The 116,378-nt window shown below is 44.9% G+C and overlaps 2 protein-coding genes across 4 annotated transcripts in view; both read right to left on the minus strand.

Annotated features, from left to right (window-relative positions):
- The window catches only part of olfm1b (olfactomedin 1b), a 19,196-nt gene extending 10,121 nt beyond the window's left edge, over positions 1-9,075 (minus strand). The window contains exons 1-3 of one of the 2 annotated variants that reach the window (XM_035608758.2): positions 8,412-9,075; positions 1,525-1,674; positions 621-776 (exon numbers count right to left, since the gene is read on the minus strand). In XM_035608758.2, the coding sequence (XP_035464651.1) occupies positions 621-776; positions 1,525-1,674; positions 8,412-8,477 (372 nt within the window). In that variant the 5' untranslated portion in view covers positions 8,478-9,075. Of the gene's footprint in view, positions 1-620; positions 777-1,524; positions 1,675-3,080; positions 3,969-8,411 lie in introns of those variants that run through there. The other variant, XM_035608757.2, reaches the window with a different exon arrangement.
- Positions 9,076-44,065: 34,990 nt separating this feature from the next.
- On the minus strand, positions 44,066-114,173 carry col5a1 (procollagen, type V, alpha 1). Of its 2 annotated transcripts, none has more exons than XM_047329383.1 (66): positions 113,703-114,173; positions 98,214-98,381; positions 91,603-91,816; positions 91,068-91,230; positions 80,531-80,662; positions 79,682-79,786; positions 79,094-79,564; positions 78,222-78,812; positions 78,057-78,113; positions 76,424-76,465; positions 75,763-75,825; positions 75,582-75,656; positions 73,705-73,797; positions 73,348-73,404; positions 73,106-73,159; positions 72,866-72,919; positions 72,713-72,766; positions 72,538-72,591; positions 72,387-72,440; positions 71,845-71,889; positions 71,066-71,119; positions 70,619-70,663; positions 70,081-70,134; positions 69,942-69,986; positions 69,297-69,350; positions 68,271-68,315; positions 68,059-68,112; positions 67,271-67,315; positions 66,764-66,817; positions 64,755-64,862; positions 63,671-63,724; positions 63,163-63,216; positions 62,355-62,399; positions 62,107-62,160; positions 61,976-62,020; positions 61,806-61,859; positions 61,662-61,715; positions 61,502-61,555; positions 60,723-60,830; positions 60,429-60,518; positions 59,847-59,900; positions 59,568-59,675; positions 59,345-59,452; positions 58,187-58,240; positions 58,012-58,065; positions 57,772-57,879; positions 57,628-57,681; positions 57,384-57,491; positions 55,010-55,063; positions 54,750-54,857; positions 54,585-54,638; positions 54,440-54,493; positions 54,289-54,342; positions 54,121-54,174; positions 53,895-54,002; positions 53,705-53,758; positions 53,555-53,608; positions 53,236-53,343; positions 52,899-52,952; positions 52,758-52,793; positions 52,582-52,635; positions 52,154-52,421; positions 51,547-51,659; positions 49,647-49,715; positions 46,832-47,065; positions 44,066-46,732 (listed from the first exon to the last, which is right to left on the minus strand). In XM_047329383.1, exons 1-66 carry the CDS (start codon positions 113,800-113,802, stop codon positions 46,586-46,588), a joined length of 6,141 nt encoding a protein of 2,046 aa, XP_047185339.1. In that variant the 5' UTR covers positions 113,803-114,173; the 3' UTR covers positions 44,066-46,585. The 2 variants fall into 2 exon arrangements, with proteins under 2 accessions (XP_047185339.1, XP_035463580.2); XM_035607687.2 differs by lacking the exon at positions 49,647-49,715 and adding an exon at positions 49,780-49,848.
- Between the last annotated feature and the right edge of the window lie 2,205 nt (positions 114,174-116,378).

Raw genomic sequence — 116,378 nt, forward strand, 5'->3', positions numbered from 1 at the left:
ATAGGGGATTTGGTCACCCTGAGGTTTGAGAAGCTGCGATTGGTTCCTTTCACCCTTTCCTGGCATTCTAACTGCAGGTAATTGGGTGAGACAACAACCAGCATCTTTCTGGATAGTAAAAAAAATATTTATTTTTAATCCTACTAGAATAAAAAAATATTTTTTTAAGTGGGGGGAATTTTTTAATTGAACTCAACACCCAGTCCGACTTGCATTCGAAATGACTTGAATTGACAGTAAACCCTCTTAGAAAAACTCCTTGAAGGGTTTAGTGTCTGCTACACACTAACACACGTGTGTTTCCCATGGTGGACGACAATTAACCATTACGTGGTCACTGGGATAAGATATTAAATGTACGTTTTTAGAAATAGACCTGGTCTGAAATGATAATGTGAACGGCTGCAGCTCACACGTCCAATCATTTACCCTCTTCAATTATGCATTTGTTATGGATTTCTGTGTAGTGGTGGTGGTTTAGATAAATATGAATCATCTTCCACTGTGGGAATGCACATGCACAAAATGGATAAGGCTGCGCACGATGGAAACTTCAGAGCAGCTGTGAACATTCTGACAGAATGGCGGCTGAGTCAATGGCTGGAGAAGTGGCTCCGTACCTTGTATTGCCTGGCGATGTTCTGCTTGTGGTTCTCCTCCACCTGCCTGAACTTGGTCTCCAGACCTCGGAGCTGGACCTCCATCTTTTCCACGTACTGCAGGTCCCTCTGGGTCCGCTGGTCCAGCACCTGGATGGACTGGGTCATGTTCTGGACCTGCGGCGCCATATACGGACACATTGGTCAGTGTTATTGAATACTTGGGAGGTTCGAGAAATACACATGGGATGTAGTGGCAAAAACCCGACAGACTTTCAATATGTTGTTTTGGCTTGGCGTTCTTCTCCGAGTGATTCACAAAACTCTGACATCGGGCCAACTCGACAGGGGCCTCCGACACATGGTGCAAATGTAGGAGGCAACACTATGATAAGACATTTGGTTTCTCTGAAACTCCATAAACTTGACTCATCGTCCATTTATTCAACAGAAATCTATTTGTCGGCTCATGTGAATCAGCTCGTCTGCATTATTTGGGGACTATCTTGCCTTTCAGTGACAAGCATTTTGTGTCATCAATGTGCTTTAAAATGGTCGTTGTGTGTAAAATGAGGTAGTCTTAGCTTCCTGTCTCTGGGTGTTGAATTGGGTTGCATCATTAGATGTGTTGCCCTGGATGTGTGCAGCGCAACAGAAACTCACAGAGTCAGTGTACAACTGGCTCCCATGAGGCCTGTAAGGTTTCCAGGGAGCTCATTAGAGCATTATTTCTATTCTTGTCCGACAGGGCAGAGGTGATTGGGAGACCCGCAAACGTGGGCTTACCTGAATGTGAGCGTGCAGCGCACATGTCTTTGTCTTTGTGTGTGTGTAGAAAGATAAAAAAGTAAAGGCGGTTCCCCTGTGCACTGTATGACTTTGAAGACCGGGGTTGTGTGATGCCGAAAGGTTAAGCGGTGTTTACCTTCTCCAACAGCTGCCTCAGTTGTTTGGTGCGGGCGTCCCGTGAGCACATGGACTGCTGGGGCGCCACCACAGTGCAGACACACCTTCCCTCGCTATCCTGGGCTGAACTGTACACCTGCCATGACTCCTCCGGGTTTGCTGGCAACACCTGGGGACAAGGGAGCAGACAAACGGAGTGAACAGGGCGGTTGGGCGGAGAGGCTGGAGGTGCAGTGGAGCAGACCAGCGCTAAGTGCGAGTGTGAGAGAGGCACAGAGGAACAAAGTAAGAGAGGGGCAGAAAGGTTGGCACCTTCCTGTGTTTGTGTATGACACGTAAGTGCACTTTTGAGTGTGCGGCGCCAGCTTATAGCTCAAGCTGTATTGCAATTTATCACCATCTGGACCCCGCAAAGCACCGGGCTCCACCCGTTCTGCACCATCCTACTGTATATTTCAAAAGGGCACACAAAGGGAAGATGCAGCCAATCAAGACGGCTGAAGCTACTCCATTATTCAGTGGGCTGTGTGTGTGTGTGAAAGCTCCCAGCGTGGAAGTGTTTGACGTGAGTTTCCCCCCCTCCCCTCGAGACACGATTCCAGTTTCTAACCTGATGACTGGATCAGACTATATGTAGACGACTTTGGACGACGATGTTCATCACTGCATCAGCAACAAAACAGACGACTGTAAATAGACCCGGACCCTGCAGATTGATTCAATTAGTGAGAAGGACTTGACTTCACGAAATCCAAAAGGGCCAATCACAAGTCAGCTGCACTGCTTCCCACAACAGGATGTGCTGAGGGGACATCTCGGACTGGCACCTGTCTCCATATCTCAGTGTTTCTCACGGGATATGTGGTCATCACTATTACGCAAAAAATAACATCTCCATTCAGGATGGAGGAGAAAAAACATCAGTTCAATACACACTCTCCTATCATTTCCCTCAGCATCCATTGTTCCAGATGCCAGCGCTAAACCTCCACTTGACAGACGGGGCGCCCATGAGATCATCCTGGCACAGACGCAGCCCCACAATCTGCCCTGGGAAAATCCTGACCACACTACCCGTCGGCTCTGATCGGCTCTCCCTTTACGCAGCCGGCGAGAGAGGAGAGAACGACTCGAGGACTCCCCGCTGTTTCATCGAGGATGGAAGCCGCTCTGAAATCTGTCAACTCGCCCCAATTTCCCCGCAACTCCATCTCTTATTCATGTCAGCGCCATGAAAGAAATGAGCAACAGATACGTTCCCACGCGTAACGACGCGAGACCGCAGCCCGGTGGCAGCCGGAGCAACATCACACGCAGGGGTGAGATTTCTCTCCTGTTTTTTAACCAAGCATCTCCGAGTCCCTGTCGCTTTTCCACGCGCCCTGCGAGCGCACCACGCGGACACGGTTTCATCCTCTCAAGTATGAATCAAACGGCTCTCGTATGCTGCCTACATTTGAATCTGGACTAATAAGATTGCAACAGTCCACGTTCATTCGGGGGGTGGGGGGGAAGAAAAGAAAAGAAAAGAGAAGAGCCAATCCGCACGAAATGATGCGTAACTCGCGCACTTACTCCGGTGCTCCGGTCTAGATATCCGCCCTGTGCCGCCGTGAGCTTGGTAGTATTGAGCCCCACCAGAGAGGGGAGGGTCTGCGACATCCAGTTGGTGATCATCGCCATGGTGCTGAGCACAACGCCGATCTTCAGCAAAGGCACCGACATCTTTGCGCTCCTGCTCGGACCTCAGACCTTAAGCCGTCTTCATTCCACAGACTCCGGCGAGAAGCAGGGGAGGCGAGTCATGGCGTTGCCCAGAGCGGCTTGCTGTTTCACCCGGGACTCCGGCTCGGCTGGTCTCTTTTTGGACATCTCCAACGAAGCCCTGGCGGCGAACGAGTCGGACGCGGTGGGAAGAGACCGGACCTGGGATCTGGGGGACGGAGCTGTGGCGCTGGATACAGCGGAGGACACAGGAGCGGGAGGTTAAAAAAAAAACCCAACCAAGAGCGGTCCTGCGTGCGGATAGCTCCTCTGCCTGCGCTGTCCCACACGTATGCTGCCTCTCCGGCTCCTCCGTTACTATTTCGTTCACGCCCGACGGCCCGCCTCCTGCCTTGGTGCGCGCTGTGATTAAGTGCCACCGACTCCACACACACACACACACACACACACACACACACACACACGGGCTGCTCCGAATTGATGGGAGGAGGAAGGAGGAGGTGCTACGGATCTATCTATATCGCCAGACGCAGTGATGTCAGTCAGGTTGGGGGTCCAGTCGTGGAAATGGCAGGAATACTGCGCCCGAGTCGCGCAGAGGTTCCCGACGCGACAGTGGCTGTCTTCAGAGAGAATGGCAATGAGCAGTGCGGGTCGGGTCGGCCGACACTGATGCTGAGGGGATTATTTATAGCAGACGGTGACATTTCTGTCTCCGGCGCCCCCCCCCCCAAAAAAAGATAGAAAAGATGAGCAGGCTCCCTGCGCGTAATTCTCGGTGAATCTGGCCCCTCGCTTAAACCAAATCTGTCACTGCAGCGGTGGAAATGAATGTCAAAAGACACAAAAGACACTTGTCCAAAGATGTCGCGTCCACAGTGGCGCACGGCGACAGCGATTTCATGTTGGATGGATGGAGCGCACTGCTCCCGGACGCCTTCTGCGCCCACTGAGGGAGAGCTTGTGCGATTCGCGTGACTCTGGCGCCATCGTGTAGCCAAATTTGGTGTTGCTGAAATCAGGGGGGGGGGGGGGGGGGGGGGGGGGGGGGGGGGGGTTTAATGATGTGAGGAGGATGCAGATGACTATATATATAAATACTATGTTTTGGCACGGAATTTGCAGCTACTGGGACTCAAATCATTGCAGTTGCACTGGGTTTTAGTTCATTATGTGCAAATATGTTTTTGGAAGCTTATTTTAACAGTTTAAAAAAAAATAAACAGAAATGATAATTCATCTGTCCAGAGCCTAGGTCTACATCAACAGACCTGCAGGCGAGCTCTCCTGCCCACGGGCTGAATTGCAGCTCTGCATGAGACATGAGGCGATGCCAGAATAGCCAGAGTGGCTCTTCTGCGTCCACAGTTATTTCTGTCAGAGCCATAATGTATTTTCCTAGTAAACTCAAAAGACGGAAGTATGGGAGGACTATGATGTTGACTTGCTGACTTACAAGTCAGCGTGGCCTGTATTGCAACATGTTCTGAAAAAAATGTCTCTGCAATTATTTAGACTCCTGGCGAGACTTTGTGTCGACACTACCAAACCTCAAGATGTTGATGGTAACCAGATGTTATATCAAGTATCAAAACGGGCGTGTCATAAAAATGCTGAATGTAGTCGGATTTGGTCTGTGGCTTCTTTTGAGATGGAAGACCCGGCTGTAACTGCATCTCAGACCTCTTCTTTGTGACCTTTGAGAGGTGGGAGCTCGAGTGAAGTATGAGTGGGGTCAGATACACCGCTGTGCACTGCTGTCCAGTTCAGCACAGCGCAGCGCGGCGGTCTCTAATGACACGGCATCCCAGTGGACTCGTCTTCTGAGTCTCACAGCTGTGGACGCCCGTTCAGTTTCGATGCAGGTGAAAGACATCAGAGGACTCTAATATTAATATAAGTGCTGAGCGTTTAACACACCAGCATCGGGGGGGGGGACGCCACAGGCTGCACCGATGAAAGCCTGTCCTATCAATCATCCAGTCATCAGCCTGCCACCTATACTGTACTAATCAGGAGCGACTTGCACAGATATTTGAACAAGCTTTTTAATTAGAATTGTTGTGCAATGATCGGGAAAAGTAGGGATTTCGATTTCAAGATCTCAACTGATTATCGTGCAAATGTTGCTTTTATTGTTCATCTCCACATCTACGTTGAGTATAAATACAATTAAGAAACAAGAAATTTTGAATTTTCAAAAATGGGGCCAGCATGCAGCTGAATAGGTGTGGCTGGAATTTTTTTTTTTTTTTAACACTGCAACAAAACACAAATTACGATTTAACAAGCTGCAGAGCTTTGTGGACTGAAACAGGCACGGGTCACAATGTCATCCTATACGATTCAAAAAAGAGAAAAAGAAACCACAAATGACCGGGAAACATCCAACAAATGCAACATTAAAACCGTCATACTGTAGATGTGCTATGTTGTACTATTTTGCATCACAGTGACATCCACACTGACACACACTTTTCCAGCCTGCAAGTGCACAACAAAATGCACTGTCTCCACCTACTTCACTTCTGCTCTCGCTCTCTCGCTCTCTCCCTCTTGCTTCATCACTCAACCAGCCATACTGAATAATAAATAGCTTCAACCCCAGCTGCCACTCACACCATGCACATTGCAATTCAGCTCAACTCCATCGCAGTTTCTCACATAAAAAGCGGATTGATCTTTTTTTTTTTTTGTCTTGCACATTAAAAATCCCTTGTGTCAGAACGTTCCCTCGCTGAACCCCTTATAATTCATCCTTGCTTAACAAAGATGTGGACAAAGTAGAGTTGGTTGTTTCGTGTGAATTAGGAGGCCGGGAATATCTATTTCTTTTGGTAAAAGCCACATATTGACAAAAACCTCTTAATTGTGCATGCATACAAACGTCAAGCCTTAACCGGCGCATGTTGTGCCGTGTTTCGGTGCGAGATTGTTGTTCGTGGGATCTGTTACGATATGTAGGTTGCGTGGTGTCATAAGTGGGGGGCGGCTAGAGCACTTCCATCTGTTTGGTGAGGTTGTCGGAGGGATGCTCGAGGACGCGGGCCCGCCAGCCATGGGGGAGCCGCTACGTGTGGAACAGATGCCACTCTGGCTGCTTGCTATTCTTCCCTGTGTGAGCACCATGGCACTCGCCAGATCCTCCACGGCGGAGAGGGGCTGGAGGTGAATGAATGTGGGCAGAATTAAAGAGGAGCGGGCGCTACTAATCGGGCGTCTCCCTCCTCCCGCGGCCAGATGTTGAGAGCTGCAGCTGCCCCGGCGCTCTCTCGGAAGCAGAGCCCCTCGGCTGCAAGGTGGTTAATGTGGTCATTAAGAGGATGTTATTGTTCAGCATTGAGGGTTGAAGCTATTCTGCTAGGGTGGCTCTTTTTTTTTTCCGCTGATGAGTTATCTGGCAATAAATGGCTCCTCTATATTTTCTCCCTCTGGATAACACCTCTCACTTCTTCTTCATATATATATGTATGAATATCCTAGCAGTGGAGAGATGTGCAAAGGCCTGGCCTTCCCACAGTGAGATGCATTGTGGGTGTCTGTAGCAGGGGCAGTATAAATAGAGCCTGTCAGTGTGTCCGGCGTTTCGGTTCTCCTGGAAGGAAGCAGACAGCCAAGCTGTGGACTAATATCGACTTACCTTCACGCAGATGACACACACACTCTCGGGGCCGTCAGAGAAAGACTGCCACTGTAACACGGACACTGTGCAGGACCCGAACAGGCTTGTCATGAAACCCAACAGCGCAACACGCCCCCTGCTCCCCTCTGACTGATGGCTTCCATCAATCAGTGCAAATGGCCCCCATTGTGCGACCGTGTCAGCATTTTTCTGCACCCCCTGCTCTGCCGTGCCCGCACGTCCGGCTCACATTACAGGGCCTCGGCCGCGCCGGGAGATAAAACAACGCTGCATGTGAGGTTGCAGCTTTGATCGGTTTACAAATCAAATCCCCACATGAATGTCAAAGCCGAGCTGTTGCTCTCCGAAAATGAAAAATCCTCCGCGCGCCGCCACACTGACATCCCTCATAAATTTGCGACGGTAAAAATCAATGGCATGGCATATTTCTGTCAAGCCAATATTACGTCAATATTGTCCTAACGCGTTGGTTATCAGGGCCGGCATGGGTTTGCTGCAACCTACTTCCACCACACATTTTTATTGAGTTTGTCACTTGGAGCGGAGTATATCACGGCCCACACTGGGAGCAGTACCTCAGTTGATAGTACCTCAGTGGCACATTTCATTGTTTTATTTTATTTTTTTGTCTCCAATTACCGGCGGCAATTGGATTCACACAATACAGCAAAGCCTATGAAACACGACTCTGTTAAAGCGAAAGGTAATTAAAACATGGGATTCCTCAATCCGGTGCTGGCAGGGCCCTGCAGTAAACAAACCCTCGGCCCAGAACCTCCCTTGCTTGTGAGAATCTATAAAAAGGCAAAAAGTTCAAACGGCCTCGTAGGTCGCGGGAGGTGAGAACTACATAGATCCAATAAAGAAATGCATTTCATTGGCCAGGGATTCTGTTCACTGCTGAGCTGCGTGGCTCTGTACATTTTGCTGCACTAAATGTTCTCTTCCCCTCACTCAAGGCAACAGTAGGTCACTCACACTGTGGTCACGGAGCATGCGCAGAACAGCCCTCCTGTAAGACGCTGCAATTGACTGTGGAGCCCCAGAGGAGCAGCGCAGCACCCCGATCTGCAAAGACAGTGGCCTTTAGACAAAAAAAAAAAAAACCAACAACAACTAATGAATAAAAGACAATTAAAGAAAGCCCTACTAGGACAAACCCCGCAGTTCAGGAATCTGACCGTTTTGCTGATTCGAAATGAAGAGATTAATGCCACATCGCCACCCCCCACTGTATGTGGCCCGCGTGACAGCCCCGGCGGCGGCGGGGGGGGGGGGGGGGGGGCTGAATGGGGGCTCATCTGGACCTGCCCGTCAAGCACAGATGAGCTCACGTCGTGTAATCCCGCCCGGTAATCTGGGAAAGCGTGGCGAAGGGGCCAATGGACCGGGGCGCGAGGTAGACGGGTGGCATCCCTCACAGGGACCTGGAGGCAATGGAACCGCGGATTCTGTAGCCTTATTTCTTTTAACACGGGATGTGGAGAATGACGTTTTTTTTGGGGGGGGGGGGGGGAGGAAGAAAGAGGAAAACCTACTTGGGTGAGTTCTGTGCCCATGAAGATGAGGAGAATCAGCGTCAGGATCTTGCTCGCAGGCTGCATCTCTCGCCTCCGGTGTGTGTGGACCAGCGGTCTCACATGCAGATCCGAGTACCAGTCCCCCCCCCAACACACACACACACACACACACACACACACTCACTCACTCACTCACTCCACGCACAGCAGTGCTCCCCTTCGTCCCCTCGCGGCTCCTCTTTCCTTGTTTGCGCTGGAAGTCGCTCGATCTCCGTTTTGCGATTGTTGTGCGCGTATGCGCGTGTGTGTGTGTGTGTGTGTGTTCTCCCCTCAGCGGCCCCGCAGCAGCGAGCGACGGTTGTGATCCGCGGAATCGTCTCCGTGCATATTTCAGCTCACATCGGGAGCCGCTGTCCTTCCGGTGCCTCTCGCCTCTCGCCTCTCGCCCTCTCCTCGTCTCTCCTCCTCGTCTCTCCTCTTCTCTCCTCCTCTCCTCTCCTCTCCTCCTCTCCTCCGCGGCCGGTCGCTCGTTGCTATGTGCGTCGCTGCGATGAGCAGCCAGGAGTGCGGACGCGGACGCGGTCGTATGCGCGGATGTGAACCTGCGCTCGGGTATCGCCAAAAAGTTTCCCTCCCCGCCTCAAGCCGCCGTGTAGGCTCCCGATGGAGATAGGGGGGGGGGGGGGGGGGGGAAGGAGAAAAAAAAAAGAGTGACGGCGCTGTGCACGGTGATGAAAACGGAAGTTGCATCGCCGAGAGAGGGAGATTTAAACTGGCGAGCACGCAGGAGGGAGAGGCTGTCCTCCCCACAGCATCCGTCTGTCGTAGGGGAAAAACTGATCCAAAACATCCATTCCTTGATTCTTTTTTTTTCTTTATTTGATCCATTGAATCAGTTTTTAATAATGATCTATTTTAAATTGTTGTATTTTAAAGGGATTGCATCTGTTTTCTCCCCAATGCTATTAATGTCTAATAACAAACTTGCCTTGCCTTCAAAAAGTTCCAGGAGTTTCCAGGAAAATACCATGAGGGAGACCTATATCTTTGATAAAAAAAATTCATGCAAATCCTTGGCTGCATGAAATCACAGGATTAAGCAGCAATGATAGAAAGTGAAGCCAATGCAGAAAGGTTTAAAACCTGTATTCTCTCTAGTGACCAGCAGAGGGCGACTCATCCGGTTGCAAAAACCAAAGAAAAAAGTCAGTTTCCATAGAAGTCTATGAGAAAACGACTCAATTCTATGGATTCTCACATGATTTGTGACGCCAGTGAACATTCAAGTATTCAATACAGCACGATTCTCAGTTTGTAAATCATGATCCCATTTAGAGTCAAATAGAAAGATAGATAATTATGGAAACTTGGAATCACTTCTGTATTCATGCAGAATTTGTTTGTCCAAGTCAAACATGAGTCTAAAGATGTGAATTATTATTAATACCCAACACATGTACATATTTAGTTGTTGAATGTAGGGCTGTGGCTAAGTATTTTTTTTGATGAACCGATTAGTTGTAATTTTCTCTAAAATGTCAGAAAATAATGACAAATGTCGGTCATATTTCAAATCTTTATTTTCCCACAGCTCAAGGTCATTATCTCAAATGCAACAGTCCAAATCCCAAAGTACATTTCTTGTACTATCATTCAAATACAAGAAGAAAAGATGCTGATTATTTTTCTATTCTCTACTGATTGTTCCAGCTTTAAATGTCCAGTTTGTCTTTTTCTTTAAAATTTCACGAAAAAATGGGTTTAATGGAAGCTATGCCCCTGCCCAAGGTTAATGCATAAGAGTTATCCAGATTAAAAAGAAATTGACAGGTAATTTGTTTTGTATTGTTGTCGAATTCGGCCACCCTTTTCTGAGCTTGAATCTTTATCCTTCTTATTTGACCCCAATGACTTTGACTAAGTTGCGTCGTTGCTCAACTTCAACATGAGCAGAGATCTCGTCGAACAGATGGGAGTGATGACACCAGTGAGGGGTTGTGCAGGCCCCCCAGTTTTCAGTTGTGGACATATGTGGGAATGATTTCATATCGATAGTTGGTCCTATAGAACCGGTGCAGGTGTGTTGGTGTAGTGCATTATGCCTGGAGCTTTGCAGAATACTACTTTGGCACTTAAGCACTCGGTTTCTGTGCACAGAGCTTATCCCATTGTGAATGTCAACAACCGGCTCTTAATTGGGTGATGAGTTGGTTCTGAGGCTGCCCGGCCTCTTGCCTGCCTCACTATAATTGCCCGTTGGCCTGAAGATAGACTCTTGGCTGAAACGAATTCTCTTTTGGAGGCCAAAAGATGCATAAATGCATAAACCTCAGTAATGGAATCGGGTCAAGTTTGTATCTGTCCCCTCCGACGCGGACTCCCATTTGTCCGCTTGCGGATATCGGCTGCTTGTTCCTGCGCCCCGGAGACGCGTGCGCCATGTCGGACGGAGAAGAAGCTTAAATGAGACACCTCATCAGATTCACATCTTAGCAGCAGGATGAGGGCTGACAAGAAAAACGAGTTAAAGTGCCCAACGCACCTGCGTCGTAGTTGCGGGTTGAATGCGTGCAGGCCATAGACCACGACAGTGCAGACACGCGCACGCGCGCACGGTGTGCCATTTGCAGTGCTGGCGACAGAGTTTTAGCACCCTGGACGAGGATTTGAATGCGGCGCAGGGGAATGGGAGCTGTGGCTGATGAGAGTGGAGCGCTCCAGACATACGAGAGGAACATTTGTTTGTCGGCGGGAGCCCTCCCCTGCGTGGTGGTGCACAGCCCACGCACAGGACAGCAGTAGACGCGTCTCACTGGCACTTTCGGCCACTATTGAAGTCTGTCTTGAAAAGCGCGAAGCCACATTGGACGCCGCTAAGCGCAGCAGACCTCTTTAATCCCACCTGATGAAGAGTTTCTCATGAAAGAGGCAAAGGACAGAAAGGAGCATGTGTGACAAACAAACACTCTTGTCTCTGGATGTTTGGGGCTTGTGTGTGTGTGTGTGTGTGTGTGAGAGAGAGAAGACACCCAGCTCCAGTCAGATTAATTAGCGGCTGCTGGCATATTTTTTTCACTCAGAGTTTTTGCAAAAGCACAATCATGCGTCTCCTCGCATTCTGGTCGACTCATGCTGGAAGAAGGACGATCCCGATGAGGGCAGCGGTGAACAAGTGATGAATGTAAATACGATCACAGATTCTGTCAACACAGGAAACAGCAGATGACGGAGCACCTCTGTGCCTCGGACGAATTCGCCGAGAAAAGCCGTTCATACGGAGCGGAGCCGGGCGGGGATGCTGATTTGATGTGGCCGTGGATATTCCTCCTCGACGTTTACTTCCTGCCCGCACTGGGCTTAAAAATGCAAATTGTCGCATTGTCTTGATTGTATGCAGATGGTTGTGAAATGCCTTAATCGCAAGGCACGTTGAAGGGGGGGGGGCGTCCCTCTGAGTAAAATGGGCAGCATTTGCTGTGCTGCTTCCTGTCAAGTTGCACTGACTTTGAAATTATTGACACTGATTGAGCACCCCCGCCAAAAAAAAAAGGAAAGATTTGGCACGGAAAAAATCCTCATCCTTCCAAAATGTGTCCTCATTTGACAAAGGCCCAGTTCTTTCATCAACTCAGTTGTTATTCTCCTTCACATTTAGGGTGTGTCAATCGATTTGTGTGTGTGTGTGTGTGTGTGTGTGTGCGTGCGTGTGCTTGAGTGTGAATGAAAGAGTGTGAGACGGAGAGAAACCAAGTGAAAGAGCTCCAGTTTAAATTTAGGTCCTAATATAATTTGTGTCTTTCCTCCCAGGCGCGCTGCCATTACTCCCCCCTTTCATCACTCTCCTCTGCCCGCGCTCTCTGCAGACTTGATGCTAGGGATCGCTGTTAAAGACATGTCTCACACTGTTCTGTTATGGCTCAGTAATGCGCCGTTCATTTAGCGTGATGCGGAGTCTTTCCCTGAATGGGGGTCCAGGACCTTGATCGGTTCTGCGCTCGCGGGGAGGTCTTCTTAGAAATACAATGTAACATCCTCCTGTGTGTGCTAAATTCCCTGGAGTCAGCATTAATGCATCGGATAATCACTCGATCAGCATTCAGCCTTCAGACCTTGGGAGGATAAAGGAGAAAGTGCAAGAGCATTGTGCGGAGAATGAGAACGAACGGATGGGAGGAGGAAGGACAAGAGGAAATGGAGAAACGGGCAAGAGGGTGTAAGGGAACTGAAGTAAGGGGAACAAACAAAGTGGCATTTCTCTACACAAAAGACAAGTGGTGTTTGTCAGTTTTGAACAGAACGAATCTCTTTATGGAGAAAAATAAACAAATAAATTGCACTTGAGCATTGGGCACAAATTCTGAATTATTGCAGTCTGATGAATAATTTCACTCATTTGTCTCCATCTGGATGGATCTTCTTTTTTTTGAAAAGGCCTTCGATGCTCAGTACCAGCAACCAGATGTCAGCCATGGCTTTTCGGTCTGTAGCGACACAAACCGCCATCTACTGTGAAACATTGGAGCCGCTGATTGCTCGACATGATCATACCAGCTGAGCGACATTACACCGTGTTTACCGCATCAGGTGCACCCGGTGAGGCAAATGTGTTTCCCCTCACGGTGCTTTTCCACATTCTGCAGCATGGTAATGTCACTTGACACACTGCTGGAGCCGTACAACAGCACTTTCATCAGTGCCGGGGATGAAGTCAGACGCGTTGTACGGCCTCTCCAATCCCCACATCATTATGGCTTCATGGGAAGTTCAGAATCGGGATGAATTGGAGTTGTTAACATCTGACCGCCCAGCGCAGTCCGTCTTCGTGATAGAACTGGACGGGTGGACTGATATTATCTCACCGCACACAGCTGAGGACGTTAACAGAAAATATGAAATAGCTGTAGATCATTTTTCTGCAAATGACCCATTTACTGCATGTCTCCGCTAAGCACCGATTATCAAGTCTTGCGTTGGTGGCCGTCGCTATTCCCACAGAATCAAGTTCGAAACAATTTGAAGCAAAACCCAATTCATTTGACTATTTTTCGAATAAGTCCCCACACACGACTTTTTCTTTTCGTGAAAAAAAAAAGAAGCACTATGTCACTTAGTCCTCTACCTGGCAATCAATAAAAAGAATGTTTAGAAAATAAAATTGTACCCCACAAAGGTAGGCAGTCAGACGAGGTCGATCGAGCGCTTGCCGTCGCTCTGGTCGCCTGCGGTGCCGCCTCATCACTCGGGTGGAAAGCTAACATGTGAGTCCGCAGATTTGTTGTCGCTGAAGAGCAAGCCAGCATCGTCGAACAAAGTCGGCAAACAGTCTCGTCTTTGTTCGTCGCTGGCCAAAAACGCTTCCGCAGTCCGCTTCTCGGATGCTTTGGTGTTTCGACTGTTCACTCAGGACGACATCACTGACTCACTAGGTCAGGCCAACTGTGAGCGCCCTCTGCTGGATCATGAGGTAAACTACTACAGACAGTCTGTGGCGCTTCTGGACAATATATTTTGAATTCAAACAGGTCGTTGCAGTTCGAATGTGAACTTCTTCGCCCGATGTATGAATTTTAAATAAAAAGTAGACAGCCCTATAGTTTAGCAACCACAAGGAGATTGGCACAGTAGGTCTGTTTTGCTCTGGACACACAGCACATACCTGGGTCATCTATGTAGCCGTTAGGGGGATATTTAAAACCCTTTTTGTAAGACTCCTGTATCAAAACACTCTCAGTTTTTAACAACTTAACTTGAGTTTAGTAATAATTAACTAGGTAGCAACAATAAAGCATGCCAGTAGCAGTCCCTTCAAATGACTTGAATTAAGAAGAGGTCTGCCTTTATCTACCGCCGTGTTTAATCCAGGAAGAAGATCTGAGGGAGGAAAAGTCCGTCAGTCGTCATGGCAAACTGGACGTGTGCCCCGCAAGAAAAACGGTTAAGGGTATTTAAGATGCAGGTATTCATGAGGATGATCGACTCATTTATAGGAGCCGATTGTCCTGCAGGTGGTGTGGGCCGCCGCGAGCGGGGCTCAACTGTTTGCCAGGGTAGACACACCGAACTTCATGCCCCGGGCCGGAGAAGCCTGCGGGCCAGCCCTCAGGCCCTGGCTGCCTTTGATTCACTGACTAAGCACTGATTTAACTAATGCAGACACTTACAGCAACAGCGGGAAAAGAAGAAGAAAAAAAATTCATATCATCCTAAATTGACAAATATAATGCATACAACCTCTGCCATGAAAACAGCCGTTTCCAAAACGATCCGGACACATTCACCTCGCAAGCACATTTACTGTAGACGCTCTTATTTTGCACCTTCAGTCTGATGGTGTGCGCTGCTCACAACCGCACAGTCAAACATGTTCGCGACTGAAGGACTGTGTTTGTGTTTAGGAGGTTTCAATACAACTGTATTAGCCTGTTTGTTTTTCATTCAGTCAGTCGCTCCAAACCTCTATTAAACCCAAGGGCTGTGTATCTATCCAAGCCATCTCTTAATTATCCGTTCCATTTAATTCTTTCATCCTCTGTCTCTGCTGAGATACTATGCTCCTCAGTCAGACAGGCCAGTCTCTCCCCACGTTTCTCTGCCTCTAAATAGGCTGCAGCAGCGCAGTTACAGTGTGTGTTGTTGCTGGGGGGCTTATGTTAGCCAGTGACTGCTACAGTCCTGATTTATGCTCTTGTGCGTTTGTGTGTGCAGGCATGTGTGAGTGACAAGGCACTGTTCACATCCCCAGGTGGGGGGGGGACCTCACTGCTTCAGAGACCCATACATCATAATGCATCAGCTATATACAAAATTGATGACCAGAGGTTATGTAGGTCAGCCCACAATGATGCAGCAGACGCGCACAGGGGGACATCGACACACAATAGACGACAGGGAGAGGCTAAACAGACTGAGGCCATCGTGTATAAACAGAAGGCCGAAAAGAAAATAGTCCAAAGAGACGAGCGGGAGAGCGACTGATGGACGAGCACAACAAGACAGCGAGAGAGTTCAGGGGGAAGGACGGGGAGAGCTTCACAGTCACTCTTGGTGTTAGTATTTCTGTCGTATGGCCCCATCCTTTGTTTGCTCATCACACACAGCGTCTCCGTGTGGCTCTTGTACTCGTGTCAGAGCTAATTACAGGATGATGCCGCCAGTTGCCAGATCAGTAGTGAGTGGAACGGTGCTGCGTCTTAGCAATGCGCTTTCCGCCTTACCGGGTTGCCAGGATCGTGTGGATGTCTTAATTACGCCGTGCGAGCGGCGTCGCTCGGCTTCAGACGTCTTCCCCGTGTTTGCCTGGCAGATCAACACAGTGTGCTTGGGCATTCATTGGAATTCAGTTCTGCGGGATGCAGCTGTGTCTTGTCTCACTTCACTGTAATTGCTGTAAATGCCTCTGCAAGTTACGTGGTGATTAAAGCTGCCACAATAAACATTTGTAGATTTAACGTGGAACAAATGAGCAAATACTTGCATCACCTCTGCAGTTCCCTACGGAACCTTTTGGCACATTTTTACATCATTATTTTTGGTTTCACAATGAACTGAATACAGCACCTTGACTATTTTTATTGTATGGTTGCCTCACGCTCACCGCTCTCGTTAATGTGACTTAATCATATAAACTTTTAATAAGCCCACTGCAGGCCTCCTGACCAGGACCAAACAGCAGACAGGCAGAGTTGAATGCTAGATGGTGAACATAGTGGAATATTTGGTGTCCAGAAAGCAAAATGAATGTTGCTCTGTATCAGCTGGATATTTTTTAATAAACAGATAACACTTTCCACTGTCCATGAGTGGCCAAATGAGAAAAAAAAACTTTTAGTTAATACAGTTTTAAGCATAATAACTTGGTAAAAATGAATCACTATTAGAAATGTGTTTCTCCCTTGCTGGCATATCTATCAGCAGATGACACAAGATTTGGTTGATCTCTCCCAGCAAATTACAGCTATCTCACGAGTTATTATTGTCTGGAAATTGGATTTGCAAGCCCGACACTGTGTAACTGTTTCATACATAAGTTGTTCAATTACATATCACGAGTGAAATTGGATGAACAGAGCGCGCGCACGCGAGAAGATGAATGCGAAGATGAGTAGACAGGAAAAGTGACTTAGTATTCAAAGTTGGTACAGGGAAAGTTTGCCAAAGATACTTGCAGTGATTTATGGGGGGGTTGAATATGTGCGTTTTTTTCTTGAGAGCAAATACTGCCCCCTCAGTTTTATGGCGATTCGAATGCAACACGGGCCTGAACATCATACACTCTCACTGTCACATTCGGTTAAGCACTATTTCAAAGACCATCAAAGGAAGCACTTGGATTATAGTGATGTATTTGCTACTCTGAGACACACCACAGTATGAGTGTTACAACTTCAAAGTGGCAATGCAAAGTTGGGTTGAACACCGGGGAGGCTCAGAAAGCAGGATGAAAAAAAATCCTTCTTTGTGGTTTTAAAGACAAGGCCAGATAGCAATGACTATCCTCAGTGTTTTGCATGAGGATAACCTTTCTAAAATCCCCAAAAAAGGTCAGGCTTTTTACCTACGTACTCTCGCTCCAATGTTTTTGAAGAGGATGATGCCAGGGGGTTTTAATTCCATGGCCATCTTTGCCATTTTAATGGAGCCCTGCAGCTTACAATGTGCAGTTTTTGTTGAGATACTTTGTCAAAGAGATGCTGATGGCTCTTGTTAATCCTGTGGCCGTCTCTGCCGTGACAATAGACCGCAGTGTATTAAAACGTGCTCCTATTATGTTGTCGACCTCTCCTGACAGTGCATCTTTAATCAAGCTCAGACGCTGTGCAGAAACACAGTTTCCCCTCCTTGCTCTCGTTCTCCGTGTGTGACACCGTTTGCATCTCTTTGTGCTGTATCTGGATTGGGCCCAGGCAGGGGAATCCATCATCCTAATACACCGTGTTCAAAACCCCGCACTGCATTTTTTTTCGATATTCATTATGGCTGTAATATTTCTGCCTTGGGTGCCCAAGGCAACGTCTACAGCCGGTCAAAGACCATCAATGAAAAGCGTGAAATCAAGCAGTGTCTGGTGGAACTCACAGATATGAAAGAGGAGGCTGTTCAGGAATACGTTATATCGCTGGAGTAGACATCCAACACACACACGGCATGCCTTAGTGTGTGATTTATTGTGTGTGTGTGGGGGGGGGGGGGTACAATTTCACAAGCATTACAATTAAACGGTGAGTTTACGTGTGTAAACAAATAGTTAAGTCGAGGTAGCATCACTACTTTAGCCTCTCACACATGCATTAAAATGTTGATGAGTAAATGTGAACCAAAATTGCGCTATTATTCATTTTACATACATGTTCATTTTCAAATTCAAAAAGTTCAAATTCCAAAGCACATCATACAGACGAGTCAACTAGGGTCTCGGTCTCACACACACACACACACACACACACTCACATACAGCCAGCGGCTTGCACATCTAAATGTAATTCACTTTGATTTGTTTATCGCCTTTGTGCCACACACAAATAGAAACGCACCTACATACATTTAAAATGAAATGAGTTTGCCTGACTCCATGGATGATAATGACGCTGTTTGAATGTTCGCTTTGTTGGTGCCCCCGAGGAAATGCAATCCTCTGGGAGCGCCATTTAAAGGCAAGTAAATGTCATCCAGGGAAACAAACTTATAAATAACTGCTCGAATAAGAATTGTTGTTTATAATTGCATAAAAGTCTAATCATGAATCAGGTGCCAAGACATTAACATTTTAGTCATTGGGTGTGACTTAATTTTCATATATATTGTCTTTGGAGTGTATTATTTTGTAGCAACAGATATATAGGTATATAGTAGTGTATGCTATAACTACTGCACTTACATAGGGATTAGCGGCAGTGTAATTAATTTATTCTTAACATTGTATGAGGCCATATAGAGAAACTTTATTTTCTCGACACGTGATGTACAGAATGCGAGAGAGAGTACGTGTGAATTATGAATATGGTGTGACTGTCAAGTCATGCTTTGCTGAATGCCCTCTAAGCACACCATTATTTTTGAATGTGAGATGGCATGAGTGGAGTCTGCAGTAAAATGGTGGAAAGTGCCATTATGAATCATTCCACGATGAATTCTGAAATAAACTGTGTTTTGATGGTTCTTAAAATAAATCACTGCCAAAGCTGGCTTTCAGTGGGTCATCACAAACAAAAACATTTATCTCTTTTGAATTATAATTCATCCTTAGTGTCATGATTCGCCAGGATCATGAACTCAGAAAAGTCTTTCAGATTTTATGTATGTATTTTCTTTTTTGTTCTATCAATAACTTTTGGGAACTTTTTAGTGGGATATACTTTTGGTGTGTAATGTGTGTCACCTGTGTTCAACCATCCCTGCCTCCCTTGTGGGTGTAGTCTCTGTGTTCCCAGTCCTCTTGTCAGTTTGTCTGCTCTGCACTGTTTGTTCCTGATCAGTTCACCTGTCTTGCTCCTTTCTCTTCTCTTTGTTTGGAAACCACGTTTTTCCTATTTGCCTGCAGCTAATGACAACACAAATGTCTCCATCATCTGTGTCTGGGTCTTGCTCCATAAACCTTGACAAACCTGATACTGCAATTATATTTCTGAAGAAAACACACATCATGTCCCCAAGCCTTGTTCTGTCCCCATTCAGTCGGCTGCCGCATTGTCGCTTCAGCCCTGACCTCTCAATACATTGACCCACTAATCAAGCAAAATGTCAACAATACTATTTCATATGAACAGTGGAGCTTGTGGAACATCTCACTTCGGTTGCATCTGCGCCAAGTGGAGACCCTTTGAGAGAGAAATTGAGGAGCCTCCACAAGCCCCACCGTCATGTCTTGTGTCCAAAGACTCATGATCAGTTTGAGGTTAAAAACAATAGGAGCTTAGTCTCATGATATTGGAAAGGGGGAAAATAAAAAAAAATCAAGAGTCAGGTGCATGATCCAATTACACCTGTGTAGCAGTGAGCATCCATCTTGCTCACAGTAACACTGACTGACGGATGGAGACAACTCAGTGTCTTACAGTACAGTGGACACCATCATCAAGCCCTCCCCCATTCCTGTAGGCTACCACCGACACACTGAAGTCATGCAAGGAGGAGGATTACAACACTGATTGGTCATATAGAGAAATTAAAAAGCATGTTGTTTTTTTGCTTTATGTGAGCAAAGAGAATTTGGCGTTTTTGACTGATGTCATTTTTATAGTTTTTGTGAAGCTCCTTCTCGCATTGGCTATGCAGCAGACATACTATGACTTACCGAGTTGACCACATCTTAATAAATTCTCATCTTAAATTAAATACAGGGATCTTAATATCGTAAAGATATCACATGCCAGCAGATATATTCTCATTTGGCTTCAGGCATCAGAGTCACAATTACTCCATTAAGTCAGGAGTGACTGGAGTAAATCAATGTGGCCCTGCAGAACTGCCTTCTGACAATATATTATTTTTACAGGGGGAAGTTGTGGTTCATCTTCATACATCATAGATAAATGCTTGCCGGAGTGAGGTATGTGTTGACAGATCCCCATCAAGTAAGAGCTGATGTGCAGCTGTCGTGGAGCAGATCAATGTTTTCAATATGCATCACTTCAACTGGACAAAGAGTGAATAAATCCTACTTCATCATCTCTGTTGCATGTGATTGTATATTTGATGTGTGTGAGAACAAGGCATTGCAGAAATGATTCTGATTTGCGGGGTTCTGATGTGCACACAAACCAACCCCGACTGGATTGCCCAAAGCATGTAATATTAAACGCCCAACACTTCTCTGAATGAATCTGACACCATATGCTCAGCCTCTTCAGCATTTTCAAACTGGCAGGGGAGGTAAATTTGAACAAGCATCCGCAGGCTTCAAGAGAGTCGCTTTCCGTGTTTGATTTAGTGGAATAAGAAAAGATATTGTGTTCGCAAATGTAATTGAGCCCTAGTGTAGAAGTGATATTCCATTCAATCCCCCCATCCCCCCATCTGTTATAGGTGAAGCCAGGCAGCAGCTATGAATGAGCAATTAGCATTTACATTGAGCATCATTAGCAGCCTTTTTCTTTAGACAGTGAAAGTGTTGCCACATTTTTTAGCAGACAAAAATGTGTCTTTCCCCTCAAACTCTGAGGGCAAGAGAAAATACACCAACTTCCATAAACATTCAAGATGGCCTTCCCTTTCTTCTGAGGTCTAATTTCATTATGTGAATTATTCATTATAGGGAATACAGTAAATACCAATGATGAAGTGAAATCCATTGCATGTAATTGACCCTTTGCTCCGGCCCGCTCCCTTTTGCTCCTGGACCTGTTAAGGTTTCCATCCTCGCAGCAACTGATACCGAGAGAATTCCAAGTCAATTTATGTGAAATAATGGTTTCCGTGGTTTCAGACGGATATAGAAGAAAGCTGGCTCCTCATTACTGGTGGCCGTCCATTTTACCATCGGTCTCCAGCTTAGTCTTTGTCTGATTCATTCTAAAATAGAGAATCCAGGAAATGGGTCTTAATATCCTCTTGATTGCTACATGTATCATAATGTGTGCCTAAAGGCTGAGGCTGAAGCTACATGTTTCAGGCAAAATTTGAGCTGCCTCATGTAAAAAGGTTTGGAAATAGAGCCGCAGTGTGTTCTTCTACTGTTTGTCCTCCATCTTTTTAGAACTCCAGGAGACGTGACAATAGGCTACCCATGCGCAAGAGGTGAACCAATCAACAAACCCTTTCTCATGGTGTTCTCGTCCTCAGACATACCTCGAAAATCAACACAGGGTTACATGTATGCTTTATTGTTACAGTTTCCAGCAGTAAGTTTCATTTTGATGAAAGGAAATGTTTTGAGGCTGTGATTTAACTGATACGATTGGCAAAAATAATGCTAACACGGCTGAGTTTTGCAAGGGTTGCTGGAGGGTATGTTCTCCAAATTTAATTAAGAGCAGGGAAGAACCACCATATGTTCCACTTAGCTGTCACTGTAATAAACATTTTAAGGTAGATGACAACGCCTGCCATGGTGTGTTTGGACAGGAAGCACCAAATCACCAAAGCATTTGTTGATACGGTTTTCTTCTTTTTTTTCCCCCCGCCTCTGACTTGCTCTTCATGGCAACAGTGGCTGACACATTTAGCGTTTAGACCGTGTCCCCCATAGCAAAAACAATTAAAACTGATGGCAATAACATAAATCTGTCATTACCTTATCCAGGGGAGTGATGCGTTTCTATGTCCATGCGCCCAAACTGTGCTACCAGTAAAGTGAGTAAGCTCTGTTCAATTATTTTATTACACTTTGTCAGTGATGAATGTATTTACTGTACTTTGTATTTTACATGAGCTCCTACACACTACAGCAAATGTTTCGTATACATACAATTTTGGTTTTGAGCAATGTGTTGGGCACCCCACCATTGTGGATTTGTTAGCTTGATTGAATATCTGTGGTTTAACTTGTTAGCTCAGGTATTTCTTTTCTTGTTTTAGTATTTTTGGATTTGTTTGCATTAAGTTGTCTGTCATGGCATTACGGACCATCATTGTGTTGTTACCGGATACATTTACTACATTTTTGTTTTGTTTCCATTGGTTGTGGCAGACCGAACATCATTTGGTTGTAACCACGACAAAAGGTCCAGTTGGAGCAAAAAGAGCTGCCTTGTGCCCCATTCATCTTTCAACGCAAGGGAGAGTGCACAAACACGGTTTGAGTCATTCCTTACATGTTTTTGCTTTAAGAATGCTAAGAAAAAAATGTCACAGCCCACCAAACTCTGGATGTACTGACACCGCGGAGCAGTTCATCATGTCAATACATCCAAAGCTCGACAGGTCTGCTGCGCTAAGCAATGATTGGACAACTGCTGTTGGAGGGAGGGAGTTTTAGAAAAAGGTCAGTTGTGTGTATGTAATTATTCAGACAAAGGTTCCACGGCCAATATGCATCCTACAAACACAGACTTTAGACTCCAAACCAAACCCTTTTCTCCAACCTCTCCCGCCAACACCAGAATATCCCAGTTTGGGATCAATGAAGCACATCCATCCATGCATCCGCCACGGCCATATGTAGTCCTAAATCAGATTCAGTTCAGATTTTTCACTTAGTCTGAAGAGACATGTTGGAATTCATGCAACATTTACGTCACTCCAGATTCGTCACAGTTCAGCTGGGAGGGAGTCACTGCAGTCAAAAGAAGCCCTTGACATCCTGCAACACTGGATGAGAAAAGTTTCAGTAAAGTAGTTTATACATCTCCACATAGACAGACCGCTCCATACAGAAATAGCAGCCATTCCTCTACTCAAACCCATTGTTAAAAAGATAATAATAATAAAGATATTACTCTCCTACTCCTCATTCTCATTATCATCTGCTCACATATTTGCTGACTGCATACCACTGCATACCATCTTATGTGCGAAACCGTACACTAACTTCAGCGGCCTTCTGTGTTTTCTTTGCGACAGAATTGTGTTGCATGATGACAAATGTATCATTGTTCCAGTTGATCAGTTCCTACAGGAATCTGATAAGGGCCACATTCTGAAGAATGGATCTGAATTGAGCTCTAAGGGATGCAGTGTGGATATATAATATCCTAGTGTTTCTTGTCGAATATGAAATATGCCTCCCATTTATCCCCCAATCTTACATTACTTTCTCCCACACACACACACAAAAAAGACCCGCATGTACGGATAGAAAAGAGATGTACAAGACAAAACCACTTTTCATAACCCAGACAATGAGGTGCTTGGTGAGGGGAGAAGAAAGAAGATGGGGTTTTTGCCTGGAGTGGGAGAGGACAGGCTCCGCTCTGCCTCAGGGGACACTGAGATTTCCCACTTTGCTCTGCTGCAGATGATGCAATTTTCAATCAAGTAATCTGGGAAGCTACATTTCCCCGCAGGAGGATACGCTGCCTCCATTTGGCTCGATCGTCTGCTAATACAGCTCTCAACTTGCTAATATAGATTATACAGATATACATTATATTACACATGCAAAGAGCGCACAGAGAATTGTTACAGATGATACTGCTGGTGCAAAAACAGGAAGCCCCTGCCTTTCGGTCCACCACCTTTCCAGGGAATGCATTATTATACTGTAAACCAACCTCCCCCAATTTGTTGGGTTGTACTCTTGTGCACAGGTGGAGCCCTTGAAATCCGAGCCCTCTGGGCCAGTCTGGCTTCCTCACTGACTCCCAACAGCAAAACACTAAGAATAATAATTAAGGTATGTTGATATGCATTAGTCTTGGGGATGGTTGGGAGGACGGCCAGGATATGGGAAAAGAGATAAACAGTAATGATACAGAATTATTAGATGTAACTTTGAGAGCACCTCCCTGCCTGCGATGCTTTTCGCCTCGTGACATCTCAGATCTGTGTTCTTTATTACCGTTCGTGAGTTATAAAAGTAGCTGGGAGTGCTTTTGCTGCAAAGCCAATTAGAGATCACACTTTTCATAGCTGTCTAAAACTTTTCTAACGCTCGCCTCTGGATGTTGGCCAGGGTTTGAGGTGTATGTGTGCTGCAATTTGTCCCACTGAGAGGAAGGACACATTCCGAGATAGATGCTGCAGTGACATCTCAACAAGCCTTTTAGGCCATCTACCACCCCCAGTTTATTCTCTGGGCTCAGCAAAGTATCTTCACAACATCAGCAGTTAACTTGTGAAACTCACAGAGAAGCTGCTTTTGAAACGTACCTGCCGAGCTAGCCGTGCTTTTCCAGGTCACGTAAATCTAATTTCTTCTAGCTCAGCCGTTTTTTTTCGCCCCGTTTATCTAGAATCTCAATCTGTCCACTCAGATGTAAACTGTCCACTTATAAGGCAAACTGCAACCCAATTAGTCCCTGCAATTCCTCACTCGTTTCTTTTGCTCCTTGTAACCTTGTATGTGCAGACTTATTAATCCATCATTAACACCCCGGCCGCCAGAGAAATAAAAGCACCTTCCTCAGCTATTGGCCTGTAAAAACACAGAGAGGGGAAGAGACAACAGCGATGTCAAACCACATAAAAAGAGGATGAGAAGCAGCAGACAATCCCAGTGAGTGATTGAATATAAAAGGAGTGAGGGGAAATTGGTGGTCTGTGTAAAAAAAAAAAAAAAAAAATACCCCTTAGATAGGGAGAGTAAATAAAGTCAGAGGGAAGCGGAGAATATGCATTGCAAGGGGATAGAGGGAGGTTTTAAATTCAGCAGAGCAATAAAGAAGAAGCTAGAGAAAAGGGGTGGAAGGGGATGGAGAGACTGCGCAAAGACAATGGGGAGGAGAAGTGAGTGACGGGAGGTGTCGCTGGGAGCATCTCTCTACCGTTCCCCCTCTTTTTCAAAAAGTGACACACAAAAATCACTGGGTAAACATAATTTCATGACGCCATCTGTTTTCCATCTAACAAAAAAAAAATTGTGTTGTATCAATACTTGTAGCCTTGTGATTTTGTGAGCGACCGCTCCGGCCATTGCCCCATCGTCGCTCAAGCCCCCATAATAATCGCTTCCAAAACAGTAGGTTCCATCGGTGCAAGGGCCAGAACAGACCCGTCGGTGCTCAGCCCCAGCATTAATCTCTTCAAAAACAGTAGGTTCCTTGATCTTTGCTCGGGCCCTAATAAAAAAAATGGTGACAGAAGTTATTTGTCAGTCTTTGTCTCGTCTGTACAACTCATTGTGTCTCTTTCTTTGCCCCATTGTAGAACAAAAACCCTATTTGAGAATCACCACATTAACATTGCGGAGGGGTTTGTGTGTCCCATGTGATCCTGGGAGCTGTGGAACAGTAGCCCCATGACAGGGTCTGTCAAGACAAATTGGTACCCGGGGGGGCCAGAAGAACCCCTATGAGATGAGATGGCCACATACCTATTAGATCTATAAGAATCCATTTTGAATTTTTGTGTGAGGTTTTTCGTGAAATACTGAAATCTAAGGGGATAACAAATGGCTGCCTGGAAGGAATGAAATAAATCAAAAAAACTTCTGGTGTGCTTTGGCAAATGGTCGGCAGAAGTGTAAAGAGTGTGAAGTCGTAATTAATGGCTTTAAAACACACAAATGTGCCGGGTGCGGTCCTTTAATTGACTAGTTCGAACAAACAAATCCAATGGATGTCTGGCACTGGCGCTTTTCATTTTTCAATTTCATTTTGTTGTTCTTCCTTTGATCTAAGTCAGCATCCCTAATTACAAGGGGGATTAGATGGTGAGGATAATGTGTTATCAACAGCTTCTGTCTGCCCGTGCTTTTATTAGCTCCGCTCATCATGTTGGATCATGGATGGCTGGGGAGACGGTTCTGAGTATTGATGGATTAAAAAATGCCCCTGAGAAACTGGGGAGCTCAGGCAGGGTACAGCTGAAACCAAAGCAGAAGCATGGGCACGATATGAAAGCCACTACGATCCTCAGACTACAGTAGCCAACTCCGGGTCGTCAGTTGCGTGGACGCCATCAGCACAGCAGGTCCAACGGCTCAGAGGACTATGACGTTTGTTTGTAGGAGGAATGGGAACATGGTGGGCAAAGCGTGATGGACGCTGAATTTAAAATCTTTTCCACATCGACGGATCAGAACAGAACTAATGTCCTGTGGACAGGAACTGTGACTCATTGCCGGTACCGGGACTGGCCCCCCAACAGCTGTCTGATGATCCAATGTCTCATGCTCCAATGTCTTGTGTTCAGTCACAGAGACTTCAATCCTTATGAAACACTGAGTTTCTTGGATGCACGCCTAAGGGAACACTGAGACGCGCGTGTGTGTGTGTGTGTGTGTGTGTGTTCAGCTTCTCCCTCTTCCTCTCCGTCTTTGTGCATATTTGTGCCATCATGCTACAATTCTGCCATCTGTCCTAGCCGAGAATCAGGTGCTGAATGCTCTGTGACTTGGCACCAGCTAATTCCGTGCTCCCAAGCCTCATTCTCTCAGGCCAGTTTATGCCTAAATGAGCCCAATTGAAATCACGGGGAGACTGGCCCTGAGCTGTACAGGTCCAACCCGTCTCGCATCTCGCAGCTAAGGAGTGTGTCAGAATGACATTTTCTTTCTGAAGACGCAATTATTCGATTCTCCATCCAGAAAGGAGAAAACAAATTAGCTAAGTAATGAATTCAAAGTGGTTGCTCAGTGGTGACTCAAACGTTATTGAAAATAATTTACAAATTTCTGTTAATTAAGGGCCGTCCCTTTTGATTCATTTTGTATTACTATTAAGGCTGGATGCTGGAGCATCTTGGTGCCAAATGTGTTTTTCTCTTTGTGTCCTAGTCCACCCTGCACTGGACACTTTTATGGCAGCAAAGCACCATTAATAATGCCCTGAGTCATAGGACCAAGTAGGCCACAATGCAAACGCTGTTTCTTGGTCCAAGCAAATACACTGATTTCTCTCTTATTCACAGCACAAATGCCGACCCCTCAGCCTTCGCCAGCTGTGAGCGGTTGTCTGCCTACTGCTGCCGCTCTCCCAGGGAATCAATGAAATGAAAATGAAAGAGAAAAAGGTCACACGGACAAATGCTGAGACAACAGAGATACTGACAACAATATGAAGACTGTCTCGCCTTTTTTACGAGCTTACTGTCAGTGCAGATTCACAGCCGTGGCAGTGAATCACGCCCACACGGTGCGCTGCTCAGTTAGCGACTGCCACCTACATGTACGACCCAGTTAGAGCGTACGGCTCCTGCAGCCAGTTGTCATGTTGCACAGCGGCTCTGCTGTGTTCACTGCACTCTGTAATGAGTGATACTCCACCTCTCTGCGCGGATCCAACGCAATAAATGACATCACACGGCCTCCTCTCATTCCCCCTAGATCCAATTTCCTACCCGTGTAACCCCGGGGTATCCGAGGGCTGCGCAATTAATTCACCACAGACCTGCGCAAATTATTTCGCCCCCTTCGTCTTCCCATTGACTTTGGCATTAATGTGTGGATGCCGGCACGTTGCATCAGGCACTGTGGACATCGTTGGGGAGAAATAGCAAATTTAGAGACAGAGGAAGAGAGATAGCAGTGGACGTATAGGTGAAATGAATCAACAAAGAAAGACATGCCCATTTCCACAGCCATGTATGCATTGCAGAACAGCTTCTTCTTTTTTTTCATTGTGATCTAGTTTTCTCTGCGACAGATGAACCAAATACTATTTGACACAGACTTGCACTAATGCAAGTTTTTATACGTTTATGGCCACATACTGTTCCAAACATTGTCTATGTGGTCACTTTTGCGAAATTATTTGATTGCAGATGTGCGTTTTGTTGGCAGTATTGCTGATCGAGGGCATGAGAGGCAGCAGTTTCTCCAGATATATTAACTACATTGATTAAACGTAGTTCAAGTGGAATAAATTGACATTCTGAAAATGTGTCTCTTTGATTTCGTGCCAAGAGTTTGATAAGATTGATACCACTTACATGTCGGTCCATTTGATGACGCAATAGCCACGAGACAGCACAACTTAAAGGCCCCGTGAAATAAAATATACACTTTCAATTGTGTTAACTGTTCACTTGTCTTGCCGTTTGCCAAAAAAATAACCCTATCATATTATTTCTTGCATCAGAATCTCTGCCTTTTCTCCTCCTGTAAAATGATTTCCACTGTCTGATGACTAACCAGGCTGTTAGGGGCGTTTACCAATTTCGTCTCCAATGATAATGCTGCCTCACATTTTTAGCTCCCTTCCCGTGTCTAAAAACTACCAACAGCCACACAAGGACCTACGCCGTCCAAATGATTTGTTAAATCCGCAGGTGAGGGCGAAGCTGGTCACGAGAAGACCACGACAACACAGAGCAGGGTGTGGTCACAACTTTCCACGGCGAGCTGCTGGTTACTGTCAGCGGACCTCGTGATAGACCCCTGTAATGTCCGAGCCTCATTTACCCAGCCTTCACATGGTCACAGCTACTGCATTAAAAAATGGTGCCCAATAACATGTCCCCAATTCATCCTCCCAACTATATAATTCGCATTCACAGCAGGCGATTTGCTTTGTTTTTTGTGAGGCCATTTTTTTTACTATAAACTTCCAATTCACTCTGCATCCGCCACGAACGTCTCCTGCACCTGTGTAGCTCGGTACATTTCTTCTCCTTCACATTGCATTGCTGTTAAGCCTTTCGAGTCATGTTAGTGTTTTTTGAAGTGACGGGTGAGATTTCGCACTTTTTCTCAGCTCTCAGCTGTCAGAGCAGTTTCTGCATGATGCTCTAGTTGCCAGAGCACACCTGTGCGGGCGTTCGGCAGCATCTACATGTCAGACAGGCGTAGCTGCACCCTTCTCTGAAAAGTGCCTGAATTGAACAGTTTGTGACAACAACAAATGGTAGGGAGGGGGGGGGAGAGGCATCTGGAATTTGGTGACAGCCTGCCGCTATGTGACAAACAAGTGGCTGACTGGATTCCGAATTCAACGTTCAGTGCTTTAATTAGTCAAGGAAAAGCATATGTGCGGGAGACGTATCCCCTTTTTCAAGTTACTTTCAAAAAGAGAAGGAAGTGAAGATTTGTGTGTTTGGGTTGGCGTGTTTAAAACTAACAAAAAAAAGAAAAATAGTGGGAAAGGAAGGGGGAGGAATTCATCTGCTGGATTTATCATTTATGGCATAAATTTATGCGCCAAGACTGGAAATTGTGAATAAGGACGTGTGTACAAGCAAGAGATTTAGAGAGAGCACCAAGAAATGAACCAGGAAAGGTAATTTCTTTTAGTAAAATGCGATACCTTAATTAATAAAGCAGGATTAATTAGGTTGTAGATTCAGGGTGATTTATTTCTAAGAGCAGGAGCAGAAAACGGCGCAAAATCTGTTTCGTGTAAAGAAATGCACCCAAAGAAGATGTTATTTCCTTATAAACTCAGCAGTGTGGTTTTCATCTGGGATCTGACACCAAGAAAAAGTAGCCTAAAATGATTACAGTCACACTTCTATAGACCTATGCATTGCTTTCAAAAATATATAGATCTTGTCACAACATATACAACATACATATGTTTAATTGATGAATGTAATATATCATGCTGAACAACAGCTGTTGATTGTATATTGCACAAGTTGTTTTTAGACACTGGATTTGCCTTATTATTGTTGATAATGGACTGAATATATTCGATATGACATCACATAATGACACAGGTGTAGCACTGGGGGGGAAAGGGGGGCAGACGACCCAGGGCCCAAGGGTGGGGGGGGCCCTGGAAATCCTGGAATTAAAAGGGTTTTTTGGTTTCTTTCTGAAGGTGAACAGGCTTTCAGCAAGTTGAAACTGGTGAAATGGCAGAAGTCATTTTCATGTTTGATATTTGTCAGTTTTCAGGCTGTTATCTTCATAAACCTCGATCTGTCCCAATCGATATTGATCTCTATCAATATCACCAAAGATGACGATGCAGTGGACAGTGCAAGGCATTGAAGGTCTGCCCCATGTCACTATAGGCCTTGTCAGGGACCACTCATTTCAATCTTCATTAACTTTTTTGTTTTGAGACATTTGAATGTAAAACCACTGCCATTATACAGAATAACAGCCATTTAATATTTCACACTTGAAAATGCAAACCTTGAAATATGCATATTAATGCAAAATGCTCACTGATAAGGATGCTAAGGCCTTTTTCACAAACTGACAGCTGTGAAAGCTGTGACATGTTGTCCCAGACACATGAGAGGTGGTTTGACGTCAATAAATTCATAAATGAGTGAGCTATTGAAAATGCAAACCTTGAAATATGCATATTAAAGTAAAATCCTCACTGATAAGGATGCTATGGGACTTTTCGTAAACTAGAGAGGCACAGAGACCGCTTAGGTATGGGGTCCCAGAATTTTGGTGCTACGCCCCTGAGTATGCAGTACGTACAGTTCGTCTGTGTTAGCCGCAGATTCGCTGAACTGCATTTTGATTGAACACAAATTTTAAAACATAAGCATTAAAATAAAATGATGAAAGTGTGAGACCATCTTCAAAAAGAGGGCCTCTGTGGTCTTGATTTTTTTAGCAGAGTGTCAAGTGTGTGCTCAGTCAGTGTCGGACTCGGACACTTAGCCTGTGTGATCCCCTGTCCTGTTGCCAGGTCACCTTTAGTACCTTGTTGCAGGCGTTCCAGCATTTCCTAGTCTCGTCATTCTTGGTTTCTGATGGTGGCTCGTGAATATTTGACCCTGCCTTTTGCCTGTTCCCTTTTTGGATTTGTTGGCCTTTCTTCTAACTGCCCAGTGGTGTACCGACCTTTCTTTTCCAATTGAAAGACTCTTTTTGACAAACAGCATTTTGGGTTCTGCATTTGAGTCCAAGTCTTGTGAATTGGTTCCCACAATAACTGATAAACTGTAAACACAACATTTAAATGGTGCCTTGTGTGTGACCAGGTTTTGTTGGCAATCCTCATAATTCTGCAATATTTAAATCAACTAATTCCTGGTCAATTCAAAATGTTGTATCTAGGACTTTTAACATCACCGAGTCTTAACGCTACTAGCCACAAGAGTAAATGGCAGCTGTACCTTCAAACTAGAACATTGTGGGTACAGTTGATTTCTTCAAATCAAGCTAAGAAACTGAGGAAATTCAGTTAGTGATAGCTTCCATTTAAAGTTCCACGAGCTTGCTTTTTGTTGCTGACTCCCCAGTTTAACTTACTCTGTGGAAGGTGAATGCTGTCACAATTGGCCGTCAGTTAAAGTGCTCCCTTTTCCCTTTTAATTAAGACCGTGTGCCAGCGACGTTGTGAAATACAGAGCATTTACATGGCTATTCCTGCCATGCATTTCAGCCCAAGTATGAAATGGAGACTAAGAGAGTCACAGTGTGCCACAAGCCCTGGGAAGTTGTGTACCATGCCGTTAACGCCATGCCTTCCAACCTGAGTTAACTTTGAGAAAACTCCTATATTACTACGTAAAACTACTAACTCAAACTAATTTTGAGTTAGATAACTGTGTGACCCAGACTGCACAACAAGGTGTCTGCCAATATTATTCAATGGTTTACATGAATATTCCAAAACAATTATAATTTTCCACACTTTCCATTGATTCAAACAAAGCACCTAACACTTATTCATTAACAATAATGGCTTTTGATATTCATAGCTACACCCTATGTGCTTTACACATATACTTGCATATACAGACAGATTTATCCGTCAGTTTCAGTATATAAAAAAAAGATACATAGCATTACCATCGTTTTCTTTTGTTCACTAGCCAATATGGCAAATCGACTTCAGGCCACACATTGGCTAAAGACCACTAATGAATGTGGCTCATCCACGCACGCAAGACTTTTTTTTTTTTTACCAGGGGACCTGCCACACGTACGAGCATACCAACAGCAACTGATGTTATGTAAGCAGTTGTAGATACATAGAATAATTGAAACCTGCTCGGAAATAATCTTGCAACACTGCAACGTAGCAGCTCCAAGTACATATCACTCAGCACCATCAGTACAGCAACACAGCACAAAGCTGGTGGTGATACACACACATGATGCACGAAGCAGAATTAACGGATGCAAAAACTTTTATTACCATTATTTACCAACACAATCTCATGGCTTCATCCTTAGAGTAAAAGTTTCTTCTCTAGGATTTGTTGAAAGCCTTTCAGGAATTCAGGTTGGTGGTGGTGGTGGTGTTAAAGTTGAGTGTCAGAGATTGATGGTAACTAACAGTGTAACAATACCTGAGGTTGAATTTTTCCTTAAAAAGCTAATGCTTCCTGACGCCTGGCTGAGCACCATTAAAGATGCTACACCCCCGAGTTCATCTGATCCCGGTGGGTTTTGATGATGAAACATCTTTGTTGTTCTTCTAACGCTGTGCGCTTGGCATTTCCTAATCCAGCTGTCAGTTTGGGTAACAGTCGACGACACCCGGCGCAGACAAAATGTGAAGTCAGCTTTTAAACAGAGTCAGTTTAACTGGATCAGGGGTGACGTGTCATGCCGCTGAGGAGCTAGAGGTGGAAACGGTTTTTTAGGCTCAGTTTCAGACAAAAGAGTTTTTAGGGTTTTTTTCATTGAGGAACTTTTAGGACATATTCCGTCATTTCTAACATGTTAGAAATAACATGATGTGTTTATTAGTCACTGTTTTACGGACAAGCAGGTACTGTATAGGTCAGAGTGTGGGTAAAGGAGAGAAAGCAGTCGAGAGAAAGAAGATGGTACAGATCCTTTATTCTCAACTTTGTGAAAAATGTGTTTTTGTGTACAATGATATAGGACTGTAGGTTTGAGTGTGTGTGCGTGTGTGTGTGCGTGCGTGCGTGCGTATATACAAAAAGCAGTCTGTGCTGCCGGTACCAGGGGAGACGGGTGGTGACAGCAGTGAGCAGCATCAACTTAATACCATTAGATTGAATTATTCTCCCCATCAGTCAGCATGGCTCTGGACGGCAGGCAGCATAAGCTTGACGAGCAGCCGGCCCGGTCTCACCAATCATGTGGCCCGCTGATGTAGACGGCACGTCGAAGATGTAGTTCACTTGAGAATAATTTGTAGCGTAACATGAGAAGCTACTAATAACAAATGATTGTTCTGCTCATTCAAGTGATCCAGCGATGGTCCAGTCACACCAGCACTCCACTTATGTGGCGGTCCAAAATGTCCTCTTACACTTACTAGCTACTAACCCTCTTTAATTAAGCCCTCCTACCGTGGGACTGTTTGGATTACAGTTATGAGACATACGTTGATGGTGCTGATGCATTAAAATGTATTAATTGCAATTCTGCCTGATAATATGAATTTTGTTTTATTAACGATAAAAACAACTAAATGTTTATGTTTGGAGAATCTAGTGTAATCCGATATAATAGCACTTTTTTGCAAAGCATATAATGAACTTTTGTTACGTATCCATTGTTTGGCATAATTATCATAAAGTAAAAAAAGCAATTATTCACCAGGCTGCACTGTTCTATTTGTGTAATAATAAAAAAAACATTTAGAACAATATGTTTAAATACTGAGAGCTACATAAACTCCGACTCCTGCAGGCCAAACATGCTTCACTGGTTTGATTCTCTTGGCATCACAGTCTCCGCTTGTGGTTTAATCAGAGGAAGCTTTTTTGACCTGTCGGAAAGGTGTTGATGTTGAAATGACAGTGATGAATTACCACCATGTGCTGTGACCTCAGATTCACGCTTGCATAATTTAATCTTCCCCCTTTTTTTTATTTTTTGGCAGGATGCAGTGGTGGTGGACGGTTCCGGGTGACTAATCGTTATAAAATCAAATTGGTTCCAAAAGACTTTTTTCAAAACTTAAAAGCTAGAAATAGTGCATGTTTTTTTACACAACACTTTAGCAACTGAATATAGGAATTGGAGGAAAGGGAAAAAGCAAAACCTTGGGCGATTCCAAACAGTCAGGTTTCCTGTGCTAGATACACAATCGTGCTCCCTTACATTGACGAACTCTGTATTGTTCACAAATACAAAATCATACAAATACAAAATCATACAAACAAATCATACAAACAACCATGATACAGACTGAAATATTGGAGGCACTGAATGTGGTCAAGGATAGTGCAAGGAGCCAGCAATTTACTCTTTTAGTGGCTATTCGGGTCAGCGTCTGCAGAAAGCTGCACAGGCCTTGGGCTTCCGTTTGTATTTTGATGCATGGGATATATCAAAACACGTGGGGCACTGTCATACACAGCGAGTGTTAGAACTAGCATTCATATGCTGTGGTATGAATGTAGAAGTCTCGCATATGCTAATTCATGCACATGTTTTTAGTGGCTGCATTTGCATCTGCAAATGGCCGAGCCTGGAGTTCATTTTGTCATTTCGGAAATGATTTAATAGCAAATAAAAGCACAGGAGAGGAATGTGAGAGATTGTGGAGTCGAATTTTTCTGCCAGCGTCATGAAATATTCAGTTGAGTGCACGTACACTGAAATGATTTTATCACCTGATTCATTTGAATGTCTTGCACATCTGAGGACGGAGAGCCGAGACATGCAGTCCCCCCCCCCCCCACCTCCGACCCTGAGAAAATGGAAAAACTGATGACTGAATAAAACTGACATATTCCTAATAATATATCTTTCCTCACATTATTGAAAAAAAAGGCTAATAAATGGCATATAATGATTTTGACATTTATCTACGAACAGTATTTCTTCAAAGAAGTACGAGCCGAGGCAGAACACTTGCATGCAATTAACGTCTTGTAATAATTGCTTCGTAGTGAGACTCTCTCTTCTTAAACTGCTAAAACGTCCTTTTACATTCAGAATTTAAAATATAATATATTACACATTATTGTACAAAAACTGTGAGCAAAGAAAACGGACCCATAAAGGAAATAAAGACTCCGAAAAAACCTTTGTTCACCGTGTCCATAACCTTTGGCTGAATCCTTGCGCTACCAATGCCACCACAGACCTCCGTGCACTCTCAGCATCTCAAACAACTGCACAATGTTGACACTGTCCAGGTTTTCTTTTCACTGCTCCCCACTTCCGTCCAACCGGTGCTCAGCCGGCGTACGCATCCGGAGAGATGTAAACGGGGAGGGGGTGCAAGAAAAAAGCCCAGCAGTGCAAGAAATATGAGGAAGGGCCACGTATAAAAACAACCCCATTGAATCCAAGAGCAAACAGTATTGGTTTCCGTGCTCATTGACCTATTAAGCCCCGCCCTCTTCTGTATGAGTATCGTCTTAAGGCCACCACCTCCCTTGGCCACTCCACCACCAAACCTCTCTCTGCACACTGCAGAGTATTTCAGGAGAGAATAACCTGATCAATCTGCCAAAAAAATACCTGTTTGATTCCATGCGGGAGAGTTACATCAGCATGCTTGTCTCAACAGTTAACAAGGTTTTGCTGTGCAGGCTTCAGTTCCTTATTTTTTGCCTTGCAAGTGGCTTGCTGTGGTCAGCTTCCTTATGGTTTTACTGGATGAAAAAAAAAAGGCCCTTAAAAACTTTTTTACCAAACATTTGCTCACCACGAGTGATGGATCCTACATGACCTCATTATTTTCTGCTCAAGTTTCAACGGTTTTGGTTATTTTACGTTGAGACTGTTGTAAGTTGTGATTACATCTTGGCTCTTCTCGACGGTTTAAAGCAAAGGGCAACCCATAGTGACGTCACCCATTGTGAGCTGCTGTCTTGAAGCCTCGAGTTCGGCATTTTGGCCGGTGCCGTCTTGTTTAAAAAAAATAAAAACGGAAGTAACCATATTTCGAGGAGTGTGGGGTGGGCCTGATTGACAGCTTGTCGACTGCACGTCCACCTATGATGGACCTATCGGAAGATACTAGCCGTCAATCACGTTGTATTCACGTCCCACTGTAAATGGTGCATTATATAGTCTTCTACTGTAAGTGAGACCATAATTTATATAATTACAATTATGCTGCATTGAAGAAGGTTTGTAAGTAGCGATTGAAAGCATAAACCCCTCAGGGAAATGTTTACCGACAATATAAACCAGGTGAAAAGTAGAGTCATTTTCTCGTAAACTTCTATCGAAACAGACTTTTTGCAACCAGTGGAATAGCCCTCTGCTGGGCGTTTTAAAGAATACAGAACCCAGAGTCTGCATCCATTTTTACTGTATATACAGTCTGTAGTTTGAAGTGGGTGGGGCTCACTTTGCACAAGGTGATGTCACATAGTGTACGATGACATTTAAATCCAAAAATGAGGATTTGGGTGCTAGAGTTGCCGACACTGTCAAAGTAAGTTTAGGACATGAAATCATGTTTGAGGTGTTTTGAATTAACAACTTGCTGTCATCCTAGTTTATATACTACAAAACTGTTTTCCAATTAAATTCGTGGCGGCAAATTACATCCCTTACTTGGTTATGTCCAGAGGCAGCTCTTCGTTTTTCAAAGGATGAAGCGTAACATTTATTAATAGTAGCAGAGCCACGAGGAGACGGTTGTCAAACCACGGACTCGGGTTTGCATCCATTGTCCCATCTGTAGATCGTTTTAGGTTGAACATTTTACTAATATTTTCAGCAGCAATATGTGTGGCTTGTATCTAAATTGACATTGCATCAACCAAGACGCAATCGAGCCACCATCGTGTTTTTTCAAAAAGTATTTGCTCTTGCAATTTATACATGCATAGTGTCTCATGTCAGGGTGGACCTGATGATGGGCGACCACATGAGACCCAGAGGGCAGGGTTTGAGCATGCAGATGCAATGAAGTCAATTTTAATATTTAAATTATAGCAGGATATTGCAGCAGCTTGCTCCCACAAAAATGTCGCTTTAGGGGAACAATGTGCACAAGGCACAAACCAGTAGCATATAGCCGAGAAGTGTGCTCATTAACGGAGCACTTTACTGTGCCCTTGTTTGTCTCTTTTGACTGACATCAAGGGGGGAAAAGCAGCACTCACATGGCGTCTAGGAGTAGCAATTAATGCTGTTAATTTGGGCCCGTCCTTGGCCGCTGTTTGGGCCCGGTGCCACGCAGGGCTCTTTGACCCCGCCTCTCTACAGGGGACCACAAAGTGTGGAGGAGAGCCCCGCAGCTTCAAACCCGACACGCTGGCATCCTGAAAATAGAACAGAGCAACTGTATCCGAGTGAAGCTGGGGGGAAAAGTGCGGGACCATATGCTCTTCCCTCTGGCCGCGAAACAAGATGATCTAATTAAATCAAGTGCTAAGTTTTACACGAGTGGGACAAAGCTTCTCCTGCTGAGCGAAGGTTCAAAGTCATATCTTTAGCCATTCCTTGTTGCCGCCGAATTCCCCACATCAGTTCAATGCCAAGAGTTACTTATTTATTCACACATTCTAATTTCCTATCCACCTCCACCGACACAGTATAGGCAATATGCTATTTATGTTAATGCGGCTGAATTAATCTCTTTTAATTTCATGTTTAAAACATGTTTTGATTCTGAAGACATCTGAGGCTTTTCACCCATGAGAATCTCCCCACGTCTTCTGAGCAAGTGAAGTTAATAACATCCCAGATGTTTTGTTTTCCTCATGACAATAGCCGGGAGGAACAACGGAGATGCACAGGACAACGAAACCAATTCATTCTCCATATGCTAATAATATCAGCCGACACTTATTTGAATATTATCCTAAATATGATCCAAACTCCAAACTGTCGTTTACCTGCATTTCTGCAGGGAAAACATCACTGGCTGTGTGCATTTACACATCAAACGTCTCCCTCGCTTCTGCGTCACTGGATTCTTCTTTTTTTTTACTTCTGCTTTTCCTGCAATCCTCTCCCCATCTTATTTCAGGATTTACCTCCTCTCTAATCCTTTTACTCAGTTTTAATCTTTATTAAATATTGACCTTTGTGCCTAAAGACATCTTAGTATCTTTTATTCAAAATCATACCGCAGCATAAGATTAATAACATTTAGCGCATGTGCTCCAAGACCTACAATTGAAGCTGCAGAATTAAACAGAAGTGTCACAGCCTTGACATTGTTAGCACATTATACAATACTTTAGCCAACGTAATGAGGAAGTACCACCGAACATAAAATTCAGAATATTGTGGGACGTCTGCACACGCACACAGTCGTTGCCTGAGTGACATCGGAGCGACTCTCCGGGCAGTTTTGCGGCACCTTTGAGATTCCATTTTGATTATTAGCAGTAAAACGTAATTGTTTTCAGGTGCTTGAAGGTTTGTGACGGACACCAAGCATGGGTTCACCGAATGTCGAGCTGACCCCCGACATTTAATCAGACAGAACTCATCAAATCAGAGCCTCTTCTACAGCACCCTGGCATGGTAGAATGCAAATTGGATGGAACAATTTGACAATCTCGGCTTGTCGAAAGTATCAAAACTTTGGAAAAAACACAAGACGGTATAATTTGATTGGTCTAAAACTATATTCACCAACTAACAAACTCCCGGCCCCTGACAAAAGTGAGGGGTCATGGGAATTCAATGTAAAACAAGAAATTCCTCTCAATATTTTTTATGCTGATTCCAGTATTTTGAATGGCTCTAGGGATGGCGAAGTTGGCCTGCAGTATTCTCAACAAATGGGGCTGCAAGTTAGCTTAAGCCAGAGCCCTTGAGAGAGCGAGTAGCGACATCTCCGTTCACTCCAATGGACCAGTTGTTTTCCCAGCAATGGCGGATCATGGAGCGTCTCAAAAGGTCCGGGAAGTGAGCAGCAGCGCATTAGAGTAGCAGCAGAGTGGATCAATGGACCGTCTGTGTTGCACTTATGAAGGGTAAATAATCAGATCGTATAATATCAGCACATCTGAATCAAATCGAAATGCGCATTTAAGCATGTTAGTGGATTGTGATTTATGATTATTTATGATTGAATTATGATTTAAGAAAACATGTTGACTAACTACATAGAGTAACTACATAGGCATGTCGGTCTGCTATATTGTAAATCAATAGATTTATTGTCTACTAATTACCAAAAATCGGAGTTCTGTCGCTCTGAATAATGGATTCTAATTGCGCGGCAAGAACTTCCGGGGACGAATTTTGAAGTCTACATGAGTCACGTGACGTGCAAACATTTTGGACTTCCGTTGTCACGACTCTCATTAAACGGCGCTGGCTTAAGCTAGAAGCTATAGTGTTGCATTTGTGCGGTCCTGTAAAAATGAACACTTTGTCCAATGGTTTGACCTTTGACCAAATGCCTGTAATGAAATACAAAAATGATGACATTTTGAGTCAGTCGTGTTTACTGTAGTACCAATGTTACCGCATGTTAGCATGTCCATGTTAGCCTCACAGTGTTGGCAGCAGGGCTGAAGGCTTTTTGTTTTGTTTAGACAAACTCTTTTCACTAGATTTAACAAAGGTTAAATGCATTGGAAGATAAAGATTTGCAGAAAATACTAGAAAGGCAACGTCTAAGTGATTACACTGAAATATCATAAAACAGACTTTATTTTAGTGTTTTAGTGACGTTTGACAGATTTATGTAATTTACTGTCTCACGGTTTAAAAAAGGGGGTGCTCACAAATTGATGGTTTGCTTCACTGGATGAACTATAAAGTAAATGGTCTCTTGTGCATTCATGATGACTTGGTCTGATGTTGGAGTAGATTCAGTAGATTTTTTAGTATCTTATTGATCAGCTACTGACTGAGGGCCTTCAGCTGTGAGGTGGTTGGTGGAGTCACTCATGAACTGCAGATTGCTAAGATGTTATGGCACACTGATGATGGCTTTAGGCTGAAATGTTCTTACTCGTCTTAAAAGTTTGAAAAGGAGCTCTTTAGCCAGTTTCATAAGAGTAGTCTATGACAAGCAGGGTTGTCGGGCATGTACTTCTAAAGAAAGTATGGACAGATACATGCCAGCAAGTTTTACAAGAGTAAAGTTTCATTCAAACAGAGATCTTGATCAGGGAGTCAAATAGATGTCACAAGGAGAAAGGAGCGTTATATAGAGAACCCAGTTCCTCATGCACATGGTTGCAATCTGCCTGATTGAGGGTCAATCTCCTATCAGAATGGACCAATCAGAACAGAGCTGGAGAACACGGTTGGATACTCCCAGAGCCCTTGAGAGAGAGAGTAGCGACATCTCCGTTCACTCCAATGGACCAGTTTTTTTCCCAGCAATGGCGGAAAATGGAGCTTCTCAAAAGTTCCCGGAAGTGAGCAGCAGGACATTAGAGTAGCAGCAGAGTGGATCAATGGACCGTCTGTGTTGCACTTTACTTAATCAGATTGTATATTATCAGCACATCTGAATCAAATCTAAATGCGCATTAAAGCATGTTAGTGGATTATGATTTATGATTATTTTATGATTTATTTATGTGGTTTTTTTTTACGTATTACTAAAGACATAGAGTAACTACATAGGCATGTCGGCCTGCTATATTGTAAATCAATATATTCATTGACTACTAATTAGCAAAAATCGCATTTCTGTCGCTCTGATTAATGGATTCTAATTGCGCGTCGAGAACTTCCGGGAACTATCTGAAGTCTACATGAGTCACGTGACGTGCAAACATTTTGAACTTCAGTTGTCACGACTCTCATTCAACGGCACTGGATACTCCCATACGGGGGACAAAATCATGCCTCGAAAAAAGATGAAAACAGAACAAACAGGTAAAACCTACACAATTCAAAAACATGTTTAATCCCATACATCAAATATGTTTAATTCAAATGTGTCTACAATAGTGAAATCATCAAACTCACAAGGCCTATTGTTAAAAAACTCTTGAATATGAAAAGGAAGAAAGTCATGAGGAAAATCAATATTGGCATTGAAATCTTTACAGTAACTTGTAGGTCTACGTGATCAACTGTACTTGTGGGGAAAACAACACTGTCTTAAAACCTGCATTTCAGAACACAGAATTAACAAGTTAATACTCACGAATGAAAGACCCAGGCTGAGTTGGAAGGTAAGAGACCATAGTACAATGTGAGTTCCACATAGACTCATGATAGGAATTCTACTTTTTAACCCCAACTGCCCTATCGCATAGTGGCTTAACTTTTTGTGAAATTGGTTTTGATTTGGAACAAACACTAGCAGATCTTCTTCTGTTCTAAATTTTGATGTGATTATATTCTTATCTCCCACAAGTAATTACCTGATGCATTCGATATCTGATACAAATTATCTCCCAATGCTAGTCTGTACTTTAGTTGTTTAAACCCGTTTGCGCAAGCAACATATTTTCTACTCTTTTTGGTATTTAAAAAAAAGGAAGCATATTATCATTTGTTTCATAAAGAGCTTTGTGATAATTGTTTGTTGATATATAATTGATAATAGATTTTTTATTTCATTATATCTATTCTACAGAGGCATGCTTTGTCCCCAATATGGGCGTGTCCATTTTTTCCAGCTCCGCTCTTGATTGGTGGAGTGGATTGACTCTGAATCATGCAGATCACCTGAGTGCTGAATGTACAGTGGTTGTCTATATAATGTTTGTTTCTCTTAGTAACGTCTGTTTGACAGCGCCAGATGAACATGTCTGTTAGACTGAAAAGTTGCTCTGTTAAACTGAATTTGTTGTAAGTTATCAGTGCAGACTACGCCCTCAGATGGTTTTGGTGCACCCTACTGATCACTGACAGAAGGACATGGTCCAGCTCCTTTCAGTCATCATGTTTATAACGTTTTGGAAGCTACCTTCTCCGTCCTTTATCCAAATTAAGTGGAAGCCATAGATAACAGCATCCGATGCCATAGCGTCAAGTAATTGAGAATTTGATTTAATCTTCAGTGAGTAAGTATATTATGAGGCCCCGATAAGGTTTAATACAACAACATAGAAACACAGCATTGCTATCACGAGAGATGTGGCCATGTTGTAATGCTCAGGTGGCCGACTCTAATGGAACTGGAAAAAAACTATATCTTGAACTGTAGCCACACCTCAATCTCAAAGGTTATTAAGAGAGGAAAAGCCTCTTAATATCCCAATATGACGGCCCTTGTGCTGAGACACTATCTCGTTCTGGCTCAGCTATTTGATTCATATGCAAGTAGGTCAGTGGTGGCAGGGTCGGTCTATGAATGGGTAGCTGTTAGCCGCAGATCCACAGGCTCAAAGCAATTACACATGAAGGCTCTGTCCCAAATTTCCTTTTATAAAACGCCTGGCGCTTGACCCCTTCAGCAAGTCCCTTTACAGGCGCAGACCACACAGTAGCAGCACTCTTTAACATTTAATAATTACACTTCAGCGTATTGTATGGAAGGTGTGAAACCTCTTTGAATATCTGTATTGGTGGGATCAATCCTGACTTGAAAGGAATCAGTAGAGATGAAACCTCATCCTCAACACTAATCAGTGCTCGACCTATGCACTGTTTCCCCTCTGAATTTATCAGTTGGTATAATTTAAAAGGAAAATTGGAAAAATATGGTTATTTTTGTTAAATGAATTAACGGACACCACTCTCCTCTCTTTGGGTTAAATATGAAACTTCAGCCAGTAGCTGACTGATCTAGCACCAAGGCTAAAAATACTGGGGAAACTGCCAGCGTGGTCCAAAGGTCAAAATAATCCACCTCAAAGCTGAAGCTCACTACATCACTTCAATCACTGCGATCAATCATGAGTCAAATCGTACCTATCCCGCCAACAAGGCTTTATAGTAGTTCTTCCCAAAATGTGTGGCCCAGAGAGCTAAAATTATGCAATAATTCATAAAAAAAACTTTAAATTTAATCAGAAAAAATGTCGTGTCGCAGAACTTTTCCTCTTTCTTGTCCCATTTCAACATCTCACAACCCTCTCGGATTTAGTTGGGAACCACTGGACAAAGCTGCCAAACTGGACATACGGTAGCTGAAACTAGTGACACATCGACAGGCAACAGAAGAAGTGCTTTTCCTTTGGACACCTGAGTGCATTTTGCTTCTTTACTTTGCTTTTATTAGTTCATCCTTCAGCTGTTCAGTCGTACCTGGCAAACTTCAGTGTTGACGTGGTCTCGCTGCCATGACATCCATCATCTCCACCAAACCTGTCCTCCTCATACATCCTAAACCTCAGACCTGCCCTTTGCACATTTTGCGCATGTATTTTGCTTTTTTTTTCAAGCGCAGGCTACATATTGTGACTTTTAGAATGTTATGTTTATTTGCATCTGTGTTCCTGAGAAACGCAAAGTCATTCCACTGTACATGTGTGCGAATAAAGCACTTGAACCTTTTCTAAAATGTTTCACGAGCTTCCGACACACCTGCTGTTGTAGTATTTAGCCCCCCAATCCCCAGCCCTCTTTCATAACTCACTCATCGTCATTGTCATAAACTGTTCTATGCTTGGAACGAGGACATTTTCTTTTTGCTCTGGTTTCCGCTTTACTCGCCCTGGATGCTGCCCCGGTGCAATCCCATGCATTCTGATCACCTTGAATCCACCCTGTAAACATTGCATTAAATATTGATCATGGTGTGCGCAACAGCTATTTTTCCCCCCCCTCCACTTGCTGTGCTAGGCTCGATGTGCAATGTGCACGTTTTTTCCCACTAATGAGACACTTGAAGCGCTGCGAGTCATCTCCTCTGCCGCTGATTTGATCAAAGCTGCACGTTTGCACATTATTGAAATTGGCAGCGAAAGGGGGGGGGGGGGTTTACAACCAATTTCAACCTGTTTCTGTATTGTAACAATTGCTGAGGAAAAGCTCGCACGAAACACGGTGGATGATGCATATATAATGTGATGCAGGCAGTGTAGAAATATGGGCTTGGAGTGAGGGAAGTACATACATTGGCTGTCCTCTGTTGGAGCGATCAGCAGCGATGTCTGAACCCCGATAGACGCAGCCCCTGTGGCGTGTCTGTGGAACTGTTTGACATTATCAACACATTTGTAGCGTAAAGAATAGGAAGCCTTACCTGTTGTTCAGTTTGAACACATCCAAGTGTTCGGCCTTTAAATGGTCTAAATCCAATCCTCCAGCATTCTTTCACGCTCACACCCACATGCACACAACCCAGACACTGTCAACATGAAAACATCTTGTTCGATCGAAGCGACCAGATTCCATTCTGAAAGGCTCCCTTTAAGTGGGAGCCATTACCAGCTCACGCGTAGAAGAGCGTGTTAAATTAATAACTTTTGTTTTTCCTGTGTGCATGTAAAGAGGGGGCCTCTTACACTTACGCTATGGTGTCATTTAACATTTATTTTTTTATTTTAAATAGTACAATAAATATACTACAAACGAACATTGGCTTTGGTAAGAGTTACAAGTTCATCATTTTCTCTCCACTTCACAATTGTGGACATGACCGTTTCTTCCCTTCATCCGTGGCATTGACAAACCACTGACGTATCCCGGTGAATAAGACGTGGCCTGGAGATCATGTCACCCTACACAATTATAACAAGAGAAAAAAACCTTACAATTTCATGCATACAGATAGGTTTTAATGCTTCAAAAGACATACAAGAGTGGGATGGCCACAGTAAACTTGAATTTATTGACACGAAAACCAATATATCTTCTTTCCTCTTATCCTTACACAGGTTTGACAAGACTGTGAAAACAAACAAAGACAGACAACAACGGAAAATCTACAAAAATGAAACAGGAAACAAAACAATGGCAGCATTGCTGCTGGTTCTGGAAATTTACAAAAAAAAAAAAAAAAGTTTGTCTCCTACTCTGAGAGCAAAGTGTTTAAATTTGGGTGTACTGCATCACAATGAAGAATCAAGCCAAGGATCTACAAGCAATATTGAGTTGTCTGAACAGAAATGGTTCAAGTCACATGTGAGAAGATGTTTAAAAATTTTTAAAAGGAAACTAAACGGATCTATGTATGATGGGCTGTTAAATTCTGTGGTAGATATTAGTGGTCATAAGCATAGAGAGTGCATAGTTTGAACAAAGAGCATAATTACAATAAGGGCAAAAATAGTAAACGAAACAAGCCATTTTTGATGCTGCATGGACAAATCTGTCTAATTTGATTACCTGCCTCTACTGTGGATAAAAGTAAAAGAACGTTTCCCATACAAAAAAAAGGAGAAGAAAACAAAAAATCAAGCCTCTCAAAGCTAAATATTAACGTGATGACCTTTGGTGGAGAGGGTTTAAGGTTTCATACACCAAACGCGACATTGGACCATAACCCTTTGGCCCAATTTCAACATTTCCACTTCTCAGCTCCATCAGTTTGACGTGGCGCAGGTGATCCGACAGCACCAAGAGCCGACATGGCAGCGTCTCAGAGCAACGACAAGCAAGGCCAACAGCGCCATCCCAGTTCCCTCTTTCTCATCCCCAACATTTGGTAAAAAGTTGTCAGACACATCTCGCATGTGCGAGGCAGCTCGCGCCGCCATGCTGCACTGATATCTGCAAGTGGATACGTAGGGGAATGGAATGCAACACGCCACTGCTGGACATGTTAAAAAAAATAATAAACGAAACAAAACGAAACAAGAAGATGGATGCAGCAAAGATCCACCTGCGTCCGACATGGTGGTGAAGAGAGTCAAGGGGCTGCTGGTGATGGAATATTCTCACCACAGATTTCCTTTCATTCAAACAACAAATACATAGCACCACAGAAGAGGGAAAATAGCACCAGGGTTTTGATTGTTGTGTTTTCATTCAAATGTGACATCATCTCCCGTCGCATAGTCAGATAGAAGAAGCTGTTTATTAAGTTAATGATATTGCCACCAGGGTAGGTGTTCTGTTCAAAGGCCACAAAAGGAGGAATGTATTTCGTTTTTTCTTTTTTGTTTGTTTGTTATGCAAATCAACTGTCACATAATATCACAGAGCTTGTTTTCGTCTTTTATTTCCATTCCGTTCTTAAATTACAACAGGATGTGCTCCACAACTGCAACAAGACAGGACTGCCCAATTAGTCTTTTTGGGGTTTATTTTTAAATTTACAAGTCGAATTTCCTCACTATTCCTCAATACTTCTACAGTTTTAGATGTTATCCCTGTATCCATCATCTGCTACCTCACAATTAAAAAAGTCACATGCATGTTTTGAAGCCAGAAGCAATAAACATTACCAGGAAAAATATACAGAATGTACTTACAAACATAAAAATTATTTATATATATTTATATATATATTTATATATAAAGATCCATTCCGAGAGAATGGGGGGGAGGACAATTATGCACAAACAGAGCTCCTGTAGTGAATGAGCAAACAACCCAACAAAAGACGAGTGGAAGAAGCCAGGGAGACGAGGGGAAACATGAGATCAAAACCAAAGAGGAGGAAAGAGCCAAATCAGATGGAGTCCACGGCAAAAAACTGCGAACGTCTGGGATTGCTGCGGCTCTCAGGGTCGCCTTCGTTGTTTTGGGACGAGAAGGTCTAAATCAAGTGCGATGGCATGCGGCTAGGTGTGTTTGTTTTTAACGTCTGCGAGTGTGTCGCGCAGGAGGCAGGATCTGACATCCAGCTTCAAAACTTGCATGTGATGGAGAAGGCACACTGAGGTTATTTCGTTTTCCTCTATTCCTAAAGAATTTCACTGTATCCTCAACTTGATTTCATTTTGCTCATACTTGTTGCTTTATGGAATTTTTTACAAATAGAATTGTCCTATTCCTTTTTCAATTCTTTTTTTTTTTTTTTTTTTCTGAGAAAACAAAAAAATATGCTCTTTTTTTTTCTCTCTCTCCATTTGCTCAGTAAACAGTCTTAGCCGACGAAACAGACGGGGCCCACTTCGAATCCAAACTTCTGCGTGGAGCCGCCAAAGTCGTTGAACATGATGTCCACAAACGGCACCTGCTCCACCTTCGGTGTGTTGATCTCAAGTACCGTCTTTTCGTAGCCCTTTTTCAACTGAGGGGAAGCACACAGCACAGAGGGGAGTTAGTGAGCGGACACAAAACACCGCACCCTCCAAGAGACACCTGACACTGACGCATTTATCGGACTTACCGCACAGCCGTCGACCACGGCGCGGATGTAGGGGTTGTTATCGTATGACATCTCCTCATCGTTGGAGCCCAGGAAGCGGATGGCCTTGTCGTAGTTGTCCTGGTCCTGGTCGTGCCAGGCCACCGACTGGTAGCAGTTGTACGTTACGTTCTGCCTGGCTGCCGCGCTCAGCAACCGCATGAAAGTCATCTGGACCACGCCGATCGGGTTGCCCTCGGCGTCCACGTAGGAGAGCTGCAAAAGAACGACGACACAAACAAGGAACGCAGTTGTAGCCGGGCGTCACAAAACGGGAACACACCGGGAGGAGAAGAGTGAGTGAACAGTGGGGGGGGGGAGGACGTCCTGCAGATCCAGAACAGATTTACTGAACACACTGTCACGGCTACACTGTGCAGTGCCTCTGTCTCTTGGGAGTCATTCTGAATTAATTTACGACGACGTCATTTTGTCTTCCCGTTTTACTGCTGTGATGGGATTTCTTTCGGTTTCTCACTTACAGTGGTGTTGGAATAAGGAGGTGTCATCTGAGGATTACTCAATTTATATAAAAAAAACATGCTCTGTGGCAGCACAGACAAAACTAAAAGAACATAACAGTGCACGTGGGGTTGACTTAGATAATACAGCACAGCGCATTGACTTGATCATTAAAGGATAACACTGGTGGTATTCTACAGGTTCCTTTATTGTTGACGTAGTCAATGGGAAGTCCAAAACCGGCGATGCATGAGTTTGTCTCGGTGTGTTCTGATTTAACCGTCCTAGTTCTTGCACCTAACCCTTTCATTCCTACATGAAGATGTACTGTAAATATTTAAAACCAGGTCACAAATATATGGTCGTTATTTCAAAGAAAAACTGGTTCAATAATCTCTATAACACAAGCTGGAAACTGTAGAATGGTAAATGTTGGATTACAAACATGTTAGCCTAGTTTGGGTCACTGGTGTGTTTTTAATAGTTTTGGGGCAGTGGTTGAACTGGATTCACAGATATTACATATTTGTGCTGTTGTACTGTTTTCGTTCATTGTTGGCTTTGTATTTTCATGGAGGTTTGTTGACAATATTAAAATTACCAGATCAGACGAGCGAGGACCATGGTCCACATTTCTTAGACAATGGATCAGGTGATAATACTGTATATAGAGAGTGGGAGGATGGCTGTTGATTATTTCCAAGGCATAATGCTGTTAAGCTGCACTCATGTGCAAGGAATAATGTGGAAAAATCTGACCCAATGGTAAAAAAATATATTAATAAGCAGAGCTAAAGACCTAGTTTAAGCCTTGGTTATGTGATTATGTAAATGTGTGAGCAAATTATGGTCAAAATCATGAAAATGTAATTATCTTAATAGGGAACGCGTCGCAGCGATGAGATGTTAATTACATGGTAATTAAATTATAATTAACGAGAGGATTAAGCATTTTTCAGCTCACGTTACAAAAAAACAAAAACCTGAGCTTTATCACATCAGAGCGATTACGGAGCTTTGCAATCGTGACTGATAAGATGGCAGGTTTGGAACCGGTCACATTTGGGTTTAATGTCCTTTAAGTGACTATCATCATACCAACCGTCAGGAATCCACTCGATCCACGCGGTCGCTTTCGTCTTTCAGACAAATGGGACTTACTGGGAGTAGAGCGCATGCGGCATCCACGCCATGCAGCCAGAGCAGCAGGCCGTCCGAGTGTGGGTGTGTACTTATGTACTCGACTTGTTCTTGTACATCATGCATGCATACATTCATATTCACACACACACACACATACACACACCCACACACACGCCCACCTCACCGAGCATGCATATACAAACCCAGAGTACCGACACTCAAACTTGATATCAATAGAGAAAGCTCATCATCTTCTCCACTCAAATTGATGGTTGCTTTAATTAGCCTGTTTATGACTGTTTGTAAGTTTACAGTTAGGACTTTGCTCTGTGTTTTACGTTTGAGTGCTGGCACTGGGGCTGCCGAGTCCCATGCGTTTCTCATTTACCCCAGCGGTCTTAATCCCCTCCCTGCCGCCGCACAGCGTGTGGATGTGCAGTAGCCCGACATCACCGGAGAAACATTACCTCTTCATCATCACTGCCGCAAGTCAACAGTGACTGAGTACCCAGAAGCCCCTGGGTGGTGACTGAGTGCCTGACCTGTTTGACTCAGAGCTACTCTGCCAGAGTGTTTAAGGGAGACAGTGGGAGAGTGAGTGCAGCTGAATAGAGTGGGGAGGACACTAACAGTGTGCCTCCTTACCCACTTGTGGAGGAGAGATGACATGCCGAGGCAGGGACTTGTTGAGAGCTACATCTTTAAAAAAAAATGTTATGTGTAAACTGATGTATTCAATCGTAGCTGATTTTTACAGTGTGGACAAAAACTGCTATCTGTGGATATGAGGATACCTGAGTCATGGGAGAGTTGAGGCACACAGTCACTCTTGGGAGATGCTCTCTTAATGTAGCAGAGGTGTGGCGGCGTGGATAACACACTCAGGAGTTTCCGCAGTAAAGTAGCAGTAAATTGTTTTCTATATTCATCAAATTGCACAAGATGTCAAACATGGTCCACAAACCTCTCCTCCATTTCCTTGTAAGAGCATCTGCTGTGTTGCTGGACTGAGGGAGAGTGCGGCTCGCGCGCCGAATCATGCACCGCAGTAGCATAACGACCCACAAGCAAGGTGCCAGAGCAGATACTCTACATACTTTGTAGGACAGAAACCAAAACCATGCAGAGCCTCAGCCACGCAGAGTCCAGGCCTCAGCCAGGACTCTGGGACCGCAAGGCCAGGGCCACTTACCAGGGAACCTCTCTTGTAGTGACTATACCATGTGCCTGGCGAGTCTTTGGGCCATTTTGCCATTTTGCTCTGTAAAATATAAGAGGCGTTCAGGAAAGGGAAAGGGACTCAGAAAGTCGGGAGTGTGGCTTACCAGTTTACCACGTTTGAATTCACTGAACCAGGAGCCGGGATTCTCCTTTACCCAGGATGTGAGCCTAGCCTGGGGGGGTGGGGGGGGGGGGGCATGGATCAAAAGAGAGGCAGAGCATGGAGAGGAAAAAACAGCTGTGTTAAAAATAAGGAAACAGATCTGAGAGAAACACATCCCCACACTCTGGTCTCCCCTCTTTCTCCTCCTGTTTGACCGCTGAGGGGAGTCGTCGGGACCTGAAACGGTATTCGGTGAGAGCAACCAGACCAGACCGGGACAGAAGATTTTAGTAAGCCATTATGCCATTTTGCAAAGTATGAACAGTAGCTGGCAGGAAATTGCTGCTGAAAAATTCATGAATACACAGTGATTAATTAGGAAATGATCGCCTGCAACAAGCTCTCATGCCGCCGCCTCTATCCCCACTGTTTGGTGTTTTGTGCTGTGCAGCCATGGCGCACTAACTTTGTGATGCCATTAAAAGCTGTGAATTGGCCGAAGGGGCACAGCGCGAACGGTCTCGGGCATGACAATGATGGATTTCTCCATAATTGGATGGCGGGGTTTGATACGGAACTGTCATCAATAGCTTGATAGGTTAATGAATGAATGATGGGTGTGAGATCACTCGTCGTTGGGAGACGGGCCTACATTAGGCCCACGCTGGCTTGAAGGTGACCTTCAGTTGTGTTTGTGCACCGGGCGCAAGGGGAAATACTGTACATCCTTCCAGTGACATTTCGCTCTTTCTAGAATCCAAGCTGGCGTGTCTGACTGTGATTCTGTGACGCACGCGGACAGTAAAACCATGTGTGCTCTTATCATTACTGTGCCAATATAAACGTATGCGGGAGTATTTTCAGTCTCGGTGCAAAGACACTGTGGCTTTTCTGTGATGAGAGCAGCCCATCGCCAGTACGCTATTTAAAAAAAAAGAAAAGAGTCTGCTTCATTATTCTGAGCTTAAGCAAACTCCTGCTCCTCTGAGGCCTGGTGAGTGGGATCATTAAAATGGCTGTAGCACTGTGCTATTACACAACACCCCCTCCCCAAACCGACTTGTCAAAGACAGCGTTCCCAGTGTTTCACCACTCTGCTACTCTCCTCTCTCCTCCACACGCTCGTGCATAATGAACCGAAAATCTGCTCGAAGTCACCTGTCACCTGCCAAAGGCTTTTACAGCTGATGGCATTCTGTCTAAAAAGTGGCACTGACACAACAGAGAACGGATGGGTTGGGTTGAATATGTGTGTTTGAACGAGGGACTTGTCTCCCTGCTGTTACTCACTGTCGGAACTAAACTGAGATTTTAGTGATGTTTGTAAAATAACTGTCATGGGGAATAAAGGGAGTCCCGGTGAGTCATCTCCCACAATCTTCTTCATAGCAACACACCGGGTGATCTCATGGAGGCTAATTACAGGGATACACGAGTGGGTAAAATATAGTTCCAAATATCACTGTCCCGAGATGTACATGACATTTATTCCTGTGTGGAAGTTAGTCACAGATATGAGGGGGAAAAAAGGAAAGACATTCTGCAGCATTAAGCTGGTGGTTTTTCTCTCTACAATATTGTCAGGACTTGACCTCACTCTGTAAGGAGCCTTGAGATAATGAATGTTAATGAAAACGGCATAACATTATTTTTAATTTATTGTCACAAGCAAAAACAGGAGGCTCAAAATGGAAGAAACGTGTCCTCCACCTGACTGTGTGTGTGTGTGTGTGTGTGTGTGTGTGTGTGTGGGGAGGGCCAGACTTACCCCTTCAGACTTCTTATCTGGGAAGATGCAGCTCTCTCCACCCGCTGTGAAGTTGCAGTAAACCTTGAAGGAGTCCCGAGAACAGCCCTGGTTTGGATCAATCCAGTACTCACCTGACGAGACGGAGAGAGAGAGAGCATGCAATTATAGAGTGACACTGTATACTGTTCACCAGCAGGTCAATACCATGTCTGACATTGTATGACCATGTTCAAGTGTCACGCATGTATTTTCTTCTAAATATATTCATCTATTCATTGTCGGAGATGTTGTCTCAGAGCAAGCAGCAAGTATCTTGTCAAACACAAAATACCACACATATGTAAAGGTGTGGTAACAAAACTGAGTTTGTTGTTTTTTTAACTGAGTCCTGCTGCTGAGTTGGAACATGATACAGAAAAGAAAATACTTTTATCATCTAGTCCATATGCTACGTCGAGCAGCTGTGGTGGCTGCAGAAATGTCCAAACTACAGTATGACTCTAGGGCTGCATTTGATAATTATTTTCACAATAGATCAATCTGACAGTCAGAAGAGGTAATCGGAAGCCGGCTGGGGATCGGACGATGGACCTCAAGCCTCATTTGGATGGAACGTGATACGAACCATCTGGGAAATCAGGGTGACAGAGCTGCAGGTCCTTGCAGGTACGAGCAGGGTTGCTCTGTGTGCCCAGCGGGTGCTTCATCTGTTCGATCTCCAGTTTCAGGGAGTTGAGCGAGCCAAAGATTTCCTCCATGCCGTCGTCGTAGTCCTTGTAGTTGGCATCCATGGCGGCGTCGTCCATCATCTGGCTGGCGTCGATGTTCCTGCGCGTTCTGCCCTTCATGGAAGCCTGGATGGGGAGTGGGTGGATGACATCGCCAGGAGGACCCTGTTATGGAGAGAGGACAGGAAGAGACAATTGCCAGTCAGAGGTGCGGAGGGCCACGGTGCAAATGTCCATAACACCAAGACATAATGACTTACATTTAAGATAATATTTTAAAATGAAGAGGACATTGACCATTCAGAAGAGCAGTGCATTAACTTACAGGAGGGCCAGGGGGTCCAGGTGTACCACTCTCTCCCTTTGGTCCAGTTTGACCCTGAGGAGGAAACATTTAAAGGGAATGCTTCATCATTCAACATCAAATGATTTTTCTATAGGAGACACGAAACGTGTTTGTCATCGGTTCTGATTGAATTCAGCTTTCACCAAAACACTTACCGATGACCCTTTAGCTCCTTTGGGACCGGGAGGACCCTGAAGATGAAAAGTTCACACAGAATCGACATTAGCTCAAGACATCACATGCTATTGAGTAAGACACACTCCATGGTGCAACACATTGAATGATCATAGTCTTACAGGTAATCCGGGAGGACCCAGGGGACCGAGAGGACCTGAGGGACCGGCAATACCCTAAAGGAGGAAAGAGAGAGTGTAACTCAACAGAAGAAGAATTGTTTGTTATTGGTGCTACAGTTTCGGCTATATCATGAGGTATATTAACACTGGATGCTCCATTTTGCCTTTTTGCTTAAATTAAAGAACACAAACATGAAGACTATCAATTTTTCAGAAGGCAGATTGATGACACAAACAGTGCTACACTTCTGCGGCACTTGCATTTCGTTGTTTTTGTATACAGAATAAAAGAAAAACGATGTGTAGGACTCAAATATGTGTCGTTTTGTTTGCTTACATTGTCTCCTTTGAGACCGGACGATCCTGGAGGACCGGGCAGACCTCTATCACCCTTTTCTCCCTGTTCACCTGGGGGTCCGATGAGACCAATAAGACCCGGGTGTCCCTGAGGGAGACAAAAAAGTCAATGAGCCAAAAATCACAAACATTAGCCCTATAATATATCTATCTGGCACACCCTCTAATCGTTAGGGTAATGATTCGATGGCCAGAGGCCTAATCAATCTGTAAGTAAATTGCTTCATTAGTCTTTGTTGAAATATTTACTGTAGCTTGTGCTCCACATTAAAACATTCAGATCAATGGAGCCGGCTCACCTTTTCTCCTTTGATGCCAGAGTCTCCTTTCAAACCGGGCAAACCAGGAGGGCCCTGTGAGAGGGATAACAGTTGAATATCGTGTCACGCCGGCTGAATGAAGTTATATGAAATGCTTCAGTTCAAAGGCCAGGGGTCACTTGGACTCACCATAGGTCCGGGAGGCCCGTCTGGGCCTGGAGAACCAGGCAGGCCTTGCTCTCCCTGCACAGACATACCGATTATTATACAGTGTATTTTAGCCTCAGCTCACAAGAAAACACAGGCTATGTACACTTGTTTTTACATGCATTTACATGTAACAATATTACACAACTTCAGCATGTAGCACTTTACTTACAACCGGGCCAGGGATACCCCTGAGACCTTCAGAACCGGGCTTGCCAGGTGAACCTTGAGGACCAACAGGACCTGTCTTTCCTTGGGAACCTTCCATGCCAGACTCTCCCTTTTAACACAAAAAGATGGATAACGGTGAACCCTTTGATTCTTGCTCTTTTATTATTAGTATTTTTTATAAATTTTTTAACAGGTTGGAAGTGTGTATTATTTGTTAGAGGCATTACCTTGGCTCCCTTCTCTCCCTGTCTTCCCTCAGGTCCGTTTACTCCAGGGGGGCCCTATTAAAAAAACAAACATTGATGACAGAGCTTTATATTGTAAAATACAAAGACAGAACATTTAAAAAAAAAATTCTGCAACATTGAGGAGGAGAGTGGACAGGCCACACTTACTCTCTTTCCTGGTGGTCCAGAGGGACCAGACTCTCCGGTGGGTCCAGGTGAACCCTGGTTTAGAATTACAAAGGGTGAGAATTAAATCCAAATTGAAACAACTTTAAGTTTACAGTATTTTCCCACAGTGTTGTGTAAAAGTGGCACTCACAGGTTGACCCGGCTCTCCGTCATCTCCCTTGTCACCAGATGGACCATCTAACCCCTGCATGAGAATAGAAATGTAACCTTAGTCATGCTAAAATTATATAAAACTGTAAAGTTTGCACAAAATTCATGACTCATGCCATACGTACAGCGGGGCCAGGCTCGCCAGGAGGACCGGGGTCACCGGGGAAACCACTTGGACCCTGAAAATCAATGAAGGTTGCATTAGGTTTTTAGGAGATTTTAGGAGACATTTAGAGGGAGACCGATCGTATAAGTGTATTTTCTTAAGCTGAACATAGAACAGAACTTACTGGGCTGCCTTTAGGACCATCATCTCCGGGGGGTCCCTTAGGGCCGGGAGGTCCAGCTGTACCAGCAGGCCCACCCTCTCCCTTTTCTCCTCGCTCTCCTCTTGAACCCTGGAATAATGAGCAGTTAACGGGTGATTGTCGACACACTAATTTGCAGTGCAGTTATTGACCAACAATGATTCATTTTCTGGCGAAACAATCGTTGGTCTTTTCAGTCTCATCATGTGGAAGTGGAGAGAAAAGACAAGCTGATAACTCACTGGTGGGCCAACTTCTCCCTGAAGACCTGGCTCTCCTGTTTCTCCAGCATCTCCCTGGTGAAGAGAGAGGGAGGAGATATTAGTGGGTAAGACAGAGACGCGCATTATCACACAGGCGATTTGTTGTTCTAAAAATCCCATCATTCACGGCAGCTCTCATTGTCCCGGTGCCCTTGTCACCCAGATGGGGATAGAAAGAGACGACACAAGAGATTTCAATCCATCAAGTGCAGGTGGACTGGATGGTTGGAGCGAGGAGGGCGCTGACCTCACTCTTCTCCCTAGCACCCTGCCCATATATCTTGTCCTCTTCCTCCTGCCTTATTGGATACTTGCCCCGTTGACTCCCCTACACCCTGGGCACCATCGTTATTCACTGTCACAGGCGCCTATACCGTCCCTCCCTCCTGTGCTCCGCTGCGGATGCCACACCTGCTTCAGGTTTTAAAATATGTGCCCATGTCATGTTTGGGAAAAGGTCGATATCGCAACTCTGCAGATCCGAATGACGAGCTGTACAGTGATGTGTCATGATAAGCATGGCCAGATTCTATCTCGCATGTACAAGAGCTCTGTGTTTCGAACATCAACCCCATACTCTAAATGAGTGTCTGGCTGTCTCCCAGAATCTCTCTCGCTGCTGTCAAGACATCCACTCTCAGCAGCTGTCTGTATGTCAGCGTGACTGATCCTTCTGTATGAGGGGCGTACACTGGTCTTTATGCAAATGTTGCATCTAAGAAGCCTTTGTACCGGCCTTGACTCCATCCTTAGGACAAGCTGCTCATGTCCACCGCAGAGATGCTGGTAGAATCTGCTGAGAGCAGGGAGAACGGAGAGCATGAAATACAGCTGCTCATCACTGCTGTATGAGGGAGAAAAAGCCTGAGCTCCTTAGCCTGCCAATTTTATCGGGGCGGCATTTTATTAGCCAGGCGAGGGACGCCTGGCTAATAAAATGCCAGATCAGCTGGGGCACAATTATCCAAAAGAGCGCTGTGTTTGTTTGCACAGGAGAAGGACAGGTTATCCTCTGAGATATTATAAAGGAGCAAAAGGTGATTCTATTGACTGAACCGGGAAGAAAAAAAATAAATAAAAAATCACTTTGGACAGTGAGCTGAAAGTGCACAGCACTGCAGTCCAGCGGTGGCAAAAAGCTGCCAAAGCAGGCCTTTCATAATGAAAGAGCAGCAACAAATGAGAGTGGGAGTTGATTTTGTGAGAGCCGCCTTTTAATAATGCATTTATCATCTTTGAATTTCAAGTATGGTGCCGCTGAGTATCTACGTATTCATCCTCCCTACTCAGCAACAGTGCTGCTGGGGACGGCAGCCTGTCCGCTGGATTTTCTGTGCGTCTGTCATTTGGCAGCGGGGGGGGAAAGATCATGTCCCATTAAAAAGGGTATCATATAAATAGGCATGTGAAATATTAATGGGTGCAAAAGCCTGGTAAAGAGGTATCATTCCGTCTTCACCGCAGAGCACTCAAACAAACTGCTGGCATGCTGAATCGGCCTCTTCCAAAGTGTTACAAAATCCAGTCAGCAGGATGAAAATAGGCAGGTTACAATGTTGGCTGAGAAAGTGGCCTGGGATTCACGATATCAATCCCACTTGAGGACCTTTTGTTGTCAAATTTGCATTAATGAAAAAACGGAAAATTAAAAATCCAGAGGTCCCACTCGGGGGAAATAAGGCTGTAGCCGGATGAATACACTGTCATTTGAATGAACACATTACAGCAGGTGCCGTGGACATAATGGCCAGACAAAAGCTCCTCTCATCCCCATGAAAAACCACCAATGGTTTCAGAACATGCTGAGAAAACTATTCTTGGGCCCGAAAAAACACACATACAAGGCAGCACAAATATGATTATACAGCCGTCACAGTATAGCGTTCACGTGGCCGTTAACGTTCCAAGAGACGATAAAATCAAAAGTTGTGTGTGCAATCATGTGCACCAAATAGTTTTGGCAGACAAAGATGCCAATGTCGTTGGGCAACAGATGTGAAGTCAAATAAAAATGCATTTTCATTTTTAGCCGTCTGCGTAAATATCTGTTTACTAAAGTGATTCAAATGGTGCACTTAGTCAACTGCCTTCCAGACAGATACAGTTTCTATCAAATAAAAAGAGACAAAACAACACAACGGATGGGAATTTATGTGACTTTGAGAATTTCTGTGTTTACACTTATAACAACTAAAAGGATGGCAGGTGCATATTAAAAAGAGGTGGAATTTCATGCTTAAAAAGGACCCTCAAAAATGACTCTATGCCACCTGATGTGCTTACACAAAACCCCCCCAGCTGCACCACCTCACCCCACACACGTGATCGAACCAGACACAGGACAGAGATTTACCTTCTCTCCAACAGCGCCGGGGTTTCCGATACCACCAGGAGGTCCCTGTGGGCCATCGGCTCCTGGGGGTCCGGAGGGACCTCTGGGGCCAGGGGGGCCAGGTGGACCCTACGGGGCAGAGAAGAGACAGTTTAATTTAGAAATGCATTTCACCTACATGCCGCTTGTAATGTAATGTTTTGAAGAATAGCACAATCAGTCAGAATGTGTATAAGCTTCTTTTAATTCTCTATCAAGCTCTTACCATTTGACCAACGTCTCCAGTTTCACCTTTCTCGCCAGGTGGTCCGGGTAAGCCCTGAGGAGAATGCAGGGGATTTGATCATATTGTCTCCGTGTTTTATTCATGATAACATTTGATATTGCAATTTTCCATTGCATTCCACACCTGCAGCCCAACTGGACCTGGAGGTCCAGGGAAGCCTCTTGAGCCTTCATCTCCCTTCTGGCCAAACAGACCCTGCTGACCCCTGGGACCAGGCTCACCATCTGCACCCTGCGCAATGTGATGGATAAAGGGATCACAGTCAGTAGATGCATGCAAATGCCGGTGGCACCGTCGGCCCTAACGGATGTGGTTAATGAGGCGCTTAGTGATCTGAACACACAACCCAAGCTTGACACTTACAGCGGGACCAGGAGCTCCAACAGGTCCTTGAGGGCCAGTGGGACCAGGTGGACCCTGCAGAGGAGAAGAAACAATTCATCGACGTAACAGTCAACAGTTTAGTCATCATTTTTCAAAATCTGTTTCATCACAATTTAGAATCGGATAAACCTGAAAATAAACATAAAAAGCTTACGTGTTCTCCTTTGTCACCCTTGCTTCCTTTCTGGCCTGGCTCTCCAAGCTCTCCCTGAGGGACGAAACAATCAGTGTGAGGAGAACGCAAACATCTCAATTCAAAAAGGAGATGAAATAAGATCATGATAATGTTATCAAACACAAGATGATATGTCAAAGCACAATAACTACACATATATCCTGCCTTTTGAAAATACACTTTTTTGAGATCTGTCCAGATGGACATCTCAATTACGTCACTCCTTTTTCTGACAAACAAAAAAAAAAGATAAAGCTCCCATCCGAAGGAGGCCTATCGTGATGGTTGAGTCACTGGTGCTACTAGCAGCCAGAAACAGAATAGATAATCAGTCCCATCTCGACCTATTCCCGGAACGAAGAACCTTTCTGCGTCGTTCTTTCGACACCTCCACATGACGTGGGTGTTTGCAGAATTCATGCTAATGACTACCGAAGCCAAAGGCGTTTACTTCTGGGTTAAAGTCAGACAATGCTCTTTGTGAGGCAGCATTAGTGTTTAAATAAAGGGGCCTCAGAGTTGTTCATTCCCTGTGGACAGCGGCTTTTTAATGAGCAAGAGTCTGAATATGTGTAAATATTAGCTTGCGAGATCCTTTTTTGTCTGCATGGCAAATAACCCTCTGTATTCTCTGTAATCCACACCTCAGGGACCATTGTGAGGCCAGCTAAGAATTGAAGCATTCGTCAGAGGATCTGAGATTATCCTCTGAGTATTTGGCCTCCTGCAAATGTTTTTTTGAGTGGTTGAGGAGTTATTTTCTTGCATTTGAATATTAACGGTTACTTTCACGTGTACTGCCGCTGCCATCAAAGTCCCCCCACCCCCTCCTCCTGTGACTGTTTGTACAGAAGGGTACAAAGCGGCGGCAAGGCAGGTTTGCATTTTGAAGATCTGCTAATCGAGGCAAACTGTCCTGAGAGAATTAACGGCCACAGGGAAAGAGAAAAGAGGATTTCTAGTTTAGATCTCTGCTGTAAAGTTTAGTTCACAAGGCTTTGTGAGGTGTTAAGTGTGTGCATACTACATATTTGTCTGCGTGTGCTTAAAAAAAAGAAAGAATGAAAGCATTAATGCAGCTTTACTGAATTTTGTTAAATTTCTCTCCTGGACATAAAAAAAAACCACGTGACTCACCTTGTCTCCATCCTCTCCAGGTGGTCCAGGAGGTCCTCCAGGTCCTGGCAGACCCACGGGTCCCTGAATACCATCTCTTCCAGCTGGGCCTTGAGGTCCTTTCTCTCCCTATAGTGTTTTTTTGTAGGAGCAGAAAACCATTTGTCAGTCATGCAAATTTCTTTTATTTCCAGTTTTTTCTTTTTTGTATGTTATAAGAATCTCTATAATGGGACATTCTTACCGGTCCTCCTTTCTCTCCAGCAGGGCCTGGGGGCCCCTGGGGGCCAGGACGTCCGGGAAGACCTGTGGGTCCGGCTGGGCCAGAAGGACCACGTTCACCAGGAGAACCCTAGCGCCACGCAGCAATATTATCAGTTATCAGAAAGACACATCTAAAGTACCCTACCAAATAGGTCAGGCTTCTCTTTTGTAAGTAGCAAACTGCATATCATTTCAAAGAAGTGAGTGTGAGAGCATGAAAGTGACAGACTAAGGAAGCGAGGAAGTCAATTGTACTCACAGCAGGGCCAGGTGGGCCGTGAGGACCCTCATTGCCTTTCAGACCATGAGCCCCCTGCAGAACAACAACAAAAAAGAAAAATGAAAGCTTCGAAAACAAACACATCTGTCGGGGGAGCACACATCCTGTATCACCCCGTACACGCTATCTTCAAACAGGCTCAGCGTGAGATGGTAAAACCTCCTATCGTCCCCAATGTGGAGGCTGAGGGGAAAATACAGTTATTTACCAAAACCGCTGCAACAAACCGACGCATTGCAAAAGGAACAGGTGTATCGCATCATTTCCGCAACCCTGAAGTTGAATGAAAAGCTGTTCCTGCCAACAAATGAGTGTGGAATGCATAACAAGTAGGACGTGACTTTGTGGAGTTAGAATTAAAAGAATAACATTAAATAAAATCAACAGCCTAGAGCACACTGTTCCTACCGCTGAGGCCCACTCAGGGATCTGATTTATCATGTCGGCTTCTTGAGGTTCACCACAGTCTTACAGGGATTTATTAGCCCAGGACTATTATGCAATAACCAAGCTGTTGAATTTGTGAGGAGATATTGTGCTTAAGTAGAAGGCGATACTAACCACAGGGCCAGGCAGACCTCTCTCTCCGGGGAAACCTCTTGGCCCAGGTGGACCGTCCTTACCCGCTGGGCCAGCAGGGCCGGGGTCACCCTGTGTGTCAGAGCACAACATTAGTTCTATAAATGCATGTCCCTTAATATTAAGGACTTTGGTTCACTTAGATGAGTATTTTTGTATCATTTATTTCCCATCACTCTGGATGGGAAATAAATGTTTCAAGTGCAAATACAGGCCTGGATACTGATTGAGTGCAAAATAAAAAAACAAGATATTAAACAGAGCCTCAGGCTTCACCTTGGCTCCCTCTTTTCCTGCAGATCCAGGTAGACCCTGCTCACCAGGTGGGCCTGGGGGTCCAGGGTGACCACGATCTCCCATTGGTCCAGTCTCACCTGTTGGTCCCTAAAATTGAGAAAAAAATTAAGTCAACTCAACTCATGGATCATAAAACCATGTTGCAGAGGAGGTGTGAAGAAGAAGAAGCACTGAGTGAACACGGCAGGAAGAAGACTTTCAGCAATTCAGCAATTTAAAATACAAAAAGGATCTTACAATCTCTCCAGTTAGTTATTACAGAACGTGGCGCGGAGAATCTAAGCATTTGCCGAGTGGGAGGACTGCTAGTCATTAAGGCCACATACAGCTCCGTTATCATCAGCGGCATTAGCAGAGCGGCTGGGAGGGAAACTCAGTTAAAGGTTTATGCATAATGGATGAAGAGCCCGATGCAAAAATGTGCAAGATTATACACAACACTTAAGTCACGGCTGGTGAAACGCAAGGTATGAGGATAGATCTTGTTTTGCTCGGATAAACAAAACGCTGAGAATGTGTGCAATGTAAACTGTAACGGTGCACATCCAGAGGGCAGCCTACAAGTTCCTGCCTTTTTGTGTGGACACATTTTGGTGAGTAACTCTATAACACAGAGTATAGCTTTTAAATCACCTACAACAAATACAAAAAAAAATATTTATTCTGCTACTTTTTGGAGATTTGTATTGGCAGCGGAAGCCTTGATAATGATCCGATAATGTAAGCGATCAATAAGACGGTTAGCGACTGTGACTCACCTGAGGTCCAACCACACCTGGAGGACCAGGAGGGCCAGTCTTGCCTTGGAATCCCTGTTCATTACAGATGGAGAAAAAAAAGAAAGAGAGAGGATTGTCAACAAGCGTTGATTTGGTGGAACACCAAAGATGAAGAGCTCAATCCGACCAGTTCACTCACAGTCTCTCCTCTCTGTCCGGGATGTCCAGGCAGTCCGTCTTTGCCTGCAGGTCCCTAGAAAAAAAAAGTCCACAGATCCATGATTATTCAGCACAGAGGGTTAATACAGAGGGTCGTGTGTGTGGAGTACGAGTCTGGACTTACAGGAGGACCCTTTGGTCCCGCGAAACCTGTTGGTCCCTGAGGCCCTGGCAGACCCTGAAACAAACAGCAAAACGACTGCTTTCAGCGACAAGTTGATTATTTTCGAAACCGTCACATGTTATCGTGCTAAAAAGGACCCTCGATGACCCTTGATGAGCGACCGTACGTACCCTCTCGCCGGGAGGTCCTGGTGGGCCATCATTTCCTGAGTTACCCTGAACATACAAAGGGGGATTTAAAATGGTGGACATATAGGCTAATGGTGGAATAATAATAATAACTGGCAGTGATTTTTACAAACCTTTGGTCCAGCTTTTCCTGTTGGTCCTCTTGCTCCTCTCTCTCCCCGAGGCCCCTTGAGAAAAAACCCCCCACACCATTAATACCATCAAAGATAGATAGAAAGGGTCCTGAGATTCATTTGTGAGCTTATTTATTGTCCCTGTTTGGACTCCTTTATAAGCATCCCCCGGTCGAAACCTCCACCTTCACTTAGGTGCCAAGCTTGGCCATCTGCATATAAGCACGAGTCTGCTGAGTAAGACTAACCGTTGGTCCTCTCTGTCCGCGTGGGCCAGGCTTTCCTGCTGTTCCCTGTGGACACAAAGAACACGCACAGTGATCAAACGAGTGGCAGCATCCTCTAGGAGAATAAATCCAACGGTGAACAGACAGTAAATACAGAATCAGTGCATTTGAGATACATTTTTTTTATCATTAATAAGAAATGACCTGTTTCAAAATGTCAGTATTTATCATCATTTGAATAACATCCAATACTTGCTCCGAACAGGCCAGTCTAATAAACGTTAATGCGCCATATAAAGATGTTACAGCAAAATTACAGTTAAAGTGGCTGCAGACAAATGAGAAAAAACAATTACATCTTTACATCTCTTTATAAGTTTCCCACAGGTGCTGTGAAACTATCGTAACAGCACGATTTCCTCTCCTGTGTGCCTGCTCTGTTTCATAAACTTCACAAATGTTTTTTGTGAAGATTAAAAGCTCTGTGTGCCCCGCTGCATCCGCGGTGACAAAACCATTACTCTTGCAGGCGGGCTAATGGCCCTTCCCTTCACACAAAGAAAATGAAGCATTGCTCAACTACATCAAAGTGATAAACAATGCTTTTGGTGGTATGAAATGAGTTGTGTAAGTGGTAATGAAGAAGGAATGCAATTGTCTTTCAGCTCTTGGTTAAAAAAAAAAAAAAAAATCTTTATTTTAGAGCCATGCAACTTCCTCTGGGTTGATAAATCTGAAGCTGGGACAGGAGGGTGTCTCCACCGTTACGCCCGTATTGATCCAGCCTGTGTAGGAATGAGGAGAATAATAAGAAGTCTATGTCACATACCCGAGTTCCTTTCTCTCCATTGGCGCCAGGGAAACCTTGGAAACCCTGAGATCCCTGTGTGCGAAAAAAGACGGCAAATGAATCATCTGAGACACAAACCTTAAATATTATATCCCTTCTTTATTCACAGAGATATCCCCGGCTTATTAAATGCAACAAGGGGTCCTGGGTGCCCTGTAAATAAAAGCAGCGTTTTTTTGTTGTCGTATCTGGAGCTGAGTGCTGACACCAAAAGGCATTTTTAAATCCCCGGCTCTTTGATCAGGGAGCTTCAAGCGTGTCCAGCAGTCAGACTGTGGCTCAAAACTATGAAAAAGTTCAGCAAAGCAGCCCTCACGTACACAGCTCTCACAATCTCTTTCAAATGTACACAGAAACGTGTGTGTGTATGTGTGTGTGTGTGTGTTTGTGTGTGTGTGTGTGTGTGTGTGTGTGTGTGTGTGTTGTGACAAAATGTTTACTCAAAACTGAAATCAGTGAATTTGTGACAACGTTGGCAATAGGTTACCTTTGGTCCTTGTCTTCCTGGGTATCCTGGCAATCCAGGAACTCCGAGTTTACCCTGTCAATGAGAAATGTTTTCAGATTCAATTTGAAAGGCCGCACCAGTGGTGGATAGCGACACTTCAATAAAGTTGGTAGTAGCAGTACTCTGACGGGTAAACTGAACTGCACGTGTAAAATCAGGATAAATTGTGAACAATGTCGATCCTCCTCTGAGTATCTTGCCAACTTAATGGCAAGACAAGCAGACTGCATATGAAAAAAACATTAGAATATTGGTCTTATTCCAGGAGTGAACGCCACCATTTAAATATTCACAAGCTGCTGCAAACACAGTGGCATTTATCAGAACCACCTCCGTGTTTGAATGTTGGCTGTTGTGCAGCCTCTGATTATATATGAAAATGACTCTGCTTGTTACCGCGCGTGTGATCCATATACAGAGCAGAGTGTGCGTCTGTAATATTGTATAAATGCCATAACGCGCACATTATATTTGTACAGTTCAGCTTCAGATAGAAGCAGTTCACATGAGGAGAAATGTTCGAAGGATGACAAACACATGCACTGTGGTTACTGTGTTTGATGGCTGATGTGTGGCCACATCAGCTCTGCATTAGTTTGTTTGCACAGTCTCGATGATGGTCACCATCTGTTCCAGACACTTTTTAACTTTTTGCGAAAAAATCATTAAGTGGCTGCATTATCTGGAAGCATTTAACAGTTTCTTCTTCTTTTTTTCTTCAAACTACAATAATGGCTGAAGTGTTGTTAGCCGCAGCTTACCCACTGTTCAATGTTAACAACACGAATGATGAGAACTGAATCCATTTCATGCTCCCAGTCGGTTTCAGGAGCAGCAGCAGTGAAAAATCGGATGCTGCTCAGAGCGGACTGATCGGTAAAACAATTTTTCCCTGTTAAGCCCCGCTGAGCCATCATCCTAGATCAAACATCCCAGACAAAACAAAATAACAACTGGGGCTTTCACTCCGTGTTACCAGCCTGTGTGAAAATTCAGGCTGCGTGATTCGTGGGATATCGTGCCTTTAGTTACAGGAGCCAGACGGGCGAAAGAGAAAGCTCACCTTCTCACCACTCGTGCCAAGGGGACCGGCATCTCCTGGGAGACCCGAGCGACCCTTGGGCCCCTCTGGACCGTCCTCTCCTCTGGGTCCTGCGGGTCCGAGCTCTCCCTGGACAGCACAAAAAGCAGAAGCCACAAACCCAAAAAAATCACACGCCTGGTTCTTAAGCGTAATGCACTGGAGCCATTATTATCATTAGGGTCCGAAGACACATATAAGGACTCGTCTTTCTTCTTTTACCGTTGTCCTTCAAGCTGTTCAGTGGAGTTGCCTTCTTGAGATTTTACAAATGTGCATTTTCCTTCTCATTAACTCCATTTTCTATATCAAAACCTGAATCTTATTACTTCAACCTATTTACACTGGTGTCTGAGGTTTGCTCGGATTGGAATTGAACCCCTTTCGCTGCTTTTTGTTGGTGCTTCTTCGTGATGCGATGCGACTCGTGCTGCTCCCACTCATATTAGCACTGCGAACCAGCGGAATTACGTGAAACACAGCATTGCACCAGTGAGCGTTACTGCCCTCTCCGGTTGGCAAGAACGTCTGTCGAGTTTTGAATACGCTTATGCCAGGCTCGGCGCACTAACCGCTCTATGGCGCCTTCAGTGGTTAGAATCGGCAAAGTGATTAAAGGTCGGAAAAGGGCTGACTGCACGTTCTCCGTCAGTTTCTAACTATGGGTGATGGCGTCTTAGACAAGTGTAAAATTTCCAGCCACGGTTGCGACGGTTTTGTTTATTTCATGAGGGTTTTATATGGGGGTGTAGCCGTGTCCTCACTGGACATTAAAAAAGGAAATGATTTCTGTACTAAATAATTCCTTTACGACAACATAATCTTATTCATATTCATTTGAGGTCACACGGGGAGCTACAGTAAAGAACAGATTTTTCTTGTTTAGCAGGCAGGTCTGTCCGTTCCGGGTAAATCAGGTCACCCTTTAAAAAACGGTCGAGAGGGAAGTTGCTTATAAAGTCAAGTCAGGCTATTTCCCCTGCCGCCTGCCCCTCAAAGCAGTTAGCGATCCTATTATGGCTCCTCTCTGTAAGTGCGCTCCCCCTTCCAGCAGGACACACACACTAAATGAAAAAGTACAAACTCACTCTGACAACCAGTCGCTGCAGCGGAGGCCCGGTGGTGTATGAACGGTATCTAGTTAAAGGCTTGTGCAGAGTTGCGCAAGCGCGCGCACGCGCACACGTCCCGCACACTCGGTAACACATGAAACGGCGTCAAGCAAACAGTACTCGACTCGCAATGGCAAGCTCATCAAAGACAACACTTGGAGCGCGCACACGCTCTCTCTCTCTTCCCATAGAAATGCCTGCTATTCATTTAGATTCTGGTCCATGCGTGTCTCCTCCAGAGCAGAGGGCCTCCCCGAATCTCTGCTTTCATCTGGATCTGCTCCATCTCCAGAGGAGAACAGGCTGGAGCCCCATGTCCCTCTCTTGGGTTGGAAGGGGTTTTAAAGTGCCATTGATTTCTCCTTCCTTTCTGCAGCCGGCTGTAGACAGCCTGGTCGGGGATTGCGGGTTTGATGTTTGAAGTGTGGCCTGGTGCAAAGCCATGTTTCTCAGGGTGAAAAGGCGGCGTGCCTTGACAGCGCAAAAGCCCCAAGGCAGCTTAGAAAAAGGGAGCTGTTGATGGGCAAACCTGTCAAACTTTTGCGTGAAGTTGCCGAGGTGAGGTCTGACTGGAGAGCGGCACAGGGGATCGGGACAGAATTGAAACCCGCTCAGGTGAACACAAGCGCACGGGCACACACTAAAAGCTGGCAGTTGCAATTGCAAACGGCACCTTATGTCTGCTCATTACCCAAAAATTCCACAGTAGTCAGAGAGGCATAGGGCCCATGAGGGGCTAACAAGTAAAGGTCAAACCCCAACAAAGACTAGCCCCAAAAAACAAATCCGAGTGCAGAGGTTACAGTTATCTAATCAGTTTAGTTCATTTGATGATTTCGTCCTCAAGACGTGATTGACACACGAACAGAGACGCCTTACCCTGTCGCCCTTGATACCCATGTCTCCCTTGAAGCCTGGGAAGCCGTCTTCTCCCTGGTAAGACAACGGAGAGAGATGAGGATGTAACGAATTAGAAATAATTTGATCATACAGATGTTGAAGCCACTTGTGTTGCTTTCATACACCGACACGAGCTCAAAGCATGCGCACACGCACACACACACACGCACACACGCACACACGCACACACAAACACACACACACACACACACACACAGCTCTGGAGTCTTGGCGAGATCCCCCTGTTGCCATAGAAACTCTTGATTGCATTTTTTTTCCCTTCTGTGCCGGGAACCTTAGATTAGTTTTGGATTTCATTGACATTATCATTAGCGTGACACTTCCTCATGCGAGACCAGCACACACACTCATCATCGCCAACATTAATGTTCAGTAGAATTCATACCAATGACGCGATTAACCGAATTTATGTTCAACGCCTCTTTCCTCTCACAATTTCTAAGCCATCAGTTTGAGCTCTCTTACCTTTTCACCCTTGTGTCCTTTGAGACCACGCACACCATCAGCTCCCTGTGATGCAAGACCAGACAGACGTTACAGGCCGATAGAGCACATATCAGACAAAGGAGAGGGGTACTAAGTCCCATCGTCACAGAGGGATATTCACCACTCGCGATCGCTACAGTTTTGTCCATGATGCAACTGACTGTCACTGCGCAAGTGTGCTATGGAGGATACGCACTAGGATGGATGCATTTGGATGCGTCTTGTCTGCATTCTAGCACATAACTTCCTTTCCGGACCGGTCTCATCATGTTCCTAGAGAGAGCAGCCACTTCAGCCTTCAGACTTCAGGCCAGTCAAGTCAGGCCACTTGTGGGATCCCCTCTCTCAGCGGAGGCTTTAGTGATTGGATCAGTCACACCCCTTTTGCCAGGGATTACTGTCATTGATGGGATTTCTTTAGTCATGGCTTTATCAGCTTCAAAAAAGAGACGGGCCGTGCGCCTTGAGCCGTTATCAGCCCCCGTCTTATTGGAGCTAAGTGGTTTAAGAGGCCATTTACCAATTAATACAGTTCTTCTTTGAAGGCAATGTGCTTTAGCAGGAAAGTGTGGATTTAATTTGCTTAATAATATTTTTTTAACAAAAACACGGTTGGTTGGACCAACCTTGGAGATAATAATACTACTTTTATTCAGAGGAACTTTAATATCATAGTGGGAAACCATTAGCCTATAACAGTTGTTAATTGCACAAGGAGATCATAACATTTTGCACGTGAATTTCTTGGTAGATGACGATGAACTCACCTTCACACCTCGGGGCCCAGGATAACCGATGGGTCCTTGAGGGCCAGAGGGGCCCTGCAGCGAAAGACATTTGGTGAGAGCTTGTAACACACACAGTTACAGTACACACGTGCACGTTAATGTTGTCTACAGCACATTGATGCAAAAATGTGTGATGCAAATTTCTCTGAACTAGGCTCCAAAGTAAGAGGGACTGAGGAGGAACAACTCACCAGGTGTCCTTTCTCTCCAGGAGGCCCCTCCTTTCCAGGGTGACCCTGTGGATTATAAAGAGAAATATTATTGCCTCTCATCTCAGGATAATTACCACCATAAATACGACAACACCCTCCCTTTAATGGAAGGATTAAATTGTTGAAACTACTAGAGAACATATCAAACTGGAAAATTGGAATCGGATCCTTTTTATAGTTCAATCTCAGTTGAGGTTTTTATCCTTAATGCACAGTATTAAAGAGGCGCTCCTGGCTATTAGTGGGCTCTAAAAGCCAAGACTGCTGTTTTTGAGATTTGTACAGTACAATGCACAGAAACAAACACACATAAAGCAGAAGACACACAAAAAAGACACATCTACTTCACACATGGATATCTGGTAGAAAAAAAAAAAGAAAAAACACATTGTTGGAAGGAAATTGATTTCCTTCTCATGAGACAAAGGAGCTCCGCAAAACCTCTGATGGATTTAAAGTGATGTGAGAGAGCGTGAGGAAGGAGAAGGAGAGAGAGAGACACTAGAGAGGACCGACATGAGGGGCGTTGACAATGAGAAAGAGAATATTGCAGTTGATTGAAGATGGACCCTCAATCCCTCTTTTTCCCTCCTTTCACTATGTCCCTCGTTTTAAAAACCATCTCCTGGTGTCTTTTTTTCTGCCAGTGCAGTTATTTGTGCTTCACAGCCTCACTTGTCTCGGCCACTCAAGGTGCCACCTTGCGCCTCCCGGGACGCAGCTGCCATTAGCGCAGGTGTCTCCTGCGCTGAGACTGTGCGCGGGCGGGTTGTTCCGCTGTCTGCGGTCACGTGTTTGTACCACACGCGTGTTTCAGTCAAATAGACAACCCGCTGCGCTTTGAACACGAGGCCCAGACGTTTTTTGCAACATTAAACTTTGATGCACTGCGTTGGAAATGTTCTCTATTGTATATTGATTTTTTTCTGAAAGGACAGAGGGAGGAAAAAGAGCAGCTCTTTCACTTTTAAAACATTTATTTGGCTGGGAGGTGTATGAACTCACCGGTGGGCCGTCGGCTCCTGGCATTCCTGGCAAGCCGGGCTTTCCAGTGGGACCCTGGACGGGAGGCAAGAGGTTAAAATGTCAGGGTAAATACAGTAGGTCATCCCAAAGCAAGGGAATGGATGGTTACGCTGGACGTGAAAAAAAGGTCAATAGGTCATAAAAGTGTGCAAGAACACGGTCTCTGTAAAAACAAGAGTCTATCTACAACCATGCTTGCTGCTCCGTGAGGCGGTACCAAGGCACAGCAGCGAACGCCATTGGAAGCTTTAGTGATTTTTTATCTATTCTTTAGTTCACTCCATTTTACTTCATCAAATGTCATTGCCTCATATTTCATCATAAATCAGGAGAAATAATACCAACATTAATCGGTCAGATAAGATTAAATGTATCAGAAAGAGTGTGAAAGGATTTGGAACTGAAGGGTTGAGTTCTTTTCTCTCCATCGCCGCTGCTTGCTCTTTTTGGGTAACAGTTGGTTTTTCTCTCAGTACGAATAAAAGTGAATCGACATTGAACTGACCAAGACACCGAACTTGAATGAGAAACAATTCCTGCAATTTTTTTTATTTTTTTTCCACATCTATCAGTACTTTTGGTTCGTGTGGATTACGGCTGGTCAATGGCCGTGCGATATCTCACCTTCTCTCCCGGAGGGCCGATGGCTCCTTGGGGCCCTGCGAGTCCCTGTGGAGAGGATGGAGAAAAAAATTGCTCAGCACATTTTATTTAATGGATGAGACAAAAGCCAGACACGTCAGACAACCTTCTCATCACTGACCTGGGTGCCTGGGTTGCCTTGCTGTCCAGGAGGTCCTGGCTCTCCTTGAGGTCCCTGAAAAAAACATTAAGCTTATTTTAGAAATTAGATCATTAGAAGATTGACGACCGTATTTACACGAGTAAAGTGTCGCAAGTGAGGGTTTTGAGTTATCTGTTGCTCCATATGGTCCATAAAAAGTGAAATGTTGCTCCGAAACAGATAGAAATTAAAAACTGTTCAACGGTGAATCACTGGATTATTACTTTCTCATACCAAAATAGGACACAGCTTTTGGACAAATAGCCCAATGTCTTGTTGTCTCCAAACACAGACCATCTGCCCTTCACTATCTGTCACGTATCCTCTGATTGCAATTCTGTGGGTCTGTGCGTGTGTGTGTGTCCGTGTGTGTGAGTTCAAGAGAAGGGCGAGGGTGAAATAAACAGAAAGATCGGTAGATTCTGTGATTGTTGTGTTTTTTCTGTTGCATTTTAGAGAAACAGACTTTTCTGACACTGTGTGTATTAGCAGCATTATCAATTCCAGCTTCACTTACAATGTTTCCTTTGGGTCCAGAGTGACCATCCATTCCAGTGACACCCTGCGACAGATGAGACGAAGAAAACGTTCAGCACATACAGATCACACGTGTAGTACGGTACGGGGATATATGCTGCTATAGCACTTCTGCCTAAGCGATTTTATTGATGCACACTGCATGTTCAATGAAATCTGTTGAAACAATATAAAAAAAATAGGTTTAAGCTTGACTTCATTGTACATTTGTCTGAAACACGGAAGTAAAATTCAATACCATGCACTACTTTTTGTGTATCCTGTCTGATATATATTGAGCTTTGTATCTCCCTGTGGCTGCCGCTTGCAGTGTCTTTTCCCTCGTCTTGCCCGTGAGATCATAAAAAATTGATGCTGCTCTCCAAACAGTAAATCTGTGGCAGCGGCGTGGTAATAACAAGGTGAGAGGAGGGGTGCAGGGACTCACAGGGGGCCCGGGAGGTCCCTGAGGTCCCTTTGGTCCCAGCAAACCGCGGGGCCCCTGGAAGAAAAGAGAGGAAATGACAATGAGAATGATATCGCACCTGTGAAAGGAATGATGAATTATTAAACGTGTTCCGCTGAATCGAGTTAGGAAATTATACTTCAGGAAGAAAAAAACGTGACTTCCCAAATGTCCTTGAGCATATTCTGCAGAGTCATTTTTTTTGGAGGGGAAGCTAAAAGCCCCCTCCCTACTTTTTTTTTCCTCTTTACTACACATTCATTCCCCACAGCTATGCCTATCAAACAATGCTTTGAATTTCTGGGCTTTGCCTCAAAGCTACAGTTACCTAACAAGACGTATAGTCCTGGCAGAGCGAATTCAAACCAATGCAGCACACCCTGGTGGACAAAATAAATCATAACAGGAGACATGAAGGGCTTTCTGATGGTTTTCTCCTTCCCTGTCTTCCCACCCCCTCCGTGGGGAATAGCCTGCCAGAGAGAGTGGGAACCCATTATAACAACCTGGATGTGAGCTGCTTGCATTTCTCGCCTCCAATGACTCTTTCGAGGAGGAACAAGAGCCGATCCACGTGTTCTTCCCCAGCAATACGACGCTAAAAAATCTCCATTTATATGAATATGAAAAGCGTCTGCAGTCTACAAATGATACATGTTTTCATCAGGCCGCATGATTGTCCCCTAACAAGCCCACAATCCTCGGCTCTATCACGCAACCCCACAGTATGAGACTGAACGGTAATACATGTGATCACTCACTGGTTCACCAGGAAGTCCCCTGGGTCCGATCTCTCCATCATCTCCCTGGGAAAGAGAGGGAGAGAGAGAACGGGTCAGAATGCAGAACAGACAGTGAGGGATAATGGAGGAGGAAGTGAGGATGTGTGTGCGTGTGCGTGTGTGTGTGTGTGTGTGTGTGTGTGTGCGTGCCACATGGAGCAAGAGATAATGAGAAGGCACGACGGAGAAAAGGGGAATGGGGATCTGGTTGCATCAGTTGTTGATAATAAGGATGGGGAATGAGAGATTAGAAGCAGATAAAGGTGTGCTGAGATTTAAAAAAAGAAAAAAATTAAGGAGAATAATGAGTGAGAAATGGGGGAGACAGGAGGAGCTGGAGGAAGTCAAATTCGTATGCTGACACAAAGGTGAGTTTGGTGAGAGAAAGATGTTCAGCTCTGGAGCCATTTCAGTTTTTCTGCGGTGGCATCACAACAACAGTTAGCGGGTGATGCACATCTTAGGTTTATACAACCGACTGGAAATGAAAGACAAAAAAAACAAAGTGGGATTTCTGTTACCCTCTCTCCATCCTCTCCAGGACCCCCAGGAGGTCCGGAGGGGCCAGGTTCACCCTACGACAAACAAACAAATGTCCATTTAACACATTTAGCACATCAAAACAAACCCCTGCCACCACACTCTATTTTTTCTTCTTTTTTTTTTACTTACTCTGTGTCCCTTTTCACCAGGGAGTCCAGCCAGACCATCAAACCCTCTGTCTCCCTGAAGAGCAGGAAAGAAAAGAAGAGCTTGAGAACTTCCTGTCCAGGCTTTTCTTTAAATCAGGTGTCATGAAATATGGTGCACTCAAGTTAAGGTAGACAGTGGATGGTGGACTACGTACCTTGGGTCCAGACTGTCCTGGCATGCCTCTGGCACCATCAGCTCCGGACCGACCCTGTTTAAATGAATCAAAAAACAGTACAAAACATGTTGCATTTTAACAAGTACTTTCAGAAAGTTTACATTTAAGTTCTTTGCTGTTGACAACTCTTACCCTTCTGCCGGGCTTTCCACTGGGTCCAAGGGATCCCATAGGCCCACGTGGTCCCTGACAGGAAAACACAGAGGCATTGTCTTTATTGTTTCTGCATCTGTAATGTCTGAACCAATCTGGGAATAATATACATCCGTTTATGTCAACGCCCGTTTCAGAAGCGTCTTGCTCGGCTATAGTTGTTTGTTTTTCAGAAACAGAATGTAAAACCAAAACCAAAACAATTTCAGCATCTCGTACCTGGGGTCCTGACTCTCCAGACTCTCCCTTCAGTCCTGATACACCAGGTGGACCCTGAAAAAAAAAAAAAGAAAAAGAAAATAAGATATTAATTTCAAACTTCGCACAATAGTCCAAAGCTCCACATCGTTCTTCTGAGCTGTGGACGATAAAAAGTGCTGATAAAATCTTTGACAAAAAGTGAAAAAATATATTGATTGTTGAGTGTTGTGTTTGCCATGATATGGTTTTGTAATACATACCAGGAGGCCAGGTCTGCCAGTCAGACCCATTGGACCAGTAGGGCCACGCATAGCCAGCTAAAGAGACAGGAGGGAAAAGATTAACAATAAGATGATGAAAAAGAGATGGAGGCAAGAATATGCATAAGATTTTTAAAAAAGCTGTTATCCTTTTTAGATGATTTATTATTGAATGTATCATGTGTTTATCCATTTGTGTGTGTGACATGTGTTCATGTGTTCTATTATTGAAAGTCATTGAAGTAAGACGTGTTTCAACGAGATAAGCAAGTTTGGAGAAAAAGCGTAAGAGGAACCAGTTTGATACAGTATCGACGACTGCGTTGCGATGGCGTGTTTCGTTGTGTGAGCTGTTACCCGAGCCTGCTGCATGATGGCCTGCATCTGGGACTCCTGTGCTGACACAGCAGGTCCCTTCTGTCCAGAGTCACCTCCAGAGCTGAACCGGAACTACGGAGGGAATCAGAGATCGGTGAGACGTCTGTCCAGCACATTAGAGGCGATGGCAAAACACAAAAATACAAACCAGTGAAACATTTGGAAAGACTAAAAAATGCTCGCGAATCGTGCGGCATTTTAAACGCTGAAGTTTGAATATTCTCATCTATTTCCAACAGCACTGTCAGTAATTCCCATCCTGCAACAGATGTTGTCGAACCAAGCATCCGCCTCCAGATGCCAGAGTAGCGCCATCAAAGGCCGCCTCTGCAGCCTTGAACTTTTCGAATTCTACTGGCATCTGGTGGTGATGCGCAGGTATTGCAGCATAGGAGGAATATCCAGGGCTGTTTGGTGGAATTTGTTCAGGGCCCGGCATGGCATCTCAGTTCGGGGTACACAGAACAGTCCTCAGGAGGTCGACTGCCGGTTGGTTTACAGATGTACAGCAACGTGCCAGTGAAATACTGTGCAGAATTTTCACCCTCACTCAGATTTACCAGGGAGCCGAACCGTGGATTCAGAACATCAGGGCTGAGTCAGATCTGCTGCAGCTCACCCACCACAACCCAAATTCACCCAGAGCAACGACTTTTAAATCCCACAGTTTTCCTCTTCGATTTTCTTTTCGAGTCCGTTTAGCTATTGCCCCATCGCGTCAGCAAACCTGTGAGTCTTTTGCTCTCTATTCGTGTTTTACTGTCTTCATCTCTTCCACGCTTTATGTTGTTTCCTTCCAAAATGTCCATGTCTTCAATAAAGTTACTCTGCATCATCAAACCTTGAACAGAATGTTCTTCCACATCAAGCTGTTGACGGGGAAAAAAAACCTCAAGTGGGAATTATATAATTTATTCACATGGCGCCGACTCAAAATGGAGCAAACTGTCTACAGAAAATATTGTATCATTTTAATGGGCCATAAAAGAAACACAAAATTAAGGTTTGGCAATTAACTCCGTCATGTCGGTTCCACAATTTCAATACTCCGAGCCATGAAGTCCTCTGGTGAAACAACAATGCATGTTTCTCATTAGGGCTCGGAGCTCAAGCATCGGGTTTCAAGTCGAGCTCTCTGCCGGTGGACGCACCAGAACAACTTGGGTTCCTGTCCAGACAGAGTTTGCCACATGGCTCAGCCAGAGGGCTTTGTGCAGCCCTGAAATCACAACTTTACATCTGTAAAACGAATCAGGTCCAACGGCGTCTGTGTCAGACATCGTCCAGGAACGGGCAACAGGAAAGCACAAAAGGTAGACGGCATATGAAGGAGTCGGGGCGGCTGTGTCAGTACTGCAAGTCGAATCATTGCATGCAGCTGAAGCTACAGCAAGAACCGACTGCAAGTGCTTTGCTTCCTGTCTGAAGCTGGAAGACTTGCTGGAAGGCCACCTGATAGCTTAAACGTTGGCTTAGGAATGTGAAAAACTGTGTAGGTAAAGAAAGCAACATGTAGATTTGCATGTATGGAGTCAAAACAACACTGTCTCAATTATTAAACACGCCACAAGGGGCTGCTATAGCACATATTTACATTACAAAATATTTATAGTGAGGGAGGTCCATCAGAAATGATTTCAAAGGAAACCTCCCTTCATTCCAGAGGACTGTGCGGACCACAGTCGGAGTTATTGATAAAACAGAGGAACATACATCATGCTAGGCTTCAAACCAGGCCAAACAAAGATATAAAGACACATGGAAAATGTTTTAGTACTTTAAACATAAAAACCGACCGTGTTTCCTGTTTTTTCATTCATTTTAACCCTTTTTTCTGACAACTGTAATTTACTTACAGGCAGCATCAGGACAGTGCCAGGGGGTCCCGGCAGACCATCAGCACCGGGAAGACCAGGACGACCAGGAGGACCCTTAGGCAGAAAACAACAAACATAAGTTCACACACACACACACAGAGAAATGTGGTCATTTTATGTGGTTTTTATAACTCTGTGTCATTTGAGAATCCATCCTCACCCTCTCTCCAGAATCTCCAGCGCTGCCTGGTGGGCCAGAAGAACCCGGGGGTCCGGGCAGACCCTATTTTGAGCAAAAGATCTCATTTGACTCCCGTGCATACACATATCGCAGCAGTCATATTTGCGCCACTAAAATTCTCGCCTTTATCTCGCAAAGTGGTCACACATGGGGGAAAGGAATGCATGAGGCAATGTGGGACAGCTTGTTGAGCAGTAAATCCTTTGTGAGGCGCTCTTTATTTGTTTACAACCCGATGCCTTGAATGGCTGGCCACTGCGGGACTCCATCTGCAGGGTGTCAAGAGCAACTGTGTCTGAGAAAAATCGTGCTAGATAAATAATTAAGTTCCCCCCAACATCTGGGAAAGTCCATATCTCTTTAGGGGGAACTGCTTTGGCCACTCCCCTCGCATAGATATCAGGCAGCCAGGGTATTTTTTTTTTTGTGGGAGGAAAGCATTAAACTTGCAATTTCCTATCCAAATTACAGTGTAAACAGAGTGGGTGACATACATTGTTATCAGCTTTAATTTATGGACAGAGATTACAAAAAGAAAAAATGCGAGCGATGTAAAGGCTTTGGAAGAGAAAAAAAAACAACCTTAGGAAAGGACGAGGGAGAGCCTCAGAGTGACATCATTTGTGACATATTGACTTACTGTTGGCCCTTCAGGCCCAGACGGACCCTCCACCAACATGCCCTGAAACAGACCAAAAAAAAATATCATCAGATGCCACAAGAGTCCCCGAAAACTTTGTCACATGTCCTACATGTTTGTTGTGCGTTTGTCTCACGTGCACCCACAGATATACATCCCTCGTCTATTAATACGCAGCTTGGGGTTAAAGGGGCTTTAATAAAGTGTACATGAAATACTGTACATGTTCCAACACAGCTGCCGAGCAAAAAAAGTCAGAAGTCCTTGCTGACTTAATGGACATTCCTGCCTGTCATTTCAGTTGTGCTTGCGATTAATCCACTGAGGACGGGTTGAGTGAATGACGGCAGGGACGCCGAGGCGTACGTGCCCCCAGGTGACGAGCTGAGGGGAGCGCAAAATCTGGTTTGTTTAAATACTGTAAAGTAATCAGTCCACATTGGCAGACGAGATATTTGATCACGCAGGCAGCATCGAACCAGTTGACGCATGCGTCTGTGCTTTGCAACGCGTCCAGTGGACTTATTGAAGTGTATTTCTACGGTATACATGATCGCCGCAGTGGAAAAAACAGTGAGCCGTCTTAGGTCGGTGTGCACTTACTGTACAAACCGCTGGCCGCAGAGATACTGCTCTGTTGGTTTGCTCTCGCGGTGACATTTGGCTTCCTGCTGTGTTGTGAGGGCAGAAGCCCCCCGCATTATCCCAAAATCATTTGAATTGTGTGATCTTTCTTTTTCTTTTTCTTTTTTATCTTTCTTCTCAATCAACCCACAAGCTGTACTTTCATCATAAAATGATCCCAACTCATCTTCGACACTTCCTGGGTTATGCCTATATTTTGCCTACGGTGTGTCTGCTGTGAACTGGGGTTAGACCTTAGGGGGGTGCAGATAGTTTTTTTTTGTTGCATGTTTACAAGAGACATTCTGATGTGAACTCAAACTTGTTGGTGTCCTCGAACACACATAAGCAAACGGTCATCGAGGATACGGACTCCAAAAACGTCTTGCTGCTCCGCCGTATAAACACGGAGACACTCACTCACAGGGGAGTGTATACTCTGTGGAGCTCAGTGATGGTTTTGTTTGAAGTGAAACAGCTGTCGCTGCATATGAAGCCGTACGTGTAGATGTGAATTCCTCCCGCGCCTGACGCACACTTTGCCAACGCACAGAAAGGAGTCGTCTTGTCGCTGTATATGTTTGAATCGGCGTTGGATGTATTCCACCCGTTTGTATTTGGATAAAGCTCAAGGTTTGTGACAGAGGCAGCAAAACTAATTTCTCAGTTGCTTTAGTTCTGCTTGTACTCCCGCCCTTCTTCCATCTCCCCCTGTTTACACACTGCCCACCCTGTGTTTAGAGATTATTGACAATCCCCTTCGTGGCCATTCTTGAGTTGTTTATGCTGTTGTCCCGAGGACCAGGCCCCTGCCCATGGACACTGTGGGAATGTTTTTGTGGGCCCCGTTGTGTGTGCGTCGGCCCTTCGGGATTCTCATTCAGAAGTGAGGGGTGGATTGTGTTTACATGTGGATCACACATATGTACGTGCAGATATAAACAAACACAAGCACACGCGGCCTACATTTGTTGCCCAAGTATGCTGTGCAAATCGTGAGTATACTCACAGGCTCAATAACAGCAGGCTCTCCCTTCTGTCCCTTCTCACCGCGTGCTCCGTCGACCTGCGCACAGAACACACAGACACAAACATAATCAGCACCCCCTTCCTCTTCATCATCACGCTATCCTCCTCATCTTCAAGATCGCGTGTGCCTTCCATTAACTCTCACCTGTCCGTAATATTCATTGGTCTCAGCAGGCAGCGGCTTGCGCTCTTTGTCGTAATCCAGCTCGTCATAGGCGTCGTAGTTCCCCAAATCGCCATAGTCGTCCGTGACGTGCTCCTCCTTGAAGCCATCCAGGTCGGTGTAGTCACCCTCGCCCTCCACGCCCAGGCCCGTTCCGGTGGCGATGGACCCGCCGGCTCCGGTGCCGGCGCTGGCTGCACCACCTCCAGCAGCAGAAGATCCTCCCGCAGACACGGAAGTTCCTCCGGCAGAACCACCTCCGATGGTGATGGTGGAGCTGCTGCTGCTCCCGCCTCCTCCGCCGCTGACCAAAACTGTGCTGCTGCTGCTGCTTCCGCCGCCACCGGCTCCGCCACCGGCTCCGCCACTCATGTGCACGGTGCTGCTGCTGCCGCCACCGCCATCGCCACCACTCACGTGCACGGTGCTGCTGCTGCTGCTGCCGCCGCCGCCGCCGCCGCCGCCGCCGATGTGCACGGTGCTGCTGCTGCTACCGCCGCCTCCACCAGTGGTGTAATGGCCGTCCACGCCATAGTCATATCCGTCGTCATAGTTATCGTAGGACGTTCCCACCTACGAAAAACAAGGATACAGTTATAAGGATACAATATTACAGGACAAAAAGCCAGATGAGAATACAAATAGATGAAAACATGCACAACAGCACAAAGGGCAGCGCAATGGGCATTGGTTGCATTCTTCAAAAGTAAGCAGTGTTGAAATTGGCAGGGACACTGCACATTTCAGTTCGAGCCAACTGCCAATGAAAAATAAGATTTTAAATGTTTCCCAATTTACAGGTCCCTCCAACGACAATTAAATGGAAAAAGTCAGTGTAATTAAAGTGAACCTACTGATGTGGCATTGATGGTCGTTGCAGCTCCCGTTCCAGTGGTGATGACGCTCTTCTCAATGACGCCCCCTGCACCCAGGTCAACCTTCCCCACTGCTCCCAAATCCAGCTCACCCCCGGTGCCAACGCTGGTGATGGTGACGCGTCGAGTGTCGTCGCCATCGGGCACCGCTGTGGACTCGTCGTAGTAGGTCTCGTAGTTACCATAGCCGCCGTCGTAGCTTTCGTAAGGGCTGGTCTCCTCCCCGTAGGCGTCTCCTCCGCCGGTGGCGGTGCCGGAGGAGCTCGATGAAGAGCTGCTGGACGAGCCGGTGGATGAGCTGGCGGACGAGCCGGAGGATGCGCTGGCGGATGAGCCGGAGGACGGGCCAGAGGACGAGCTTGTGGAGATGGAGGTCAAGACTTTGCCACCAGAACCACTCAAAATCTCCTCCACTGCGGTCACCACACTGTCTCCATCTGTTTCCGTCACCTGCAGGGCGCGGGGGATATTCTTGTCGGACACTTTTCAAAAACTACGATTGCAATTACATTACAAGATGAAATCCATCTGAGGCAAAAAAAAGTGTTGGTAGTATTGGTAGTCTACCTTGGCTTCCTTTGTGTTCTCAGCATTGCCGGTTGATTCCTGAGGCTTGCCGTCGACGTCCTCATAGTAAGGGTATTCATAATAGTAGCTGTCCTCCTCTGTGTTCTAAGGGAGAGGAACATTGCACCGAGGGTGAGACAGTGTGACTGAGAGCGGAAGAATCACCGTCAATGATTAAAAACATGCTTTTTTAAAAATATGATCCGCTGCTGTGCAGCTGGATGATGCATGTGCACCAGGCAGGCCATCGATCAGTAGCACACAGGAATGCCTTTCACTTGCTGTATCTCCCTGTTGCAACATGTTATGGCTGGATGACAAATTAGTTTTCCACAGCTTTCTTTTTTTTTTTCAAATAAAAAAACAGGTCAAGTTTTGCCTTCCAGGCATACAGTACTGACAGGCCCCTTGCACAAAGGAAAAGGTCAAGAGGAAGAGCTTCCTGTCCATCCCGTAACACTTCTTTGACACAGCTTTAATGAGCATGCGCGCAGCGTATTGGTATTTAATGTGGAAAGCGGCACAGTGCAGGGATGCAGGCTTAGGCAGGCACCACATAATTCCTTAACATTATCAACTCAATGCAAGTCGAAAGCCAAGAGGCATTTTCTCCACACCGGATCCCACCAAGATCTGATCTGAGGCAATTATAGATTATGGGGAAGTGAACCTCCCCCGAGAAAGGTCAGCCAGGAAAACACTGGCTGATTCTCTTCTTTTTTTTCTGATTTTCTACAGTGTCCGGCGTGGTGCACAAATCCAGCAAAAATGACTGCACTGTAAGTTCCGAGCACGTAAAAAGTTATCGAAAACCAATAACTAGGGGAGAAGAGCGGTCATGTTACTCACATATTCATCTGTGTTGGGGTCCTGGTTCTGAGGCTGATCGGGCACTGCCACTTCGCAGTCGGTGCTGTAGTGCTCACAGTAGTCATAGGCAGCGCGGTGGTCTGCTACAATCATTAGTTGCTGGATGTCTCCCTGGAAATCACACACACACAAAAAATAAAACAGGATGTCATGACACTCACAAGTCACACGTGCAAATACACAAGCAAAAAAATCATTGGTGAAAGACATGGCGGTCTCACAATCAGTCACCGGTGTGTGTATGTGTGTGTGTGTGTGGGGGGGGGGGGGGGGGCAAGTAAAGATGAGGGGTAACATCTGCGCTCAGCATTATCGCATCCAGAGCAGCCGTGAATCTAGGTCAGGGGCAGGGGAGTGTGACGGTGACTAAGTGATGAGGAACTTTGTCCGAGGTCCAAGGCCCCCGTCTCACATCGGCCTTTGAACACCGGAGACAAGAAGTTTACAGCAATCGGTGCTGAGTTACAACAGGACAAGGAACAACTGACTCCATGTAGCTCACGTATTAAAAAAAAAAACAACAACCTCGGGGCTCTCACACACACACAGACACACACACACACACACACACACACACACACACACACACACACACACACACACACACACACACACACACACACACCTACGTCGTACATCTTTAACAAGATGAATGACTTTAAACAGCAAACACAAGCCCAGCCCGAGATGTGAATGGGACGTGAGCGATTCTCCCCTCAAGCGGATTCAGTAAGGCGAATGGATAAAGCTTAGACTTTGCGACGTGGAGAACATGTGCAGACCTGCAGTTACAGATAGCTGACCTGAGACATTTGACTTAAAGGTGTGTGTGTGTGTGTGTGTGCATACAGTATAGACACTGAGTCGAGGTGCAGGGGCAGGCAGAGCAGTAGCAGAGGTGAGAGACTCAAAGACGGAGATAGAAAAGAGGAGGTCGGTAGAGAAAGAGCAAGAGAGAGAACAAGAGAGAAAGAGAAAAGACTCGGAAGGATCCCCGGGCTACATAGGGAGCTGGGTGTGTGTGCGTGTGTGTGTGTGTGTGTGTGTGTGTGTGTGTGTGTGTGTGTTTGTGTGTGAGTGTGTGTGTGTGTGTGTGTGTGTGTGTGTGTGTGTGTGTGTTTGTGTGTGTTTGTGTGTGTGCAAAAGCGCTGTATTGTATCTGTACAAACATGTCCAGATCGAACTTCCAAATCCAGAATCCAGTGATGTCATTCCACATCAATCAAACAACGAGCCATCCAGGACGAGCCAACTTAGCTGAAACAAACATAAGCGGAGCGTACAATTTCGAAGCGACGCAGCGCTGTGGGAACGGAGCTGCCACATCCAATTGCCAAAAGTCTGAAATCGCTCAACATGTCCTTCCAGCTGAAATTCTCCACGGATGACTCTTTTCGTGTTTCTGACAAAACAGAAATTGATTGTGTTTGTGGTCTAACCAGTGACAGCTCACCGAGGAGCACCGATCCCAGTGCTGCACTCAGACAACATACCACACACAAGGTCCGCTTCTGGCACACTTTAACACCCCCCACCCCCCAACAAAAAAACTTGACAAGATGATGTTTCCTGCTCTGTCCTTGGCTCTTGTTATGAAGTGGGGTTTGACGATGGACGCAGCAAAACAAATCCCGGCCACCTCCTCCAAGATAGAAGGGGCTGGAGTAGCCATTACACAACTCTCCCAGCTGTGAGCCCGGAGCTCCCAGGAAACATTCAAATGGCCACCTCCTCGGAGCCGCTCGTCCAGAGTCACGGCCCGTGAGGAGGCCGGGCCTGGTATCGTTTCTGACAGTCTGTCCTCCTCATCCTGGCAAGAGCGTGTGTGTCACAGCTGCGCTGGAAGGGGATGGTGGGAATGCACTGTTTGCAATGAGGTCACAATGAGGAATAAGGAGTACAACAAAACGGCCCTATGCCGTCTGGAGCGCTGCAACTTTTTTCCTATTCACATGCCACTCTTCTGCTTTTTTCTTTCTCCCCCCCCCCCCCTACTCTGCTTTTTTTTCTACCGGGGCAGGCGGGGTAATGTCAGCGTGGATCCCGACCGCGAGCGGTGCGCTCCTAATTTCACCAAGATGAGATAATTAATCACACACATACACTCAGAATTAATGAGAAGGTCCTCGCGACGCAGGGAGCGCCACGGAAGAATGTGTTTAATGATGTGCGACATGTACACAGAGACGGAGGGAGAGGCACGTGCGCGCGTTAAAAAGAAAAAGAAAAGTGTTATGTGGGTCATATTGAGGCTGCAAAAAGCCGATGGCTTCGGCCAAAGGCATATGAGAGGCGGGGGGGGGGGGGGGGGAGGATGAGAAGAAGTGGAATGTGGACCTGGGCTGAGCTATGCTCAGTTCCGTTGGGCCAGTCGTCATGGCCAGTGCCAGCCGTCTGGAGTTTAATTCTGTGTTCAAAGGTCTGGACAATAAAAAGGGAAGACAAGCACTGAGCACGGCACAAAAACCAAATGCATATGGACTCAGAAGTGCCCTTAGATTAAGTCTGGAGAGTCAATGCAGCAGACTCAAACAGAGATATCAATAGGTTTTCACTCCTGTGTGTGTGTGTGTGTGTGTGTGTGTGGGTGTATCTCCATGGAACACGGGATCCTAAATCTCCCAGAATGTCACTTAGCCGTGTCTCTTCATCAAACCTTCCCTGCAAGTCAAATGCTCCCACCAATCGACCGTTTCCACAGACACTTTTTGTCATGAATGTGTAGAGAGATCTTTCCACAGGTCCTCACCGTGACCAGCAGTCTACAGCACAGCGCAGAAGAAATCTGTTTTCCCTAATTATTTCACCTTCACCCTCCACCGTTACAAATAAATCGTCGCTGCATTGATATTAAAAGGCGCGCACGGCACATTTGTTCCCGTGAATGCGGCACCACCTTCACACTAAAACCATTGTCAAAGTCTTGATCCACCGTGACGACCGCTGAAGCCGCTCCGATTTCCTCTTTCTTTTTTTTTCTTCTTTTTTTTTTTCGGAGCCAGGGCTGCTCTTTTCACCACACGTCCCGAGACGGACTGTGGCGCCAAATGTTATATAAGCTGCTGTTTTACAGATGTAGGGAAACAAATATTCTTATACTGTACTCCGGCTCAATGCTATTGCCAAATGTCTCTACTTTTTTTTTTTTGGGGGGGGGGGGGGTCATTTTGTATTCTGGTGCTGAATGGTCAACTTGGTGCCCAAAGAAAGCCTCAAATATTTGCTCTCTTTCCCTATTTTGGAGCTGTGTCTCTATATTTTAGACTGTAAATGCAGAGTCAGGGATTCAGCATGTGATAAGCGTGATTGGTTAACCCCCACAATTGGAAATTATAGATTATCCTACACCACAGAATTCACATCGAGGGGAGCTGAAACGCAAAACAAAAGCAGCCACAAGAGATTAATATATTCTCTCCGGGTTCTCCGGCTTCCTCCCACAGTCTCTGTATGTGGCCCTGCGATAGGCTGGCGACCTGTCCAGGGTGAACCCCGCCTCTCGCCCAATGTCAGCTGGGATTGGCCCCCCCGCGACCCTTAAATGGATAAAGAGGTAGACGATGGATGGATGATTAATATCATGCAGCACCACATGCAGACGAAATAAGCAGCACCAACCCCACACGCCAACAGTGGTAAAAAGCAAGAAAAACGAAACAAAACAGAACCTGGAATTATAAAATCCCATCCATACGCCCTAGGGGGAACCATGAAAAGACAAGCAATCAGCCCTCCCATTTGAGAAGGGACGGTGCCATTTTTCACTCTGGAGCATCATGTGGCACATCAGGGTGGTGCTTAGGGGCAGACTTTTCAGACAATAACAGGGCTGCAACTGTCAGCATGTCCCTGGGCTCTGGACTAGGGCTGAAATATGACTCTGCTGCTGGCCGGCGCGCTCCTGGTGCCGAGCTCCGGGTTGAGGCCGTCGCCGTCGCCTGTGGCTGCGAGCGCTGGGAGAGCTCGCTCCCCACAATTCATGCTAAAGAAACCTGCCGGAAACGCTCGCGTGCACGGAAAGAGGGAAGAAACGCGGAAAAAGATAACGGGGTTGCAACTTACAACAACAAGATTGCGGAGGCAGAGCGAATGCAGTCTGATCAATAACGCAAAATGTTTCGGTTAATTTGTCTGTTTGTTTTTTTGTTGCATTTTACCAAACAAAATGTCACACAGTCTTGGACGATTTTATTCCTTGACCTCACCCTGTTTGGCCCACACATATTAATAAGCCCCGCTGGATGTTCTAGTTGTGTCCAAATGGGGGCAGGAGAGTGCTCCAGTGTGCACCGGAGCAAACATCTGTCTCCATCTGAACCTGACCCACAGTCAGGGTGGACTGGGTTCATAGTCTCTCTAGTCTCTCAATCGTAAGATGTGATGCACCAACAGCAAAACTGCTGCATTTTCAAAATCGTCACACCACAAGCATCGGCCTTAGAACGGGGTGAGTTATTGCTGTGCACACACCTGCCATGCGCTCACCTCTTCTTTTTTCTTCCTCTCTTGTTCATACACACACATATTTCAAGTATGGAGTGAAAGGAGCCCAACAAAGCCCTTTCTTGATTAGAGTAAGCTCTTGAGGCCATGTCAAATTTGCCCTTTCTTTTGCTTGGAGCAACATAGGATAAAGCAAATGGCACAAACAAATACTCTATATATTTTCTTCTCCATATCCCCCGGGGGCAGTTCATACAGGCTCTGTTTACCTTTTGCACTTCACACAATAAAAAACGACAGCAGCTTAACGGAGAAATACTCCGGTCTATAGTTTTTCAACAGATGTCAGCAGAGGAAAATGGGTAGGGGGCCCCCCACGGGGCAGGGTGGGACTCTGGGAGGTCAGAGCTCTGGTCGTATTTGAAGGCGAACTACATTCACCGCATATTTACACAGTCACCCATGAGCTCTGAGCCAGGTCTCGGTCCCACTGGCAGCCCACACCGGCACACTCGCGGCCCCAGTGCCTGGGCGTTCTCCAGCCTGACCACGAAAACCAAACAACACACTGCAGAGGTCAGCTCACTGCACCGGGGCCATAAATCAGCACGAGCACACACACGCGAAAATGCGCAGCGACACAAAAACAGCTATGTTGACATTGTGTTTCCATTTTGTTTATGTGCAAGCAAGCAAACATACATAGATCGAAATACGCATACCCGTGCCAACAGAGGAGTTACACTGCAGCAAATATATAATTACCTTTACCAGACATCAAGTGCGCTTTCACCCACATACACTTTCCCCTCCAGACCAATCCCAACGGTCAGAGCGGCTGCCAAGAGCAACAGGCCCGCCTGCCACCACGCAGCACCGTAGACATTCCCTCACCTCTTCGACGCTATCCTGTTTTTTTGGACCCCCCCTGTGGATCTCCTCTTCCTCAGCCTCCCAGCCCCCATCGCACTCCCATCTGTATAAGGTTTTAATCCCACACCTCTGAGAGGACGACGGGGCCGCCACATTCCCACTTCCCGTGCTTTTCGGGTGGTGGAAACCGGAGCGGCTCGCCTCACCATAACAGACGCAGTTTCCCAGTGTTTGGCTTGGCCATTTGCTGAAGTGCTGAGGGCACACTTCGGGGCTTGCTGACACAGGGAAGGAGGAACAGAGGGACTCAGGGGGTGAAAGACAAACATCTGACATGAGTTAAGGGAAATTCTCTTAATTATCCATGGTGGAAACTCCATCTTCCCCGGGGCTACTGAAGTCTACCTCCCATCCCACAGCCTGAGATGTATAGAGGCAGTGTGCTCTGACAGTGCAGCATGACATACAAGACAATGCAGAAATACATGACTACAATAATGCTCATTTATTCATTCAAGGAAGGGAAACTATAGGATTTCATATCATATGTTTTGGATAACACACATTTTTAGTGTTTGATGATATATCATCCTGAAATACAACAATCTGTCATTCATTCTGTCAGATTTATTATGGCCACATATCCAAAGAGTCTTCACTAGAATCTCTTATCAATGATCACTAATGCTTCCAAGAGAAATGTGCCCAGGTACATCTGGACAGATTGCAGTTCACGTATGGAGTCAGAGGACAGAGGTGAATGTTTGGTTTCTTGCTTCAGTTACTGTACTTTTAAATCTTGTCCAAGTTGCATGCTGTATGGATTTAAAGCAGTGGGTGGTCTCTAGTGGAGTTTCAGTGGAGTCAAGGACTAAAAATGCGGCTTTAATGGGCAACTCTCACTGCCTCGTCGGTGCATTTGCACGTTCAGTTGGAGGCGCTGTCCAGTTGCCATCAGATCAACCATGACATATTTTATTGCGGATGAGCGAAGGCCCTTTTCTGACGCCCAGAAACAGGAATCAAAGTGTCAGGTACACTTGTGAAAAAATGTAGAACTGCGGAGCAACTGGTTTCAAAGCTTCACTAAAAGTAGCTAAAAACAAATAATAAAATAGAAGCTCAGTCAATATCTTGGCAATAGCCGCCAAACTGTTTTTACAACTACCTCAGAAACTCAGCCAAAATGAGCTTGAATCAGATTGTGAAGTCGGAACGTGGTGTCAGGTTCTCTGCAAACATCCGTCAGGGTGTAAATCAGGAGCACCTCCAGAGGTTAATACATCTTTACTTGAACTATAAATAAGGGGAGGCTGAGTGAGCGGCAGGAAGACCCGAAGAGAAGTCCTGAGGCGAAGATGAGAAAAACAGGATGTGTAAAATTTCATCATGCAATCACAACATTACTACTTTTTCCTGGCTGCGGTTGCAACATGGGAGCCCCACGTGAACCCAACCCAATAAACGCTTCCCAAACCTTTTGCATCGCTCCTTTAACCCTAAACGCACTGCCTTTACTCCCCCGCCTCATTCCATCCTTTATTTCACTACACCTAACCTCAATCCTCTTCTTCTCAAAAGCCCATCACGTTTTCTTATATCCTCTCAAACGCATAACTCAGTCCCCCCCACACATGGACGCCCTATCAGCAGCTACCACGGAAACCTCTGGATGATGTCACGTGGCGTGGGTGCCGGTCCAAGTCTGACATCAGTCGGAAGAGAGCTCCTCATTCTTTCCAGAGTATGACCCAACAGTTTTGGCAGCACTACCTGAACCTACCCCCCACCCCACTCCCTACCCTGAACATCTTGTTTTCTCTTCACCAAAAACATCCTTCTCATCAACTCTCCTCCAACTCTTTAATATCTAAAAATGTATGTCTTTCCTTGACAAAAAACGACACTATACGATTGCCCACATCCACGCTGGATGACGGCGCTTTCGCTCCGCCTCGGCTGAGACAATGGAGATCCAGACAAGAACTGCTGTGTTTGCACGGCTCCGCCTCGACCGCTTTGATTCACTCCGGGTCCCCCGCGGATTACCTCTGAATGAGGCCAAGTGGTTCATCTGTCCCGTTTGTGCCTCCCTCAGCCCAACCGCAGCCATTTATCTCAATGAAGCGCTACTTAGAACCAAGGGATGGCCATTAAATTATCTCAGTTTTTTTCTTGGAGCGCTCGCGGGGAAACAACAGGGAGCGCCTTCTGCAGACGGACTGTGCCAAAGAGTGACTGAAACGAAATGCACGGAAAGTTCTGAACATCCAGCGTCAAGTCATTAGCTGGACGTTTCCAATTAATGACTGATTTTAACAAGTGCAATAGTCATTATAAAGGAGCAATTGGGACGAGCAGTGATTACCAGGTGAAATAACTGTCCTTCTCACACAATCACCACTCTAATTACATCTATAATCTTTACTGGCACAAGCAACAGTATACCCTTCTGCAAACCACTAAGGAAAAAAGAAATAACATCATGGTACTTAGAGGGCAGATGCTCTCTCTGTGACCACAAAAGCCATGTCAGAAACCAAACCACAAACCACCTCAGCAGTCAGTGAGTACACTCCTCTCCTGACTGCAGCATGTAAAGAAAAGGCCGAGGGAACACGCCATTCGCTGGACTTCATAGATTCCAATGTGGAGTTGGTTCACCTCTGTCTTTGACTATGCCTTTCTGAAATTCCTGTTCACAGAATTTGCCTCGTTTTTTCGTAAAAATCCTTTGTGAACTTGTCTGACTTAAGAAGCAGCGGATGTCTACTGTGACTTTGGAGTCCAAGTTGAGGGATATCAAATCACTTCTGTCAAAAACAGCTCTCTCGAACTGACAGTAAGAAAACGTTTTGGGGGTTTTTGCCCCCTCTTGTCTTATTATTTCCTTTTCTACTTGCCGTTTTTTCCAAAGAGACTGACTGGAAATTGCAGGCTCTCGAGTCAACTGAACTAATTGGCCTGCTGAAATCAAATGGGTAGGGGTTTTTTTTTTTTTTTTTGGGGAGTGTGTGTTTTCATGCTCACCACCTCTTGGTGGTGACCGACTCAGGATCAGACTAAACTACAGAGGGGAGAAGGGAGTAAGGGGAGGGGGGAGAGAGGGAGAGAGAGAGAGGAGTGCCGGCTGAGCATAATTTGGAAACTATGTGGCATATTTTCCATTTTCTGCACGCACTGGAGCCTGTCCTGTCTCCCAACTGGCAGACACACAGCAGGAGGGCTTTAAACATCTCTCACAAAATATCCGTCTGTTCCCACAGTAACCATTGGACTGTTACCGTGGCTCCGACGGCTCGGCAAGATTGAAGCCGCTCCTGTATCGCCCTCACTCTTCGGATCAGCGGTCTCCGGGCAACGATAAAAATTAGAGCAACAATTAGAACTGTGCCGGATAAAATCAGTCACCTTGTTGGCAGCTGGAGAAATCCACGCTGAAAAAAATGAAAATTGCTTACCAACTTGAAAAAAGAAAAGAAAAGAAACTTCAGTCGGCAACACACAAATGAATTAAGTTTGTTCAACTTAAAGTCAAAAGGTTAACAAGTTAAGACAGTTGATAACTGATTCATTTGTGTGTAGCCAACTGAAGTTACTTTCTTTTTTCAGTGTACCAACATCTTGTAGTTGTCGGCAAAGTAATAGCTGAAACACACAAACACGAACGCACATCAAAAAACATCTGTATTTATGCCTTATTGAATAGTTTATGGCAAAAAATTCCCCAAAAAATGTGAACATAATGTGTGTCACATAAAGTGTTGTACTCCCCTGTTCCACTCAAGAATGACGTCAACACTTATGGGACTTATGGGGAAAAAAAGTATGCTGTCCGTAGGATACATATTTTTTCAATATGAAAATCTGGATTTAGTTGTGAGCCTGTGATTAATGGTTTTGAATGAGGGCTGGTTTTTAGTCTGAGTCTATCATCACGTATCCATCTCCCCTATAGCTTGGCAGACCAACTTTAGGGGGATTGTGTGTGTGTGTGTGTGGGGGGGGGGGGGGGGGGGGGGGGGCAGGGGTGATGTCATATTTCTGTCTTTTTGTCTGTTCTCACTGAGCAACAGAGAGGTCAAAGGTCAGCTGGCTCAGCATCAGTCACATCAGTCAGCCTCTGTTACTAATTATTATTGAGGGCCTCAGCCACACGGACTAATCCCCCTTTAAACAAGCACAACTCTGACTGGACAAAGACAACACTATTCCGTGTGCCTTCTGCCGCTCTGTGTGCATTTTGGGCGTGTGTGTGTGTGGGATTAAGAGCAACAGATATATATGCACAAAACCTTATTATATGCAGCATCTGAACTAATTCTGGTTCTTCACACTCGGTGAAATGCAAAAAGCATTTCATGTTGTGATGCACGTCAGGTATTATAAACCCCGAAAAGGCTTCCTGTCACTGGTGAGATTACCATTAATCTTTCATCTCCTGCCACAAAGCTTCTATACACATAAAGAGGGGAGCCAGGAATAGGAAAAAGCCTTCAGTCTGGAAATGAAAACCTGCCATCATTTCTTAAAAAGCCCTGTAAACGAAAAAAATGTCGCAGCCCATTCACACCAGGAATCTAGTAGACACCACAAGTTGAAATATAACAGTTTGGCTCACAGGTTTTAGCTGCTTACTAGTAGCCACAACGCGGCGAAACTTTAAAAACGGCGACAGCAGATGGGATGACTTGAGGAGCAAACAGATGCAGCACAGATGGAAACCGAGGACATTGAGTTCTTTTTTCAGAAAATGCGGAATATCTGGCACCTTAAATTAAATTTGATTTGCAGTTTTCGTTGCGAGCGCGCGAGTGGGTGGCAAGAGGTCGGGGAATCAGATGTTGGGGGCTCCAAAAGCTAAATCCACACAACTCTGGTGGATGTGGCCGCTGCCACGATCCATATTCTGTCTGCCATGAAGCGGTGAGTGGGGACTGGGACGACCATCGTGTCTGTACTGTAGTTATAACTTTAAATCAAAGTCAAGTTGGCCTGTGAGAGACTGTTATGCTGAGTTGTTTGGAGCAGCCTTGAGAATAGAATAACGTGAAATTAAAAAAAATGCATCTGTTATCAAACTTATAAATCTGTTCCCTCATCCCACTTTGGCCCCATCGTGTTCACGCCAAGTCCGGCACTAGCATCATATCTATAATAACACCAGTAACAACACGTAGATCAAGAGCACGTTGCCTACCTCGAAGACTTCCTCATCAAGTATCCTCGTTCCAAACACTATAATTCCTTTGGTATCGATGATGGGGTTGGGGCTCCGGAGCAGCTTCTGGGCGGTCTTCTTTTTACAGTCCAGAATGAGGGTGATGGTCTGCTTGTGCACGCTGATGGCCACTCGATGCCACCTGACGAAAGGGAGGGGGCGTTAATTCACACACTTTCTGGGTTACATGCTGCCCCCGTGCACACCGCCAACAGCCGAAAAAGTTTTCTACAGTAAAAAAAAAAATCATATTCAACCTATTTTGTTGTTGTTGTTGTTGACATAAATAGGATGCTGCACCGCGACAAAATACAAATTTGAGGATACTGCAACCTACATGAAATGCTCAAACGGTGCACCTGGTTCAGGTGCAGCCCTTCTGTGGTCAAGTGCCAACACCCTAAACCTTCCAGAGACACAACAGTTGTGTCTACAGTCTGACTCGTCTACCTGCAGCCAGATTAGAGGGGGAGATGCACTAGACTAGACGAGCGCGCACGATTCGCGAACCTACTTTCCATCAGCTAGGTTGACTCCTCTGAAGAGGGGGTAGTCCTCGGGGCTGGGTTTGCCTGTGTGGTCCTCGTACAGGAACACGGGGGAGCGTCCCACTTCCACTCCGAGCTGCTGGATGCCCTGTTCGTTGTACACAGACAGCAGGAAGGACTGGCTGCCCTTCTTGGGCTTCACCGTGGCCAAGATGGAAAAGTCCTCTGGGAACACATCACCTGGCAGGGGGGAATTGGTGGGTCGGACAGAGAGAGAGAGAGAGAAGTTTTGGAGACATATCAGTAGTAGTAACCACTCATCATCATAAGAGGAGTGATGTTGTAATTGTTATTTTAGGAGACAGAGAGTGCTCTGCGGGGTCAAGAGGGACTATAAAAGTTATTCTTGTTACTTATAATAGACAGAACTGTTAAAAAACAGAGATGATTTAGATTGGAAGAACTGTGACGGCTTTGAGCAGCGAAAAGGAAACAATTTGCGGAGAGCCGAGACTGCAACAGGATAGGATTAATCTGAAATGGATAAAAAAAAAATTAAAGTTCGAAGCAGAAGTGCAAAGCGGGATCTCTTCCAGCACAGCGCAGGATGAGAAGCATAATGAGAAAAGCATGTGATCCGGGGAGAATTCGTCAAACTATCCTTAAAACCCTTCCCCTCCATTTCCCTCTTCTCCCTACAGCTGATCGATCTACCAGACGATGAGACGGCTCCAGCAGGAATTTGGAAAAGAGGAAATATGAGGAATCCTTTTTCTTTTTTTTTAAAGAAGAAAGAATGAAAGACACATATGTGGAAATGGAAATACCACTGATAATGTGGTAGTGAAACACACAAAAGGTACAGGCACAGGCATTTGAAAAAAAAGACGTGTTTTCCTCCATTTGCATGCTTCCACTCTGCAGCCTCAACTATTTCCTCCATTTTGCTGAAGTGTGTGGCACATCTGTCAGACAGACTGCCTTAGCGGGGCGTTCTCAGGACCCCAGAAAGAAGGCGGACCTTCCAACCATCCGAGGAGACTAATGCAGAGGTCAGAATACACTTGGGGCACAGTTTTTTAATCTTTTAGATTGTTTGAATAAGAGGCAATCGTGACTGCATTAAAGCCAGTATTGTTATGAGAAACCAGCTACCTTGATTATGTTTGACATGGACAAAGTAATGACCAGGACTGCAGCAGCAGTTTGCTGCTTGCTGTTCCATTATATGCAGAGCAGGTTTCCAGACGACCGGAAAAAGAGAGGCAGGGTTTGTGGCTGCAGTGGTTTTCTTGCACCTCGTGCAGCCATTAAACCCCTTTTGCTCTGCTGCAGGGGTGGAAAATGCGAAATTGAGGAGACTAGGTGGCCAATCGCAAAATATGTATAGGAAGAAAACAACTCAAAGGGAATGTGGTGTGGAAACCTGAGGTTGGGAAGAGATAGTGGAAAAGGGAAGGGGGAAAGAATTTCCCCACCATTGTCCGTTTAGTTATTCGTTCTTCTTCTCATCGTCTTTCCCTCAGTCAGCATCTGGCTGTCTGTTGGCCTTCCTGTCCTATCTTCCTGTCGGCCCTCCATTAATGCCAGGCACCGAATCACATCATGCGGCGAGCACATGCCTTGGCACAGTGCTCCCTCAGGAATTTTCGCTTGGCATCATATGAAAAACATCGCTTTAATTGACAGATGCCTCGACAGGACAGAGAACGGCTGAAGCACAGGGGAGAAGGAACACGAGGAAGAGGGAGGACAACCCCCTCCAGGAGACCTCTGGCATGGAGGAGTGTGGTTGTGGGAGACAGATACGGGATCAAAAATCGGTCGGCCGAATTTTATGAGATGTGTTTGTCGTTAAATTGCAAAAAATGAAAGGTGCGAAATATCGAGCGAGCGCTCGTCAGTACATCCAGGTGCACGTGTGCCACTTCTGCCGCAGAGACAATGACTCAGCGCTGGCTCGGGACTGGCTGTTAGTGGAGGTCTGTGGAGGTCAAGGGTCGGCTGAGGGGCAAAAGGGGTTTCCATGGCACAGAAGAAGAAGAAGGGAGAGTGTGTGTGTGTGTGTGTGGGGGGGGGGGGGGGGTGTAATGTTGCTAGAGGTCGGAAATGTGTACCAAAATTAACCTGTCTCTGAATTTTTTTGTATTTACACAGCACAGGTGTCTCATTTGTGGATCGTGCTCCATGACATCACCATGAGGACTGAGGTGCCCTGCGAGAATCTCCATCACAGCGTTGCCAATATAAAAATGCAAGACAAAGGTTGTCCAAATGATGAAGGATGAAGGGAGAAAGAATAAATGTAAATGTGGAGCCTTTCTCCTCATTCTCAGGACCGTACACAAAGTGGCACGGTGCGGGGGGGGGGGGCATTCAGAAAAGCTCGGGTTTCTCTCTGGAATGTGTCTCCTACACTGCTACTTAGGTCACCAGATGAGAGATAACTCATTCCTAATTTAGTGTGTGTGCCTGTGTGTGCTTGAGCACATAGTTTACACTGGCAGCGCCACAACCAGCATCGGACTGAAAGGGGGACGTCTGGGACTCAAAGATAAGTCTAAACATCTCAACCAGTGAGTCAGGCACAATCCACCATTTCCCCTCAGATTCAATAGTTGCCTCTTTTTATTTTTGATAAAATATTTATCTAGTATGATACACAGCTAATATTTTCTCTTGGACGACAAGTCTGTGATAGAACTATCAGAGGTGATTGTGAGAGGACTTTAGGACTTGAGATTAACAAGTTGAGTATAAGTTAAAGAAGATAAAGACCCTCTCTCCATTTGAAATCTAGACCTCAGCTACTCTCCTTTATCTACCAATTTTTTTTTTTCCAAGAGCACCTCGAAAGTCAGGGAGGGAGGGAGGGAGGTGCAGTATCCTCTCTACCGTCTGTCAGTGTGCATCCAACCAGGTAAACGAGGTAGAAAGTCTTGCGTCCTGTAATTGGTCATTCAGTCAACGCAGTGTCCAAATCCCTCCTTCTGTATAAGGCGAGCAACATTCCAGTGGGATTGCACATTGCTGCAGAGAAGTGTACCTGACTGTTGGTGGGCGAGGGGTGGGGTGGGGGGGGACGTGGACAAAGGACAGAGAGGAAGATGGATGTGTTTTGCATGCAGGGGAGTGTAACCAGCTGTGATTGAAAATAAAGGCCCAATTAACATCACATGACTCAAAGTCAATAGCTTGATGACAGTTTGAGGTTTGAACAAGATTAGTTTTTGGTCCAAAAGCAGGGTCTTCCACCTTTGATATGTTATGACTTCCACTGGTGTCAATAAACTTGGCTTCACCTCGCATTTCCAGACGATTCAAGGGTTATTAACTGCATATCCCATATTCAGGCATATACAGATGAGAGGGCAACACTTTTTTTTTTCTTTCTTTTCTTTATACCACAGTGACGTGAAGATAAACTACTGGTATCATTATCTATTGCAATAAATTTTTGTTTTTTTGTTTTAACTATAAACTATCAGCTAAAATGACCATAATAATTACCAAATGACTGGTTACTGGATGTCAGAAAAACATGTGTCCCTGCTACTAACACACTGTGATGCACATCTACAAAATCTCAAGCATAGACTTTATATGAAAATGGTCGTAGTCTCCGGGCCTTGGAAATTGAAGCCAATGCGGGAGTGCCTGAAGCCTGTATTCTCTCAAATGGCGAGAAGAAGGCGACTCCACTGGTTGCAAAAATCTGTTTCTATTAAAAGTCTTTTCTAAAGTTTCTATGGGCGCAATCCCTAGTTTTAAATCTTCTTCAATACAGCATGATGTTCATTTCGTAAACTATGGCCCAATAAAGCACCATATGCATAGGTGCAGGTCGCAGGTGTAGGTGGACGTGCGTTGGACAATTCTCAGTCTGACCCACCCCCCAGCTCCTCCAAATATGGTTACTTCTGGTTTAAAAAAACAAAACAAGATGGCGCTGGCCAAAATTCCAAACTCGAGGCTTTAAAACGGCAGTTCACAGACCAATGGGTGACGTCACAGTGGGTTGCCATTTGGTCTCAAATGACTAGTAATAAACCAAAATTGCAGGGTGGTTTTTGCTCAAATCAAGCTACGGGGCTATGAAGATCTTAATAAAACTTAAGAACTTAATAAATAATGTTAATATTGCCCAAGGCTTTTATGAAGTCAATAGACTATGTCTCTCTTGAGCCACGTCAGCAAAAACCCGAACCACGATTGCTTTTACAGCTCGTGATCTTAGCTTGAACGGTCGAATTTCGCCGTATGCTGCAGCAGGAGCCCCCTAGTATAACGGCCAGTGCCCCTCGACCCACAGCAGTCCTGATTACAACCCCATTCAGGAGCCGCTGCATCATCCTCTCCTTGCTGTATGTGCTAATGGCTCGTGTCCCTAACGGGAGAGACAGCGGCTAAAGAAAACTCCACTGTACAGCCGGAGATTTGTAGCAATTTGAATTTGCACGAAAGTGCTGAAACGTGGTTCTCCTCATTGATTAGTCTTCATATAGAGAGGCAGTGAGTAGAGGACATCTGTTAAGCCATGGGAAATGTGTGGTGTAAAAGTAAAAAGACGGCTGACGTCCCGTTTCTTCACTTCTCATTCTCATCGCGAAGGTAAGAAAGGACTCCTCTGTTTCCAGTGGCTTTCTTGCAGTTTCAAATGAATCATCCCTTTCACATGTTTGCCTAATGATTGCATGTCTGTACTCGCCCGTTTCCAACACATCATCACAGACTGTCTGTGGTTCTGGGGTCACGGGCCAGTTTGTTCTCCATCGGAGCTACTGTGGTTTTAATTACCAGCACTGGAGTCATAGCAGAATGTACATGCCTTTGTTTTCCTACGTGCGATATATTATTTGTGCCTTGAGGAGACTGCATTGCTGCGTTGATAATTGAGACAAACTGTACCCCCAGGCTTTGGGCCAGAGACAAAATTCAGTAGCAAACTTAGTTAAAGGGGGGAAAATACAGACGGATAAAATGATCTCACTAGTTTCGCTGTCTTGTGGAATATATTAGCTGTACATTCTCTAAACGTTGAGGTGAGCGAAGGGACCACGTCACGGACACATACACTAACTTTTAAGGCCTTCAAGCCGCAGGCGGCAGCTATTCTGTTTGCGCCGTGAGCGTAAAGCGGTGCCTGTCGTGAACTCCACCAAGTTGGCCGGTTTTTATGTGGACGGGTTATTTTGGATGAGCCCGAGGAGCATGTGCGTAATTATAGAATGTGTACCTAAACAGAGACGCTCATGAGCTCTGCTGACATGGAGCTTCAAAGTGAACAGCATTTGTTTGATTGGAGAGCATGACGGGGCACGCAGGCCACAGCGGCTCTGTGGCTCTGCGTTAAGCCCCGGAGAAGGGCCATGACATGGATCAAAGGTCCACTAAGGCCAGCGCAACGTCTGAGAGGACCGCGAATGGGGCCGTCGTCCAATCTAAGCTTTGTGGACGCTTAGCTCACAGGAAGGGGTTATTATTTCTCCCTCTAGACCACATCACTGTTCTTCTTTTCCTCTTTTTTTTCCTTCGTGATGTATCTTTGAGCTGCAGAGGAGCCGACCTATCCATATTTTAAGAAATTGGACGTCTGGGTCACAGAAATGTTGTTTCGAACGTCTGCACCGGACGAAGAAGGAAATAAAATATACAGAGGAGGCAGCTCAGCGTGTCTCACCAGACAGTCTAGATGAGATACAAAGCGAGAGAACACTGCGAGGCAGCGGCGGCTCGAGAGAAAAAAATGACAGAGAGGGGAAAATTACGGCGCTTGAGGGAAAATAAAGAGGAGGAGGAGGGAGGGAGGGAGGGAGGGCGAGGAAAGATTGTGGGAGAGGGATGAGACAGAGGAAAGTACTGCTGCAGCGCACCATGGAGCAGTAACCCAAAGCCACGTCAGCACAATAGAACGCGGCGAAAGTGGAACCCCAGACTTCCCTCCCCTCTACCGCCCCTCTACCGCCCCTATTTCCACTGTCTAGCTCCTCCTACAAGATCAGATATTACAGGGGTGCAATGTGTGTGCTTCTGGAGTGCGTTTTCGGGGAGGGAATTTGCATGCATTACCTTTATTTTTTTCCAACCGTTTGAATGTGTCCAGCTGCTATAGACATCTCTGACTTCTTTACAGGGCTCACGATAAAAGATTTAGACGTACAGTGTATGTTTGAGTGAGGGATAAACAGGGCGGTGAAAGTTGAAACTCCTGCAGGGGTTGGCAAACGCTGCCTTAAAATCCCATAAACTTAAAAGTACAGTTGACATAAATAATCAAGTTATAGGAGTCAATAAATCTTCTACCTGGAGGGGCGGGACACGGGAACAGACGAGGTGGAAAAAAGGAAAATGTTCTTTTCCAGACACGTTTAAATGTTTAACCCCTAGTTTACTGCGATGCGGGCGTACAGGGTCATAAAGGCGACCAGATGGCAAGACGGCGGAGCAGGGACAACTTGCATGATGAGTTAAAGATCTCGGAAAAAAGCCACAACATCTGCGGTCCTTAACTCGGTGGAAAAATGAAATTAAAACTGGATTGAAAATGGCTTTGAGCAGCTCCTTTCGATGTCGAACGAGTCCAATGAAAAAAGAGGTGCTCCGACAGACAAAGGGAGAGGACAGTTTGGATCCTTACCTGGATACAGCTGTTTGGTCGGGGCGCTGAGCTGGGCGTCTTTGGATACTCTGTAAGCCACATCGGGTCCTTGTGTTGACCTCCGATGTGAGCAGAAACCCGTCGTTTTTGTTACACCGTCGGGTAAACTGTGAAAATCTAAAATCTTCAAGAGGTCTGCTGGTTCCGCTACAGAGGGGGGGACACAAAGAAAAAAGGATGTTGGATTATTCTTTTTTTATTTTTAATGGAATGAAATTGCACAAATTGTCAACATGTGTAAGAACTCAAGACACGTTGCAAAATTCAAAGTCGATAAAAATATAGTTTATACAACTCATATATAGATTACAGCTTTTTAAAATAAGTTTTAATTATGGCCAGTTCTTTTGCCATTCCCTCCATTTTCTGTCTTTTGCTGACTCAGAATCACAAGTTACTCGGACTCTGCTGTTGTGGTTCCGAGGAGATTCTTTGTTGTCGCTAAAAGGAGATGTGCCCATTTATAGAATCACCATGATCATGGGTTACAGCTGCAGCAAAAACCCGTCCTTCCCATCCATTCCCCTGCAATGCAAAATCCACCACTGCCTCCCTTTGGCCACAGCCGTGCAATTAGCACACATCCAGGCCGGTCGTCCCGACTGTCACCAGGCCACCACAGGAGGACACTGGTTCAGAACAATGTGACACGGGGTTTGACCCTCGGACCGCACCCTCGGCACGCCAAAACCACCCAGGACAAACAGCTGTTCCTGCAGCCAGATGCACAATGACACACATTAGAATCCCGAAAAAGGACACCGGGTCACGTCTTTAGGGGACAGTGGCACAAGGAAGGGGGCTGGCTGTCAGGATGTTTTAGAGGAGGACAAACACTAAGGTCACTAAGGAGAACACAAAACAGAGCGCACAAAAAAAGAGGGATTTTATGGCACAAGAGTTTGGGAAATAAAACTAAAAGACAAAAGCAAAGCATGCTGCGGTAGTCTCCAAGAGGCATTTTTGTGCCGTTCTGTGAACGCGGAGCGTCAAAGTATAAAAGCTTGCACACACCCTCACGCATGTACAGCGCCCACTAGTGTCAAACTACAGAGACAACACAAAACGTTTAGAAAGAGAAAAAAAAAAAAAATAGCTCCATCCATCTGGGAGAGAAGGGGCTGCTGGGAAAAAAAACGGAAAGGCGACTGTGCAGAGCGATAAAAAAAAAAGCCAGTGTTTGTACATTCTGCGTTGCCCTGCAGCCACCTCCAGCTGGATGTCATTACACATGACTCACTTAGGTCAATTAAAACAAAAAAAAATCGACATTCTTAAACAGAGGTCTCAGTTCGAGAACACTTTGGCTGCACGTGTTCCACAACAGCTGTACAGTTATGGTGGAAAAAATCACTCCAGCCTGCACACAATCAATAAATCATCCGTTTGCAGCATCAGACATCAGACGTGGAATAACTCGTGAACAAGTGTGTGTGGACAGTTGTTTTCTCAATTTCTTTTTAAGATTGACAGATAAATGTGGTGATCGGTGATTTCCTATGTCATCTCCCTCTTCCTGCCACTCTCCGCCTTCGTGCAGGACGTCCCGCAGGAGCCCTGCCGAACACAACATCGCTCTGGGGGACGTATTAATCAGAGTTCACTAATCCAAGCACCACACCCAGCCTGTTTGAGAAGCCACCTAGTGCATCCTTAAAAAGCATGTCAAACAGACAACTCCTTTCACATTGCCTGGATGTGCATACCACAGGATGGGAGAGCCTCTAAGCGAGTGAAGGGTCTCAACAAAGCGACAGCTTTGTCCGTCGTCGGCTCATAATGAAAAGACGGGCAGCGGCTCACCCGCCGGCCACAAAATGTCCATCATTCAACCATGATGACAGAGGTTCACTTAATGAGCCTGTCATTGCGGTCTTATGCTTTGAGGGAGGGATTATTTTTATGGGTTTTTTTCATTTTTTCATTTTGCAGATGGCAGTCTGAGAGCTACAAGTCTGTATGAAATTGATAAGCACATTTTTTTTAAATTAATTTTTGCACCTAATCTTGCCAATATTTGTTTTGTAGAGCCAAGGAGGAGTATTTCCTCTCTGACAGCCCGGATGGGACGTCCCCCTATGCTTTAAGTGGGGGTGTAGCTGTAACCAGAAATGGCCTTCCTGCCATCGGCAGCACAGCTATTAGCATCCTCGCCATTAGGAACCAGATTGCGTGTCAAAAAAAAGAAAATGCTGATATTTCGGCTTGACCTTGGTACATTTGGGTTGGACGTCTGTCCATCTTTGATTTTAGAGCTTGCTGTAAAACTTAAAATGCTTTTATTGCACTTGTAGTAAAATGTTGTCTCACTGTCTCTCCTCTACTTTGCCCTAAGTCTGTCAAAGACTGGAAGTACACCGGTTGATCTGCCATTAATCAAAATCTGTGTTCTGCATTATTTCTCATTTGGCTAAAGGGAGAGTGTAAGATCTAATCATATGAAATGAAGAAAAATTGCGTATGTGTACATAAAAATATCTCTTCATTTAGAGAGTTGGTCGCTGAGCAACGGAGGCTTTTCAGGGGGCCTGAATGTCTACAATAAACATCTGAAAAGTTAAAATAAAAGTTTATCATTGACACTCGGAGGAAACAGTGAGTTGAAGCGCTGGGACTTGTTCCAGGGGAGAGACAGGATCATGTGTTCAAATGATTAAATAACAACACGATGATTCTGAAATGAAGAGGTTTCAGACATTTAGAGATACGGAGACCTGACAAGCACCCAGGGAGCCGAGATGAAGTTTCATCTGCTTCATCAGGGGGCGACAACTGTTTTAGTGCTTTTTTTCATTCATCAAACCGGCAACAAAAAGTAAATTGCTTGGGAGAAACTGTTTTAACTGCCTACAATTAACTTTTCTGAAGTTTATTGTCGGCATTCAGGCGCCTGAGGGGCCTGGGTTGATTCTATCAAGCTGTTTCTAATTTGGTCTGTTTGGAGGAGCCTGGCACACAGACGCGGTATGATTATTAGGAAATCATCTGCGCCCATTTTCAATACGACAGACTATAACACCTTGTAATTCCAATATAACACCTTGCATTTAATTTTTTTTTTTTTTAAAAACGGTCTCTCAACCGCTAATATAACAGCAGTGAGTGACACATAAAGAGGAAGAATTTTCATTTAATACTCTTTTTAACAAGGACCATGTCTGACCAAAGGCAACTGGTTGGCAACTTTTTTTTTTCTACCCTTTTTCAACCACAAACGTTCCCTGTTAAATCCTACACGTCCGCTCTGACGCCGCCGAGGTTCCCTCTCACCTGCCAACATCCAGCGGCGACAGCGTCCCCCATGGGAGATTGATCAGTTGATCACTTACAGTTACGCAGAAACCCCTACAAGGACTGGAATGGTTAACGCAGAGGCTGTGGAACTTGAAAGTGGTCAGACTAGACCCAGGCTGCCGCGCTGACGCGCACGTTGACGAAGCCGTGATTCTCAGACTGCTACGACCATCCAGCCATAGCATCTCCTTTTCCATCTCCTCCTCAATCATCCTGGTGTAGCCTCTTCCTACCACACACACACACACACACACACACACACACACACACACTCCAGCACCTTTTATGGACACAACCTTTCGTATACCCTGCTGTCTGCGGCACTCTGGTGATGACCTGTACAAATGCTCACTGCAAATTATTTCATATCATACCCATCCATGTTATAGTCATATGGATGTGAGACTACTCCACAATCATCCCATCAACATCATTGTCTAAACACACACAAACAGCCAGCGATCTGCACGGTAAACGACATTTTTCTTAGTTTAGAGATGCCAAGAACACACAAACAGGCGATAAACGATTCAAAGAAGTTCCCTTGGGCTTCAGTGGCCCGACACTCTCACGGTTCATCATAACAGTATGGACGTCATGACAACAAGAACAACATCATAGTAAGGGCCATCTCAGCACGGCGAGGAAGGGAGAGGAAAGGGGCAAGTCTCTCACGGCCTCCTGCTGAGGAGCTTTGCTTTTGCTAATCCACAATGACACAAACTAATCCTGTGAACATCAGCAGCTTTTTTTTTTTTTGGGGGGGGGGGGGTGCTATCAGGAAGCCTCTCATTTCATACCTGTAAACAACTCCTTCCTTCCATCAGTCAGTCTGTGCTATAATAAAACTCTTCCGCTTCCTCATTTCCATTTTCCAATTTCCTTTTTTCAATTTGTGTCATCTGTTGTATTATCATTTTGTCATGCAAGTTTTGTTTTTTCATTTAAGGACCAAAAAGTGATTACAGAGCCTCCTCTAGGTTTACCAATGGGCAGAACACAGGATATCGGGAGGAAGGTGAAGGGATTGTGTAATGCAGTATTTTTTCTGTCCAGACGCCAACTACAAAACAACAGGCCGATTGAAAATCCATCTGGGAAATGTCTTTTCCAATAACGCAATTATCTATCTGATGCAAAGAGCAAGAGTGCTAATAACTGAGATATTTTTTTTCCGGGGGTAGAGCCACTCCAGAGAGTTATGAACGCAAACCTTATCAACTCCACTGCCCTCCCTCCTTGACCGTGTTCTCACACACCTTCATTCATGGATTTCCGTCACCGGCGGTTGACCTTCCAGCGGAAGCCGTCCCGACCACATCCCAAGCCACAGGTGTGGGTCCGAGTCCCACCTTGTTAAGCTGAGATGTTTACCCACTTAACGTGGCAGTTCCCTCGAGGGGCCAACACCTCTGGCACATGATGCTAAAAATACCTTCCCCCCTGTGACCACACAGCCCCTCACATCGCGGAGGCAGGTTCTCCGCACATCCACAGAAACTGTTTACATGACACGGCCTTGTGTACATTTGCACACCGCCGCAGCGCCGCTCCTCTCCTGCCGCCAAAACTGCTCTCATGCAACGGAACGTGATACAGAAAAAAGTAATACTGTAAATACAGAGCATCCTTTGACCTCTGGAGCTCTTCAGAAGCTTTTTTTTATTTTTTTATGTGAAAATAAAACATCTTATTTCCTTTCATTTCATTTCATCCATGTATTAACTCCACAAAACACTAGGTCACTATTCTAACTTCAGCATCATATGCACACAATCTGGATTTACAGCACAATTTACAATGTAAATGGACATATACAAAAAGGGGGGTCAGGCCTGTTGCTCAAGCGTTAATATGGGACTCACTCATCCCGTCTGAGTCGACGATGACAACTCTCAACCTGGATCCTTGCAGTGAAACCCCTAATGTTCAACATTTCTAATGAAAGATAAACTCTTAGATGAACAAAGCATCCCCTTCTTCACCCTGTGGGTTTCACTAAAGTCACGTACACAGTGGAAAACTTTGAAGTGTAAGGTTGGAATTACAGCGAGCAAAGGGCTGTATCTTTGAAGTGATGTGCTAAAAGAGGAGCGGTTAACGTTGATTAAAGCCTTTTATGGTTTTGTTTGTCAGACATGGGCCTGATGAGGTTACAGCACAGTAAAGGATAATGAATTCATAAAAGTAGGTAGTAAACATGTGAATTACTTTAAAAAAGAGCGATGAAACACACAATATTACAGCCGACTGTTACGGACACAGGCGGGCGTGATGTGGTTTTACAAGTGTCCTCCCCTCCCCACCTCGCTACACTTTGTTTCTACCTATTTTTTTTCCTCTCTTTCTCAGAACAGAGGCTTGAGTGGAGATTCATAATCCTGCTGTATGCTCAGTGCCAACACTGTGGTGGATCCCATTCCCCCTAAACCTAAACCTGTCCTCGGTTTCCACAAATGCACACATGCATATACACACACGCGCTCCCGTCTGCAGCAGCGCCCGCTGACTCCAGACGGCACCATTTCGTTTGACAGGAGGAGGGGAGGCCGGACCCCTGAATTAGGACTTTTTCATAGGGGGGGTGGGATTAACATTCTTCCCTCTTTCACTGCCCCCATATCCTCCTCCTCTGGCTCTTCCTGAAGTGAGGCCTGACTCTCCAGGCACATGCTTGACCTGGTGCTGAGGACAAGGAGTAATTAGCAGCCATAAAGAGGACCCTGCCTCTCTTGGAAACCGGCACAGCTGAAAACAAGAACGCCCAATGAAACACTTCCCCCTCCTAGAGCGCATCACAGGCGGGGAGGTGTGTTTTCTTTTCTCCCCCCCCCCCACCTGATTCTGGTATAAAAGTTTAACTGAAGGCAACCGTTTGGAAGTTGGAGCCTCGCTGTGAATACAGCAGGTTATGATTAAAGCCCTGACATTAATTAACTTAAAGCTAGACTAAGTGATTTTTAGAAGGAGTGAGAGACCCTACCTCTTGTTCTACTTCCAATTAAAAGTTGAATTCAGAAGCAATAAGAGCACTCTTACTCAATTCGGTACTCTCAGTGCTTTGGCAGCTACTGCCAGTGTGACCGGCACCTCATGCCGGGCAATGCCGGTGTTAAAAAAACTTTATATTGGTATTACTTTGTAAGTGCTGTAACGACGGTTACACTTCATTTAAAGCGTTTGTCATTATCCCATATTTGCCAATCATCCTCCACAGTAGCCATTGTTCAGCAACAGTTACAAACTCTTGCTTCACAGCATAAAACATTGGGAGGGCGACTTGTTTAGCTGAGGGCGGTAAGCCAGCTGGATCAGAACACAAGGCCCAAAAATGTGTCATTAAAACACTTCTTAAATATTTGGCATTGTGCGATGTGAAACCAAAAGCTTGAAGGTGTCAGGTCCAAGATTATTTATACGGCAAACCTAAGAAACGCATTCATCAACGCTGACCCCAAGTTGCTGCGTCTGGGTTTCATGTGACCAGACCTGGGAATCATTCTGCAGGTATTAGCGCTTGCTCGATTGAACACATTATACACACTCCGTGGAGATCCTGTGAGAGAACTCATGCTACTGCTGCAGACATGCAACACTTGAGTAAACTAATGCAAGCGCAAGTCCGACTGAGATGTCGGCTAGCAGGATGGCAAGCAGAATGGCAAGCGATCATCCCACACCTCAGCACCGCAGCTTAATGAAATCCACATGCTGCTTAAAACAACCGGCAGAGAGATTTTTTGGGCAATCGCACGTCCTCTGCACGCTTTGCACTAAGGCAGTCCCAACATGTGCAGCACACTGTATGCACAATTACACAGTTTCTGAAGATAAGCAGTGGAAACATGATAAAATGGCTATAATGTATTTTGCTAACAAAGGCTGGGTGACATGACAGAGAATAAATCTTAAGTGTAAAAAATAAATGATAGAATCAATCAAAATAAATCAAAACAGATTGATGATAGAGATTCGTATGCCATCAGATCTCCTAGAGAATATGATCAATTGAGAGGAGATGGTAAAAAGTGAGATTTCACACCACCTTCTACCTCATCAAAATTAAAAGATAAATTCAGAAGCCATGAAACACACTCTTGCAGAATTCAATTATTGGTAAAACAAAAAAAAACAAAAAAAGATGAGTCAGTAGATTATCTTCAAAATCTCTGGTCTACTTCTGCTTGTATATCACCACATAGGGCCACAATGAGTGCTGTTCAAGGCTACATAGACTAGACTTAGCTTAGCGATCATCATGTTGTCAGCAGCTCTAATTTAAATAAAGATTAACTATGAATTGCTGGCAGATGACAATATATGATCAGATGACGACTCTTTTGGCAACAACTCTGAGCAACACGGGCAAAATGAAAGTCTGCGAATGACCTCACATGCCAGCGGCAGTTAGTTGAGTTTCATTTAATCGGCCAAATTTAATCCAGACTTTTCACGACACTGGCCCAGTGACCTCGGCCGAGAGCCGCACGTGAGGGCAGCAGCGCCGTTGGGGAGGAGGAGGAGGCAGAGGAAGAAATGCGAGGAGGGAGATGGTTTTTGTTTATACACTTAATGCCTTCATTTCCATGATGATGACCGGCTCGTTCTCATGTTCATCAGGATATACTCCGAGATAAGCAGATATGACAGGAAACGCCAAATAATCACATGCAGTCAGACACAGAGAGTCGGACAGGCAGACGCGGTGATGTACTGTCTCCCCCCTCACACACAAGAACACAGGCACTCAGATCTGAAAGACGATCCAGAGAACAGAGAGTCATTCTGACCACAGCGTCCCCTCTGTGAGTTCGGCTCAGTTCGGTTGCTTTAGAAGAACTCTTATTGCTTTAACAGGGAGAATACCAGATGGTTTACTTCACTGTCTCCGCGCTGCAGCTCACAGCGGTGAAGATAAATCGCAGACTGCCGTCCACCACAGACACGGATGGAAAAACTGAGTCAAGATTCCACGGTGCACCTCTGAATGCACAGTTAACACCACACGGTCATCCTTTAGGAACGAGTGATCGCCATCATCTTTTTCTATTCTCTTTGGCACCAGCTTTCATTCATCTTTATTTTATGACCTCCATTTGCAACTTCACTCCCCTCTGCCCGTTTTATCTTTCCCCGCATTGAGGCATCTCGCTCATTCTGTCTCCCCCACAGCAGATAGAGTTTTGATGGCTGACTGCTGAGAACTTTATGATAAAAGTTGGCCCTGCAGCACTCACATTATGAAACCATTTCCTCTCAACCAGACTCACAGATAACCATTATTCCGGCACAAACACACTGACACAAAATAATAAAACTGAGTGTAATAGATATAAAATCCAGCACAAAAATGAATCTTTCCTCTTTGCTAAGGACCATCCAGCACTGACACACGAGAAGAACCTAGCAACCTATATATCACATTTTCCAACTCTTCACTGACATGCTGTGTCTCTCAGCTAATGATCCAATACATCCACATATGCAGTGTTTTTGTTACAAAAGAAGAAGCTTCCCATCATCATTAGTGACCCAATAAACATTTGAAAATAAACATTGTCACCCAGCCCACATAATCATCATGGATACCAATATATAGCAACAAGAATAACTTTGCAAAAAATGATTCACAAGCTTATTTCTGAAGCATAAATATAGAGAGACAAAATAGATCCAAGTCATGCCGCAGTGAGTTGTGAAGTAGGGATGGGAATTGATAAGATGTTGTTGAAACCAACGTCATTATCGATTCTGCTTATGACGCTAATATTATCATACACTGCATAAAATCCATGGTATTCTGGGAATTTAAGCCCAGGCAGCATCGCAATTAGTTTTAGCATGGTGCTGCCGTTACTTAAAATTACATTACAACTAGCACTGTCGTCATCTTCCTGTGTGAGATGAAGCCACGCTCTGGACTGGTTCATCCTTGTGTTGCAAAGTGCAGGTTGTCAGGAAAAAAACGTGCTGACATGTATAAAAGTAATTGATAAGATCAGAAGCAAACATTTCCAACGGTTTAGACAATATTGGAACAGCGTCTCCATTAGTTTCTCGACTCCCATCCGTTGTGGGGAGAGAGTGACGAAACATGAAAACAGAAAAACCAAAGGGAAGGTTATGCTTGCCATCGCATGTAGTACCAAATAGTGACGGCCAAGTCAACCACCAATTCCTCTCCGCCTGACACTTCAACTATTGTCGAACTTGAGCAACAACTGAGTGATTAAGATGAAAAACATATATATATTAACTTTGTTTTTCCAATTGTATTTCATGAGGAATCTAAAAACCTACCAACGACACTTTTGGTTATGTGTAACCAAGAACCACAGTCTTTCCCAAACCTTGCCAAGTGCTGTGTAAACATAACCATAACAAAGTTTTATGATTATTTGATTGCAACAATATACAATATATTGCAAACGTCGTAAGTAAAAATAGAACTTATCAGATGGCAGTGAAGTTTTTACCAGAAACTATTGTATTTTCCCTAGAAGGGAAAAAGTGCTTACGCTCAGTATTTCTGCTGCCCAGGCTGTGGCTAAGCTCCGGCAGGGGAAGGGGGAATGGGGTTGGAAAGGATGAGTCATACATTGCTTTCCATGCTCAATGATTATAATACCCCATTACAGAGAAAAGCACTGTTTCCCAGCTCAAGTGAATACTCGGCTTGTGAGCCAGGACCAGACTCAACTTTTCACTCTGCCACGCACAACATACAAAGCATACTGTTAAGAACATTAACTGCAGGAGTGGGAGTTGCATCGTTGCACCATTTTGTTCCTTTCTGTAAGTCAACGGGTAAAGAGCTCATCATCCCTTCCTGTTGAAATTTTGAGGCTGAAAAGATTCATCTTCGCCTCCAGCAGATCAAAGATTAGGCAAGAAACACCTCTTGGAGGAAACCGTCTGCAACTGGCTTCAAGTCAAGTAAACTGTGTCATGAGCACAGAGCACCATTCAGCAGCACAAAACAATTATTTGACCCTTAATGAGTCTGGAAAGGGATAGACGATATCCTGTCCAGGATATGGCAAATAATGCACAATTCGCAGGGGTACAAAGGATCTCTTTAACTCCAATACGGGGTCAAAACCTTGTGCTGCATATTTTGTTTTATCTCCCATGTTGTTATCGGGCATTAGAGCGGATTTACAGAGTCCTTTCCACAAAAGCCTGCATTTACGGGCTGAAGTGGCACATGCAATTGCAGGGTCACTGCTTCTCTCCACAGTCCAGTCCGGATCAGATTCCTTCCTCAGAGCCATGGCGATATAGCACACACAAGACGCCACTTTTTCTCACCGCCACTGATCTGACTGAGCTGTGCCTGACCTCAGGATTTGCACTTTAAGGTGATTGAGAGACAAACCTCTGCCATGCCACATAAATAACCAGCCACCTGACTGAAAGATGATTACCAATGGGAGTGAGTGATGGCAGAATCGTTTGGCTCTAAAAGCATCAAGGCTGCCATGTGTTTGACAAGGTAATTTTTTTTGACAAATCTTTGCAGAATTACATTTTAAATAATGAAAAGCAGCTCTACAGCATCCTTCAGGGCAACATACTGTAAGGAAAACTCAGGAAAGTTCCGAAAGTTGTGTCAGAATTCAATCATTACTGTGAGCTTTCATAATTGGCCTCCTGAAGAACTTACCATATGGTGACAAAAAAGGCAAATTTGACTACGCCATATAAATTTGCCATATAAAAGAGTTGTCGAGATATAGAGAGACATTGCCAAGAGACAGATAAATTAAAAGAACACAGCTGTGGACCAGGTGTATTCGACCTTTAACCTCGTCATAAAGTCGACTCACTCAAACAGAACGAACCTTTCAATGACCTTGAAGGTGCGTGTGCCAACCTGGCTGAAACGCGAGGCACTAACTCAGCTATAAGGCTGCAGATGTTATTTGATTAGGAATTTTTCTCTAAAACCAGACCAGAATGGTGTATTTTCTTTATAAAAAATGCAACAGTATTTTTTTTTTTTTCTTCTCGGTCCCCTGTTTCACCAAGAATGGGAAGAAAACATCTGGAAGACATTTTTCTGGCTTTTTAGAGGGCTTAGCAGACAGCACAATGGAACTTATCGACTCCAGATGTGAGGGCGATCAGTGAAACAGCAAGGCCTTTTTCTGTTTATCCCATTAAAACGTGCATGAGGATAAAACAAATATCAGCTCCTAAAATTTCACACCATTTTCTTTTTATCATGCCCATATTTCTTTTGCATACCTGCTCGCCTTTTCATACCCTGCCTTCTGTTACCATCAGTGAATTTGGCCAAAATCCATCCTTGTTTTCATTAACACAAGGTATTCAAAGAATGTTTTTTCAGCATTTTTGATGACTAAAGTACTCTGTACAAGTAGGTTCAGGTCCTGTGTGAATATTTGTTATGGACGGACACCATCCAAAAACTTATGGTTAATTAATGATAACAAACCACAGTGAAAAGAGTCAAAACAGACTCCCCGAGACTCGTGAAAAGAGTCCATTGATTGAAGGAAGAAAGGAGAAAATCAACTCAGCAGAAACGTGAAGGAAACCTTTTGGAGAAGAAGCCAGATTTTGGTCCAGAGCAGATATGCTGATCAGAAATTTACTAAATTACTGGGGCCCCACACTGGGAGGCCAGGGCGTTCTATTACATTCAAATGGATGTTATTTAGTGAGACATATTAAAATGTCTAGTCTACTAGCTGGAAGTTTGACAGACAAAACACCTTTAATAACTAAATCAATCAATGTTATTCTGAATCTCTGGCTAAAGGTGCCAATGAGATTAATGTACAAAAAGTAACCACCTCACATTGAAAACGACTTCACTGTGACTTTTAATAAGAGCCATTTCAGTGGGATTCATAAACAGATAATTGATGCAGAGGTTCTACACATAGAAAGCTTGAAACACTGACAGAAAATGTATGGCAACACATGCCTTATCTTTCAATTTGGCCTCTTAAGAGTCAGAGGAGAATTTACACAAGACGTTGTAAGCTAGAATTCGTTCCTCCAGGCATTGAAACTGTAAACCTGACAGCAGGGGCAATCCGAAAGTCCTGACCTTCACCTTTGAACACTGACCCCTCTTCTCATTCTTAACCTCTATGTCTTACGGGCCTTCTGTTATTACCACTTTTCACATGTTCAAAATGAGGTTTCCTCATTAATGCCGAAGCAAGATGGCCTCACTGAAACCCTATGAACTCTGACTTCGCTCACTCTCTCGAATACAGCTAGACTTAGGTTCAGTGTGCTGATCATCTTTGACCTCAGGTTGCTGTGAACTTGCAGCTATCTGGTAGTGAGTTAAAAATTACACCATGAGAACTATGCTGTCATCTTAGAGGCATGTTTCAGTGGCTAAAATACAATAATAAATGCTATTCCATTACAACTTTGCAGGCTAGCAGGCCAAGCACTGGAGAGCAACCAATCATCCTGAGGGTCAGTGGACCGGCACAACCATGGATCTGCACACATCAATATTTTATATTAACAAACGACTGCATGATGTGAGAGGTCTGACTCAAAGTGACGAAGCCACTCAAAAATCCAACCACAGTCTACAACTAGCATTATAGCATTTTTCGCAACTGCTGTCCACAACTTTGCTTTTGTTCAGGCCCACAGACAAAGTTGGCAACTAGCTCATTAGCAGAGTGGAACGTTTAGCAATTAGCTAAACACCTAGCTAGTGACTGAACCCGAGCTAGAGGGAGAGTGAATATTGAAAATGACATTCAATTGGTTGATAGAACACAAATCCAATTAAATTTTTAATGTTGCTAAATTGTCTGCTCTTTTGCCAGAATTTTTGCCACACCAACGTCATAAGGTTATCGTGGTAAATTTAAATGATGTGTTGCGTTTTCAGATGGTTTCACTGCCCCAAGTGGTGAAACATATAACACAATGTTATGGAATAAAACACAGATTCTTACATGAGGATAACTAAATGTCCTTTTTACTTAGTTAACATATGCTATTTAGCAATATCAATCCAAAATATAATTAATTACTAATATTTGATTATATTATTATGAATACATTACTTGTTAGATGTAGCTCAGCAAATCTGGTTATTTTACTTTTTTTTCAGTTATGGAACTAGTTATTGGCCCCCAAAAAGAAAAGATGCAACATCAACTCTATACAGTTGTCAGTTGTGTTATTATTGTTGTCAAAACACACAAAGTATTCAAATAATTATATCAACATTTTGTATTCATTATCAAATTATTCATGAATTTGAAGAAGTAAATATAGCCTTTTGTCTTAATGTTACAGTTTATTGCTCATAAATCTTGCTATTTTACCTGCATTTTTTTGCAAGTATACTGTGTGGTTGACAACTTCCAGCTGACCACTGGTGGTGTCTAGGGGGCCTGGCTGCTGCGAGCCTTCAGATGAATGTATATCCACGTCCTCCTGAGGCTAAGAGGTCATCTGGTTTGTGTCAAGATGAATCTTTTTCTGGTGACATTACCATTTGTCCACAATGATGGGGAAGACGCATGCCAAAAAAAATGCATATCATTTTACCACAATCAAACTTTCATCTTTAACTGAATGTAAAGTAGCAAAAATAATACAAGAATATAATTAGTCTACATGGAATTGTCATGTAGTCGGCATGTTGTGAGCACTTAGTCATCAAGTATTTCCCATTCAACATGTGTCAAGTGTCAAGTTTCAGGAAGTGCACCAGTACCCTTGATAATTACTTACAAGACTCTCTTTCAGTTTTAAGAGCTGATCAAATCCAGCCATGGAGCATCAAAATGATTTCCATGCTCCATAATGTTCCAACTGAATTCCAGTCCATCTAAGTGACCCAGATCTGGATGCAACCGTCCGCCAATGCGGTGACCAAGGTTGTGTTCAGCTAACAACCAGTGTTTACAGGCAACATGAAAATACACAGGCTGCAGTAATTCCTTCATGTACTTAACAGCACAAACCCATGCGAGCCAGCAAAACCATTTCAGCTGCATCTGTTTTTTATCATAATCATTTCTAATTCTCTTGGCTGCGGGCGACCACCGTGACACCATCAGCACAATCTTGGACACTTTCAAACTGTCCCGGACAGGCAGAAGAAGCCACCTGTTCACCCTCAAAGTCCTGTGTCAGGGACTCGCAGTGGACGGCGGACCACCAACCATGCCAGGCGGTCTTAAGGCGCTAATAATACATACAGGCCAGACCCCAGCCCCACTGCCACAGCACTGCACGACCTCTGAGCACCTATGGGACACAAAAGCCTCTCACACGAGACGGTCTAATGGTTATTTATTTTCACGACTTCTTCCATCAATCCTATATAGGTGAGTTTTATTTTTTAATACCAAACTTTTTCATTCATATTGGGTTACAGAGAATCCTGTGGAGAATGTATAGAAGGCAATGCGTGAAATATGTGGTAGTTTGAGCCTTAGCATATAGGCCCCGCACTGCTTTAGAAATGGTGTCCTGATCCTGTTGCTGGACTCCTTAAGGCAGCTCCACCCTGCCACTTCAGACAAGCTGCAGCCCCTCCCTCTTATGAAAATTGTGCTCATCCCATCAGTTAAAAAAAAAAAAAAAAGGACAGGGGGAAAAAAGTTTCCTTAAACTAAATTGAACTGCACCACAGCATGATTTTTCATCACAAAATTGCAATAAGCCTGCAAAAATGCAACACATAATTGGATTTGCTCTTTGAGTGACATGTGAGAAACACATCTTATCATTCAGGAGCATAGTTTACAGCATAGTAGAGTATATATATTTTCCACATCTTTGTGCCTATACATTTTTGTGCCACAGCAAGCTTTTAGGTTGACATAGGCCGTTCAGGCCCAGATATCATCAGCTTTTCTTTTTCCGGGGGGGATGCTTTTTGCATATGGCAAACTTTTTTCTTTCTTTTTTTAACGCGCGAGATCACAGACAGACTGGGAGAGCAGCTCCATCCACGTCTGCCTCTCTCCACGAGAGAAAAGCGTGCAGGCGCAACCCTGTGGTCCCAGACCACGCTGGACACATTAAGGCACCGACAAGGCGCAGGGATGATTCTGCTCCACTCGAACCCAACGAGAAAACGAACAAGCACGTTTGCGCTGCGCGCAGCTTCCGAGCTGTATCCACAAGTGTCCGCGGGCTGCGTCTTACCTGAGCTCGCTTGCGATGTGACAAAAAGCAGAATCACCGCCACGGCGACCTGGGCGTCCCTTAACCTCGGTTTAACTTTCCATCTTATATGGGTATCCATGGCCGCCGGAGACGTCCGCGGCAAGTGGATTCACGTTCTCTTGTTCAACTTTGGAGCGACCGATGAGGCGCGCGACGAACTTCTCGGACAACACTTCCAAAAGAGAAAAGGAAAAGAGAGGAGAAGAAGAAGAAAAAAAAAAAGTCCCAGAGAAGGAGAGAGAGAGAAGGGGGGAGGGGGGGTGTATCGTTATCTCTCAAGCAGCCATAAGGGAACGTGAGTGTGGGGTTCCTCCAGCTAGTTGACGGATGGGCACCGTCTCTCCCGCACTGCTCCTCTCCTCTCTGCTCGTCTGAACTGTCCTGCGCCGCTGCTCCTCCGATCTCAAGTGTGTTGCCCCCTCCCTCCAGTCGTCACATAGAGCCCCTCCAAGTCCAACGGGGCAACACGCGCGCACACACACACACGCGCGCGCGCGCGCGCGCTTGCACACACACGCTAAAGAAAGTTCCCCTCGCCACCCCCCTCCCTCCTCGGGCTGTCACTCGCGCCGCGGACGGGAGGCTCTGGCAAATCAGCGCAGGCCATACATCAGAGGCAGCCCTCTCATTGGCCGGGGGAGGGAGGAAGCGTTGGGCGAAAGTGTCACGCCTCCGACTCAATGCAGTCGGAGTTGTTTCACATGGAGTCCCCCTGCCTTCCTTCAGAGGAGGGGATCGGAGCGGGAGAAGCAAAGAGCTGCAGAGGCAAATCACGAGCAAATGCAATAAGTTTGCATAACATATATATATATATATATAGTGGTATATATAATGTATAGACTATATAATTAATGTGATCCATGCAGCAACCCATGAAATGCTGATCTGATGATCTATACCGACGAGTTTATAAGAATGTGATCTATACCGACGAGTTTATAAGAATGTAATCCACACAGGGTTGGAATGAAAAACTTTTTTTTTACTTATTACTTAATTGTACATCTTCTTTTTTCTTTTTTTTTTATCAACAAACGTTTGTTAATGGAACAGGGCCTTAGACCCAGAAACCTCAGAAATTGCACCACTGATATGAATTATTAGCAAATGCTGATGTTAACAATGCCTTGCATGTTAATTAACCTGGTGGCCATTTCATCAATGGCTTTATTTAATCAAATTGATGATAGTGTTATACAACCCCCCCCCCCCCCCCACCACCACCACCACCACCACAAAAAAACCTTGTGATTTTTTAATTCTGTGCTGTATTAATAAAATTGACCTCACAGCATTTCTTTAATTAGTCCCAGCATCTCCTTATAAGTTAAACCAACCACGATTCCAAGTGGAAAATAGAAATCAAAATAACATTTTATGGGTTTTTTATGTTCACATTTTACAATTAAAATGACACGTATTCATGTATTCATTTTATTACGCCTTTGGCCATGGAGTTTCTTGTAAAAAGGGCTCTGCATCACTTTGATTTGATTTGAATATGTATATATTCCTAAAAAAAATAGTGTTACCGCACAAATGAGCTGACACCAAAAATAGCTATTTTCAGAAAGTATTTCATTCCAGGACTGGGTTGTTTGTGCATCACTGGGCTAAATGTTATTAATCTGTGCGTGAATAATTCTGGAGTTATCATGTCATATTTTGCTCAGACTCCATGAGATACAATAAGCTAAGGGGAACTTGTGTTAATTGTTTTTTTGGTCAAGCTATAATATATGTTAAGTGTTGTTCACTGATGGGAGGTCGGAGGTGATACGCTACATATGCACAAAGGGCAGGAGGTGGAGGGGTCGGCAGGGGCCCAACAGCACCTTGTGTAAATCACCTTTTGAGCCATTGACTCAGTTTAAACATCCCTTGTTTACAGTCTTTTTGGGATGTTGAACCGCCGGAGCACAGAAGTTAGGCCGTCACAATCATATTAACCATATGACGATAAGCAAAACTTCTGTATTCATTTCCAGGGTACATAAAAGCCTGGATGAGTAGTCATCTTGACACCCAGTGGACAACTGGAGTGAACCATCAATTAAAGAAAAGATGGATACACAAGTCGTGATACACAAGTCGTGATCCACCTCTGGTGAGATGGTCCAGCTATTATCAAGGACAGGAGCGATTTTAAGAAAAGTAAAGAGCATTATTTTAGTAAATTAATTAATGAACCCACTGATTAGTGTAAAACACACAAGCACACACACTTGTCTTGTCCCAGTGGTGTCTAAAAGAGTTCAACTGTAATCTTCAAGCCCATGGTTCTTCCTTGCCTTAATGTATGCAAATCCTATTTGCGATTGAAGCATTGTACATACAAAACTAGTTAAGTACTTTAACAGCCAACCAACTAACTAACATTGAAAGCAAACCCTTCTTAGTGGCCGTGATTATGTACAATATTAATTGTCAGTACAATATTTTAATATAGAAGACTGTGTAACTGTGAAAACGCAGCTCACACAATACATGACCAAATCACAGGCACTTACATTTAAGAAGAAGACGGAAAAAAAAACCCTGAGCAACAGATCAAGAACAGCCAAAAATGGCAGCTGTCTTTTTATATTGTGTCATATGGCTGCTCCGGTGGGGGGGCGGACTTCTATTAACTGCCCAGTAAAAGTTGGTTTTAAA

This window comes from Scophthalmus maximus, chromosome 20, assembly GCF_022379125.1.
Source record: "Scophthalmus maximus strain ysfricsl-2021 chromosome 20, ASM2237912v1, whole genome shotgun sequence".
NCBI classification, from domain to species: Eukaryota; Metazoa; Chordata; class Actinopteri; order Pleuronectiformes; family Scophthalmidae; genus Scophthalmus; species Scophthalmus maximus.

Bases quoted from the DNA above. Each gene is read 5' to 3' on its own strand.
- col5a1 (XM_047329383.1), bottom strand. From the start codon at position 113,802: ATGGATACCCATATAAGATGGAAAGTTAAACCGAGGTTAAGGGACGCC. The intron at 70,664-71,065 runs GTGAGTCCCTGC...CATCTGTCGCAG, and splicing joins AGGGACCTCCCGGGCCCCCT to GGTGTCACTGGAATGGATGG. The intron at 66,818-67,270 runs GTAAGAGAGCTC...TTGTCTTACCAG, and splicing joins AAGGACACAAGGGTGAAAAG to GGAGAAGACGGCTTCCCAGG.